The following is a 144,179-nucleotide window of genomic DNA, read 5'->3' as shown; positions in this document are numbered from 1 at the left end:
AGTGGTCGCGCCCCTCCCTTGGAGTGGTCGCGCACATTGGCAGCTGTGTTTGAAGGCCTTCCTGGTGTCCAAATAAGGTGCAAGATAGCTTGTTGGAAAGGTCTATGAGTCTAATTTCCAACCCCACTAGAATTTATGAATTTGGAGTTGATTTGACCCCTCAAAAGTCATTTCTCCCAAGGCAGCTTTCTGCAACTCAAAAAAGGGGCAGAAAGTCAAAATTTGCATGTATTTTGAGCTTTTGGAAGTCCAAATCTCCATAAAATTTTAAGTCCATCCATAGGAAAGTGTATTTTTGCATGGAAATTCCAAAAATGTAGAGTTTTCCCCATTCTGAGCTGTCCCCACGAGTGGTCGCGCGCGGGGTGAGACCACTCCAATGGCCAAAACCTGTAAAATTCTCAAAAATGCCAAAAATGTCTCAAAACTCTCAAAATTTCTTGGGTTTGCTGCTAGGAGGAGGCTAATGAGTATCATGGTGAGTGAGAGAAGCCTAAGCCAAGATACGGAGCGGGTTTGGCCTTTTTCTCCTTTTTTGTGCCTTGGCCAAACTTCTTGGATCCGGCGATTGTAATTTTGGAATTTCTCTAAAACCATGACACCTGTGCAAAAAGTGAAGGAGGTTTTTTTTCTTTGGCATGTTATGGACAAAAACCTCTCTCAGATTTCCAAATTTCATCTTCGATTGCTCTAAAACATCATTTGAGTGCAACTTGTCCCGATGTGTGAAACAAGGGATTTTGTCGAAATGGAGCGAAGTGAAGGGGATAGGGGGCTTCTAAATTCTTGGGGAAATTTTTGGGAGTGAGGAGGGATGCTAGGAAGTAGGGGAAAGTGGAATCTCAGAGATTGAGTGAGGGGAAGGGGTCCAAAAGGGAAAAACACAGGCCCAACCTAGAAAATTGCCAGGTTGTAGCTAGAAACTAGGGTTTGTGCAAAAATGAAGAATTTGGTGGATCTAAGGGATGGGAAGTGTTTGATAAGGTATTTTAAGGATAGGGGAAGGTGTATGAACATTAGTAAACAAGTTTTGCCGGTGATTTGACCATCCAAGAGAAATTGCCTTTCAAAACCCTAGGAGAGGGAAATGACCTTGCCAAGGCACAACTGAAGCATGAACAAGATGTAAAATGACTCATTAGACACTGACATGATAATGAAAACCCTCTGAATGATGATAGGCTCAGCTGAATGATGACATGGACTGACATTTGGGCAAACCCTAGACCTAATGCCTAGTGACCAAATTTTGGCTTGAAGACTCACTGAAATGACAAAATTTGACCTTGACACTCTGAGACCACTTTGTAAGAGCATATTTGATCACTGTAGGAAGGCTGTAGAGACTGACACTAACAGCTTGATCTAGACTAAATATGCACCTGAGCGTTTGATGATGGATGAGATATAATGATGGATCAGGATCATAATGACTTATCATTATGTGATTTGATAATGGATGGGTTAGATTTGATTGCTAACACATGTTTTATCTTTCATATGTGATGATCTCAGTATGTCTGAAGTTGGGAATTGTAGTAAAGTTATAAGTAAGTATTTGCAAATCTGTACGTTGGTTCTCTTTGGTAATGGTGTGTATACTCGCTGATTCAACTCTTCCAAGTAGCATATGCAAAATAAAAGCTTGAAGTTCAAGGATGACTGATCTATCAAATCAGTGCTTTTGTTTTACTATTGTCTGTCAATGAAGTCTTCTTAGATCTGTACGTAAAACTGAATGCATAAAGAGTTTGTGTCTCAGTGAAAAATTGATTGAGAAAGAAGGGTGATCCTCGTTGCTATCTATTTAAAACTCTGTAATATAATAGTAGATCTTTAGAATGTCACTGGTTGGTACATTTTTTGGTTCAGAGGTTTTATGATTCAGTATCTTTAGAAGTATACACACGTTGGGAAAAAGGAAGTAGCGTATACACACAGGTTTGCCTCATTAAAGGAGCGTATACATTCTGACACATGCCTTTTGAGGTTACAGTTAGTTCTCATTGTTGATGGAGTGTTATGGGTTCAGATCTATGTATTGGCTATAGTGATTTTTCTATTCTAGTTGATTGGTTGAATTTGATTAAGTTTGAATGAATGGTTGATTCAGTTGTGTCAGAGGTTCAGTGATTGTTTGATTCATTTGTGTTAGAGGTTTAGAGGTTTCTGCGATTGATTGTTTCAGTTATATTAGAGGTTGATGATTGGGTTTCAGTTATATCAAAGATTGATTGGGTTTCGATGATTGGTTGATGCAGATGTATTTGATGGTTGTATTGATTGTGAGCTTCAATGTTACTAATGGGTCCAGTATGAAAATTTGATGAAATGAGGCCCTCATGTGTAATATTGTGTACCACGAGCATCCAATCTAAAAGTTTATGAAATGTGGTCCCTAAAGGATACTGAGGGTTGGAGCCTTCAGTGAGGAAGTCGAAACGTCTTGCTAGTAGTGGTTGGTGATTTGATCACGGGGTTGGAGCTCCCTTCTAGTAGCATCTGGAGAATGAGTGAAGGTTGTAGCCTTCTGTAGGTTGGAGCCTACGTACTAGTAAATATATCGGCTAGTAGAAGAATTAGGGGGTTGTAGCTCCCTTCCAGAAGAAGCTGGAGAATGAGAGAAGGATGTAGCCTTCTATAGGTGGGTGCTTGCATACTGGTATGAGTCTACTCCAGTACAATATTTTAAATAAATTTTCTTAATTATTAAAAGAAGACAGAGATGACAATAGTAGGTGGTTTTCACCCACATTGGGTTTCCACCTTAAATATTGGTTTTTATGTGTGTTTCTTATGTGTGATAGTTTATTTTGTTATTATTGCACATGGTTACTGTTTAATGTTTAATAAAGTACTGATGCACTAACTAAATATCAACGTATGATGAATTAACTGAATCATAAGTTCATTGGATATACACTGGTTTCCTTAAGAATAGTTGCGTGCACATGCGAGTTCCCTTCTCTGAAGTAGTCTATATAAATCTAATTATGGAAATGAAAAAGTTATTGATTTGTAAATAATGATTCACCTCCCCCCCTCTCAGTATTATTTCCAACAAATCCAGAAGCATAACATTACTTGCAATGAACTCAAATCTCAAAGCAACAATATTTCTCTGCAATCTTCAATTTCCAACCCCCTTGATCACTATGACGAGTGGTCAATTTATAGGGAAATGCAAGTGGTTAAGTCATAAATTGGGCATTGAATGGTTTTCCAAAATTGGAGTTAGTTTCCACGGAGAAAGGGATGAGAGGATAAAGGGATAATTGATCCATAACCTATCCAAAGTCGACCTCATAGGATGAGATAGGAGCTGGGAATCCTTCTAGAATGCTCTAGAATCCAAGAATATTCCATAAATCCTATGTCAATTTCGATCATTATCGCCCAGCACAAGTCAAGGTGGGCCTAAGTGCACTACAATGCAGGCTTGAATGGGCCTACCTGCTCTGTAGCACAGTTACCCCTGACGAAGGCTACGTTGGTGTCCCAAGGAGGCATTTCTACATGGTTTCAAGCTAGGAATATTTCATGGATGGAAGAATTCAATTTTTTTAAGATATGATAAGTTCTATGCTTATAACAATTTACTTCTTTTTCTTTTAATATTCCATAGATTAGCAATCACATGTACATAAAGTAAAGTGCAGATAGAACATTAAATGATTGACAGAAAAACAAGCCAAGACAAGAGGCACAAGATGTGGCGGCTAGCCAGGGACAAACCCCACAATGTGTGGGGAAACCCTTTGATCAAATCTTCTTTTATCTTCAATAATTCAATAGAGAGAAATATTACAGTAAATCTGATTTATATCAGCAGTAGCAACCCCTAGATCAGTAGCAACAGCATTAGCAGCTTCATCATCAAACTAGGGCAGACAATATCTCACAAACCGATCATCGGATTGGCTTGATTCCACCACCAAAAGTTGTGGCTTTCAGAGGAGGTTTAGATGAACCTAAAATATAGTTCAAATCAGGAGATATTCTAGTCCACGCAGGTCAAAATTCACTTCTACAGTTGTAGCTTCAGTTTCAGCAACTTCCTTGAAACTAGGGCAGTCGATATCTTGCAAACTGTCTGTCGGATTGACTTGATTCCACCACCATAACTTGCCGCTTTTAGAGGAGGTTCATATGAACCTACAACGTAGTTTATATGAGGATATCTTCTTGCCCATGCAAATCAAACTTCACTTCTATAGTTGCAACTTCAGTTTCAGCAACTTCCTTCAAACTAGGGCAGTTGATATCTTGCAAACCGTCTGTCGGATTGACTTGATTCCACCACCAAAAGTTGTGGCTTTCATAGGAGGTTCAGATGAAACTACAGTGTAGTTCAGATGAGGATATCTTCTGGTCCATGCTGGTCAATTTTTGGATCTGCAGTTGCAGCTTTAGTTTCAACAGCTTTCGGCTTCACTTGTGTGAGAGAGAGACCCTTTTCTGCGCAGTAGATAAGAGACTCTCTTTTGCACAGTGGAGAGAGAGATGTGATGAGATGAGTGAGTGAAAATGAGGAAAATTCCTCTTGTATTTATACAAAACATATGATGTTTGAATAGATGAGACTGTTGGGCTTCTGAGCCCACATGAGTTGTAAGTCAGCTTGATAATAACTCCATAATCAAAATAAATTCATATCTCCATGAATAATCATCGGAATCAGAGGATCTTTAGATCAATCCTACACCTCTCAATGAGAGGAATCTAATGAACATCTTATCAGCCATGAATAAGATGGCCTACATCCATCAAATGCACTGTCCTATATAGTCTAACCTTTGTCCTACTCTGCTCTATTCTACCTATTCTGCTTTGTCTTATTCTGCCCTATACTAATCTGTACTACTCTTCTCTACTCTACTTTGTTCTATTCTACTCTTCTTTTTTCTAAATTATGAAGAGGAAGAAGTGATTGAGGATGTATCATATTGACTCAAAGTCAGTCTCAGAGTATGTATCACTGGTCCTAGGCTAGTCTCAACCAACCCTAAGTTAGTGTCATAGTGAGTATAGCTCCATTGGTCCCAAACCATTATCATCCTCCACTGACTCAAAGTCAGCCTTAGAGTATGTACCACTGGTCCCAGACCAGTCTCAACCGACCCGAAGTCAGTGTCATAGTATGGTACAACTCCTACCGCTAGTCCCAGACCAGTAATATCCTCCACTGACTCAAAGTCAGTCTCAGAGTGTGCACCACTGGTCCCAGACTAGTAACAACCGACCCGAAGTCAGTGTCATAGAATGTACCACTCCTACCACTGGTCCTAGACCAGTATCATTGATCCCAGATCAATGGAGGTCATCCTAGCATAGGGAGTATGGTAGATACATCGATGCATTCATCAGTACTACTATGGTCCCTAACTTCATTTTCCTGCTCATTGATCAGATGAGAGGTACTTCCCATGAGTCCCAGACTACATGGGTAGGATGCCTCGACAGGAGAATTAATCAATCCTATCCTCATAGGAGAACACATTAATCCTGCTACAATCACCATGGAGAACACATCAATCCTGCTACAATTGCCGTGGAGAACACATCAATCCAAGCCTCATAGGAGAACACATCAATCCTACTACAATCGCCATGGAGAACACATCAATCCAGGCCTCACAGGCGAACACATCAACCCTCCTACAATTTTCATGGAGAACACATCAATCCAGGCCTCACAGGAGAACACATCAATCCTGCTACAATCACCGTGGAGAACACATCAATCCTGCTACACAGGAGAGAGAATCATCCTGTTCCACAAGAAAGCAAATCATTTTGTCCCACAAGAGAGCAGATCATCTTGTTCCAATGCGGACCACCAGGGGAGGGTGAGTTACCCTGTGGTCATATGTTGCTCCAGTAAGAACCGAAAGCCCTCAAAGCTCCCAGAGCTCAATATATGCAACATGTAGGACCCTTGTACAAGGGTTTCTTGACAACTCCAAGTCGTTTGGGAAAATCATAGATTAGATCTTTCCTCGGGGCTTTGACAAGGCATATCGACCTGTACATCATCTTAATGCGATGGAGCCTCCTTGCTCATCGACTTACCATATCCTAGATGATGTCTATCTTCTGGAGTAATCGACGAATACATAATTTCTCAATAATCGAATCCCACCTCTATTTTACAGAGAATCATAGTGGTATGTGCTCAAACAGCTCACTGAAGAGCTTCCCCAACCAGGAAGCTTCATACGAGATCATACTCATAGATATGTATCTGGTCTCAGTGGTGCTTATGGCAATCGACTTCTGATTCCTGCTCATCCATTATATCGAAGCAGAATCCAAAGAGAAACATCACTAAAAATTGCTCCAGTGATCCTCCACACTACCTGCCTAATCAGCATTCGAATAATCATGCAGTTTCATATTTCCAGCAGTGTATCTCAATTCATGAGAGGTTGTGTCCTAAAGACATCTCAGAAGATTCTTGGCACCAATCTAGTGAGGCTCAACCAAATATGAGCTCACGATGCTAACTGAAAAACATATGTTCGGATAGAGGTTCACCAAGAAAATCAACACGAATAAGTTTTTTAAACTTAGAGGCATATCCCAAATCTGGTCCAACAACACTACCATATAACTTCTGAAAGTTAAGATCCTCGAGGTAGTCACAGGCTTGCAGTCCACCATACCAAATCTTTTTAGAATCTTCACCACATATTTGCCTTGAGATAGGAAAATTTCCCTTGGCTTCTGCCACACTTCAAGTCCTTTCTTCTTCATTTCAAATTTAGAAGCCAACTCCCTCTTACATTTGTGAATGAGAGGGTATGCACCTGTTAGAAAGAGGTCATCCACATACAACACCAGTATGAGAGGCTTTTCATCTTCAACCATAAAGTAAAGGTTAGGATGGACTTCACTCCTAGTGAATCCCAGCTTCATCAAGTAGTTATCGGTCCTCTCATACCATGCTCTAGGTGCTTGCTTCAACCTATAGAGATCCTTCTTCAACCTACATAAATGATATTTTCGATCATAGATCTCAAATCCTTCGGGTTGCTCCACATAGACCTCTTCTTTTATCGAACTGTGCAAGAACGCGGTCTTGACATCCATCTGATGTAGGTTCAATCCTTGTGAAGCCACAAGGGCTTGGATTGAGTGGATGATTGTATATCTGGCAATAGGTGCAAATATTTCATCATATTCTATATTGTCCTTCTAGGAGAAACCACAAGTAACAAAATGAGGCTTATACTTTTCCGTACTTTCATCTGATGCATGCTTTATCTTGTAAAGCCATTTAGAAGTGACAATTGTCTTGTCTTGGGGTCTGGGAACTACTTCCTAGACATCATTCTCCATAATAGACTCATATTCTTTGGTCATATCATCCTTCCATACTTGATGCTTGACGACATCTGAGAATGATGGAGGCTCATTTTGTATAATCGTGCTCATGATGGTCATGTATCCCTGATACCTATTAGGTTTCTTACTTTCACAGAAGGTTCCTTGGTGTGTAGCATGTCCTTCAACATCATCAAGTATCTCCCTAAGCCATGAAGGCCTCTTCCTAGAAGAGGGAGGCTCAGGTGGATAAATAAGATCCATGGGTTCCTCCACATCAGGCATTGTTACATCATCTACCCATAGAGACAGCTTCCATAATCATACAGTTCTTCCTTTCCACCACACCATTCTGCTCAGGGGTATGTGGTGTAGTAGTATCCCTCTTAATGCTAGCCTTAGATGTGCTTGAGTGAACCAACTGTAATATATCAGAGGTATTGCTTTGGCTTGAGGGGAATGGTCCCCTTTTGAGATTTCCTTCGGCACATCCTAGACATACACCTTCTTTCTTTGCTTGGAATTCGAGCATCCCTATCACCATTTGTCTTACACTGGGTAGAGCTTTATAATGAAGGTGGGCAAACCTCTGATGTCAAAGTTCAGACTAAAGAGATGTGTCATAAGATATGACACCTAGCGAACTTCCATCAACCTGATATAATGAATCAACATGAAACCCAAGAGTAAAGGCATGTTTAACATTATTTTTTGATACACATACCTTGCCATCGCTAAAGGTTACCTTGTAGCCTTTATCTCCAATTTCCGAGATGGACACTAGGTTCGTTTGGAGGTTAGGTGCATTTAATACATCCTAGAATTTCTAGCCTTCTTGAATGGTTGTCCTCTTCCTTAATTTCCAGCATTCCTTTTACCTTTGCTATAGAATTTGTCATTCCTTTGATTTCCATTAGAGGGATTTTGATCATTGTCCCGGTGTGAGTCCTTTCTATTAGGGAACTCCCTTGCATAGTGACCTTCTTTATTGCAGATGTAACATCATCCTTTTCTTCCACCCTTAGGTCCAACCTTTTCTTTTGATTTAGTCCTGGAATTATTTATTTTCTTAGCATGAGAAGAAAAGGCAACAGGAGGACCTTTAGGCATGGGAATTTCTTGCTCTTTTACCCTTGTTTCTTCTTGAATGCATCTAGCCATTAATTCCTCAGAACCAAGAATTACATTATTGTTCGGAAGGGCAGTCCTGAACACATACCATTCGGATGGTAATCCTCCAAGAGTCGTGAGTGCCATTTCTCTGTCAGTAATAGTCTCCCCAATAGATAAGAGATCGTTCTTAATCTCGGTGATTCTTAAAAAGTATGCTTGCATACTCTCATCTTTACCCTTCTTGATTTCCCTCAGCTTATTTCTAAGAAACAAAACTTTATTTGCATCATGAACTTTAAATAAACTCACCAGTCTATCGTAGATTTCCTTGGAGGTGTTCAGGTCAGAGATGTAGGAAACCAAGTGCTTTTCGATAGAGTCCCGGATGATCTTCTTTGTTTTGACTTCTCCGTTCTTCCATTTTTTCCTGGTAGAAGGAGGTGCATTTGATGGAGGCTCAACAATATTGCCTCTCATATGATCCAAAACTCATTGTTCTTATAGGATAGCCTTGTATATATTCTCTTCAGTGATTGCTCTTGCTCTTGCTCAGGCTTTGTCTTCACCTCAGCTTTGATACCATGTTAAGATATGGTATGTTCTATGATTATAAAAATTTACTTATTTTTCTTATTATATTCCAAAAATTAGCAATCACATGTACATAAATTAAAGTGCAGATAGAACATTAAATGATTGACAAAAAAACAAGCCAAGGCAAGAGACATAAGATGTGGCGGTTAACCAGGGACAAACCCCACAATGTGTGGGGAAACCATTTGATCAAATCTTCTTTTATATTCAATAATTCAACAAAAATAAATAGTTCAATAAATCTGATTTATATCAGCAGTAGCAACCCCTAGATCAGCAGCATCAGCATTAGCGGCTTCATCATCAAACTAGGGCAGACGATATCTTACAAATCGGCTGTCAGATCGGCTTGATTCCACAACCAAAAGTTGTGGCTTCCAAAGGAGGTTCAGATGAACCTACAACGCAGTTCATATGAGGATATCTTCTGGTCCATGTAGGAAAAACTTCACTTCTGCAGTTGCAACTTCAGTTTCTGTAGCGTCCTTCAAACTAGGGTGGTCGATATCTTGCAAACCGTCTATCAGATTGACTTGATTCCACCACCAAAAGTTGTGGCTTTCAGAGGAGGTTCAGATGAACCTATAGTGTAGTTCAGCTGAGGAGATATTCTAGTCCACGTAGGTAAAACTTCACTTCTGCAGTTGCAGCTTCAGTTTCAGCAGCTTCCTTCAAACTAGGGTAGTTGATATCTTGCAAACCGTCCGTCAAATTGACTTGATTCCACCACCAAAAGTTTTGGCTTTTAGAGGAGGTTCAAATGAACCTATAGCGAGGTTCAGATGAGGAGATCTTCTGGTCCAAAATGGTCAAATTTTGGATCTGCAGCCGCAGCAGCTTCCAGCTTCACATGTGTGAGAGAGAGACCCTTTTATGCGCAGTAGATAAGAGACTCTTTTCTACGCAGTAGAGAGAGATGTGATGAGATGAGTGAGTGAAAATGAGGAAAAGTCCTCTTGTATTTATACACAACAGATGATGTTTGAATAGATGCGATTGTTGGGCTTTTGAGCCTACATGCTATAGGTCGGCTTGATAATAATTCCATAATCAAAATAAATTCATATCTCCATGAATACGCATCGTAATCGGATGATCTTTAGATCAATCCTACACCTCTCGATGAGAGGAATCTAATGAACATATTATCAGCCATGAATAAGATGACACACATGAAGTTTGGCCCTAGTTGCCAATTTAACAAATTTGATGACTTGTCTAGGGAATGTAACAACTAAATTAGGGTTTGATGAGCCCTAATTGTATTGATCTGATCATCCGGAGTGATGTGACCAATTAAAATTGTAACAAGAAGTAGCGAAGGGAAAATCACAACAGTGATAAACAATCATCGATATCACATATCAGCGATTGAAGGTTGAAGCGCATTGAAGCAGTGAGGGCATATCGTTGATTAGTGACCAACAATCAGTCATATCAAAAAATCGACAGTCAGTGGGGGTCCTTTACTTATCGCATATCGGTAATCAGTGGGTCTTGAACATCGAATATCATAAATCGCAAACCATTGCATATTGTAGGTCCATGGAAATCGACAATCACATATCACTTATCAGAAGCACATGGCACATGGCATATCAGATTTTAGCAATCAACAAATTACAAATAAGGTGAAATGAAAATTAGGGAAAGTTGTGATATGAAAAGTGCATTATGAAGGGGTCGCTAATGTTAAACTGTTGAGAAAAGAAGATGATAGTGTTAAACCACCGAGGAGTTCTCAAACAGATTTATAAACAATTTTCATCACAAAACAGAGTAGGACAAGCCCTTTCTCTCTCTTCTAGAGAGACACATGGTGAGCACTGATTGGTTCCAATATGCCATGTGGCATATGACATCAGAACTGACGTGGAAGTATGGTGGACACATGCCATGCAGATTCAACATTTTCAGGGTCATAAGAGGCCAAAAAAGGGTGACACATGTCACCAATCATAGGGCAATACATGGCATAGGGTGACGTTAGATCCCAAATTGATGATCAGAGGTCAAGCAATGTCGCTGCATCAAATAAGAAGCTTCGATTGAGAAACATCATTAGAGGAGCATCGATGAGGGGAGTTGGCCCATTGGTATAAAAATTTCAAAGGATCAAGAGCTATTGGTACTACAACGACAACAACATGGATATATGTTTTATGTGTAAAATTGGTGAGAAAACGTTAACAAAGGTTTTATAAAGAGGAGAAGTTTAAAAAAGGAGTATATGTGTTAAAACCTCACACGAGCCTTCCCTCATCCCCTCTCCACATGTACCAGGCCATGTCACTCATCGAAGATCACAAGTTTTGGGACTATAACCAAATGCTACATTGTGAAATCACCGATTGTAAAGTTTTGATATCTCATAGGGCCCAGGCACCTATATGTTGTGGTCCCATGTATTCAAATTTGGAACATTTATAATGTTTCACTATTACTAATTTGCCCCCTTTCCATCCAAAGGGTTTAAGCCCCAAAAGGCTTTGGTCTTGAGTCCCAGGACCCAGTCATGAAGATTCTGCCTAAGCCCCCAAGACTAAGCATTTCGCAAAGTTTCATCCCCGCACCTTTCAAAGTGTCACTCAACAAAAAAACATCAATTTTGTTAAAGTTCATATGTATTGGCCTTCGGTCTTACCCTTGGTCACAGAACAAAGAAACATATTAAGGCATGTAAACACGAACTGTTACATGTTTGTTGCACAACACAGAGGGGTCATTGTTTCTTCTTTTTCCATTCCTAAAGCAGAGGTTTTTTGCCCATTTTTAGCAGGATTTTTGGCACCATGGTAGGCAGTTCTGGATTATCCAAATTCAAAGGAAAACGATTAACATAAATGAACCAATTTCCATATTTCTTTCATTTTTTCTAGTGATTGTTTTTTTTAGTGTATTGTTTAGATTTCTTTTAGAAATTGTTAGATATTATTTTATAATCGATTCCTTTTTGGAATTTGAAGTTAGTTCAATAGGAATTATATAAATACTTTGTAATAAGACTTAGAAAGGGTTGGAATGTGTTGGATCATGTTGGAACTTGTATGAAGAAAAGGGCTTTATATTGATGTAAGTTGTGGATTGGAATCAAAGTGATCAATTTGCAGAAATACAGAGAGTTTTGTTCTAGGATTCCCATGTCAGACAATTGGTGATGTGCTTCTTATGTTAAATTTATTATTATCTTAGTTTCCATATTTTTTTCCCTCTTTATGTTGTAAGAAGATCAAGGGTCGAATTTTCTTAAGTTTACTCTGATCTGGCTTGTTAGCAATATCCTTGTTTTCTTTCTAATGTTAAATATTGAATTCATCCCTGTATGATATATATTTAACTAAAATTAAATCTTATTTCATCTTATTCATCGCACAGACACTCTAAAAGATCCAAAAATTTTCATATCCTGCCCTGTTACAGATGCTTTGTCATTTTGTAATTGATTACCCAAACGATCATGACTCCATGCCCAATGGAATTTTCCAACATCTTCCGATGAAACCTTTGAAAAACCCATCTTGAACTCATAGCTAGCCTAAAATATGGAACATAAATATAAATATTATAGAGGCATCCCTCTTTGAAGTTGGAAGGGCTAGATCCCAGCTATGAAAGTGGTTTTGGGGTTACCTTTGTAGTTTTCTTCCTCAACCTAGGAAAATTACAGAGTGATAAGAGTTACAAAATTAATTTTTTTTTAGTTTAAAATTTAATCAAATTAATGGTTGTGTGAGAGGTGCATTTTAAATCCCATAATGAGGGTGATGTGTGATTCCATATCTGATTTGATTTGTGCTTAAAGTGGAGTTGACTCCCCTCCTTTCTAGAATAGAAACAAAATATTTCTTCAATTTAAAGAATGATGATTAACATCCACTAAGAACAACGTAGCCTATCAGCCTTTAATAAAGTAAGAGATCAATTGTGACTCTTTAATATTTTAATTTTATGTTAAAAAAGAAAGGAAAGAAGTGCTCTTAGATCACTATAATTTTTCTATCTTAACAAGTTAAGAAGGTTGGTACTATCAGTATGAGCTCAATAATCAAATAGAATGTGCTTTTCATATTCAACCCTCATAGTATCTTGAAGGTGATAGATTTTTTTGTCTCAAGGTGTTTTGGGGATAGATAAATGCTTGGTTTCACTTCAAACCTCATGAGAATTAGTTCTTATCTTTTCAATATTCATTTTCATTTTAGCACTAGTCAACGTAGAAATATAATTATGGTTCACAAAAGTGGGGTTGATCACCTCCTTATAATACCATAGCTTCCTTTTTCACTCTATCTCCTTATCATCCAATAGATTATATTTAAATTTGAAGGTAATAGTATTTTTAATATTATTCTTATTCTCCAAGATGATCTCCTCCTTTACCCCCTAATAGTCAAGACAAGACTATCATTGCTCGAGTCCGAGGTCGGAGTTTTGTCTAGAGTTAGAAGAAACTTTGGGGAACCGCTTGACTTCCATGATGTGAAGCTTCCTCTTATATATTAAATACCTAAACATAACCATGCTTTCAATGGGGGAAATACTAGCTTCAATCAAGAGTATACGATAGGGAGTATTTCCTTGAATCTTGAGGTTGTAGGTTATAACTTTCTTTTGGATCAACTCAATCTTCCTCCATGATTTTCTAGATGTCCTAGAACCCCAAACCTCGAAACCATATAAAATAACAAGGGTGACAAGAGCATCATAGAGGAACATTTTTTTACTCCAAATCCATAGATTAATCAACTTATACTTGTTTTCAAGCTCATAATAAGCTTTATGACCTCCATGATCCTTTTCTCAATGTTATAATTCTAGTTGAGTTGATGATGAATGTTAATACCTAAATATTTTTATGAAGAAACCTACTCCAAGTAATTTTTACCATATAGGAAATTACCATGCTTGATCTTTTTAGATTTAATTGTCATGAGTTTATTGTTTGTTGATATTAACAGTCATATCCATCTTGGAGTAGTAATCATAGAGGATCTTAAGCTACTTATCGAGATCATCATATCGTCTACATATTGTCTACATAAAGGAGAAAAATAATGACCATGAAAGTGAGCTTGGGCCCTCACATCCTATATCTTTCTAACACTCTTCTAGCTTATCAATGTAAATGCAAAAAATGGTAGGGGATAGGGAACACCCTTGCTTAACTCTGATATTTCATTTCATTTCTTTAGATAAACTCTCAATGTTATTAATATTCTAAGCAACATTCTCTTAAAGCTAAATCACAACAACCCTCAACTGGAGAGGAACCATTATTTCTTCAAGTATTCTCCATAGCTTAACCCAAGGAACTATGTCAAAAGCTTTTTTAAAGTCAAAAAAATAGAAAAAGACATTAGTCTTGCTATTGGATCACTCGTCAGCAATTACCCTAAGAGTGACAAGACCGTCTGTTAGTTTTGTAGCATCTAACACGTTTACTAGTCTTGACATTGGTCAGAGAGGCGTAGAAAACACTAGATTTACAAAACCTACAAAAATATTAAGGAGAAAACACCTAGAGATGACTGAATTAAGTTAATTGATAAATAATTTAATATTTCCTAAATCTAACTTTGGAAAAGTGAATAATTAACAATAATTAATTAAGAAAGGTGACAATTATAAGAAACTCACATGGACTAAGTATGAGATGGTATTAGCCACTCATGGGGATCTAATCATGGTCGTTGGCTCACCAACAAGAGATTATAAGAATAATTAGATGGGTAGATCAGGAAAACACTTGAGAGGTCAAGTTCCTTGAAAGATCGAGCTATCCAATAGCAACAATAGAGCAAAGAATAAGAGTTTGAGTGAGAATGGAAGTAGAGATAATGATTCTAGAGGATTTTCAAGTTTCGGAGAGGCTGCAACGAAGAGGTCAAATTATTTCACTAGGGGCCGTGTCAGGACTATGCAGGCAGCTTCAGTGAGGCAGTTCAGTTTGGCTAAATAGGAGATCTATTCAGTTTGTGCATGTGAGGGTCTGTGAAAGCCCTGCGCAAGGGCCTACATAAGGGTTCTTGGAGATCCAATTACTGAAATAGGTTGTTCCAAGATTGCTCATGGTAAGAGAAAATTATTTCTATTAATTTTGACCAGATTATTTGCTCAAGACAAAATTTTAGGAATGGAAATTTATTTTAAAGTTTATAAATCTTGGAAAATCTCACTAGTGTCTAATATGAAAATTGTATAATTTTTGTTGATATATTTATAAAAGTATCCAAATTTTTAATTATTTTATATGTAGAGTCCATCTAATTTTGGTGATTTTCAGGGTAAAATAATTTTATGCTATAAAATTTGGGCGAATCATTTTTAGAAGAAATAAAAATTAGTGAATCTTTTTTTTGGAAAAATCATGGAAAATTAGCCCATTTGTGAACATCAACACCTAAAATTTTCCTGCTTAGGATAGCCAGCTCGGGGCATTCAGTTTGTAATCAGAAAATTACATTACTACACATTAATTAAAGCCTCATTTGTTGCATAAAATTTTCTGCATTAGGTTTTTATGTGGACATTTGTCAAAAAATAATTGTGTCATTTTTATTTATTGTGTGCTCTAATTTTCTCATTTTCCAACATTTTGTTTTCTGCAACATTTTTTTTGGTGAAAATTGTAGTTCTGATTTTATTCATTATTTTTCACAGCAAATAAACTGCACTCAAATTTAATGAGTTAGGAGAATAATTTCTAGTTACTGCAATTGAATTAAAAATTTCACATTGTATCAGAGTGTGTTTGAAGACATATCATTGATTCAGTAACAAGGAGAAATTTTGCAGCTTTAGATGGATCCTTTGGCAAAATTTCTAGGTTTGCACAGAGGTCTAGCTAGGCAGTGTGAATTGCTAGGTAGGGGTTCAATTTCTAGTTCTAGTGGAAGAAAAAGTTTGAACAAGCTCAAAAGTAGTTCCAATAAGTAGTGGTGTTGTTAGGAAATAGTTTTGGTGAGTAGATTATTTAGTTCATTGAGTAGATCTGAGCATGATTGGTTTGCAGCTAGATCATCAACAAGAGATCAATGCAAGGTGGAAGAGAATATCAAACAAAATTATACTCAGGATGTCTTCAGTAAATTTTCTAGAATTCTCCATTATGGCCATGGATAGATTTGATATTCAGGGGGATATAGTATTGTCTTCTAGTTTGGAGGACAAATTTTCTTTCTTAACTAGTTCAGCTTCACATATATTTTGGTATATAGACAATATTTCTCCAACTAAAATTTGGAGGCTATGAATTTCCAGATAATGGTGGGAAATAGGACTAAGTGAAATCTAGATGGAAGAGGTGCCATTGATATTCAGAGGGAGTTAGGAGAGGGAAGGAGTGTTACATATTTATTGCATGTGTTGGGACTAAGTATGAATGTAATTTCAGTATCATAGTTACATGATAAGGGATATGATCTCCACTTTCTAGGGAAGAAGGTGTTCATTAAACACTAGAATTGGAAGAAGGTGAAACAGATTGGAGTATATAGCAATAGATTGTACAAGTTGTAGTTCCATTCTCTAATGGAACTCTTGAGAAATGGAAATAATAGTGGGAAAGGCATGAATGAGCTACGAAAAATGAGGATGGGACATTTACAACATGGAGCATGTAGAATGCTTATCGAGAAAGTAATAAGTGTTCCAAAATTAGGCACAAAACATGATGATGTGTGAAAAGGGTGTGTTCTTGTGAAATATGCTAAGGAAACATTCTTGAGCAGTCACAACAAATAATATTGTGATACAACTTATACACTCATACACTTGTGGTACTATGCCCACTAGATCTCTCACAGAGTATGATTACTTCATCACTTTCATTAATGATCATTCTAGTAAAACCTAGATCTATTTCCTGAAGACCAAGGATGAGGTCTTCGATCACTTCAAGTAGTTTAAACCTATGGTAGAGAATGTGACAAGGAAAAATATCAAGGTGATTCACTCAAATAATAGAGGTAAATACATAGATAGTGACTTCACACGTTTCTATATGAAGGAAGGCATCAGGAGGGAGTAGATAAATCCATGCAATCCATGACAGAATGGGGTAACAAAGCAGAAGAATAGTTATATGGTTGGGGATGTAAAAGTGATGTTATATGACAAGGAATTTCCAATATTCTTGCAGTAAAAGGCATATAACATGGTTGTGTATATTCATAATAGAAAGATAACACCAAAAAACGTCTTCTTAGAGAGGAAGAGAGGAGTCAGTAACTTTAGGATCTTTAGTAGAATAACTTATTTCCATTTACCAGATGAGAAACCTACCAAGTTGGATCAAACTGTAGAGAGAGGATACTTCATTGGGCATAGTGAAACCTCTAAGGTATACATTATCTATGTTCCTAGCAACAAGAAGATTATCGTGAGACAAGACATGCAATTTATGGAGGATAGAACCTTCAAGAAATCTCACGAGATGCTAGCAGGTGATTAGAGTGAGCCAGCTAAACCTCCATTGGTATAACAATAGGGAAAAGCACAGGGGTAGTTGTTTGGATTGTTGCAGGGTTAGCCATAGGGATCTAGTACAATTACCAATACCATCACATCCTTAGGTGCAGGCGATTCAATGAGTTTGCAATAGATGTGGTAGCATGGGTGGGAAGAGGAGCTGGTTGATCCTCCCACCATTATTGGTTGAACTGGTAGGGAATTTCATCAGACATTGACAGATGTAGAGGATTTTATTTCTTCTCCTATGACGGAGAGGAGGGAACACATATAGCTAGATAGGTATGAAGCATTAGTGGTACGAGTTGAAAAACCTTCTAACTATGAGGAGGTGGCATGAAATTAAGTGTGGGTAGATGGCATGGTAGAGGATTATAATTCTATCACGACGAAACATGTTTGGGAGGTAATGCCAAGGCTAGAGGGTAGGTTAGTTATGGGCTCTAAATGGATCTATAAGATCAAGTACACTACATATGAAAGCATGGAGAAGTTCAAGGGTAAGTTCACAAAAAAGGGGTATGCCTAGAATGATAGCATAGATTATGAGGAGACCTTCCGCTCAGTTTTCAGGTATGCTTCTATCTAGTAATTTATATCTCTATCAACATAGATGGGATGACAAATTCACGAGATGGATGTTAAGATAACCTTCTTAAACGGGTTGATAGAGGAGGAGGTATATATAGAACAACTAAATGGTTTTGACACACATGAGAGGGGCACACACGTGTGTAGACCGAAGAAAGCTCTATATGAGCTAAAATAGGCTCCTAGGGCATGGCATCGTCAGATTCATAGTTACTTGCAGCAAATGGGATTAATAAAGAGTGATGCAAATTGAAACCTTTACCATTTGATGCTATAGGGTGAGCCACTCACCGTAGTTTTGTATGTGGATGGCCTCTTCTTGACTGGGTAATTAGGACACATACAAGACTGCAAGAGGAGCGTCACACGGAAAGAGTCGTTAGTGCAGACACAACCGACCTTCCTAGAAAGCCTAAGACTCTCTAATGACAAACAAGACAAATAAGAGCAATCCTTCCCTAAATATGCTTTTACAATATGAGAAATCAAGTGTTTAGCTCCTACCTGTAATCCAACGCTGTTGTAGTAGTCCAACTTCGTTGATCCGGATGAGCTCCTCCTTCCCTTCGAAACCTGCATTCGCCAACAATCAAACGATTAAATAGCACCTGAATATCACATAAAATAAAACATATTTAACACATATACCAAGGAGTATATGAAACAACTCATTAATAACAAATTGCTGAGAAGAATGGACTAATTTGTATTAAAAGGTAACAAAAGGAACCATTACAACCTGAGCCTTGGTGTTGTGCAAGCTCCTCCCAGGGTCCACAAGAGTTCTCCCTTACTCTGATTAGCTCACCCACCTCCCAATGGAAACAAGTAAAGATGGTAATCTCTCCTCACAAGCTTCTACAAGGAAGTCCTAATTCCAGCAGCATCTACCCTTAGGAATGTTCAGCTTTCAACCTCCTCTCCCTTTGGCCCAATGCCTATATTTATAGTGCTCTAGAGGACGTTATTCAGGTCCACCATCAATGGGATAAGTCCCTCTTTGGATGGGATAGCTCCCCTATTGATGGGATAAGTTCCTCTTTGGTAGGGATACATGAACCATCTGGAGGCGCTTCATACACGTCAAACATACTTCTAGAAGACTCTAGAAATGACCACAAGTAACTTTTTTGGAGTGAAACTTGCGCCTTTTGACCTTTACAGGAGTACGCACCCATCCCTTTACATACAGAGCGTACAAGTACGCAGGTATTGTGAACTTGGGTTGCGTACCCGCAGGTGAGGCTAAGAGAAACTGCGTACCAGAGATAATTGACTTTTAAATGACTTTTCTCTCTTTTTTGAAGTTTGACATGGAAAGCAGAGGCATGAGACTTGCCAAGGAGGATAGTATGACAGTGGATGGAGCCATACTAACTGCAAATAGTCATGGTGACATTTTTTAGTGTAACAGAGCATGGTAGAATAATTTAACATGAAGGATTTAGAGTTGATGCATTACTTCCTAGGCTTGTAAGTATGGCAGAAGGACAAGGAGATCTTCCTTGGCCAATGGAGATATGCTACAAATATCATGAAGAGATTCAAGATGCAGACTATAGACCCATGTCTACGCCTATGATCACAAACTAGAGGATGATCAATGCATTAGAGGACAAGGATGTTGACCCCTCCTTTTATAGACATCTTATCAATTCCCTCATGTATTTGGTTAATATTAGGAAAAATATCTACTTTGGGGTCAACACTCTCAGTTAGTTTATGGTGGGACCGAAGAGAGTGAATTAGATAATACCAAGGCACATTTTGAGGTATTTGTGCCACAAATTTGAGTATGGATCGAGGTATGGAGAAATCTTGTAGATTCACAAGCTAATGCAATTTTCTAAAGCATGAGACAAGAATATACTTCTATTATTTACAGGGGAATCCCATAAACATCAAGCAAACAATAATCACTAGAGGAAGAGAACCAAAGTCACATAACACAATACATATTTGGGGAAAGCCACAACTTAAAAACCCACTATCTGTTTTGTATTAATATGGAAAATTAAGATGAAATCACAATACTTGTTCTCTCTAAATGATCTAAAATCACCTGTCAATGATCTCAGAGAATTAATGAAGGTATTACAAACTCAAGTGCTAGGGTGTGCCGATGTTATTTTATGCAATGGATTGATAAGTTTGCGAAATACACAGACACTAAAGTAGTAAGAGAAACACAGTAAGCAAACATATAAACACAACAAGTTTAATAAGGATTTCACCCAATCCTCCTAGGCTATGTCTCTTGGTCTAGCCTTCAATGATGGCCTTTCTATTCTGTTTTAAAAAGCAGAGTTTTTACAATAATAAGCTCAATTTGAGTCTCACTTAATAGATGATGATCAGTAGGATTGTACTTGGATCCCCCAAGTCTCTAGAGTACACAAACTCCCCTTACTGAATCTCGACCTCCACTGATCTCAGTGGTATGAGTCCAATCTCGTACTCAACACCTGACAAGCATACATAGAATAGTTTGCTTGAACCTCTCTAGCCTTCTCTGGAGTTCACAGACTCTCAGACTCTCTCTGTCTCTATTTGGCTCAATGTTGCCTTTGCTCTGTAGGTCAACTCAGCTTCTCTGTTCTCTGTAATTCACTTCTCTCTTTCCTCTCGGCTTTCTTCTTCTCTCTCTTTGCCTGCTCTTACTCTTTGTCCGTTCGTGACTTAAAGCCAATCCACTTCCCGTCTATTCATTTCCACTTCCCAACTCTTTGGATCTCCTGCCTCTATCCGCTTGAATTCCCCTTCTCTGCGTCATCATCACTGTGTAACGCTTCACAGAGAGGTGGCCACCTATTTCCTCACAAACTGAGCATCAGTTCTCTTCGAATGGTCGTTATTTCCGTTGCTCCAAGATTTCCCACGAAATTGATTCCTCTGCCAACTCATTGATCATGCCAGACCTCAAATCTTATGTGACTCAGCCTATTTTCCCATCGAATCTGGTCATCTGTTAGGTCATTTCTCCACCGTTGATTTGGGGCCTCCAGATCCTATGGTCTCTGTCCATATTGGGCAGGTAAGTAGCATGACATTTACTTGTCCGATGTGAGTGGTTTTCTCTCTCATCTGTTGGATGCGTGTCACCCAGTGTGTGGCATTGGGTAGGACTCGATCAAACCCGCTTACCACTTGAAGACCTTCTGATATCCTATCGGTTTTAGTGTGGGACCCGCCTTATAATGGAATCGGTGATTTCCATACAGTTTTATGCCTTTCTCGGGACCAAGAGCTTAGGGGCTTTCCTTCACTTAGGGGGACACCCTGCTTTAGAACTAATTGCGTATTAGAAACTACCCCTGTTTCTGGATTTGACCTCCCGTTTATCAATTTGTGCCAATGTGTGGTTACCATGGGCCAACGACCTGTGCACTTTGACCGAGGGTCCTCGTTGCTCTATGCTGATCACAAATTTCCATTGTTTAGAGGTTATTTCTGATAAGCTCGACATCCATAAGGCTTTGAAACTTCGGCATGAGTTTTTATAGAGTTCAATAAATTTTAAGAGTGTTTAAGGATCCAATTCGGATCACGACCTTCCCACTAAAAAAGATTTTGGACCAACAAAATTTGGTTTTCAAGCATCGACTAAGTGAGGGTATACCTGTCTCACTTGTCTAATCTCTATCCATTTTTCACTGCTTAGCTTTCAAACCTTGAGTCTAATGCTGAGGTACTCAACATCTCATCTACGCGTAGTTCTTACCTTTCTCTCTAGAACTATATCTTCCTACAATTCATTAAGATATTCAGGTAACAGATCATCAATAGAAGGCAACTGACTCTGCTTTCTAGGATCTTCAATTAATGAAGGTTCAAATATTCTCAAGTTTTTTGCATTAATGACTAAGTATATGTGCACGTAAGTTGGTAAATAAAGGCGAAAAGCATTCTCACCAATCTTCTCAAGTATCTTGAAAGGTCCTGTTGTGCTCTACAACAACCCCCCATTTCATAAAAATTTTATTCTCAAAACTATAATATGAAATGGGTCCCTTTTTATTTAAATTGGTATCAACTTATCATTATTCAAAAAAGTCTGAAACAAAATAAAAACATTATAAAACATTTTTGATAAACTAATTAATCGGTCTTATAATATAAAAATTAGTAATATTTTATCATTGCGATAAAGCGATCGCAAGATCGCATATCACAATGACAAGGGAGGCATGACTTAAAAGACCCATTGATTTTCCCCGACGCGACAATGCACAAAAGGCTATCGGATATCGGCAATGGCAAGCTGTCATAACAAAAGTCCCTTTTCGCTCCGATGTGATGCGATATCGCTATCGGCGATCGGAGATTTACCATGCATGCATTTCAAATCCCTGATTCAAAACTCACGATGAAAATTGGCGATACCGCTATCGACAATCAGCGATTCCGAAAGGAACCAATATAACAACTCAAGCATTCCCCTGATCGCCGATTGCGATAAAGCTAGGTGCGGATTTCAAAAAAGGATTGATAAAGCCAGGATATTACGGTTAATTAGTATTAAAGGCCTTATCTTCCCGATAGCGATTCACTTACGCTCAACCACAAAAACATCAAAGACACGCTTAAATAAATCACTCGGCCAATAAATGATATGATGAGCATTTAAAGGATTGACAGGTTTAAATGGCCATTTAATGAGACAGTAAGTCTAAAGTCTCTTCAGAGATTGTATTCGCGGCCACCTTAAGTTAATCCTCCATTATGCATTCATTAATATATTTCGTTCATATTTGGTTTGCACCACCAATTCTCCACATTACGTTCATTTTCTCTTTTGTGCATAACTCTTCCGAAGCAGCAAATTCAAGCCAAATGGAGAAGAAATCGAAGAAAACTGGAACAACTTCCACTTCAGCAGTTACAAGACAACACATTGCTGATCCTGGACAAAGCAAAAAGGGACTGATATCAGACACCACATGTTTAGGACTCGATAAAACTAGTTGGCTGAATATCTACAATCTGATTGAGGTCAAGGAGCCTAAGGTAACAACAGTGCAAGCCACAGCAAACCCGACCCAGAAGTCTGATGCTACCCTTAAGGATTTAGTTGACTCTTACGTTCATTGGATAGCAGCCTAAGAACAAATTCTCCCATATACAGATGTGGTGAGATGGGAAATTGAAGAAATCCCAATCACCAACAGAACATTCAGCACCATGGATGGGAGAGTCTTCGGCTCGTTTCAACCTGATGATTTGAGGCAAATGTATCATTTTCCAACACCGAAGAAGAAGTACAACAAAGCATTTTTGTAGGAGTTCAGAAATGAAAATGACATTGAATCAGAACCTATAAGGGATTGGAGGCAAAACCTAGCGAAACACAAGCATGAGTCTTCGGGTAAGTACTCTGTCGATTCTTTGTGTTCCCCTTATTGTTATGTCAGAGTAATGATGTGTAGGTTGTGGGGGTTGCATGATTCCACAAACTTCACTATAGAAATTGTTCCTTTGATGGAGGTAGCATGTAATAGTGAAATAATGGATTGGGCATCTATACTGTCTGATAAGCCTTGATTTCAGAAACAAGTCCCGCGTTACTGAAAGGTTTATTCCCCCATTCTACTATAGTGCCTATATCTTGGACACCCTGTGTTTTAATTCTGAATTTCCTGTGCTTGGATGGAGATGGACTCCACAAGACCCCATGCCCATTCATATATACCATCAGAAGTTATGGAAAGCTCACTATAAGCACCATCTATATCAAGTTTGAAACGGTTTTATGTTACCCATTCACTATTCCATTTTTGATAAACCTGCTCCTAAGATTTCCTACTAAGCGGGGGTTGACTTGACATCCGTAGGAAGATGGTTCGGAGAAGAAAAATTCACCTATGTAAGAGCTTTCGGCAGCCAAGCCAACCCCCATGTCCTCCCTTTGTACATACCTGATAAACTGTTAGCCCGGGAGGTAGCCTATCAGATTACATCCCAAGGCGTTACACAGACTCTAAGGAACAAAAAGAAGTAGGTTTGGCCTCCTTTTCCTCTAAGATGCGGTGTCTACGCTCTGCATGACTTTAAACATGTAGAGAAAGAAGCAAATAAGATTAAGGCACTAAATCTAGCCACTCTTCCTAATAGGTGATTTAATCCAAACAAAGTCACCTACAATCCACTTGAACAAGCAAAATTAACCGAATTTGATCATAAGGAAGATATGTTTGATGACTTGTTCTCCTCAGCCGAGTCAATATTCCAAGTCAAATCGCTGGCTAGAATGAAATATCAGGATGATAGGTTAGTTGAATTTAACAGACTTAGAGAACATAGGTTGCAAACTTTGCCTCTAAATCTGTTAGCAACGACCCCGATGACAGAATCAAGCGAGCCTGAGTAGCTGCTCACTTAGGAACCTCCTGCTACATCAAAAATTTCTAGATAAATCCAAACAAAAGTGCAGGAAGAAGTGTAGAGAAGAGAGCAGGAAGAAGTGCATAACAGAGAGCAAGAGGAGACACAGAGGAAAGAGTAGGAACAGAGCAGCACAGAGGTGAATGTAGATACCCAGATTGACCCAAAATTTCTCCAGGAATGGCAGCAATTTGACTCAATCATAAGCAATCTTGAGAGTTCGAAGGAAGCCGAAACATCAAAAGCGGCTGACACACAGGAGACAACATCTAAACAGGTTCCTAGTGGAACCAGTGGCCTACCCAATTCTATAGGAATAGAGATAATTCCTAAGGATCCCTCCAATCAGATTGTTTTGCAGGTAGAAGAAATTCCTCCATTGGATGCCTTTTACAGCCCAAAGCACAAGGTTGTAGTAAAACGACAGCGGAAAAGGAGAAGGACTGATCAACCTTCCCTATTCCCTGAACAAATAGTGACGAGCAATGTGGTTTGGAAGGAGGAGTTTGATCCTTCTAATGACCTAAAAAAATTGTACCAATATGCTGGAGCCTATTCAGCAGCCACCAAAGACAGGGCATCAGAAGTTAGTAATATATTAAAAGGAAAGGACCAGGAAATCACTTTGCTACAAGCACAACTATTGGAGGCACGGAGGAAGGCAGAACAAGCAGAACAACAATTGTTTACACAACAAAAAATAAATAATCAATTGAATAAACAATTGCAGGAAGAGAAATAGAGAATTGATTCGAGTGCAGTTCAAAAGCAGAAAGAGTTGTCGGAAGCATTGGAAAAACTAAAAGCAATGAACGAACAGATGGTGAAGTCGAAAGATGAGAAAATTGCTCAACTATCAACCCAAATAGAGAAAACCAAGAATCTTCCACAGCCAGCTGAATTCAGAGCAGAGGCATTACAGATAAACAAGGCATTAGTGACACAGATAAAGCTGTTATGTCAACAAATTTCCCAAGCAGAACCTTTATGTGACTTAACAACATCAATAAGAGATAAATCGGTTGATGCTAGTACAGACTTGGAGCAGGCCGATGAGACCTTGACTAACTTTCTTGAGTGGCAAGACAATGATGAGGGACAGGCAGCTAATTTGCCAAAAATCCTAGAATCGCATAAAGAGATATTATTTGTGGAATGGCAGTCCCAGTTAATGAAAGCAGAGAGAACAGTTTCTAGATGCAAATTAACCACAAGTAATTTGGTTGAATTGATTAATGATACTCTCTACTTATCTAACATGATCTCTCAATGTACCCCAGGTAAATTGCTATCGGCTAAAACATTGGAGCAGCCATGTTATCAAGAGTTGGAGAAAAATGGGAGATTAATCGCAGGAATTAAGAGTTTGACATGGGACACTTATTGGTTGTTCTTAGTCAAACCATACATCCATAGAGCTGCCCTCATGTGCCTCACAGATGCAATCGGGTGTATCATTCCGGATATACAAGATGCCACCTATGCTACCCAACTCAATTCTCGTCTCAACCGACCTCCAGAAGTAGAACCAATGCTTGCAATATGCTAGCCCAGGTCTAAAGGCAAATAGCCTAAGTGATGAATCATGCTGCCGACTGCCAGATTGTCGTGAGGAAGATATTCCGAATCAAGTTGTACCAATTTAGTAGGACTTTAGTTTCATAGTTAGTTAGTTTTAATCAAGTATTTATAGACCCTTTCATGTATTTAGAAAGGGTCGTAAATTTTTGTATATGACTTAAACCTAAAGTTGCACTACTGTACTTCAGGCATATTCTTTTATAAAGATTGGGCCAATTATTCAAATTTTGATAACGAAGCTTTTATGTGAATGTGCACTACTGCCTTTGTTTAAAAGTGTTTCTGCGTCGGAAGAAGCAATCGAAATAGTGATTGATATTGGGAGTGATTTGCAACTCATATGGTACTACTATCTATTTCTGAGTTCATTCCTTTTATGTGAATTGCTGTTTGATCGCTCTTGCTATTATCATATATATGCATGTGTTTTAACAACATTCTTTATGCTCTCCACTATTGGATGTTTACATCATGCTTTCCTTTTAATCATACATGTATTGGTAATATAAAAGGATACGTGTAACAATGTATTAATCACTTTGTTCAAGTATTTGAACAAAGTAATCATTAAGTAAAGGAATGTCTATGTTTATTGCTTAGAGTCATCTATATGCCTATCGATGAACAAAGATCATCAAATGTTGCACTTCAAAGAATAGAAGCCTCGCGGGATAGAATAGTTATTTATATTTTCGCTGATAGATTAAGTCATTCATTCATTATCATTTATTAGAAATCAATCACTCATCCATCTCCTTTTATTCATTATTGGGAAATTGGTCCCATTATATCTAGTCGGAGCCACCATTCCAAACGGAAAAGGAGTTGTATTAAGGTCTGGACCGGATGGTTATCCCCCAATGTTGATACAACGATTTTCGGGGCATCAACATTTTTGGCACTAGAAGGAGGGCCTGAACTATGAATGGCGAGCAAACCTAAATCTATAGACCATTCTCAGAGTAAATCTCCCTCCACATCACCTCGTACTTCCCAATTGCACGCTGGTTCTCCAGTATCCAAGCAAGAAGAAGGGGAATCAACTACCACTGCTCTCACCCACAATACTCCGAAACGATTAAGTCCTGAGTCCCCTGAAGTTCAGTTACTTATCCAGAAACTTTAAGGCTTCTCAATAACACAACAAAAATCTGAAGTATCTCAAAGCAGTGAGACTTCTTAATTCAATTTACCTCATCCCATCATTAGACTTCAGAGCGGAAAGCTCGGTATTGAACCCACTGAGTTCCCTTTACCTAAAAGGAAAAGGGCCAAGAAGAACACTAAAGGATCTGACAGTGAAGCACTTTCATCCACATCCTCCATCTCATCTTCCCCTGTGCGAAGTCAACCATCCACTCCCTCATTACATATTGTTGTTCATCAGGGATTATGAACTTCAACATCCAAACCTGTGCAATCCTCAATATCAACTCCTTCCCAAACATCTGGAATTTCAACAGTAGTATCATCCACTACTGGTATTACAATGCCAAATCCATGGACCAAGCCTGGTGCGGTTAATATGCCTGCACCATTACATGCATTACCCGATGCTCCTGAAAAATGGCTACCCAAGTTTAACCCAGATGACGGAACACAAGTTGAGGAACATATTAATAACTTCATGTTATCAGTTAATCTCAAAGGAGTAACTGAGGAAGATGTTGTAGTTAGGATTTTCCCTTATACTTTGCAAGGATCAGCAAGATCCTGGTATTTTTCCTTGCCATCTGGTTCCATTACCAGTTGGACCACTTGCCAAGAACAGTTTCTCACTAAGTATGGTGATGATAGATCTTTCGCCACATTAATAAATGATCTCTCCAATCTTAGGATAGAGCATAGGGAACCGATTAAAGAATTGAATGCACAAATTAATAAACTCCTGAATAAAATCCCAACGGCCTCCAAACCAAGTGAACAAATCAGAAGCGAATGGTATATAACTGCCCTACCTACCAATATAGCTATTTTTGTAGACAGGGCTGCAAAACCAACTTTAGCTGAAAACATGAAAGAAGCACTTGCTGTGGAGAAACGTATTAATGCTCTAGAGAAGAAATCTGCTCTAGAAGATAGAAAAGCCAAAAAAGTTTATTTTAAAGATGATTCAAAGAAGAAAACCCCAAAAGATCCGTACAACATGGAGGGTCTACAAAGGGTCCTTAAGACTTTGTCAAATGAAATGGTTGAAATCAAAAAGCAAGTAGCAGAAACCTCAACTAAAAGGCCCTTTAAAACTTTCAAGAAAACTGAATCAAAACCATTGAATGTTATATCTAATGCAGATTCAGACCCTGAAGAAGAAGAAGAGGAAACAATCTCACCAACTGATGATGAAGAGGAAGTTGTTGAATGCCATGGAATGTGGGATTTCATACTGCCTAACTCCGATATAGAAAATGAAGAAGAAGCTTTTCCTGTCACCACTAGGAGTAAAGATGCCCCTGAACCCGTCCAGGTAACTTCAAAGAAAAGAAGTGCAGGTGCCACAAAAACAAAGGAATAGGTATCCACAAGGAAGCCAGCTGCAACAGTTTCCCAAAACTAACCTTCAACCTCAAATATGCGTTCAACATCTAAAACATTAGTAGTATCCGATTGAATGGATTACAATATCGTTGATGATATGAAGAAAAGTAAGGCAAACATTACTATCTTTGAACTTAGTAAACTAAAACATCAACAGAAATTGCTTCTCAAAGAATTGAATGTTGTTCCTTCTTCACCTCTTCCCAGTGCTAAAGCTTCAAATGATTCAGGACAACCACCTTCTAGCAGGATTGAAGCTACTGATATGATTATGATCGGAGACAAATCCAATTCCCATACTCCTCCTGTCCTATTAACCTATGAGATTTATAATCATAATCTGCACAATTGTTTGATTGATTCAAGGGCATCCTCAAACATAATGCTAGCTTTGGTTTGTTCCAAACTAAACATTGAACCCCAGAAATCTACAATTCACATTGTACAGCTAGATAGAACCAAGGTGCAAGTTGTAGGAGAAATCAACTCTGTAACTATCAGGTTATCAGCCGATCCGCGAGTAGTTCAAAGAATTGATATCCTAATCACCAATATACCTGAATTTTATGGTTTAATCTTAAGTAGGGATTGGTCCGAGAAGCTCCACGGGTATATTTCTACCGATTGGTCCCACATGTGGCTACCCTACAATGGAAAGCCAAATCAAATAAAAATCAATCGGGAAAAGCACATGACCCACATTGTCACAGACTTCGAATAGGAAAATCAACCCATAGCATTTAATAACAATATCTTAGGAAATTATTCATCGGAATCATTCTTTGGCAACTTCACAGCCCAACCATCTCCTTTCTCAGTAAACAATTCTACATCTCAGATTGAAAATTATCCACAAACAGATAGGTCAAGATGTTTTAATGATACTAAGAAAACTGTAAATAAAATTGTTGATAATTCTTTATTTTGGTCTTTATATTTTGATGGCTCTAAATCTTACAAAGGCTCGGGAGCAGAATGTATCTTGGTTAACCCGCAAGGGAAAAAAATAATGTTGTCCTGTAGGTTGGAATTTGAATGCACAAACAACACAGCCGAGTATGAGGCCTTAGTCCAAGGACTGTACAAAGCAATTGGCCTTAAGGTGCAATATTTGAAAGTGTTCGGCGATTCTAAAATTATTGTTAAACATGTGAGAAATACAATTCATTGTCTTTCAAATCACCTCAAGCATTATCAATCGCTGGTGCAAGAACTCACCTCTCACTTTTCAGCATTCAATATCTCTTCCATTCCCAGGTCTCAAAATTCGGTAGCCAACTTTCTAGCCAATGTTGCTTCCAAACTCCTATCTTCCGAAGATTATAGCCCAGATAGATTTTCAGTAGAATTGCTTTTTAGGCTGTCAATTCCTGACAATGTCACTAATTGGAGAGTATTCAATCACGATGAAGACATTTTACAATTTTTGAGTTCCGAAAAGTCCTATGATGGTCAAATTATAGAGGAAAGCGATCATGATCTTCAGATGAGAGAAAAGCATGAGGAAAACTCAATACCGAAGCCTGTTGTGAAGCTGGAGGATCTTTATGACATTAAAGACATGTTTAAACCTGTGACTAATACAAAGCTCCACAGTTCCACCTTGAGGTTTGAGTTGATTAATCTTGGCACTGAACAAAATCCTCAAAACATTAATCTAGCATTAGGACTTTCTCTGGAAGAAAAAACGGCATTCATTAGGCTATTAAGAAAGAATAAACATGTCTTCGCTTGGAAGTATGATGATTTAAAGACATATGATACATCTATCATCCAGCATCCCATTCCAATGCTTGCAGAACAAAAACCAGTTCAACAAAAGCTCAGGAAAATACATCCGAACCTAGAGAGTCAAATTAAAAATGAACTTAATAAACTCTTAAAGTCCAAGATTATTTTTCTCGTTCGACACTCAAACTGGGTCGCCAAAATGGCGATATCAGGATTTGTATAGATTTCAGAAATCTGAATAAGGCTAGCCTAAAAGACAATTTCCCACTACTTACTATGGAGAAAATACTCCATTCAGTAGCAGGCTCTTAATTGATGTCCTTTTTAGATGGTTTTTCAGGATATAACCAAGTTTTGGTTCATCCTGATGACAGACTTAAAACTACATTCAGAACAAAATGGGGAACTTATGCCTATCAAAAAATGCCTTTCGGACTCATTAATGCAGGAGCCACGTTCCAAAGAGCGATGGACATAGCTTTCAAAGGATTGATCAATAAAACAGTAGTTGTCTACTTAGACGATATTACTGTATTTTCTAAAAAGAGAACTAATCATTTGCATGATTTAAACAAAATCTTTCAACGCTGCAGAAGGTACGGTATTTCACTCAATCCTAAAAAATCCTTCTTTTCTCTTGATCAAGGAAAGCTTTTGGGCTTTATTGTGTCCAAAGATGGCATTTATATTGATCCGAGTAGGATTGAAGAGATCTCTGAAATCCCTTTTCCTCATAATAAAAAATCCATGCAGTCATTTTTAGGCCAAATCAATTTTGTCAAAAGATTTGTTCCAGACTTTTCTCACATCATTTTGCCACTACAAACTATTATTAAGAAAAATTCAGTGTTTAAATGGGGATCAACAGAAAAGGAAGCGTTTGATTTAATCAATCAATCAATAATTAATTCCCCCAGTTTAAATACTCCTAATTTTTCTAATCATTTCACATTGTATACTATCGCATCCGATTTGTCTTATGCATTAGTACTCACTCAGATTAATGATCACAACTTGGAAGCACCCATTTCATTCTATAGTTCAAACTTGCAGGGTGTTGAATTGAATTACTCCGAAGTAGAAAAACAAGCCTTTGATGTATATAAAGCTGTCAAACATTACGGACCCTTCCTTTTAAAAGCCCATACAAAAGTCATAGTTCCTTTTTCTGTAGTAAGGAAACTATTAATCCAAAATAATTAGGTAAAAAAAGGGAAAACTGGGTTACAGCACTTCAAGAATATGACTTGGAAATCAAGCCAACAAAGATTGTTAGAGGCCAAGGTTTTTTCAGGTTATTGGCAGGAGCATCCGACATTCAACAACTAGGTGATACAGGACATATCTAAGAAATAAATCAGATAAGTATTATTGATTCTGAATCCCAATATGCAGACTTGATCTTTTATTTGAAAAATGGATATCCACCCCCTAACCTGTCTTATAAAATCAATAGGGCCATTAGATTGAAAGCAAGAAATTTCACAATTGTTGATGATGTACTTTTTAGGCAAAATTATGATTCAATCTTGTTAAGATGCCTAGAAAAACCTGAAGCACAAAAGGTTTTGCAGGAATTACATGATGGACCAGCAGGAGGACATTTTGGAGCTGACACAACAACCCACAAAATCATTCATGTTGGATACTATTGGCCCACCATGTTTAGAGATGCTCATGAATATGTAAGGAAATTCTGAAGTTGTCAAACTTCTAGTGGAAGACAAAGAAAGCCAGCTTTCCCTTTGCAACCCGTCAACACTGAAAAACCATTTGAGCAATGGGGATTGAACATCATTGGAGAAATCACTCCACATTCTTCCAAACAGCATAAGTATATCCTTACTGCCACTGATTATTTTACTAAGTGGGTTGAAGCGATTCCTTTAAAGGAAACAAATTCTGAGGCAATTATAGAATTCATAGATCAATTCATCATTACCAGGTTTGGTGTCCCAAATGCTCTTGTTTTTGATAATGCATCTTATTTCTCAGGTAATGCTATGTTTGATTTCGCTATTAAAATAGGATTTAAATTGAAATATTATGCTAATTACTATCTCCAGGGTAACGGTTTAGCAGAATCTACCAATAAAAATCTAATTAAGATTATTAAGCGAACTATCGAACAAAATCATAAAAACTGGCACAAGTCTTTAATACTCACACTATGGGCTGATAGGGTAACACAGAAAGCTTCTATAGGTTCTTCTCCATTCAATCTTGTATGTGGGAAAGAAGCAGTACTACCAACAAATCTTATCCTTCCTTCTCTAGCCCTAGTTCAGTTTATTGAAGAAAGTCCTTCTTCTTCTATTCAACTTAGACATGATCAAATCTTAAAATTAGAAGAGGAGAGAGGAAAAGCCAAAGTTACTCATGCAAAACATTAGCAAATTATCAAGTCATCCTTTCATTCAAATTCATCTAGTTCAAAACAATTGCAAGTCGGTGATTTAGTTCTGAAATGGGACAAAGCCCATGAGGATAAGGGAAAACACACCAAGTTCCAGAAAATGTGGCCTGGGCCATTTTAGATCTACGATAAGATAGGCCATTCGACCTTCATATTACAAGATTTATCAGGTTTGAGAGATTCTCTCCCTGTTAATGGTCTCATCTTAAAGAAATTCTTCAACTGAGGAGGTAACCCCTTCTCCTTTTTTTTAGTTTAGTGGAATTTGTAGTTTGTAGGACCCTTACGAAATAAAGTTGTAAGGTATCTTCCATTGACCTCTGTTGTATCTAAAAGTTGCTCAAGAGAAGTAGTGTTGATATTTACTTTTAAAATAATAGAAGCCTTAGACAAAAGGGACAATTTCTAGGAAGCTAGGTGTAATTGCATTCTGAAACCACACTTCAATTTTTGTGAACTCTTCTCAAGGTTTAGAAGTATTGTAAATCATTTTATGTTTTCAAATTGGTCACAGAAAAGGTAATCAATATCAAAACAGGAACCAATCCAACTTCAACATCTTCAACTCTTACCCTGTCATCCATTTACCCGTAAGGAGAAAATTGTCCATCCCATTCATCAAAGTTTATGATTACTCAGAGTGTAATTCTAAAATATTTGATATAAAAGATAAGAGGTCTTATTACAAGCCTGCTTACCATCATCATCGAGAAATAGTTTAACCGACATTACCAATACTGCATACCAAAACAGGGTAATGGCTTAGAATTATAAGACAAGGGGTCTCATCACGAGCCAGCTTGTTCGGTTAAATTACTACCAGTGAATGGCATTGTCACTCAGCTGGCCACCAAACCAGGACAATGACTTTTTATCTTACAAAATAACAGAAAAGTAAAAGAGATACAAAATATGAAAGCATGTTTTGAATTCATTCTGTTAATCATACTCTAAAATGGATGGGATAATGGAGAATAACATGGTTAAAAGGTATCCCTGTCGAAACTATGAATGTTTGCTGGTAGTAGAGGCTCTACCTATGATAGACGAGTTAATTCTAAAAGCTGATTTGGAAAGGTTTTCTGTTTTATCATTATCAACCAATAGAGGCCAATTTAAAACTTAGAAAGTATCTAATTTTAAACAAGAGAGGAAATTAGCGAAGATAGTTTTATTTTATTTAGAATGCATATATACCTAGATATATTATAATTTTCCTCTTTGATGAGATTCCCATTTAGAGAAAGTTTAAGTATTTCAGTACTTTTCATAGATAACTGTTTCTTCCAACGAATCTCCAATTGTTGTGCTCTACAACAACCCCCCATTTCATACAAATTTTATTCTCAAAACTATAATATGAAATGGGTCCCTTTTTATTTAAATTGGTATCAACTTATCATTATTCAAAAAGGTCTGAAACAAAATAAAAACATTATAAAACCTTTTTGATAAACCAATTAATCGATCTTATAATATAAAAATGAGTAATCTTTTATCATTGTGATAAAGCGATCGCAAGATCGCATATAGAAATGACAAGGGAGGCATGACTTAAAAGACCCATTGATTTTCCCCGATGCGACAATGCACAAAAGGCTATCAGATATCGGCAATGGCAAGCTGTCGTAACAAAAGTCCCTTTTCGCTCTAATGTGATGCAATATCACTATCAGTGATCGGGGATGTACCATGCATGCATTTCAAAGCCCTCATTCAAAACTACCAATGCGAATTGGCGATATCGCTATTGACAATCGGGGATTCCGAAAGGAACCAATATAACAACTCAAGCATTCCCCCAATCGCCGATTGCGATAAAGCTAGGCACAGATTTCAAAAAAGGATTGATAAAGCCGGGATATTACGGTTAATTAGTATTAAAGGCCTTATCTTCCCAATAGTGATTCACTTACGCTCAACCACCAAAACATCAAAGACACACTTAAATAAATCACTCGGCCAATAAACGATATGATGAGCATTTAAAGGATTGACAGGTTTAAACGGCCATTTAATGAGACAATATGTCTAAAATCCCTTCAGAGATTGTATCCGCGGCCACCTTAAGTTAATCCTCCATTATGCATTCATTAATATATTTCGTTCATATTTTGTTTGCACCACCAATTCTCCGCATTATGTTCATTTTCTCTTCTATGCAGAACTCTTCCGAAGCAGCAAATTCAAGCCAAATGGGGAAGAAATTGAACAAAACTGGAACAACTTCCGCTTCAGCAGTTACAGGACAACACATTGCCAATCCTGGACAAAGAAAAAAGGGACTGATATCGGACACCACATGTTTGGGACTCGGTAAAACTACTTGGCTGAATATCTACAATCTAATTGAGGCCAAGGAGCCTAAGGTAACAGCAGTGAAAGCCACAGCAGACCTGACCCGGAAGTCTGATGCTACCCTTAAGGATTTAGCTTACTCTTACCTTCAAAGGATAGCAGCCCGAGAACAAATTCTGTCATATACAGATGTGGTGAGATGGGCAATTGAAGAAATCCCAATCACCAACAGAACATTCAACACCATGGATGGGAGAGTCTTCGGCTCCTTTCAACCTGATGATTTGAGGAAAATGTATCATTTGCCAGCACCGGAGAAGAAGTACAACAAAGCATTTTTGGAGAAGTTCAGAAATGAAAATGGCATTGAATCAGAACCTATAAGGGGTTGGAGGAAAAACCCAGTGAAACACAAGCACGAGTCTTCGGGTAAGTACTCTATCGATTCTTTGTGTTCCCCTTATTGTTATGTCGGAGTAATTATGTGTAGGTTGTGGGGGTTGCATGATTCCACAAACTTCACTATAGAAATGGTTCCTTTTATGGAGGCAGCATGTAATAGTGAAATAATGGATTGGGCAACTATACTGTCTGATAAGCTAGCAACCGCAGTTCTTGATTTCAGAAACAAGTCCAGCGTTACTGAAAGGTTTATTCCCCCATTCTACTATAGTGCCTATATCTTGGACACCCTGTGTTTTAATTCTGAATTTCCTGTGCTTGGATGTAGATGGACTCCACAAGACCCCATGCCCATTCATATATACCATCAGAAGTTATGGAAAGCTCACTATAAGCACCATCTATATCAAGTTTGCAACGGTTTTATGTTACCCATTCACTATTCCATTTTTCATAAACCTGCTCCTAAGGTTTCCTACCAAGCGGGGGTTGACTTGACATCCGTAGGAAGATGGTTTGGAGAAGAAAAATTCACCTATGTAAGAGTTTTCGGCGGCCAAGCCAACCCCCATGTCCTCCCTTTGTACATACCCGTTAAACTGTTAGCCCGGGAGGTGTCCTATTAGATTACATCTGAAGGAGTTACACAGACTCTAAGGAACAAAAAGAAGCAGGTTTGGCCTCCTTTTCCTCTAGGATGCAGTGTCTACGCTCTGCATGACTTTAAACATGCAGAGAAAGAAACAGATAAGATTAAGGTACTAAATCTAGCCACTCTTCCTAATAGGCGATTTGATCCAAACAAAGTCGCCTACAATGCACTTGAACAGGCAAAATTAACCAAATTTGATCATAAAGAAGATATGTTTGATGACCTGTTCTCCTCAGCCGAGTCAATATTCCAAGTTAAATCGTCGGCTAGAATGAAATATCAGGATGACGAGTTAGTTGAATTTAATAGACTTAGAGAACACAGGTTGCAAACTCTGCCTCTAGATCTGTTAGCAACGACCCCGATGACATAATCAAGCAAGCCTGAGCAGCCGCTCACTGAGGAACCTCCTGCTACATCAAAAATTGCTGGATAAATCCAAACAAAAGTGCAGGAAGAAGTGCATAGAAGAGAGAAGGAAGAAGTGCATAGTAGAGAGAAAGAGGAGACACAGAGGAAAGAGCAGGAACAGAGCAGCACAGAGGTGAATGTAGATGCCCAGATTGACCCGAAATTGCTCCAGGAATGGCAGCAATTTGACTCAATCATAAGCAATCTTGAGAGCTCGAAGGAAGCCGAAACATCAAAAGCGGCTGACACATAGGAGACAACATCTAAACAGGTTCCAAGTGGAACCAGCGACCTACCCAGTTCTATAGGAATAAAGATAATTCCTAAGGATCCCTCCGATCAGATTGTTTTGCAAGTAGAAGAAATTCCTCCATTAGATGTCTTTTACAACCCAAAGCACAAGGCTGTAGTAAAACGACAGCAGAAAAGGGGAAGGACTGATCAAACTTCTGTATTCCCTGAACAAACAGTGACGGGCAATGTGGTTTGGAAGGAGGAGTTCGATCCTTCTGATGACCCAACAAACTGTCCCAATATGCTGGAGCCTATTCGACAGCCACCATAGAAAAGGCATCAGAAGTTAGTAATCTATGAAAAGGAAAGGACCAGGAAATCACTTTGCTACAAGCACAACTATCAGAGGCACGTTAGACGGCAGAACAAGCAGAACAACAATTGTTTACACAACAGCAAATAAATAATCAATTGAATAAACAATTGTAGGAAGAGAAACAGAGAATTGATTCAAGTGCAGTTCAAAAGCAGAAAGAGTTGTTAGAAGCATTGGCAAAACTAAAAGAAATGAACGAACAGATGGTGAAGTCGAAAGATGAGAAAATTGCTCAACTATCAGACCAAATAGAGAAAACCAAGAATCTTCCACAGCCAGCTGAATTCAGAGTAGAGGCATTACAGATAAACAAGGCATTGGTGACACAGATAAGGCTGTTATGTCAACAAATTGCCCAAGCAGAACCTTTATGTGACTTAACCGCATCAATAAGCGATAAATCGGCTGATGCTAGAATAGACTTGCAGTAGGCCGATTAGATCTTGACTAATTTTCTTGAGTGGCAAGACACTGATGAGGGACAGGTAGCTAATTTGCCAAAAATCCTAGAATCGCATAATTTAAGAGATATTATTTATGGAATGGCAGTCCCAGTTAATGAAAGCAGAGAGAGTAGTTTCCAGATGCAAATTAACCATAAGTAATTTGGTTGAATTGATTAATGATACTCTCTACTTATCTAACATGATCTCTCAATGTACCGCAGAACCTTTATGTGACTTAACCGCATCAATAAGCGATAAATCGGCTGATGCTATAATAGACTTGCAGTAGGCCGATTAGATCTTGACTAATTTTCTTGAGTGGCAAGACACTGATGAGGGACAGGCAGCTAATTTGCCAAAAATCCTAGAATCGCATAATTTAAGAGATATTATTTATGGAATGGCAGTCCCAGTTAATGAAAGCAGAGAGAGTAGTTTCCAGATGCAAATTAACCATAAGTAATTTGGTTGAATTGATTAATGATACTCTCTACTTATCTAACATGATCTCTCAATGTACCCCAGGTAAATTGCTATCGGCTAAAACATTTCAGCAGTCATGTAATCAAGAGCTGGAGAAAAATGGGAGATTAATCGCAGGAATTAACAGTTTGACATGGGACACCTATTGGTTGTTCTTAGTTAAACCATACAGCCAGAGAGCCGCCCTCAAGTGCCTCATAGATGCAATCAGGTGTATCATTCCCGATATACAAGATGCCACCTATGCTGCCCAACTCAATTCTCGTCTCAACCGAACTCCAGAAGTGGAACCAATGCTTGCAATATGCCAGCCCAGGTCTAAAGGCAAACAACCTAAGTGATGAATCATGTTGCCGACTGCCATATTGCCGTGAGGAAGATATTTCGAATCAAGTTGTACCAATTTAGTAGGATTTTAGTTTCATAGTTAGTTAGTTTTAATCAAGTATTTATAGACCCTTTCATGTATTTATAAAGGGTCGTAAATTTTTGTATATGACTTAAACCTGAAGTTGCACTACTGTACTTTAGGCATATTCTTTAATAAAGACTGGGCTAATTATTCCAATTTTGATAACGAAGCTTTTATGTGAATGTGCACTAATTCCTTTGTTTAAAAGTGTTTCTGCGTCGGAAGAAGGAATCCAAATAGTGATTGATATTGGGAGTGATTTGCAGCTCACATGGTACTACAATCTATGTCTGAGTTCATTCCTTTTATGTGAATTGTTGTTTGATCGCTCTTGCTATTATCAGAAATATGCATGTGTTTTAACAACATTCTTTATACTCTCCACTACTGGATGTTTACAGCATGCTTTCCTTTTAATCATACATGTATCGGTAATATAAAAGGATACGTGTAACAATGTGTTAATCACTTTGTTCAACTATTTGAACAAAGTAATCATTAAGTAAAGGAATGTCTATGTTTATTGCTTAGAGTCATCTATATGCCTATCGATGAACAAAGATCATCAAATGTTGCACTTCAAAGAATAGAAGCCTCCCGGGATAGAATAGTTATTTATATTTTCGTTGATAGATTAAGTCATCCATTCATTATCATTTATTAGAAATCAATCACTCATCCATCTCCTTTTATTCATTATTGGGAAATTGGTCCCATTATATCCAGTCAGAGCCACCATTCCAAACGGAAAAGGAGTTGTATTAAGGTCCGGACCGGGTGGTTATCCCCCAATGTTGATACAATGATTTTCGGGGCATCAACAGGTCCATACCTTATTCGCTTTAAATTTTTACCTTCAACTTGCATTCTGTCTTTGCTGATATACAACCAGACTTGATCACCAACTTGTAAACTATGCTCCATCCGATGCTTGTCATGCCTTGCCTTGTATTTGGCTTGGCTCTTTCCCAACTGCTCCTGTACTGCCTAGTGAATCTTTTGGATTTATTCAATGAACCTGGTTGCCTTGTCCACATCACTGTGTCCATCAACTGCTATGTCTTTACCAAATAAAAAATCTGAGGGGGACCTTGGTGTGAAACCCAAACAGGTCTCAAAAGGAGATCTCTGTGTGGAAGAATGTTTTGCTTGGTTGTAAGCATGCTACACATAACACAAATTTCCATCCCAAAGTTTCGGATGCTTGCTGCAATAGCCTCCGAGCAACTGGATCACTGTCCTGTTGACCACTTCTATCTGGCCATCTGTCTATGGATGAAAGGCTGTGCTTTTCTTCAGTTTGCTGTCCATCAGTTCCCACAGACTCGACCAAAACTTCCCAACAAATCGCGGATCTTGATCAAATACAATGGAAGTGGGTAATCCAAAATGAACCCATACATGCTGAAAGAACAACTTTGTATTTTGTTCAGTTGTAATCTATTTATTACAAGGTATCAAAATACACATTTTGCTAAACCTATCCACAGCAACATATAAATAGTCATGACCTTTCCTAGATTTAGGAAGTCCTCCAACAAATTCCATGGAAACACTTTCCCAAGGATGAGAAGGAACTGGTAGTGGAGTGTACAAGCCTATTTTTCTATTGTTGGGCTTGGTTTTAGCACACATGGTACACCCTATTACATATCTAGAAACTATCTCATTCATTTTCGGCCAATAACAAAATCTTTGTAGTTGTGCAACCGTTTTACTTACACAAAATGACTTGATACTAGAGAAGTGTGTGCTTCTCGAATTATCTTTACTCTTTCAGTTTGTAGAATGCATAGCTTCCCACACTGATACAAGAATTGGTCCTTAATATGATAATCCAATTCTTCTACTCATTTGCCTTGACTTAAAATTGCATATACATCTTTAAAATCTATATCTTGAGCATATTGTTTAATGTAGCTCTCATGCAATACTGAATTATGCTTAAGTATAGTAGATGCCTTTATAAGTGTTCTAGATAACATATCTGCAACTTTATTGTGTATGCCTTTTTTATATCTGATGACTAAATGAAACTGTTGTAGAAAACCCATCCATCTATAGCGTCTTGATTGCTGCAACTTAGTTTGGGAGTGTAGATATTGAAGCGGTTGATGATCAGTATGTATAACTGTCTCTTTGCCCATTAAGTAATGTTTCCACTTTTTCACACTCTTTACTAATGCATACAATTCTTTATCATATGTGGGATAGTTAACTGCTACAGAATTAAATGTCTCAGAATCATAACATATGGGTTTACCGTGTTGTATCAACACTACTCCCATGGCATAGTCACTGGCATCCATTTGAATCTCAAATGGTCTTTGAAGATCAGGCAGTGCTAGTACTAGTGTTGTACGAATCTTTTATTTCAAGGTGTCTAAGTCTTTTTGTTGTTTGCCTCCCCACTGAAACACCTTGTTCAATCTCGTTAAAGCATGTAAGGGAGCTGCAATTAAGGAATAATTAGAAATAAACTTTCTCCAGTATTGTGCTGCTCCTAAGAAGCTTCTAACCTCTATAGCAGATTTGGGTTTAGGATAGTTTACAATGATTGCAACCTTAGAGGGATTTATCTTCAATTCACCACACCCTACTATATGTCCCAAAAAATTCAAAGATGTTTTGCGAAATTCACATTTTGAGAGTCTAACATAAACATTTTCTATTTTCAAAACATCTAGGGTCTGCTTAACATGCTTTAAATGTTCTTCCCAGATTTTGCTGAATATAATAATTCCATCCAAATATACAATAAAAAAATCATCAAGAAAAGGTCTAAGTATGTTAAGTTTAGGTATGTTCTATGCTGAAGCAATTTATTTAAATTTTCACAGTTAGCAATCACATCAGCATTAAGATAAACTACAGATAGAACATAAGTATAAATCACAGAAGACAAGCCAAGACAACAGGACACAAGATGTGGCGCGAGCCAGGGACAAATCCCACAATGTGTGGGGAAACCCTTTGATCAAATCTTCTTTTATCTTCAAAGATCATCAGAGAGAGAGAGAGTACATTTACAGCAGAAGTAAACACTTTGACTTATCTAGATCTAGCATAGATAATTTCGTATAACGATGAGATCAGTTGAAGACATTTTGCTTCAACTGATTCTCCAAGGTGACTCCTTCACCTATCATCATGTTGCATCTGCTTCTCTTGTTGCACCACTGCATACTGCACCATGCTGCACTAATCATGATTATCATCATGCTGCCCATGTCCATGATCTTATTAATTATCTTGCTACCTTTTATGTTGCATCCTCTATCATCATGCAACCCTATGACTAAGCTGCTCTCATCTACTCTTAGCATCATCTTCCTGCCCATGCCCATCATGATCGGAGACGGATCATTCTTATCATTCTCATTATGTTGATACTGTAACCATCATTTCTCATGATCCTTGTCATTGTGAGTGCATGACTGCGGCTATAGGAATTTACAATGGCCCCATACCTTGATTGTTGTTATGACTGCATATGGATATCTCTATGCATAACATGAACAACGTATATATATATGACATATGAACAACGTGTAATAACATGAGCAACGTTGAACATCGTATATATGAACTGTGTGTAAGGGTATCTTCATGACTGCGTATGGACCCTTTATTAACTGCGTGTTATGAATTTATGATAGCAGCTGTTCCAGGCATCACATTGGCTGCATGTAATGATTCCATATGACAATGGATCCAATTTAGGGCTGTTGTTGTTCCAGGCATCATGTTGAATGATCAGCGTGTTATGATAACGGATCCATCGTGGATTTCTTCATTTCCCACCCCACGTATAGGGTTTCCATACGTGAGCATATATTGACTTCATGATAGTGTAAACTGTGTGGATGTATGTCTTCCGGACAGCGTATATGTCTTCATGTATCTATTCATGAACTGTGGCTAGGTATTTCAAGAAACGCGTATGCCATAACCGCGTTAGATTTCAGTCTCTGCGTATACATATCAGCATATGCATAACAATATTATGATACGTTGCTTAGTGTCTTAATGTCAGCAAGAGAGGTGTTGTACTTATATGTTACATCATATCCCATTACATCACATGAATGTCTCCACGTCTGCATTCCTTATCATGTACAACGTGTAATCCATCATGGATAGCGTGTTCACTCCTCCCATGCCATTGTATGAATATCTGTGTATATTGCTAGGGCTGCATATAATCAGCATGATCCCATGACTACATGAAACCAGTGTATAGCATCCACGATGTATCCAATGTGAACAGTGTATATTATGAACAGATGTTTTCATAAACAACATATGGACCAACGTACTCTTTTTGTGATTCTCCTTCCAAAAACCCAAGACGTGGAGAGGAGATCACATCAAGAATGAGTGTGCCAATTGACATCAAAACTCTTCTATTTATACTAAAGCGAGGATGATGAATAGACACGTCGGTTGGGCTTCTAGAGCCTACATAATAGTTGTTCAACTTGATAATAAAGTCATAAAAAAATAAATTCATATCTCCATAAATACTTATCGGAATCGGATGATCTTTGGATCAATCCTACACCTCTCGACGAGAGGGATCCAATAAAAATATCAGCTGACATAAATAAGCTGACCCACATGGAGTTTGACTCTAGTTGCCAATTTGACACTCCCTCTCAACTAGGGAGAACTCCATTCGTTGATCCATAAGTCCGACTGTACTATCTCTGCCATCAGTGCCCTGCACTGTTCTACCCAACTCTGCTGAGCTAAGCTGGCTCTGCTCTACTCTGCTCAGCTCTATTGGCTTTGCTCTGCTTTACTCAGCTCTGCTAGCTCCGCTCTACTCTAATCATCTCTACTAGCTCTGCTCTGCTTTGCTCAACTCTGTTGGCTCTGCTCTCCTCTGCTCAGCTCTGCTGGCTCTACTAGCTCTGCTCTATTGGCTCTGCTAGCTCTACTCTGCTCTGCTCGGCTCTACTAGCTCTTCTCTGCTCTGCTCAGCACTGCTGGCTTTGCTAGCTCTACTTTGCTTTGCTCAACTCTGTTGGCTCTGCTCAGCTCAGCTCGCTCTACTAGCTCTGCTCTGCTGGCTCTGCTAGCTCTACTCTGCTCTACTCAGTTCTGCTAGCTCTGCTCTGCTTTGCTCAGCGCTACTGCCTCTGCTAGCTCTGCTCTACTCACCTCAGCTGAACTATGAAGAAGAAGAATTGATCGAGAATGTCTCATACCATTCTCCACTAACCCGAATTCAATCTCAGAATGCATACCACTGGTCCCAGACCAGTCTCAACGGACCCAAATTCAGCGTCATAGTGGGTACCACTCCCACTACTAGTCCCAGACCAGTATTGCAGTCTCAGAGAGTGTACTACTGGTCCCTGACCAGTCTCAGTGGACCCTAAGTCAGTGTCATGGTATGTACCACTCTCGTTGGTCCCAAACCAGTACTGCACTTACATGAAGTCAGTCTCAGAGTATGTACCACTAGTCCTAGACCAGTCTCAACCGACCCGAAGTCAGTGTCATAGTATGGTACAACTCCTACCACTAGTCCCAGACCAGTATCGCAGGCTCAGAGAGTGTACTACTGGTCCCAGACCAGTCTCAACCAGCCCGAAGTCAGTGTCATAGTATGTACCACTCTCACTGGTCCCAGACCAGTCCTGCACTAACACGAAGTCAATCTCGGAGTACGTACCACTGGTCCCAGACCAGTCTCAACTGACCCGAAGTTAGCATCATAGTATGGTACAACTCCTACCACTGGTCACAGACTAGAATCATTGATCCCAGATCAATGGAGGTCATCCTAGTGTAGGGAGTACAGTAGATACAATGATGCATCCATCAGTACTACTATGGTCCCTAACTTCATTTCCCTTCTCATTGATCAGATGAGAGGTACTTCCCATGAGTCCCAGACTGCATGGGTAGGATGCCTCGATAGGAGAACTTAATCAATCCTATCCTCACAGGAGAACACATCAATCCTACTACAATTGCCATGGAGAACACATCAGTCCAGGCTACCATGGAGAACACATCAACCCATGCCTCACAAGAGAACTAATCATCCTACGACATAGGAGAGTGGATCATCCTATTCCAAAAGAGAGCAAATCATCTTGTCCCACAAGAGAGTGAATCATCTTGTTCCAGTGCACACCACTAGGGGAGGGTGAGTCACCCTGTGGTCATATGTTGCTCCAGTAGAACTGCAAGCCCCCTAGAGCTCCCAGAGCTCAATGTATGTAACATGCAGGACCCTTTTACAAAGGTCTCTTGATGACTCCAAGTCGTTCGTGAAAATCACAAATTTGATATTTACTCGGGGCTCTGTCCTATACATCATCTCAGTGCGATGGAGCCTCCTTGATCATCAACTTACCATATCCCAGATAAGGCAATATTTGATGTCTATTTGCTGGAGCAATTGTCAAATACAGGATTCCTCAATAATCGAATCCCACCTTTCGTTGTCACAGAGAATCACAGTGGTATTCATCATGTGTACAAACAGCTCACTGAAGAGCTTCAGCAACAAGACTGCCTCACAGAAGGCCATACTATCAGCAATATATTCTGCCTTGGTGGTGCTCAGAGTCACCGACTTCTGCTTCCTACTCATCCAGGATATCGAGGCATATTCCAAAGAGAAACAGCACTAAGAAGTGCTCTAGTGATCCTCCATACTCCCTGCCCGCTCATCATTCGAATAATCATGTGGTTTCATATTTCCGGCAGTGTATCTCAATTCCTGAGAGATTGTGCCCTGAAGATATCTCAGAAGATTCTTAGCACCAATCCAGTGAGGCTCAACCAAATATGAGCTCACCATGCTAACTGCAACACAGATGTCTGGACGGGGGTTCTCAAGAACATCAACGTGAATGAGTTTATGAAACTCAGAGGAATTTCCCAAATCATGTCCGGCATCACTACCATATAACTTCTGAAAGTTAAGATCCTTGAGGTAGTCATAGGCTTGCAGCTTATCTTTCTACATTCAGAATCCAACTCCCTATATCTCCTATAAATGAGAGGGTCTGCACCTGAGAGGTTTATCATCCACAACCTTCGAGTAATGGTTTGGATCCATTTCACTCCTAGTGAATCTCAACTGCATTAGACAGCTATCAATCCTCTCAACTATGCTCAAGGTGTTTTGCTTCAAGCCATAGAGGGCTTTCTTCCACTTGTATACATGAGATTCTTGATCATGAGTCTCAAACTACTCGAGTTGTTCCAAGCCTGTGGACTTGCTGCATGAGGGGGAATGGTCCCCTTATAATATTTTCCTTCGGTACATTTCGGACATGTACCTTCATGGTCCTTTTTGAATTTAGGCATCGTAGTCACCATCTGACTCACAGACCTCTGGCGCTGAGTCAAAGGACATGGTCCCCAGTGGACTTCCTGAAACTTGATACAACCCTGAACTCAAAACATCTTTGCAAGATCTATTTTCAAACACATACCTTTCCATCGATACGTGCCATCCTGTAACCTTTGACTTCCATTTCCGAGATGGACATCAGTTTCTTCTTGCAATTAGGTACATAAAATAGATTCTAGGGTTCCTTGCTTTCGTGGAAGAATCGACCATTTCCTTGATGACCTGCTTTACCAGTCATTCCTTTGATCATGGAAGATGTCCCAGGAATGATTGTTATCTTCATCAAGAGATGTGTCTCTGCCATTCGGACACTCCTTCACATAACGACCGAACTTATTTCAATAACGCACCCGCCTTTCCTTCCACCCTTAGATCCAAACTTCCCAATGAAGTGATCTTTATATGGGCCATCAGAAACTTCTGCTATGCCATTCTGATAACATTCTTTGCTTCGACTTCACCCTAGGTGAATTATGAGGAACCCACTGATCCTTCTGTCTTGTATCAACTGTCTTCGGTGATTGCTCTTTCACTCTTGCTTGGGTATTGTCTTCACCTCAACTCCGATACCATATAAAGTTTAGATATGTTCTATGCTAGAGAAATTTATTTAAATTTTCACAGTTAGCAATCACATCAGCATTAAGATAAACTATAGATAGAACATAAGTATAAATCGCATAAGACAAGCCAAGACAAGAGGGCACAAGATGTGGTGCGAGCGAGGGACAAACCCCATAATGTGTGGGGAAACCCTTTGATCAAATCTTCTTTTATCTTCAAAGTTCAGCAGAGAGAGAGAGTACATTTACAACAGAATTCAACACTTTGACTTATCTAGATCTAGCATAGATCATTTCGTATAACGATGAGATCAGTTGAAGACATTCTGCTTCAACTGATTCTCCAAGGTGACTCATTCATCTATCATCGTGCTACATCTAGTTCTCTTGCTGCACCACTGCATACCGCACCATCCTACACTAATCATGATTATCATCATGTTGCCCATGTCCATGATCTTATTAATTATCTTGCTGCCTTTTATGTTGCATCCTCTATCATCATGCAGCCCTATGACTAAGCTACTATCATCTACTCTTAGCATCATCTTGCTACCCATGCCCATCATGATCGGAGATGGATCATTCTTATCATTCTCATTATGTTGATACTGTAACCATCATTGCTCATGATCCTTGTCATTGTGAGTGCATGACTGCGGCTATAGGAATTTACAACGGCCCCATACCTTGATTTTTGTTATGACTGCATATGGATATCTCTATGCATAACATGAACAACGTATCTATATATATATATATATATATATATATATATATATATATATATATATATATATATATATATATATATATATATATATATATATATATATATATATATATATATATATATATATATATATATATATATATATATATATATATATAGATAGATAGATAGATAGATAGATATGACATATGAACAACGTGTAATAACATGAGCAACGTTGAACATCATATATATGAATTGTGTGTAAGGGTATCTTCATGACTGCGTATGGACCCTTTATTAACTACGTGTTATGAATCTATGATAGCAGCTATTCCAGGCATCACATTGGCTACATGTAATGATTCCATATGACAACAGATCCAATTTAGGGTTGTTGCTGTTCCAGGCATCATGTTGAATGATAAGCGTGTTATGACAATGGATCCATCATGGATTTCTTCATTTCCTACCCCGCGTATAGGGTTTCCATACTTGAGCATATATTGACATCATGATAGCGTAAACTGTGTGGATGTATGTCTTCCGGACAGCGTATATGTCTCCATGTATCTCTTCATGAACTGTGGCTAGGTGTTTCAAGAACAGTGTCTGCCATAAATGCGTTAGATTTCAGTCTCTGGGTATACATATCAGCATATGAATAATAGTATTATGCTACGTTGCTTAGTGTCTTAATGTCAGCGAGAGAGGTGTTGTAAGTAAATGTTACAACATATCCCATTACATCGTATAAATGTCTCCATGTCTGCATTCCTCATCATGTACAGCGTGTAATCCATCATGGATAGCGTGTGCACTCCTCCCATGCCATCGTATGAATATCTGTGTATATTGCTAGGGCTGCATATAATCAGCATGATCCCATGACTACATGAAACCAGTGTATAGCATCCACGACATATCCAATGTGAACAACGTATATTATGAACAGATGTTTTCATAAACAGCGTATGGACCAGCGTACTCTTTTTGTGATTCTCCTTCCAAAAACCCAAGACGTGGAGAGGAGATCACATCAAGAATGAGTGTGCCAATTGACATCAAAACTCTTCTATTTATACTAAAGTGAGGATGATGAATAGACACGTTGGTAGGGCTTCTAGAGCCTCCATAATAGTTGGTCAGCTTGATAATAATTTAATAAAAAAAATAAATTCATATCTCCATAAATACTTATCGAAATCGAATGATCTTTGGATCAATCCTAAACCTCTCGATGAGAGGGATCCAATAAAAATATCAGCTGCCATAAATAAGCTCACCCACATGGATTTTGGCCCTAGTTGCCAATTTAACACTCCCTCTCAACTAGGGAGAACTCCATCCATTGATCCATAAGTCCGACTGTAATATCTCTGCCATCAGTGCCCTGCACTATTCTACCCAACTCTGCTTAGCTCTATTGGCTCTACTCTACTCTACTCAGCTTTGTTGGCTTTGCTCTACTCTGCTCAGCTCTGCTAGCTCTTCTCTGCTCTGCTAATCTTTACTGGCTCTGCTAGCTCTGCTCTGTTGGCTCTGCTAGCTCTGCTCTGCTGGCTCTTCTCTACGCTGCTGGCTCTGCTAGCTCTGCTCTGCTTTGCTCAGCTTTGTTAGCTCTGCTCAGCTCTGTTGGCTCTGCTAGTTCTGCTCTACTGGCTCTGCTAGCTCTACTATGCTCTGCTCAGCTCTGCTAGCTCTGCTTTGCTCTCCTCTACTCAGCTCTGCTAGCTCTGCTTTGCTCTCCTCTACTCAGCTCTGCTCAGCGCTGCTGGCTCTGCTAGCTATTCTTTGCTTTGCTAAGCTCTGTTAGCTCTACTCTGCTATGCTCAGCTCTGCTAGCTCTTCTCTGTTGGCTCTGCTAGCTCTACTCTACTCTGCTCAGCTCTACTAGCTCTACTCTACTCTACTCAGCTCTACTCAGCTTTGCTGGCTCTACTACCTCTACTCTACTCAGCTCTGCTAAACTATGAAGAAGAGGAATTGATCGAGAATGTCTCATACCATTCTCCACTAACCCGAAGTCAGTCTCAGAGTGCATACTACTGGTCCCAGACCAGTCTCAACCGACCCAAAGTCATCGTCATAGTGGTTACCACTCCCACTACTGGTCCTAGACCAGTATCACAGTCTCAAAGAGTGTACTACTGGTCCCAGACCAGTCTCAGTGGACCCGAAGTCAGTGTCATAGTATGTACGACTCTCACTGGTCCCAGACCAGTACTGCACTGACACGAAGTCAGTCTCAGAGTATGTACCACTGGTCCCAGACCAATCTCAGCTGACCCGAAGTTAGCATCATAGTATGGTACAACTCCTACCACTCGTCCCAGTCCAGTATCGCAGGCTCAGAGAGTGTGCTACTCGTCCCAGACCAGTCTCAACCTGCTTGAAGTTAGTGTCATAGTATGTACCACTCTCACTGGTCCCAGACCAGTCCTACACTGACACGAAGTCAGTCTCGAAGTATGTATCACTGGTCCCAGACGAGTCTCAGCCAACCCGAAGTCAGCATCATAGTATGGTACAACTCCTACCACTCGTCCCATAGTAGTATCATTGATCCCAGATCAATGGAGGTCATCCTAGCATAGGGAGTACAGTAGATACAACGATGTGTCCGTCAGTACTACTATGGTCCCTAACTTCATTTCCCTTCTCATTGATCAGATGAGAGTTACTTCCCATGAGTCCCAGACTACATGGGTAGGATGCCTCGACAGTAGAACTTAATCAATCCTGTCCTCATAGGAGAACACATCAATCTTGCTACAATTTCCATGGAGAACACATCAATCCAGGCTGCCATGGAGAACACATCAATCCATGCCTCATAGGAGAACTAATCATCCTACTACATAGGAGAGTAAATCATCCTATTCCACAAGAGAGAAAATCATCTTGTCCCACAAGAGAGCGAATCATCTTGTTCCAGTAACACCATCAGGGGAGGTGTTATAGACATTTTTGTGCCTTACAACATTGAGCATGAAATGTCCATAGTCCAAGGGATCCAAAGTCCCTAAACATGTTGTTCCTACCCCTAGAGGAACAAGGCTAACAAACCACAGCAATTCACAGAAGTTCTCCACCAGAAACTGCTCAAAAACAAGTCAATTCAGGATCAATTCAGAGGCTCCACTAGCTGTTTGCGCTGAAATGCAGAGATTGCACTGGCTAGGTGCACTGCAACGCAGGTAGAAGCACTACCAGGGTGCGCTGAGCGGGAAGTGACAAATGGCAAGTTCATTCAACGAGGTGGAAAGACCCTGGAAGCTTCCAAAATCTTCTCCAATGACACTTGCCTCAATGAATTCGACTAGTGATGAGTAAGAGGCTCTTAGTCTCCAAGTGGAAGCAAGAACTGACAGAGGGAGAGGACACTAGTCAGATCTCAAGCTGACTCATCCTCTCTCCAAACATCTATATATGGATCTCTCCTCCATGAGATCTGGGGGCTGGAATTTTGTTATTGCAAAGAATTGTTGTTGGTTTGAGATTGGAATCATTGGGTGTTTAATGCTTTGAAGGAAGGTGAAGATAGGAATTTCATTTTCTGGGAAGGAGATGCTGGATTGGAGCCCTCTGGGTTGTATCTCTTCCTGAACCTTGTTATTCATCAATAAAGCTATCTTGGTTTCTCCTATATACTGATGTATCTTTGATGTATGATTGCATTAGTATGTTTAGTTTATTTCTAATCATGAACTAGTTATGAATATGAATCTATGACTTTGTGTAGTGTTCTCTTCTTGTGATCTTGCAGGAACCTGTTGAAGCTGGGCGAGCGAGAAGGAAAGTAGCTGGGAACTCTCAAAGAGAAGAGAAACCGGATCGAGGGACAAACGGAAGACACCGGTTAGTCCATCCATCTCTCTTCATTCTTAATTCATAAAGGAAGAATACTAGAATAGCTGTTTTTGTTTGTTGCTAAGGCACTGTCACACCTTAGGTTGATAGCATCGTCTTGCATAGGCATTTTTCCCCACAACAAATTGGCGACTCCGCTGGGGAAAAATTGGGAGAAACTCAAGAAAACTTTGATGGTAGCAAGTCGCTCTTGAACATGACACTTTTCCTCCGTACCGCAGTCGGGTTGGATTGTTTCATTCACCGATCACATCACCATGGTCTCGCCATACCATCCATATTTGGGGTAATGCTACCGATCCATCGCATAAGTGTCGCCATATGTTCAAGAGAAGTCGTTCAGAGAAGTCAACCGTGTCCCATCCACTGCCATACATTATCCTTCATCCTTTCATGACCGCCACCCTGAATCATATGTCATCAGATCGTTTTCACCTCCATCAAAATCATTTGCTCCGTTCCATGTCACTGATGTGAGATTCATTAAGGCCCTCCTTTGACGGATCGCTTCTTGTCGACATCAGCTCATTATCCAAGAAGTTGATCTAGGAACAACCCCTCCGGTACTTTGAAGCTTGCATGCCTCAATGGCAAGTTTCTCACTTCCGGTGACAGGTATACATCAATGACCTTCGACCGAAAGATTTTGCGTGGTGTTCGACGCCAAGTCCTTTATTCACACCACGTGAATTGTACTGCAGTACCTTGAGGGTCATTATCATTATCGGTGATTCCTCTTGCGCTTGTTAACAGTTTACCTCATTGACTGGTAATCAAGCGATGTCTTTCCATGTTCGACTTCAGAACATTTCTCACATGGATCGACTTGTACTTAGAGTGAAGATCGAACGAGTTTGAAGACCCCGGATCTAGTTTCATCCATCCGGCCTGCGATATATATTCAGGAAAGATAAAGACATTGACATGTACATCATTGCAGCAGATAATCATCCTACACAAAGGATGATAATTTCATCAAAATTATCAGTCTACCATCAGACGGTTGTCTGTTCTATGTGCAGAAAAATGAATTTATAAAGCTGAGCATGGGAATGCCCACCTCAGCTAGATCATGAAAGCAGTATGAAAAATAATGTATTGTATTGTATTGTATTACAGGTCTCCTCCCAGCAATGAAAGAACTTCGAATCCTCCTAATAAAGCATTTCACCCGATAAACGGCCTCATACTTTAAGGGGCAACTGTTATAGACATTTTTGTGCCTTACAGCATTGAGCATGAAATGTCCATAATCCAAGGGATCCAAAGTCCCTAAACATGTCGTTCCTACCCCTAGAGGCAAGGCTAACAAACCACAACAATTCACAGAAGTTCTCCACCAGAAACTGCTCAAAAACAAGTCAATTCAGGATCAATTCAGAGGCTCCACTAGCTGTCTGCGCTGAAATGCAGAGATTGCACTTGCCATTTGTCACTTCCCGCTCAGCGCACCCTGGTAGCACTTCTACCTGCATTGCAGTGCACCTAGCCGCCGATGCCTACATTAGATAACACTGGTGAAACAGATGCCCTTTTCTTTTTCAATCATGTAGTCGCCAGATTCGGCATACCACATGCTATAGTTACGGATCATGGATCACATTTTCGAAATCACATGATGGTTGAATTAACTGCCAAGCTAGGGCTATCTCACGACAGCTCTACCCCGTATTATCCGCAAGCCAACGGACAAGTTCAAGCGATCAACAAAGTCCTGAAGCGCATGTTGCAAAGGATGATCGAAGTTCACAAAAGAAGGTGGCACCTAATCCTGTACTCATCCTTGTGGGCTTACCAAACATCGGTAAGGAATGCTACCGGGTTCACACCTTTCCAACTGGTGTATGGCCTGGAGGTAGTCTTGTCGGTCCAGTGTGAAATCTCGTCTCTTAAACTCGCAATTGATCTCCTCCCCGGAACTTCGAAAGAAGAGGCCCGTTTCTTGGAATTAATCCAATTGGATGAAACCCGTCGTGATGCCGCTTTGGCTAATGAAGCCCATAAGAAACGAGTCAAGGCGCAGTTCGACAAAAATGTCAAACCCCATGTCTTCTCAGAAGGTGACTTGGTCTTGCTTTATGACCAAGAATCCGATAAATTGGGAGCAGGAAAATTTGATTCTTTATGGATGGGCCCCTATATTTTTAAATGAGTGTTAGCAAAAGGAGCCTACGAGTTAATGGATTATGACGAAATTCCACTGGCGCAAACCCGTAATCGGTTGTACCTCAAGCGTTACTATGCTTAAATAGTAACCTGTATGCTTTTTTTGTATTTTGTTTTCGCTAAAGTGTTTGTTTTGGTCGAGTAATCCACCTTTTTACATTTATTGCAGATGTCAAACCTTCTGGAGACATGTGTGGGATACGCCGACGGAGCGAGTCGTAGTTCGCGGAACCTGTCCTCCGCAGCCTGGGCCATTTTTTATCCAAGCGGCGAGTTAGTAAGTTTCAGAGGTGTATGTATTGGGAAATCAACGAATAACATCGCTGAGTATAGCGCGTTGATAGAACTACTCTCTGATGCCATCACCCATGGTATACGCCGACTAATCGTCAGGCTAGACTCACAACTCGTAATACTACAACTCAATGGTATATATTCCGTCCGCAATCCAGCTATTTATCGTATGTTTCTAAGGGTTAAGATTTTGGAAAGACAGTTTGATTTAATTCAATACCAACATATTTCCAGAAACTTAAACACATTAACCGACTCATTAGCAAACTATGTGTTAGATAGACATTTGCGACATTTATAAAAAGAAACACATCATCAATGTTGTACATATGGATCACATAACTCAACCAGAATAAAACCCCGAAAATCAAAATATATATATATATAAGCTGTTTATGGTTTACATATAATGTTCTGTAACCAAGACAAAATCGGTCACATGACCCAAAAACTCAAAAATACTAGGGGGCACCCTAGTCTAGTGATGCTCATGATAGCACGTCACAGCCTGTGCGATCATGCGTAAGAGACGAGTCCATCGTCTAGGCACACCAGCAGTATGCCACTGCAACTGTAAAGGTAACTCGTCGATCCTCACATCTGGAATGCCGAGAGTAAGGCTCTCAACCTGCTCCTGCACAGCTGTAAGGGTCTCGGCCACATCAAGGTCACGAAGAATAACCCTCCCAGCAATCTCCCCTGCTGGGGCAACGGCTCGCGCTCTCGGGCGAACTGCTGGATCAACAGGACCAACATCTGCATGCACACATGAGTTTGATTAAAGTATCGATAGAATAAAGCACAAGGACATTATAAATAAAAACAGTAAATAGTGATATGGTCGAAGATTTTACCAATAGCGCCCCACTGCTCGCCACCCGGCAGTACCAAATCCGGATCGCCCCGGAAATCCATGCCAACATATGGATACTCGAAATAAACCATCTCCTGACGCTCGAACCACCTGAAGAAGGTATCAGTGAAAGAAATCTGAGATTGACCGGCATGCCTAGACATGTGATCAACCCATCTCTGCATGCGTGGTTCAGTAGGAGAAGGCAAGTCGAGTGCAATATACTGTGGCTGCATCAGTGGTATCTTCACCAAAGCAAAGGCGGTCAAAATAGAACCAAATCCAAAGTTCTTCAGCTTCCTGTCCTTTACCTTGGTTAACTGACTTTTCATCTGAAGAAGTACTGCATCACACCAGTTGAATATTTTCGGTTAGAGACACTCCAAGGCATGCTGCACATAGGATCTGTTGGCTACGTGAAGAGACGCGCTACCGGCCATCCTACCAATAGTATACAAGATAGACCCGAGGGACCTGTCAGCGATTTCACGGATAACGATCTTGCCGTCTCTGCTCGGCTGAGATCCTTCCCTGCAATACTGGCGGACATAATCTCTCACAGAGTCACTCCCTCGGGCTGAACCTGACAAAGAAATGGGGGCACCCCGCCTCGACAAGCCAGTCAAGAAGTAAATGTCTACTACGGTCAAGGGGATAGATTTTCCCCTAATCTAAAATACTTGGTTGATAGGATCCCAAGCGTCAAGAAAATACTGCAGTAGAGAGATCTGTTGTCTCATGCTAGAGATACGGAAGAACTTGAGCAGGCCATAGTTCCACAGCGCATTCACCGTGACAGGATCATGTAGGGAAATCATGTCCACTTCTTCATGTTCTCGTTCTCGCCATGTAAGGGTCATTTTGCTCAAAGATCCCTGCAAAACAAACAAGAGAAGGAGTAAGATCCTGATTTTGATGCAAAACAGGTAAAATTTTCATCAAAAAATGTGCAACAAGTTCCTCTTTTTCGCCCAACGCACCTGCAGAAGTGGCTCACCTGCGTTGAATGTCAAACTACCTTCATACTGGCTGACATTCAATGCAGGTTTCGCTAGGCACAGGGTGCGTTGATGGAAAAACGAGCTCATGAAACCCCAGGGGCTCAAAAAAACAGGAAAAGAGGCACAGAATGCAAAAAGGAAACAATGAAAAGAAAGAGCTAGGGTTTAGCTCCTACCTAGTCTAGATGGCGCCGTGAATCGTCCACAGAATCTCCCGAAATCAGCTGGTGAAAATCAACGGGGAAGAGGCACCTCCAAAGCTCCAACAAACCAAGTTCAAATGAAATGGTAAAATGAGAGGTAAAAACACCTTTTAATTGTTTTTTACGTAGTTCAAAGAAAAATATTAGGGTTTTAATCTCATTTTCAAACCAATGTTATTTATTTCTAACAAGTTTGATGCAGCAATTGAAGGTACAGTACTATCCTTGAAAAGGGCAAAGCTAGTTATGGTAAAAAATAAAAATTAGACCATGTTATCGAGCAGTTTTAGCACACAGTTCATGCTCGTTAAAAAATAAACGCAAGATCCAAGCAGTTTTAGCGCATAGTTCATGCTCGTTAAAAAATAAACATAAGACTGAGAAGTGTTTTTCCACGTTTAAGCTTGTTAAAAAATGAACTATCTTCCGGTAAATAACCACTGTGAATGTAACATTATCAGCCATTAAAGCCTTGGTCGTGTTTGCACCGTCACCTCCACTTTTCCATTGGCCGATCGTTCACCTCCATATGATTGTTTACCCATTTTGAGGAACAACTGCAAAGAGTGATTTCATTAGCCATCCTTGTGACACTGCCGTGATTGGAAAATTCCAACCCGTACCTGGAATCAGCTGCTAACCCATTTTATCACTCGTTCCTCAAAAGACGAGTCTTCTTTAAGCTCTTTTCATCTGACTCGTAAAATATGAAAAGATTGCCGAGTTTCGACCTTCCAGCTCGTTAAAGCGACCGGAAGTGCTATCCCTCCTCTAGATTTTAATCTTTTCGGACCTGAGGGATTATTGCACAAAAAGATCGAGCGCTTTTTTTATTCGGCTCGTTAAAACTATCGAAAACTCATCCCTTCTGTATTGTTTTATACTTTTTCGGACTTAAGAGATTAGATGATGAAAAAGGACTTTCGGAGTTGACTTTACGTACCTTTTTAGACTCTCTAAAAATGAAAAGAACCGACTTATCTTTGTCGTTAGACTCGTTAAAAGCATCAAATAGCGACAAACTTGTCTTTAGACGAGAACGAGTTTCACTATCGCTAGGCTCGTTAAAACATAGCGATGGGCTTGCCCGAAGGGCAAGTTATAGAACAAGCATATGTTATCCTCCTCAAGCTTGACAAAAATAAAGAGGTACTGGTCAGCAATGACTGGGGAAAAATTGGGAGAAACTCAAGAAAACTTTGATGGTAGCAAGTTGCTCTTGAACATGACACTTTTCCTCCGTACCGCAGTCGGGTTGGATTGTTTCATTCACCGGTCACATCACCATGGTCTCGCCATACCATCCATATTTGGGGTAATGCTACCGATCCATCGCATAAGTGTCGCCATATGTTCAAGAGAAGTCGTTCAGAGAAGTCAACCATGTCCCATCCACTGCCATACATTATCCTTCATCCTTTCATGACCGCCACCGTGAATCATATGTCATCAGATCGTTTTCACCTCCATCAAAATCATTTGCTCCGTTCCGTGTCACTGATGTGGGATTCATTAAGGCCCTCCTTTGACGGATCGCTTCTTGTCGACATCAGCTCATTATCCAAGAAGTTGATCTAGGAACAACCCCTCCGGTACTTTGAAGCTTGCATGCCTCAATGGCAAGTTTCTCACTTCCGGTGACAGGTATACATCAATGACCTTCGACCAAAAGATTTTGCGTGGTGTTCGACACCAAGTCCTTTATTCACACCACGTGAATTGTACTGCAGTACCTTGAGGGTCATTATCATTATTGGTGATTCCTCTCGCGCTTGTTAACAGTTTACCTCATTGACCGGTAATCAAGCGATGTCTTTCCATGTTCGACTTCAGAACATTTCTCACATGGATCGACTTGTACTTAGAGTGAATATCAAACGAGTTTGAAGACCCCGGATCTAGTTTCATCCATCCGGGCTGCGATATATATTCAGGAAAGATAAAGACATTGACATGTACATCATTGCAGCAGATAATCATCCTACACAAAGGATGATAATTTCATCAAAATTATCAGTCTACCATCAGACGATTGCCTGTTCTATGTACAGAAAAATGAATTTATAAAGCTGAGCATGGGAATGCCCACCTCAGCTAGATCATGAAAGCAGTATGAAAAATAATGTATTGTATTGTATTGTATTACAGGTGTCCTCCCAGCAATGAAAGAACTTTGGATCCTCCTAATAAAGCATTTCACCCGATAAACGGCCTCATACTTTAGGGGGCAACTGTTATAGACATTTTTGTGCCTTACAGCATTGAGCATGAAATGTCCAAGATCCAAGGGATCCAAAGTCCCTTAACATGTTGTTCCTACCCCTAGAGGAACAAGGCTAACAAACTAGAGCAATTCACAGAAGTTATCCACCAGAAACTGCTCAAAAACTAGTCAATTTAGGATCAATTCAGAGGCTCCACTAGCTGTCTGCGCTGAAATGCAGAGATTGCACTAGCTAGGTGCACTGCAACATAGGTAGAAGCACTACCAGGGTGTGCTGAGCGGGAAGTGACAAATGGCAAGTTCATTCAACGAGGTGGAAAGACCCTGGAAGCTTCTAGAATCTTCTCCAATGACACTTGCCTCAATGAATTCGACTAGTGATGAGTAAGAGGCTCTTAGTCTCCAAGTGGAAGCAAGAACTGACAGAGGGAGAGGACACTAGTCAAATCTCAAGCTGACTCATCCTCTCTCCAAACATCTATATATGGATCTCTCCTCCATGAGATCTGGGGGCTGGAATTTTGTTATTGCAAAGAATTGTTGTTGGTTTGAGATTGGAATCATTGGGTGTTTAATGCTTTGAAGGAAGGCGAAGATAGGAATTTCATTTGCTGGGAAGGAGATGCTGGATTGGAGCCCTCTGGGTTGTATCTCTTCCTGAACCTTGTTATTCATCAATAAAGCTATCTTGGTTTCTCCTATATACTGATGTATCTTTGATGTATGATTACATTAGTATGTTTAGTTTATTTCTAATCCTGAACTAGTTATGAATATGAATTTATGTCTTTGTGTAGTGTTCTCTTCATGTGATCTTGCAGGAACATGTTGAAGCTAGGCGAGCGAGAAGGCAAGTAGCTAGGAACTCTCAAAGAGAAGAGAAACCGGATCGAGGGAAAAACAGAAGACACCGGTTAGTCCATCCATCTCTCTTCATTCTTAATTCATAAAGGAAGAATACTAGAATAGTTGTTTCTGTTTGTTGCTAAGGCACTATCACACCTTAGGTGGATAGGATCGTCCTGCATAGGCATTTTTCCCCACAACAGGAGGGTGACTCACCCTGTGGTTGTATGTTGCTCCAGTAGAACTGCAACCCCCCCAGAGCTCCCAGAGCTCAATGTATGCAACATGCAGGACCCTTTTACAAAGGTCTCTTGACGACTCCAAGTCATTCGGGAAAATCACAAATTTGATCTTTCCTCAGGGCTCTGTCCTGTACATCATCTCAGTGCGATGGAGCCTCCTTGATCATCAACTTACCATATCCCAAATAAGTCAATATTTGATGTCTATCTGCTGGAGCAATTGTCAAATACGGGATTCCTCAATAATCGAATCCCACCTCTGGTTGTCACAGAGAATCACAGTGGTATTCATCATGTGTACAAACAGCTCCCTGAAGAGCTTCAACAACTAGACTGCCTCACAAAAGGTCATACTATCAACAATATATTTTGCGTTGGTGGTGCTTAGAGTCACCGACTTCTGCTTCCTGCTCATCCAGGATATCGAGGCATATTCCAAAGAGAAACAAGACTAAGAAGTGCTCTAGTGATCCTCCATACTACCTGCCCACTCATCATTCGAATAATCATGTGGTTTCATATTTCCGGCAGTGTATCTCAATTCATGAGAGATTGTTCCCTGAAGATATCTCAAAATATTCTTGGCACCAATCCAATGAGGCTCAACCAAATATGAGCTCACCATGCTAACTGCAACACAGATGTCTGAACGGAGGTTCTCAAGAACATCAACGCGAATGATTTTATGAAACTCAGAGGCATTTCCCAAATCAAGTACGACATCACCACCATATAACTTCTGAAAGTTAATATCCTTGAGGTAGTCACAGGCTTGCAGCTTATCTTTCCACATTCAGAATATAACTCCCTCTATCTCCTATAAATGAGAGGGTCTACACCTGATAGGTTTATCATCCACAGCCTTCGAGTAATGGTTTGGATCAGTTTCACTCCTAGTGAATCTTAGCTGCATTAGACAACTATCAATCCTCTCATACTACACCCGAGGTGGTTTGCTTCAAGCCATAGAGGGCTTTCTTCCACCTGTATACATGAGATTCTTGATCATGAGTCTCAAAATCCTCGTGTTGTTCCAAGCCTATGGACCTGCTGCATGAGGGGGAATGGTCCCCTTATAATATTTTCCTTCAGTACATTTCAGACATGTACCTTCATGCTCCATTTTGAATTTAGGCATCCTAGTCACCATCTGACTCACAGACCTCTGGTGCTGAGTCAAAGGACACGGTCCCCAGTGGACTTCCTACAACTTGATACAACCATGAACTCAAAACATCTTTGCAAGATCTATTTTCAAACACGTACCTTTCCATTGATACGTGCCATCCTGTAAGCTTTGACTTCCGTTTCCAAGATGGACATCAGGTTCTTCTTGCAATCAGGTACATAAAATAGATTCTAGAGTTCCTTACTTTCGTGGAAGAATCGACCATTTCCTTCATGACATATATTACCAGTCATTCCTTTGATCATGGAATATGTCCCAGGAATGATTGCTATCTTCATCAAGAGATGTGTCTCTGCCATTCGGACACTCCTTCGCATAACAGCCGAACTTATTTCAATAAGGCACTCGCCTTTCCTTCCACCCTTAGATACAAACTTCCCAATGAAGGGATCTTTAGATGGGCCATCCGAAACTTCTGCTACGCCATTCTGATAACATTCTCTGCTTCAACTTCACCCTAGGTGAATTGTGAGGAACCCATTGATACTTCTGTCTTGTCCCAACTGTCTTTGGTGATTGCTCTTTCACTCTTATTTGGGCATTGTCTTCACCTCAGCTTTGATACCATATTAAGTTTAGGTATGTTCTATGCTAGAGCAATTTATTTAAATTTTCACAGTTAGCAATCACATCAGCATTAAGATAAACTGCAGATAGAACATAAGTATAAATCACAGAAGACAAGCCAAGACAACAGGACACAAGATGTGGCGCGAGCCAGGGACAAACCCCACAATGTGTGGGGAAACCCTTTGATCATATCTTCTTTTATATTCAAAGTTAAGCAGAGAGAGAGAGTACATGTACAACAGAAGTCAACACTTTGACTTATCTAGATCTAGCATAGATCATTTCGTATAACAATGAGATCAGTTGAAGACATTCTGCTTCAACTGATTCTCCAAGGTGACTCCTTCACCTATCATCGTGCTGCATCTGGTTCTCTTGCTGCACCACTGCATACTGCACCATGCTGCACTAATCATGATTATCATCATGCTACCCATGTCCATGATCTTATTAATTATCTTGTTGCCTTTTATGTTGCACCCTCTATCATCATGCAGCCCTATGACTAAGCTGCTCTCATCTACTCTTAGCATCATCTTGCTGCCCATGCCCATCATGATCAGAGACAGATCATTCTTATCATTCTCATTATGTTGATACTATAACCATCATTGCTCATGATCCTTGTCATTGTGAGTGCATCACTGCGGCTATAGGAATTTACAACGGCCCCATACCTTGATTGTTGTTATGACTGCATATGGATATCTCTGTGCATAACATGAACAACGTATATACATATGAACAACGTGTAATAACATGAGCAACGTTGAACATCGTATATATGAACTGTGTGTAAGGGTATCTTCATGACTGCGTATGGACCCTTTATTAACTGTGTGTTATGAATTTATGGCAGCAGTTGTTCCAGGCATCACATTGGCTGCATGTAATGATTCCATATGACAACGGATCCAATTTAGGGCTGCTGCTGTTCCAGGCATCACGTTGAATGATCAGCGTGTTATGACAACGGATCCATCGTGGATTTCTTCATTTCCTACCCTGCGTATAGGGTTTCCATACCTGAGCATATATTGACTTCATGATAGCATAAACTGCGTGGATGTATGTCTTCTGGACAGCGTATATGTCTCCATGTATCTCTTCATGAACTGTGGCTAGGTCTTTCAAGAACAGTGTATGCCATAACTGCGTTAGATTTCAGTCTCTGCGTATACATATCAGCGTATGCATAACAATATTATGCTACGTTACTTAGTGTCTTAATGTCAGCGAGAGAGGTGCTGTAAGTATATGTTACAACATATCCCATTACATCGCATGAATGTCTCCATGTCTGCATTCCTCATCATGTACAACGTGTAATCCATCATGGACAGCATGTGCACTCCTCCCATGCCATCGTATGAATATCTGTGTATATTTCTAGGGCTGCGTATAATCAGTGTGATCCCATGACTACATGAAACCAGCGTATAGCATCCACGACGTATCCAATGTGAACAGTGTATATTATGAACAGATGTTTTCATAAACAGCGTATGGACCAGCGTACTCTTTTTGTGATTCTCCTTCCAAAAACCCAAGACGTGGAGAGGAGATCACATCAAGAATGAGTGTGCCAATTGACTTCAAAACTCTTCTATTTATACTAAAGTGAGGATGATGAATAGACACGTCGGTTGGGCTTCTAGAGCCTACATAATAGTTGGTCGGCTTGATAATAATTTCATAAACAAAATAAATTCATATCTCCATAACTACTTATCGGAATCGGATGATCTTTGGATCAATCCTACACCTCTTGATGAGAGGGATCCAATAAAAGTATCAGCTACCATAAATAAGATAACCCACATGGAGTTTGGCCCTAGTTGCCAATTTAACAAAGTACGTCATTCATTACTCTCATGAAAGTAGCAGGAGCATTAGTTAAGCCAAAAGGCGTAACCATCCACTCGTACAATCCTTGCTTTGCTTTGAAAGTAGTGTTCCATGCATCTTGTTGTGCAACTCTAACCTGATGATAGCCACTATGCAATTCTAACTTGGAAAAATAAACAGCTTCCTTTAACTAATCTAATAGATCATCTATGCGAGGAAGGGGATAACGATTTTTTATCGTTATCTTATTCAGTGCTCGGTAATCAATGCACATTCTCCATGAGCCATCTTTGTTTTTCACCAAAATGATTGGAGACCCACATGATGAAGTGGTAGGTCTGATGAACCCCTTCTCGAGCAACTCCTGTACCTTTCTCTTGATTTCTGCATTCTCTAAAGTGGACAAACTATACATTCTGATGTTAGGAAATGGAGCATCTTACTGCAAATTAATATCATGCACTATCTCCTTTTTGGGTGGCAGACCTTTAGGTTCTTGAAACAATACATTATATTCTAAAACAACTTTTTCTAAATCAGCTTGCTATTTAGCATCACAGCCCTCAAATACATTGGTTTTATCAGGTTTATTTTCCTTTACAACCATCAGTAAATATTGTTTGCATGAATTTACAATTCGTTTCATCTGCCTTGAGTTTATGAGAGTATAATTATTCTTAAGCTTATGAGCTCTTATAATATATTCGATTCCATCTTTAACAAGTAGATACTTTTTCTCAGCTCTATAGAAAATAGCTTTTCTATCATACAAGTAAGGACTTCCTAAGACAATTCCACATATATCCAGAGGAACTATATCTAACTCAACCTCATCTACAAATGCTGATCCAAAAGAAAACTTAAGTTTACATTGTCTAGTCACTTATAGTTGTAATTTATCACATAACCAACCTAATGGATATGGCTTCTTGTGAGGTGTAGTCAGTAATCCCAAATTATTTACAATTGCTTCAGAAATTAAATTTACTTGTGAGCCACTATCAAACAAAGTATCAATCTTTTGATGATTGGAAATGACTCAAATATGAAAAAGCTCATGCCTTTTCCTCTCATTTTCTTCATTATTAGTAGATTGTGCAAAATTACTAGTAGATGCTTCAAAATTTTTACCTTTTATACTGGTGGCTACAATGGTTGTTTCATCTCCTGAGTTTGACCCCAAATATTTATGAATAGCTGTAGCAATCTTCTTCTTCTTGCCCTCGAACTTCTTAGGTCTCAGCTCTGGATGCAGAATCTAGTAGAGCTCATCATCATGCCCATCCTTCTTATAGTGAGTGCACGAGGACTTGCTTTTCTGTACATTGTTTTTATTCCTCTCCTTCCATTTCTGTTTTCTTTTCTCCTTATTTTTGCTTTCAGTGGGTTGGGATGATCCCCCAACTTCTAGGTTCCCATTCTTACCTCTAGGTTCTATATGCGTCGCTTGAATGGATACCTCATCTATACTAGTGGGATTAAACATGAGGATAGTGTGCCTCATGTAGCTGTGTAGACCACCTATGTACTTCAACAAAGTCTCAGGTGAGTCTAATGAAATTCCTAGAATCAAAGCTCTTTTCCTAAATTCTTGGGTGTAAACTTGTACACTTTGCGCTTTCAATTGGTGAAGAGTTTACTAGCTCATCATGGCTTGCTGCATGTAAGCTAGTGGATAGGACTACTTTTTTATTGCAGAAACAACTTCACTCCGGACAGAAATAATCTTACCATGTTTCTTCATGTCGGCTTGTGTCTTGCATTCCCACCATACCAAGGCAGTGCCTCTGAGGCATAGGCTGGCCAGCTGAATCTTACTCTTGCCTGAGTCGATACTCTGCACTCTGCAATAAAAATCGTTCCATCTAATCCAATTATCCAACTTCTCTGCATTCAACTCTCCATCATATATTGGTAAATCAAATTTAACATCTAATTTAATCAAATATGTCTTCTTTTTATGTTTAGGTCTATTATGAGGTGTGAGAATGTTTTCTTCTTTCCCTTTGCCTTTAGAGTGGTCATGGAGGAGAGATTCTTCTTGTCCTTTATCTTTGGAGTGTGATGAATCTGCATCTCTACCTTTCTGAAACTCCCTATACATTTCCTCTACCATGGATCTCATGGCCAGGAAATTATTTATGAACTGGGGTTCTGATCCCAACGGATTTTCTTCTGACATTTTCCTCTTAGAATAGACTCTTCCAATTTCTAGGTTAGTTTCAACCAACTCTCCTTGTCCTAATTTAATCTTTGATATAGTTAGCATTCATCAACAAAAATCCAGCACAAGCTTGTCTAACCATAACAACCTAGCCGCTTTGATACCACTTGATCTGAAATCACCCGTAAATGATCTCAGAGAATTAATGAAGGTATTACAGACTCATGTGTTGTGGTGTGCTTATGTTATTTTATGCAACAGATCGATAAGATTGCAAAATACATAAACAATGAAGCAGTAATAGAAACACAACAATCTAACACATAAACACAACAAGTTTAATAAGGAGTTCACCCAATCCTCTTGGGCTACGTCTCCTGGTCTAGCCTTCAGTGGTGGAATTTCTATTATGTTTTAAAAAGAAAAAATTTTACAATAATGAGCTCAATTTGAGTCTCACTTAATAGATGATGATAAGTAGGATTGTACTTGGATCCCCCAAGTCTCTAGAGTACATAGAATCCCCTTACTGAATCTCGACCTCAACTGGTTTCAGTGGTATGAGTCCAATCTGGTACTCAATACCTGACAGGTATACATAGAAGATTTTGCTTGAAACTCTCAAGCCTTCTCTGGAGTTCACAGACTCTCGAACTCTCTATCTCTGTCTAGCTCGATGCTTCCTTTGCTCTACAGGTCAGCTCAGCTTCTCTGTTCTCTGCAATTCACTTCTCTCATGCCTCTCAGCTTTCTACTTCTCTCTCTCTACCTTCTCTTACTCTCTATCCATTCATGACTTAAAGCCAATCCACTTCCTGACTGTTCATTTCTGCTTCCCGGCTCTCTAGATCTCATGCCTCTGTCTGCTTGAATTCCCTTGCTCTACGTCATCATCACTGTGTAACACTTCACAGAGAGGTGGCCACATGTTTCCTCATGAACTGAGTGTCAGTTCTCCTCGAACGGTTTTTATTTCCGTTGCTCCAAGGTTGCCCGTGAAACTGATTCCTCTCCCAACTCATCGGTCATGTCGGACCTCAAATCCTATGTGACTCAGACTATTTCCCCATCGAATCCGGTCATCCGTCGGATCATTTCTCCACCTTTGATCTGGGGCCTCTAGATCCTATGGTCTCCATCCATATCAAGTGGGTAAGTAGCATGACTTTTACCTGTCTGATGTGAGCGGCTTTCTCTCTCATTCGTTGGACGCATGTCACCCAGTGTGTGGCATCGGGTGGGACTTGATCAAACCTGCTTACCACTTGAAGCCCTTTCAATATCCTGCTAGTTTTATTGTGGGACATGCCTTTTGATAGAATCAGTGATTTCCATACAGTTTTATGCTTTTCTCGGGACCGATCACTTAGGGGTTTTTCTTCACTAAGGGGGACGCCCTGCACGCTAATCGCATATCAGAAACTATCCCTGTTTCTGGATTTTACTTCCCGTTTATTAATTTGTGCCAATGCGCGGTTACCATGGGCCAACGGTCTGTGCACTTTGACCGAGGGTCCTCGTTGCTCCATGCTGATCACAACTTGCCATTTTTTAGAGGTTATTTCTGATAAGCTCGACATCCATAAGGCTTTGAAACTTTGGCATGAGTTTTTACAGTGTTTAGGAAATTTTAAGAGTGTTTAAGGATCTGATTCAGATCACTAGAACAATCGGGGCACTCGGAAAATTCAATCTCCAACTCATAAGCAAGCTCAAGGCCAAATCTTAGCCTCTTCACAAGGTCTCCAAGTATCTATTCCAATGTGTAATTCCTAAGAAGGATAGCTTGTATTTACAGTGAGATAAAACCTCTAAAAATGTGCAATCCCTTAAGGACCACTTCCTTAATGTATGCACTATCAGTTCAACTTTGAAAAATCTAAAACAAATAGTACATTGTCCCTGGACTTTAGTCTCAACTAGGTCTTTCTCAGAATTGACATGAATGAGTTTCTCATGAGTAAATATTCAGTTAACTAGAGTAGCATTGGTGGATTTCATTAGTGACACCATTCACTGTTAACTCACTATTAGTTCTCTCAATCAATTTGAGAACTAATTTAACTGAACTATTTTACAACTCACAATTAACTCACACTAGACTCTTACAAAGTAGGGAGAGCATATACATGACTTCCAAAAGACTTCCAACTCGATTTTCCTAAGTTAAGTAAGTTTAATAAACTTAATTTATTTATTTTAAGCTACTATGATAATAGAATTCGAATTTAATTCAAGCACAAATTAAACTGGCACTTCTTGTTTCCATTTCTCAACACTCCCTCCCAACAAGAAAGGCATTATCAAATACCATGTTCCTATCTCTGTGAAACTCGAATTTACATCTTGACAATGCCTTTGTCAACATGTCAGCATCTTGATCCTCCGTGGGAATGTAATATAACAACATGATCCGCCTCAATACACAATCTTTGAGATGATGATACTGATATCAATATGATTGGACCAATCATGAAAGACTAGATTTTCAGAGAGTTTGATACAACTATGATTATCATAGTAAATCACTGTCAGATCCATCTGCTGACCAAACAAAGCAACAAGGATCTTCCCCATCTAGGTAGCCTCACATACTGCCTGACTTGCAGCCATGTACTTTGCCTCTGCTAAAATGAGTGCAACGGATATCTGTTTCCTACTGTACAAAGAAATTTTCGCTGACCCAATACTAAAGGTCCCTCCTGATGTGCTCTTACTATTGGATGGACTCCTTGCCCAATCTACATCAGTGAAGCCTTGAATCTTCACTCCCTCTATATGTTTGTACCATAGCCCAAATTAAGTAGTGCCTCTGAGGTATCTCAATACATCCTTTGCCACCTTCCAATACAACTTCGTAGGCCTAACCATCACTTGACTAAGGTGGTTAACTCCATAGCACATATCGAGTTGTGTGTTCACCAAGTGCATGAGTGAACCCACAAGCTACCTATAAACAGTAGCTTCCACTACTTCTCTTGACGTAGCATCCTCCTTCCTCCAGTTACCATCTAGAGGAGTCTCCATGGGTTTACTGCTCTCCATGCAAAATCTCCTAAGTATCTCATTGGCATACTTTCCCTGAGATATAAACAAATTCTCATCTCTCTATCATACTTCATGCCAAGAAAGTAATGCATGACCCCCATGTCCTTCATCTCAAACTCTCTTGAAAAGTCCTCCTTGCAACATTTGATGAGCTTCTCATCACCTATCAGTATAAGATCATCTACAAAAAGTACAATGATCAATATCTAACCTTCCACCACTATGTGATACAGGTTTGCATCTACTTCACTCTTCGTGACGCCCAACCTAGTGAAGTAGCTATCTGTCTCGGTGTACCAAGCACGGGGTTCTTGCTTCAGCCCATATAATGCTCTCTTGATTCAGCACACATGCGACTCACAATCCAAGATTTTAAAACCTTTGGGCTACTCTATGTACACCTCTTCCTCAATCATGCCATTGAGGAAGGCAGTTTTCACATCCATCTGATGGATCTTCTAACCCATCTGTGTTGATATTAGCAAAATAGATCTAATTGATGAGGACCTTGCAATAGGAGAAAAGGTCTCATCATAGTCAATCCCCTCTACTTGTGAAAAGCCATGGGCCAAAAATGTGGCCTTATACTTCTCCACACTACCATGTGTAGCTTACTTTACCTTGTGTTAGTTCCTTGATCTACCTCAGGCTGAAGTAAGGTAGGTCTAGGGTAACATCAAACCACGCTTAACTTGGTAGCTAGCCCTACCAGGTCGGGAGAGGGCTCTCTCCTTGTCAATCTCAATTAGGATATTGGAAAATAGGGCTTGAGATGACTGAAAGTTAATGCCGATTTTAGGCTAGGTATATTTTCTCAGAGTATTTTGATTGATTTTAATGGTTGGTTGCTGGATTAGATGAGGAAGGCAGCTTTGGGTCTGGGAAATCAACTCAGATTTGCAGAGGTTTCTGTGGGGCGAGGTAGGCAAGTGTTTTATCACTTTGAATTTGATGTTATGGTGAGTCTAAAGACTAGTGAGGAGTTGGAGATGGCATGCAAGGTTCATGAGTCCTCTTCAAACAACAGAAAACATTTAAAACTAAATGTAACCTCAAGGCAGAGCATTGAACATCAATGGATTCCACCTATTAATATTGATTCATTTAGTTATGCAGAAAAAGATAGATGATGGCACATATACACATAAGAGAAACTAAATAACTGAGGAGAAAACAATGCCAGTACACATTACCACAAGAAATCGACAAAATGCTACAAAACCCTGGTTCATTTCCTTGCCAAACTGCAAAAGTGATTTACAATGTAGCTCAATGCATCCACAAGAGTCCAACCTTTACAAATTACTAAGAAAATACATGATATAGGCATCGAACTACCTATGCTAGCCATCAGGGGTTGAATCCATGAGTCAAGGAGCTATTTCAACAACACCTAAACTAGGAACTACAAAATAGGCAATGGAACAGCTTGCCTCTAAAATTATGGAAACTGATTCATTCAACCTCAAACTACCTCTAACTGTTGTATCTACTCCCAGGAGTCATTTGTCATCAATATTTACATCATCTTACATTATTTACCATTGCAAATTTACCAAAGAGGAAAGAAAAAATCAACTGATAGTCAAACTGGGCGAAAATTTGGATAAACAGGCAAAACTAGCAAATTTCCTCCTATGCGCAGCGCCACTGATTCTATGTGGAGTGTTTTTTTCTAGGCCACGTTTGGAAGGCTTCCCAAAGTCCAAATTAGGCGTAGAATAGCTCATTGGAAATCTTGGTGAGTCTACTTTGTGGAACAACTTGAATTTTTCGATTTGGAGTCCATTTGCCCCTCCAAAAATGGAATCTCCCAAAATGGCTTCGTGTGCAGCAAAAAAGTGGCAGAGAGGACACTTTTTAGGTGGTTTTTGCCCTTTTGGAGACCCGGAACTTGTCAAAATTTCTCAGCCATTTCTGAGCATGCATGATTTTTCATGTTGATTCCAAAAATTCAATTTTTTTTTCAAATGGAGGCCCCCATCAAAAGCGCAGCGCCGGTGGCGTTGCACACCTGCTGAAAAAACTTGATTTTTGCTTCAAAATTTAAAAAATGACAAAAAATGCTCCAAATTTCTTGAAATTTGGCATGAGTGATACTTTTTAGGTGCTTTTCTGGGCCAATGATGCCTTGGCCAAAATATTGAGCTTATCTTGCATGCTCCAAATTTCTTGAAATTTGGCATGAGTGATACTTTTTAGGTGCTTTTCTAGGCCAATGATTCCTTGGCCAAAATATTGAGCTTATCTTGCTCCTTTTTTCTTTTCAAAACTCTTTTTAGCGTATCCTTTAACCTCTTCACCCTTGTTTTGCAAATTTTATCCTGGGTTATGTAGTGATAGGTCATATGGCGCAACATTTTATTCTCTTTGTTGGCTTTCTCAAGCAATTCCTCTAGGTGAATATTTGTACTCTCTAACCATGATTCCTGGTCAACCTCAATTTCTTGCTCAAGGAATTTCAACTTGATTTTTCTTCCTTTTACCACTTGCCTGTTTTCTCTAATTGTTTGCAGCTCCATAATAGTTTGTTTGTCCTCCAGTTGCTTGTTCTCTTGCTCAAGATAATTGATGATCCATTTGTCCCTCTCAAGGTTAAGTAATAAGGCTTGGATTTCAGCCTCCTTCTCTTTGATGATCATATCCTTGAGTCTTGAGCTTTGAGAGCCCAAATCAGTGTCATCATCCTCAATCAAAAAAAATCCCCGTCTTGCCCTTCAGTAGGGCCTTCTTTATGCACATGTTGCTTTCCCTTGTCTCTACCACGTACCTATTTAGCTGAAGAAGAAGGCAAAGCCCCTTTCAGCCTCGGTGAATATAGCATTTGCCTCTGGTCTGGTGTAGAAAACGAGACCCCTTCCAACTCTGCTGGAGATAGTACTCACCTGGCAATAGAAAAAATCCTCCTGGTGCCTCTCTCATAGGTTACAAACACTGGCACACCTATAGTTTCAGTCTCATGAGCATCTGGATATATTGAAGGCCCTCCTTCCTCTTGAAGCACTAATGGAATTACCTGAGGGCCTTTGAAAATCTCATCTGCAATGAAGGTATCCCATGATATGTTCAACAAACTTAGCTGATGCAAGACAACAATTTTAATCATTGAGAAGTAGTAAATTCTATTGAACTGTTGACGAAAAGGTTTCCTTTGTACATATAGAGCCATCTTCTCAATATTCCTGCATACAAAGTATGGGAGGTTCATCATCCTCAATCTTGTGAAATGCATCAACAATCTACCATGGTATGTATATAGATGGGAAATCCTCCCTTCACAAGTAAAATACTTGATGATGAGTTTCATGAGAGGAGCATAAGTGTTCTACAAGTATTTGAAAGGAAAAAACCTACTAATTTCCCTGTGATAACCAGCCTTAATGTAAGGCTCATAATGCTCTTTTCCCACATGCTGCCCTTTATTCCACTATTCACCTACATTAGGGATTCATGTTGCTCCTACAATGGTTTCAGGTGTCAAGGTGAAAGAGACACTAACAAGGTTCACCTGGCCATTTTGAAGATGCAGAACAAACAACCTAGAAAGCTCATGATGATATTTCACCCTCTCTACCATTTCACAAAACTGATAACAAGATTGGTGTTTAAAGCAAGTTAATGCAGGAGGGCAAGCAAGTAATTATATGAGAGTGGTGGGCTCCTCCTGGATGATTTTTCCTCCTTTATGTGGTTTTCTTGGTACATCAGCTTCTTAAGAAGAATCACTAAAATTTTCATCTTCCCTCTCATAGTCTGATTCTGTCTCCATGCTTATGAATTTGGAGTGAAAACTGATGAGTATGAAGAGATTTTTAAAGTATGAGGGTGAATAATGTATGTAGGAAGTGACTGCTATTTTCTTTTGGGAAATGAGGGAATGGTTGATATTATGAATATAGATGAGGGTTTTGATAATGGAATGGATTTAGTGAGGGAATAGGAAATGAGAGTTAGGGTTTGGTAAATGGGAATGGGCTTTGGGAAGTGAGTGTTAATGATTTTGGGAAAGGGAAAGGGAAAGGGATTTAGGGAAATTTAGTTTAAGGGAATGGGGTGTAGGAAGATAATCTAAGGGAATAAAAACAACAGAACGCAATACTGTATGCAAAACTTACAACACAATTTGGAGAAAAGCTAGGGTTTAGTTTTTTGGACATACAAATCACCACAACTGATGAAAAATTCCTTGCTAGAGAAGATGAGAAGCTTCACTTACTTGTTGAGAGGTCAATTGAGGAATTTGAAGTAGAGGAAGGTGATGAAAATCATTTTCAAGCTCAATAGATAGGTGCACAATGTTGCCTCTCAAGTGCGCAGTGAACTTTGTATGCGCAGTGCCTGAATAAATTGCAATGTAAAAGCTGCGCCAGGTAGGTGCGCAACGCCAAAGCCCAGGTGCGCAGTGCCGATGAAATTTTAGGTTTTTGGCTCAGTTTTGCCTCTCTCTTCCAAAAACACGATTTTTTCCTTTAGCTCATTGACTTGAAAAAAAATAAAGAGTTCAAACACATAGATGAGCTTTATATCCCCTTGCCTTTAATTTTTTTCATTAACCAAACCTACTTTCCTAATGTTGTGCTAGCTTTTTCACAAATGCCCTATTTCACTTTATTCTGCCTTTTGCAGGTGGAATCTTACATTGTTTTTCTTGCATGGCAGGAGTGGATCTTGTCACCAGGTCACCAAGAACAGATTTGAATACATATTACATATAAAAGCATTGAAATTACATGAATTTTGTAAATGAAAAGGAAAAAACCCTGTTTTCACCTCAAAACAGAGTTTTGAGGTAAAACAGAGTTTTGAGGCAAAACAGATTTATTAAGCCTAACAGAAGTAATATTTATGATTTTATGAGTTTATTTATCCTTCCTCATGTGCCTGCTGACCTTTTATTCAGTTTTGGATGACTATGATGAAAAACCTTAGACCTAGTGAGACTAAAACCCTAAAACTAGCTTTGATAAATGAAATGAAACTGGATGACAGTAAATGACCTAAAAAATGTGACAATAGGTCAGTAGATGAATGTCATGAGGGAAATTGATATGAAACCACTACCATCGGTTGATCCATGACCTAGTGGAATGCAGCTGATCAAATGAGACACCTAGCATGCATGCAAAAAGAGCAATTTGATCACTGATGGAGGGATGAAGATACCAATACTAACACCTTGTACAGCCAATTGGAGCTCACAACTGACTTGTCCTCCGGTCTTGAGACGAAATCCGAAACATTGTTTCGAACTATGGAGTCACACTCCTCCACGATCACATCAACCTAAACCAACTGTTGCACTGCTTCCTGAAAGGAAGATCGCTTTATCACAACACGCGCACCCATAAGTCCCATGTATCTAATGTACCTCTCTGGTGACCTCCTTTGTCTGCATTGAGAAGAGGGTGCTCCCACATTCTCCCATGCATCATCCAATAACCTTTCAGCCTCTCTAGTGCGCTTTCTTCCCACTCTGGAAGACTCTGCCTGAGTGGATGTCTCCACTCTCTGAACCTCTATATGTGGCTGCTCCACATCAATCTAAAACCCCTCAACCTTAGGAGCTAAGAGATCCTCATCTGCATGTAGCTCAAGCTCCCTCTCAAGGGATACTCACATGGCCTTCTCCTCTTGGAACCTGATATCTCTACAAATCACTATCATCCGACTCATTTCCATGTACACCTGATAGTTGTGTGGTGTATCACTGTACCCCAAAAATATCCCCAACTCTGTTGTTGACTCAAGCTTCTTCCGTGCATCTTTGGTCACATAGCACTATACCGATGACCCAAAAATCCTGAAGTGACCAACATCTGGCCTCTTACCGGAATCATCCTCCTCTAGTGTCTTCATCTCAAGTATTTGATGTGGGCTACAGTTCTGAACATAAACCATTGTGTTGCATGCCTCAATCCACAAGTGTAGTGGTAGGCCCTGATCATGAAACATCACCCTTGTTGCCCCTACTATGCTCTTGGTCTTCCTCTCAGCAACCCCATTATGTTGATGGTTATGGGGTTCCATCAACTCTCATTTAATCCATTCCTTGGAGACATACTCACCACTACTATCACTTCGTAGAGCTTTAACATTCTTTCCATTCTCTTTCTCTACCAATTGTTTGAACTTAGAAAAGTTTGTGAAAGTTTGATCATTATTCTACATAAAAATTACCCATAATTTACGAGAATATTCATCAAAAAAATAACATAATACCTCTACTTTTCCATGGATGTTCTCAACAATGCTCCACACACATCTAAATGGACTCTCTCCAGAATGACTCTTCTTAATTATCTTTGTCTCCAAAGGAAGACTTGGTCTATTTTCCCAAAGTACAACCCTTGCATGTATCAACTCGCTCAAGCGTACCTTTGGGAAGACCATTAGAGATTTGTTGCAATATCTTCAGAGCCCCATTATGCAAGTGGCCCAATCGCCTGTGCCACAACTCGCTAATGTCTTGGCTCAACATCTTTTCCACTTTTGAACTCAAAGAAGCATAATACTCTACCTCTATCTTATAGTGATTCTGAACTCGAATCCCTGTCGAAGGAATGCCTTTCCTTTCGAAAAGATCACATCATAGCCTCTCTCCTCAAGCATGTCAATAGATACCAAGTTCTTTGTCAGTCCCAGTACATCCAGAAAATTCTTCAAGATGAGTGAAGCCACATGATCCCTATGAAAAGTAATAGTTCCCACACCAGTAACACTATAATTACCATCATCACCCATCTCTATATGCATCTTCAGATCTTTCTCCTCCAGTTCATTGAATAACTCTTTGTCGCTAGTCATGTGGAAATAAGCTCCATTGTCTAAGTACTCGACACTTCCCATCATTGAAGACACCATTCACACAATGAGGGAAAAGTTCAATTCGAATTGGGAGGCCAAAACCTCACCCGCCACTCCTCCTGAGGACTTCTCCTTGGACTTCTTCAATGGAAAATTTGTAGTAAAGTGACCCATCTTGTGATGATGAAAGCTAAATGCTTTCATCATGTCCTTCTTCTTACCTCCATGATAAGAATCTGATTTGGAATGAGAAATTTTTCCTTTCCCATTCCTCGCCTTAATCGCTAAGGCATAGTTATCTTCACCATCAGTATTTGATGAAGAGCCATCCCTGGTGTTCCTCCTGATCTCATCCTACATCAAATCCAACCATAGTCGTTCCCAATCTGGCAGCTTCTCCCAACCATTGTGAGAGTCCTCATAACTATGCCAACTCTTTGGGAATCCAAGAAGAGAAAGGCTCATCATATCCTCCTTGGAAACCATGGTTACAACACTTCCAAGTTCATCCCCACTATTATGAAAACAGCTCAAGAAACGATAGAAAAGATAGATCAACGCCTTAGAATTCAACCTCTTCGAGGGGGAAACCTCCTTTACATTACATAAATGAACAATTCTTGGATGATACAAATGAAAATACCTCCTTTCTATATATAGGAGTCTAAGGGGTTATAACATAATCAGAGCCCACATAACAATAATAATGTAAGGGCACAATAATAACAATAGTGGGCTTCTATGGGGCACAATAGTAACAATATGGGCACTACATGGGTACATCAATATAATAAGTGGGTTATACTAATAACAATAAGGGGTTACACTAGTAGTATAGGGGCCTAACATGCCCCTCTCCTTCAAAAAGCATTGTCCTCAATGATTGAGTAGTTCTTGATGCTTCTGTATAAAATTCTTGTCCTCCCATGTGGAATATTCAGTGAGTAAGTTCTTCCACTTGATGAGATACTCTGAAATTCATCGATTTCATAGCTGTTGGGTTCTTGTTTCTGTGACTGCTCCAGGTTCCAATATGATTTTTCCTTCCTCTTCAATTTCTGGAAATATTGCTTGAATTGGGATCTTTTGCAACTTTTGAATAAGTGGCCATACTTCTTCGTCCTTCTTCCATTCATCCCTTGCTTCATTTATCCAATCTGGTTGGATAATATAAATAGCACAAAACAATGCTTCCACATCCTCATCCTTGAAGAGTCTTCTCATTCGGTAAGGTCGCCATTTTTTAAGTGCATGTAGTATTGCCAACATTTCCTTCTCATAAATAGCTTGCTTGAGATGTAGCAGTAAAAATACCCAATCGCCTACATCAAAACATTTTTCACTACAATGTTGATCTATCTGTTGTTTCGTTTGATTTTTCACCGAAGTGGCGTTATCCTTTAAAAGTTGGAGAACTTGTTGTTTATGCTCGATGTGATCTTTCTCTGCTTGAACCATTTTCTTCTTGATATGTCCTTCTATCTTTTGAGGAGTGGTAATTTCTTCCAGTCCTTTACAAGATATGGTCGGATTCATTTCTTGATGCTCGATGTGATCTTTCACTTCTTGAACATTTTTCTTCTTGATGTGTCCTTCTATCTTGATAGTTTGAGGAGTGGTAATTTCGTCCATTGAATTAAAAGATATGGTTGGATTCATTTCTTCTTTCTCGATGTGATCTTTCACTTCTTGCACCTTTTTCTTCTTGATATGTCCTTCTCTCTTGAGAGTTTGAGGAGTGGTAAGTCTTGCCAATGCTTTACAAGATATGGTCTGATTCATTTCTTCTTTCTCTAGGGTGGTGTCCTGGCATATATTCTTTTCTTTCGATGTTTCTTGATCCTTTTCTTCCTCCTCTTCATATTCTATGTAAAATAATTTCTTCTCAGCACACCTATGACCTTTAGTGCATTTTCTATCACAATTGTAACAAAGCCCTTTTTCTCTTTTTTCTTCCAATTGTTCTGGTGTAACCCTTGTAGGTTGTGGAAGGCTGGGAGAAACAACACTTCCATCTTTATAGTTGTGAGGGGTACGCTTCCTGGTTTCCATAATTTTTCTTTCCATTATGTCACAAAGCCCTTTTATTCTTTCCAATTTTTGTGGTGTTGCTCTAATGAAGGTGTTGCTCTTTGTATCCTCATAATGTGCTATCATTTCCTCCGTGAAAATTGACCACGTAACAAGTTTTTTACGAGAACAAAGCCCTTCATACCATAAAAATTGATTTGGTTCTAAATATGAAGATGCAATACATACCTTTTGTAACAGTTGTACACTATGTAGATCAAAATATTGCTCCATCTGAAGTATTCAATTTACCGGATCCTTGCCATCAAACTTCCTCATCTTGCTTTTTCTTGATTTTAGGAGCTCGACATTGAAACGACTGTAACTCTGTGCTTTGAGATTATCTAGTTCTAAATTTGTGATCTGTAGTAGCCCTCTGTGTCCTCTTTCCAATTCCACAAGTCTGACCCAAATTGGATTCTCCAAGGAAGCGTTATGCAAAATCTCCCACGGTGACTTGATTATAGACTAGTTCAGTAGAGAAAACTTGTACGACATACCATGAGTAACTGTTTCGACTTTTGGATCTGAACAACACCCACAAGAAACTATAGTCCGTCCTCTTTCTCTATCTTCTTACGAAACTTCAATCCGATCCCCAGAGAGAAAGTTATGACGATTTTCCCCAGGTCACCTGTTTTGAATGTAATTCAGGAGTCTGCAAAAAGACAAACTTCCTCAGATCATATCTCCGCAAATATCACGCGAAATGCTCTGATATTCAGACCAAAGGTTCAACGCGATTTCTTCTCAAATGGGTTTTTTTTGCGACTTCTGAAACATCACAAAAAAAAAGTTATAGAGAAAATTCCATGATGACCTGTTTGGAGCAGCGAAACCCTAGAATCCAAAGCTGTGATACCAAATGTTATGAAACCAGCTCAAGAAAAGATAGAAAAGATAGATCAACGCCTTAGAATTCAGCCTCTTCAAGGGGGAAACCTCCTTTAAATTACATAAATGAACAATTCTTGGATGATACAAATGAAAATACCTCATTTCTATATATAGGAGTCTAAGGGGTTATAACATTATCAGAGCCGACATAACAATAATAATGTAAGGGCACAATAATAACAATAGTGGGCTTCTATGGGGCACAATAGTAACAATATGGGCACTACATGGGTACATCAATATAATAAGTGAGTTAAACTAATAACAATAAGGGGTTACACTAGTAGTATAGGGGCCTAACACCCACATTGAGTGAACTTGTTCAAGTACTTTGGAATCGCCACACCTTTCTTCATCTTGATTTTATGAAGTTTATACTTTAGTGCCAACTTCCTTTGATCACTGCTAATTTGATACAAGTCCGTAAATGTTTTACACATAGCATGCGGGGTTTCCTTTCAATGGAGACTTGAGACAATATGATATTGAACTCCCTTAAGGATTATCTGCCTTTCCTTCGCCACGAACTTCTTCCACTCGGCCAAGTTTTGTGCATCAATAGTTGTTGGCTTAGGAATTTCTTTTTCAACAAATTACTTCAAGCCATTGTGCTCTAGCACAACCTCCATCATGTCCCTCTAGGATATGAAATTCGAGCTATCTTCCAAGGCATACTCAAGCCTCAATCCATGGAACACCATCTACCAATCTTGAAGTATGTATTGCAAATTCGACTTTCACCGGTAACCCATAAACTCAAAACTTCGAAATATCCTCTAGGAAATATTATTTTAAATCAATGATATCTCCCTCATCTAACTCTGATTTGGACGATTTTTTTTTTAATTTGGGTATATTTTCTTAAGGAATCTAGATCTACAATTCGTTTATGAAAATTTTGCATAGAAATTTTCAGATATTCTCTGCAAACTCTCAGCCCAAAAAATAATCTTGCTCTGATACCATGTAGAAAATCCTGTAGATTCAAAAATCTAATGTAATTTTCTAAAGCAAGTGACAAGAATCTACTTCTACTCTTTTCAGCAGAAGCCCATAAACATTGAGAAAACAATAATCAATAGAGGAAGAGAATAAAATTCACATAGCACAATAAATATTTAGGGAAAGATAGAGCTCAAAAAACCACTGTCTATTTTGTATTAATCTGGAAAATAAAGATGAAATTACAATGCTTTTTCTCTCTAGAACAATCCAAGAACTCAACAATTCAATATCCAACTCATAAGCGAGCTCAACCCTAAATCTTAGCCTCTTCATGAGCTCTCCAAGTTGCTATTCCAATGTGTAATTCCTATGAAGGATAGATTGTATTTAAAGGGAAATAAAGCCTCTAAAAATAGTGCAATCCTTTAAGGATCAGTGCCTGAATGCATGCACTGTCAGTGCAACTACGAAAAATCTAAAAAAATAGTACACTGTCCCTGCAATCTAGTTTCAACTATGTCTTTCTTAGAATCGAGATGCATGAGTTTTTGATGAGTAAATATTTAGTTAACTAGAGTAGAATTGGTGGAGTTCATCAGTGACACCATAGACTATTAACTCACTATTAGTTCTCTCAATCAGTTTGAGAACTTATTTAACGGAACTGACTCATGAAGTTGAGTCTTCTACTTTACAACTCGCAATTAACTCACAGTGGACTCCTACAAAGTAGGGAGAACATATAAATGACTTCCAAAATAATTCCAACTCGAATTTCCTAAGTTAAGAAAGTTTAATAAACTTAATTTAACTATTTTAAGTTTCCATGAGAATAGAATTCAAATTTAATTCATAGTTTAATTCAAGGACAAATTAAACTAGAATTTCTTATTTCCATTTCTCAACAACGTATACTCGAGGTTATTGTTTTAGCCTATGTTTATTCATTGATAAATATGGGGTAGGAATTTTAGTGGACATGAAGAGCACATCATGGCGCTACTTTAGCATTGGACCAGGGGTGGTTTCCTAGTGCAGCGGAAGGTATAATTCAGTAGCACTAAGATATGTAGAAGAAGAGTATATGGTAGTTATCACACCTACATGCGAAGCTATATGGTTTCAAAATTTGTAGGTGAATCTATTCAGGAAGAGGATGTTGAAAAATGCAGCAATAAATTCTCAATTTGATTTTTCCTTGACCAAATTGAAAAAATTTGAATTTACGCATCAAAAAAAAAGTTAGATGTAGTTAACTGAGGTTACATGGCTCTTGTAATTTAGTTATCTCAGTAAATTCACAATGGAGGAGTTATATTTTAGTTAATAATGTGTGATTGATAATTTGTAGCAATCAAGGTCATTTATTTGAAGTTGCTTTCAGTTAAACTAGTTCTAACTATTGGAGGAACTAGTGGAAGGTTAGTTGTGTCATGGAACTTCAATCAAACTTAGTGATCATCCAGTTAACTGATCAATCTTCCCAAATTAGGTAGTGCATGAAGAGAATTCAAGTTTCTCAATTATGGTGGAGATTCCAAGGAAGTGTAACATCAGTTGTAGACTAGTCTTAAGCGTATAGGTGCCGCATGCAATTAGATGATCAACCTTTTTCATAATCAATTTGAGGAATTTCCGAAATACAATGGGCCTAATTTCTCAAGGAATTTCGCAAGGAAGTATGGGCTCAAACAGTGGTATAATTTGACTAAGTCTGGGTTAGAGCTTCTTAGTGAGTAGAGAGATAAGTTATTCACTTTCAAGTTGAGCTAAGATTGAGCTAGCAATTGTAATACATCTATATCCATTATATTAATGCAAGTAGGCACTGGGGTTTTTACCAAATTGCTTTCCGTGGAAAAATTACTTAGTGCATGTGTGTTATTTCTCAATGAATGTTTGTGATTGATGTTCTAAATTTTGAATTGAATTCCATAGAGAAGTAGAGTAGGTTTATGTCTTGTGATTCTAATTAAAATTTCATGAGTTGTAAATCTATATCATAATTTCTACATGGTACCAAAGAAGGAGTCACATTAGAACAAGAATTTCAAAGTTGTTTCTCAGGAGGATCGAATTTTCATTTTAGTGCAATGAGATCTCTTTATATCTGAGAATATGACCTTCAACAGACTGAGGCTAGAATATGCCTTGGAAAGAAACCCTAATTTCATCACATGGAAGGATCACATGAAGGTCGTGTTGGATGACAATAGATTTCTAGAATATGTCATGACAAACATTTCAAAACCATAAGCATATGATGCCTAGAACCTTTCTCAGTGGAATAAATATGTATGCAAGGCTAGGAGAATAATATTAGAGGTAGTACGAGATCACATTGTCTCAAATATCCATGGAAAAGAAACACTATTCATAATGGGGAAAGCACTGACGTAATTTTTCTAGAATAGTGGTGACCACAGGAAGTTGGCGCTCAAGGATAAACTTCAAAATATAAAGACACATAAGAATGACACTATTCCGCAGTATCTAAGTAGGTTCAAACAAATTCATGATGAACTTGGCGGGGTTGGTGTTAATGTTGTAGAAAATGACTTGGTAAGCCTATCCCTTCTAGCCCTTCCGAATAGTTGGCATAGCTACCAATATTCGGTGAACGAGAGGGAGAAACTACGGAATTGGGAAAACTTATGGTTTGATTTGGTATAGGAGGAAATAAGAAGGAATACCAGATATGGGACTTCATCTAAGGGCAAGGATGAAGAAAAATTTGCATTGGCTAGAAAGGGAAAGAAGGGAAAAGGGAATAAATCTCAATCCAAACTAGAATCTAGCCAAGGGGGAATGAATAAATATTTTTCCAAAATTAAATGCTTCAATTGTCATGAATTCGAGCATTATGCAATGAAGTATCTACACAAAAAGGAGTGCAAGAAGACCTAGGAAGGAGTAGTTGTTATGGGTAAAGTCACCCTAGGGTCTTCGGTTGAGAACCCCAACATAGCAGAGGGCTTTCAACATAAAGAGGCATGAAAATAGGAGGTCCTAACAATTAAGCTACTGAACTAGGAAGAAGAGGTATTACCTAGAGGTCCTACGTTTGAGGTCATTCTTGTAGGGTCCAAACCCTATGATACTTCCAATGATTTAGAACCTGCAACTCATTCAAGCAAAGCATATACAACAACAATAATAGAAAGCATGTTCAAGATATAGGTGTTAGATCATATAATCATGTAAGAAAATAAGAATTAACATAAGACTCGTAAGAAAATCATAACATAGATTAATGCATTAAGACCTTAAATATCAGGAACATAATAGCACCCCTTTATTGATGTAAAATAAATAAAGTACAGAATAAATATAAGCTAAGTCATCCTTGGGCTGCAAGAGAAACTGTCCTCTGAATCCGTCTTGCCCAAGCCTTAGAAATCCTCCTCCATAGGTATACACAGGGATGTGATAAAGGGATGAAGGAAATCTTAAGAAGGAAACAAAGGTTTCTTATGACTTAGGAGTGTAGAAGGCATAGGTATTTCTTTAGACTTGACCAGGCATGTAATCAACTATAATATCAATATCCAACCTTTTCTCCTCCCTTAGGCCTTCCCATGGAGGTCTATTTATACTTCTCTGAATTAGCTTTTCAATTGGGAAACAGTTGGGCCATGGGCTACAGTAGGTGAGTAATAGGAAAACCCCATAAAGTCCACCAGAATTTAAGGAGATTATATATTTTTTAATGTTTTAACACATATATGCGAGTTGGGTATAGATTGACCCACATGTAGACACTCTTTATACATTGAAAAACAATCTATGGGATTTAAAACACTGGTTTTTAGAATTTGGACCAAGTCCATAAGGGAAGAGTTTCTCTAGGCCATAACACAGAGCATCAAATCTACTAAGGGTCGTAAATGGTGCTATAACATATGTCACCTAATATGTGAGGTCAAAAGGGGTACATGATGGTCGAAATGTATTACTTGTATAGAAGAAATCATGCCAGGACGTGAGAGGATTTCACTAGATTTCACCTTGCCAAGCCAATGGAAGAGATCACAAGGAATGTTGTTGTCTAAGGTGGGCATATCCATGCTCAGAGATAACAAAGCATGTCCGCATATCAAATAAAAAGACGAATCCAATATGTATACAAGTATAAGACAACTAAAAATACAGAGTGGATCATCCGATAATATCCATAGAAGTACATCTCTCAATATCACATATAAAGAAATGATCAACGATGTTATAGAAAGTTCATCACTGAAGTCATAAATCTGATCCAAAAAGTACTAAGTCAAATAGTGGAACAAATGGCACTACATGCAACTCGGGTGCCAACATATAAGATGTCGCTTTAACGAACTGCAACATATAACGTGGATGGCATCACTAGCAGAAACAGGAGGGACTAGCAAGTGAACCAACAAATGCTAATGCAAACATGAGGTCTTCACCGATCATTGTTGTACATTTCTACATAATAGGAATAAATGATTGAAGTCGACCATGTGAGAAATCATTTGATTACCGGTCATTGATGTATATCATTAACAAATGCGATACTAATCACTAATAATGATGATGAGAGGCAAGGTACCTATTACAATATAACAAGCATGAATAAATGAATTGAAGTTGAACACTTGTAAGAATCTATAAATTAGGAGATAACGATGTTTTCCCATTGTTGATAGAAAATGATTCTACCACTAATGACTACCAACACAAAGGTACTGCCAAATGGACTCTAGACCTTGTTCCTAGAGAAATGAGTTGAATTCGATGGGAAAAGATTTACTAGAAGGAACGCATTAACACATCCTTCATCAATCTAGAGCGAGTGTAACCCGTAGGCCAATAATGTGGAAGGAATCAGATGAAGAAATATGTAGTAACCCAACTGAAGCATGTTTCTAGCATACACAAGGTGTAGCTAGTGCATGATAGAAACCCTTTGAACCAACCAATAATGAAAGGTGACATAGAGGCAAGGAATCCACCAATAAGGTCAAATGAAAACCAAGGTACTACATGAATCCAAATGTGTCATAATGAATGTTGACATCGAACACAAGGGAAACCACTCAGTCAAAGACCCATGATACTGATCGAAGCTGAGAACAAGGTGACCTATCAATAATGAAAATAGGGCCAGGGTGCGGCTCTAGGTATACACTTAGAGAAGTTTTTTGTAGTCGATAAGAGCAAGACTCCCCAGCAAGAAGTCAAAGGAGACCTTCTCAAATCCACATGAGCAAACAACCAAAAAGTTGATGTGATAGTGAACATGACTCAGACAATCAAGGATGGTTGACTGAAAATGAGTCAAGGGACACCACAAGAAGACTGACTCAGGTTTACTTCCCTTGAAAAAAGCACGACTTAAATGTGGCAATATGACAGCATATGATAACTTTGTATAAGTTTTCATGTAAGAGGCACACACAAACTCTCCATATGATTGGAAGAGATAACCAACCGGAGGAGTATTGACTCAATAACAAGGTTAAGGCTCTCCTAAGTCAAACTAAAGCCCATCCCAATGGATTAAAGACTTAATTTTGAGTGCTTTGTTCAAGGGTGACACAACTGACTCTAGCTACCATCAATCATGGAAGTAATGTCTCGTTCCTACTCTTTTTGGAATATGTAATTTTTTTGTCCTTTTCATATTTAGAAATCCTAAAAGAGAATAAAAGAATGCCTATGGTATAGTGGAAAGAATGAGTGTCCAAATACAAATGCACTATTTCTTGGGAGGGGAACATTCCTATGCTCAATAAAAGGTGACGAAACTGGTCAGTGACAGTCAAAGGAATGTTCTTTGCACCAGTAAGAGGGTGTCAAGTTGTAGAGGTTAAGTGATTGCAACGTTGATTTCACAAAAGAAATGGTCAAAAGGTAGCTTAGACACAAGTCCAAGTGAAGGGGGCTTAAGGCCAAAACGTACAAATGGTCAAAATGCAATGCAACAGTACAACTCAACATAAAGGACCCTCTAGGGTATAAAGCCAAAAAAATAGTGAAAAAGTAAGAGAATGAGTCTTCACCGCACAAGTCATGGCGGGACTAAAGAGGACTCCCAAGCCTATGCAATATAGCAGCATGGGCAATATATTCTAGCGAGGATCTAACTAATATTCCCATGTAAAGGTTGGCTCTACCATCATATCATGATTTTACAAGTCGGCGAGTGAAAATGGTTTTAGAACCAAGACATGATGGGGTCGACCCTATGGCAAAAATATCACAATATGGAGGCTTGTATGCAAAATGAAGTAGAAAATGATATTCCCTAACCTATATTCTAGTGAAAAAATGGTACCTGCCATGGCGAACTACAGTCATGGAATCAAAGAAATCTCTCAAAAATCCTTCAAAGTATCCTGAAAAATGACCCATCCCAACAATCCAAGCCAAAAATGTCATAAAGCCCATAAAAAATAAAATTGAACTTTAGAAAAAGTAATTTTCATATGTCAACTTATATGAGGACTTTTTTACTCATAATTCTTAATTTATGTTCTAAGAAATTGAGTGAAGGAGTTGTGGAGAAAAAACCAAGCAAGCTTAATCCATGAAATTCATCTATTCATTCAGCCTCCAATCCTTGAGGTAACCTTCTAACTGAATTTTTGATAAGTTTTATTGTTTTTTAAATGTTTCTGTCAAAAATTTTACCGTGGGAATTTTGTTTGAAAATTTCTCTCTGCATACATGTAGTTTGGACACATATGAACCATGTATATGAAATCCCTATGCACGACTATATGAATACCAAACCCGCATGTGTGTGAATTCAAAATTTGGAACAAGATTTTGATGACTCGAAACACTCTTTTTGTAGAATGTTGATTATTTGGCATGAAAGAGAGCATAGTGTGATTGATAACGAAGTAATGGAAGATCCAAATTCATTAAATTCCTTACGAGGATGCAGATTATTGAAAATTTTCAAAATGCCGAATATGAAGGCAAATACCAAGTTACTTGAGATGTTAATCCACTACTGGGATCTAGAAGAATATGCTTTTATTATTGACCAAATGCCTATGAGGATTGAAATAGAGGACATCTATTTCATCACAGGTCTTTCCTGGAGAGGAGAGAGGGTCAACTCAATAGGAAGAAAAAGAGGTAGCCTTAGTGTGGAAGACTACATACACATCTGTTATCCAAGAAACACTGAGAAGATTGGAACCCAAATTCCGATCAAGCATGTAGAGAGTCCAGCCTTGAGAATCCTTATTTTTACCATTTCTAGAGAAAATGGTTCAGCTTCTCTACATCAAGTTTCTTGTGTTTCAATGAGTCTTGCATTGGAGTGTCTCACAACAATTTTTGATTGGTGAATACCCCTCTTAGACAATATGAAAAAACAACTTACCTCTATCCAAAAGGCAGACAAGCACTTTGGATATGGAACCATCTTGTGTTCCTTCTTCTTTGAGAGAGTAACAGGGCTTTGACCCAAGGTATTATCCACCATTAGCAGTCCAAGGGATCCACACATGGGAAGATGGGTTGATATAATGAAGAGACTAGGGGGCAGTGAGGTCCCTAGAAACACTTTTGATGACGAGTTCTTCCTTTGGTGGGAATCACAAATCATAGAGGTCGAGGACTACCCTTATGCTGGCATGGAATTCAGAGGAGATCTAGATCTAGTGTTGCCACTAAATGCACCGTAGGGAGCCATAGGTACAAATGTTTTTAGTTTTTTGGATTTTAAATATAAATGAACTGAAAATATTTTTGATGAGACAAATAATTACAAAATTATGGATCATGACACAAAGGTCGGAGCAGTAAGACCTGAGGATCTACCTCGACATAGGCATCATAGAAGAGATGCAGAAGGAGCCACATCAGAGACTGAGAGGACCCTCCATGTTATCCAGAGAAACTTGGTGAGGTTGACTTACCAGGTACCTATGGTAGCTATAGAATACCTTCCAGAGAAGATGAAAAGACACATGGTATGAGTGCCACGCAATTGGGTGTGACTATTCTGATTGGTGGCAAATGCCATCGTTTTCTTCTGTGCTGCTCACCTTGAGTAGGACCCATAGATGGATGACCTGATCTTCTTTTATTAGACATGATTATGGGCACGAGCCCTAATTTTGTAGGAAATTTTTTCCCCAATTTTTTATATTATTTTGGACATAAAATTCTATCTATGTATAGACAGTTTATCATGATGGTCATATATATACAGATTATACTTCGATTTTTTTTTAAATGTGATGAATGATTTATGTGCCACTCTAATGCTTAATTAGTGATAGAATCTACAACTAAATTTTTTGATCATGGAAAATGAATAAATGTGATATAAACAAATGATCTCTATAATAAACACACTCTCATAAATTGGCAATATAAATAAGGATGTCTCACATGAAAGATATTATCTAATTGATATACTACCACTTGTGAATCCAATTAAACTACTAATGAATCAATACCAAGGGGTATTGCCTCAGATAGTAAATTAATGACAACAATATATTCAGCGACATTATTTGAAGTGGGACTAATACATATGCCTCTTGAAACCAACAACCAACCAGATGGATAATAAATCACCCAAGCCATGGAAGCAAGGTTCTGGGTGTGTATACTAGCACCATCAATACCTACCAAAGCAGATAAAAAAAATCAACATCACTATGAAACTGATTGATAGATATGCACAAATATACAATATTTTCAACCAAGCAAATGATAGGTCGAAGCCTAAGCAAAACACTTTTAAGATAGAGACCAATTATGGGCTCTGCCAACTTGTTTCCCTCAAAATCAATCAACTCATAAGATCCCTTTTTCAAAGCCTTTTTGACAATGAAAGGACCATACCACATAGATTTAAAATTGTCTGCTCCCAAGGCATATTTTTCTTGGTCATAGACCAAGACAAGGTCGCCTTCAGAGAAAACTTTAGGACATACAACCTTATCATATTGAGTTTCTACTCTCTTTTTATGAGATTCGTTGATTATGGCTACATATCGACGTTTCTCATCGAGATGTTCCAAATGAATGAGGTGTTATTCCATAATAGAAGTATGTAGAAGAAGTTCAACAACTAATTTAAGGGAAATAATTTCACATTAAATAGGAAAAATTGATTCCAACCCATAAACTAGTTGAAAAGGAGTAAAACCAGTGCTAGTCTTGACTGACATTCGGTATGTCCAAAGTGTCGGATATAAAATAATGTGCGAATTGGATTGAACTTTATTAATCATCCTTTGTAGGATGTTTTTTATGGATTTATTCATGCCTTCAACCTTCCCATTGGCCTGAGGATAATATGGAGATGAATTCTCCTGCCGGAAACCTAACTTAAGAGCCAATTCAGACATCATCTGATTTTAGAAATGACTGCCATCATCAATGACAATCTCTTTAGCAATACCAAACCAAGAAATAACTTGATTGAAGAGAAATAGGGCTGTTATTTCACCATCATTCTTGAAAGTAGGCATAGCCTTGGCCCACTTAGTAAAGTAGTCTACAACTATGATGATATACTAGTGATTTCCCGCCAAAGGTGGATTGTAAGTAGTAAAATCAATACCCCACTTCCTGAAAGGACTAACAGTGATAACAGGGAAAAGTGGAGCTAGATTCACGTGCATTTTCTGAGTATAAACTTGACAAGGGTGCTATATCTTGACCACTTCAATATAATCCTTGAAGATCGAAGGAAAAAAGTAGCACGCACACAATTGTTTTTGGGTTGTTGGAAGCCCAAATAAATGACCACCACAAGCTCCACTGTGGCAATTATTAATCACAAACTCAGCTTCTTCTAAGGTTAAAAAATGTCTAAGGATTGAATCAACTCTGAGAAGATATAAAGTGTCACCTATAATAATATAGTTGTTAGCGAGGTGACATAATTTTCTACATTCATCCTTTGAAAAAGTGAGTGGAAAATTTGAAGTATGGAGATATATAATAATATATCCATACCAAGGATCTTGCGAGGAAATAAGAAAAATATGTCCATCAAGAAAAGATTCCTCATAAACTATTTCTTCTTCACAAGGCAACTCTGAGATCAATTCTGCAAATACTAAGGACTTCTCAGACTTAGCCGACATGAATTTGAGATCGAATTATTCTAAAATGACAATTCATCTATCGTATTTGCCCCCAATCACTCGCCTACTGAGAACAAATTGAAATGGATTGACCACTGCTAAGACAAAAGTTTTTCGAAGCAGAATATAATGTCTAAGTCACTAGACATCATAGACAACTGCAAAAGCTAATTTCTCAATCAGAGAATAGCGTAGTTTAGGGCCCACTAAACCTTAGCTAAGATAATAGATTACGTGCTCACTGAAAGCATCATCCTCCCGAACCAAAACCATACCAATAGTTGATTCTACTGCAGCGAGATATAAAAGGATGTCTCTACTATAATCAGGTGGAATCAACAAAGGAGCAATGGTTAATTCTTTTTTCAAGGCATCAAATGGTCATTGCATGACATCATCCCATAGAAATGTGACCCCTTTCTTAAGGAATCTCATAAATCCTTTAGTAATCTTGGCACAATTAGCTATAAATCTCCATAATAAATTGGATTTTCCTTGAAGACTCTGAAGTTGATCAATAGATGATGGGGGATGAAACTGAAGTATTTCCTCAACCTTGAATGGATCTACACGAATACCTTCAGTAGAAATGATGAATCCCAACAACTGGCTGGATGTGATGGAGAAAACACACTTATTCGAATTCAACCAGATTTTATAAAAACGACATCATTCAAAAATCAATCGAACATGTTTAGTATGATCTATTCTCTTTCGAGAACGAGAAGCTAGACCATCCAAAAAAGCTTCGATAACATGCTTGATATTGTGAAAGGAATATGACATGGACCGCTGAAAGGTAGCTCCACCATTTTTAAGGCCAAAAGGCATCTTTTTATATGTAAATGTACCACAGGGGAAAACAAAAGTTGTTGTATTTTGATCCTATGGACGTATAGTGATTTGATTATAACCAGAAAATCCGTCCATAAATGAGAAAACTTCATTACCCACACATTCATCAATAATTTGATCAATAAAGTGCATGGTGTAATTATCCTTAGGACACGACTTATTTAGGTCCCTAAAGTCAATGCATACATGGATCATTCCTTGCTTCTTATCCATTGGGAGTGGATTCAAGACCCACTCAGTTAAAGGAATGGGGTATATGAAACCCACCTTAACCAACTTTTTAACTTCAGCTTTGATAATTGTTTCTTTTGTAGGGTTTACCAGTCGAAGTTTTTGGTGAATAGGTTTTATATTTTTATATGTACTGATCTCATGTTGGACTATAGATGGATCTATTCCAGACATTTCCCCATAATACTAAGTGAACACATCTCGAAACTCTTTAAAGAGATTGGTATAAGTCTAAATTCTTCATGGGAACAATCATCTCCAATGAAGATATTTTCGATAATGTTGGGATTCCTAGAGATGTTCACTGGAACAGTTTGTGAAATGACAAACATGTTACCCTCGGTTGAAAGCTGTTTTGGAGCCAAAGTATTTAAAACTGCATGAAAATCACTAGTAGATGCAAAACTAGACAAGCTTGATTCTACTTCTCGCAAATGTGGTATGAAATATGACCGATGATGCAAATCATCCCACATCTTTCAACACCCATCATTTCTTCTATAATTTCTTCTTTAGATGGAAAATTTGTTGGAAATAATACTGAGAGGGGGGGGGTGAATCAATATTATCAGATAAATAATTCTTCATTTCCCAAAAATATTTATATACATTACTTTTATGAAGTGAATTAGCATGTACATGCTACTCTGATTAGTGAAACTAGTGTATACCCAGAGAACTTGTGATTTAGTTAATTTATCATGTGTTGATCTAGAGCAAGTGCATCAATAACTTATTAAATAGTGCAATAAAAATAGAATAAACCATCACACATAAGAAACATACATGAACAACAAGATTTAAGGTGGAAACCCATTGTGGGTGAAACCCACCTGCTACTGTTGTCTTTTTATTCTTTTAATAATCAGAAACTTTGTTTACAATCTTGTACTAGTGCATACTCATACTAGTATGCAGGGACCCACCTACAAAATTCTACAACCTTCTCTCATTTTCTAGCTTCTACTAGAAGGGAGCTACAACCCCCTAGCTCTTGTAATATCCAAAGTGTTTATTAGTAGGTAGGCGTCAGCCTACAGAAGGCTATGACCTTCTCTCTTCCTACAGGGACCATGTTTCATCAATTTTCAGATTAGATGTTCCTGGTACACCATAATTCATATGCAGGCCTCATTTCATCAAATTTTCATGCTAGACCCATCATAAACTATGAAACTCAAACAAAATCAACTAACGATCAGTTAATCTGAATAATTAGATCACTGTCACCAGAACATTGTGCTGAACCCATAAACATGCATCATCATTCAGAACTAGCTGCAACCTCAAAAATCATGCATCAGAATGTATATGCTACTTTACTGAACCCAACCTACATGTATATGCTACTTCCTTTAATCAAACCTACATATACCTTCAAATATACTGAAACATAAAACTTCTTAATCAAGTTTGTACCAACCAGCAATATACTAAACATCTACTGTCAATTTACAAAGCCTTACACATGTAGTAGTAAAGATCACCCTTCTCACTTACACAATCAATCAATCAGATACCAAACTCCTTATGCATTCATTTTGACATTCAGATCTAAGAAGACTTCATTGACAGACAACAGTAAAATAGTAGCATTGATAAAATAAATCAGTCATCTCTGAACAACATACTTATATTTTTCATATGCTACTTGGAAGATATGGACTGGTTGTTGGCTTGAGGGGGCCTGGCCTAGGTGCAACGTTAATTAGCCAAACAAATCCCTACACTACTGGCCCTTTCGACATCATCCCACGGAGCGTGGACCAAAGTATCACCCAAAATACTATGGCGGGATGCTGGAAGAAATTTTTTGCACCCTGAGATGGTTGCGATGTCGTTTGATTTCTTCTATCCCTGCCTTCACACATGTGGTTTCACTTTAGGGCTTGCAAGACAAATCCTCTATTCCGGTCCTCAATACCTTCTCAAAAGTATATGGTCGACCTTCGTGCAGCCCTAACCTGTGGCACAAGTATTCTTGCACTGCTATGGTAGATCGCCATGGAGATTCCTTAATTATGCTAAGTGATTTTCTTATCTTGTCAAATACTTAAATTTATCATTGCATAAGGAGATATTCGTAATTGTATTCAATTATTCAATGTAATTACATTCATTCACACGTCATATAAGCATAATAAAGGAAATTCATACATAATATATCCAAGCCCATCAACAGAACAAAGACACAGAAATTGCAGAATAACTCCTTTTATTAATATCTCCCAAGTGTTACAGACTCTGTCCACCCTATGCACAGAACTATAGAGTACCGTGCACTCAGCTGCAGACTTCTACCCTAGGCCTTTGTGCACTTAGCTGTAAAGCCTCTATATACACTACGACCCACATCTTAGACTTCTTCTTCAGAGCAATCACTCTATTCCATGATCTTCCATTCTATTGATCCATTGATGCTTAAACTACTTAGGTCTTAGCTCTTTTTATACAATCCCATGGTCCATAGACCATGGGTAGGTCTCTTATAGCCAACATTACTTTACAAAACTAAGGGCGGACTGCCATTTTTTACACATAACACCTTCGTGCTCTGTGACCACAAAATGCAGATTATTTACAATTATATTACAAAAATTGACTTAACATGGGCTTTTAGCCCAAAAATTGCCCTTGGGGGATCCCGCTCCCAATAGGCCTCGAACAAAAACATCGTGACTAACCCTCGAGTCACTCAGTAGGCACAGAGATATTTGCGTGAAGCCTGTCTAGCTCAACCCTGATGGCCGCAACTTTGGCCGTGCACTGAGCTACTACCTACTTCACATCTTCAACTATTTTCTTGGTTACTGCCCTTGTGTTGTCAACCTGAAGCTGTTGTTGCGACTCTTGCAGAGTCGGAAGATTTCCTTCATAGTTTCCTGTGACTGCGTAAGCTTCCTCTAGCCAGGGCTTTAGTCATGCCTTCAGCACTGCTTCCTTGTGCAGTGCTACATCCACCTGTTCCTTCAGCTGCTTGGCTTCCTGTAGCTCAGCTAACCTCTATATCAGTGCGATGGTTAGCGCTATGCCCTTAACTTCGTCATAGCTAGATTTTCACATATATATAATAGGCAGGTTATTTTGTTAATCAACATATCAGTGATGGGTATCAGCTCCTCCAACCATAGACACCCATCATGCACCAAGCACAACAGTTGATTGATGACCAAAACTGTCACGGGGGTGTAGTTAAAGTGCGGCACCCAGAGTAGGTTGAGTAATCCTGCCTTATCTACTCCTTTGAGTCACTTCCACGGCTCTAATGTAGTCATCCCCGTATTCATGTCTATGATGCGGCACATCAACTATTCGGTTGCCAGGTGCAGGAACTTCTCGTGGTCTGCCAAGTCCTAGTCTTTTAGCTTCAATATCAGCGCCCATGCCAAATGCGGACCGTCAAAAGCGATTTCATATGGTAGCAGAGGGGTTTACAGGGGAGCATTACCTTCATCAATGTCCTTTGGGACCTTGGAATTGGGCTTGCATAGAGGGACATACTCTGCAAACCATGTAATAGGGTCCGCACCCTAGGCTTCAACCTCGTCTATTTCCACTTCCCCATCCTCATCGTTGATGGGGATGTCTTTGATATCCTCCTCCCCTGCTTCTAGGTTTATAGCTTTGCCTTTTTCTTGGGCAGTGGGCTTTGGTGGGTTTCACCTTAGCGATGTGCGCACCAGTATGGAAAACTGATTTACCTCGTTGTCTTTCATGGTCTCCTTGGTTGGGGTTGGCTTTGGTCTCAGTGTTCTTGAAGATTTAGGGACCTCCGCTAATACTTCAGTCACTTCTGGGGCAGCTACTTTGGCCCCCATATTAGTTTCCTGCACATTCTCCTCAGTTGCTACTCCTTCGGTGTCCATAGCTTCTGTGCATTTTTACATGACACCATTCACTAGTTCTTGTGTCTCCTTTGACAATTGTTCAAACGCCGGACTTGCTACCAAATCTTGAAATAATTCATAGTTCATGTGCACCTGAGAGCGCAACAACTCAAATATCAAAATGCCAAGTGTTTTTCACTAGACAACCACTTGTAATTTATAGGGAATTTTGAATTCAAATATGACCGTTCCCCCCAAAATCAGTTCATTAAATCCGGATTGGTGGAAAATTTTCAACGATCTAAGCCATAAATTACATCTTAAATGTTGGTTGCCCACTCCATTTGCCCTCACTTTTTTCATCTTTTCATGAACGGTGACTTTAATGGTCACTTTCTAGCTGACCTGCACGATTTCTCCCTGGGTAGTGCAACTCCCTCCATGTTTCTACGGACCCAATGACACTGTTATCACTCAAGTTGTCCCTCAGGTTGGAGTAAAGGGAGACGGCCGAGGTAACCACAAACCAACTTTGGACTGCAGGTTCTAGCCCACCTGTAGTTAGAGAGGGCTCTCTCTTTCTGATTTAGCTTTGTTGATGATGATTTTAGGCTAGCTATTGAGCTCAGGGGTTTTGTTTGTGTTTTGGTGAGAAGATTAATGTTTTCAGGTAAAGGGGAAATGCATATTCTGGTAAGTTTCAAACCATTGGGCATGGAGTCAAGGAGTAAGACTGCTGGTGCGTTTTCTTAGTCACAAGAGGAATAAGGAGCAAGGTAGCTGCACATGGAACAATTTTTCAAGTTTAAAGGATGGAAAGAATGCTAAGGAAGGAGAGGCAATTAAGAATCTCTCAATCAGCTTAACAGAGAAGAGTGAATGAGCTCTATCTAGGGGTAGTAAAGAATCCCTAGGTAACTGTCAAACACCTGTGAATTAGAGTAAATATGAGCCACAGGGAATTCATATTCATGTCCAGTTCAGTTCAGTTCAGATGGAAAAACATAGAGAAATAGCAGAAATTGAGCCTAGAGTGCAATTAAACAAATTCTAAGCTAATCTTTCTTTCTGCTATTCATATGGTGAAACAATGAAAACAGAGGTAAGAAGTATCGATTGAGCCATGTTGCAGCACAAGAATTCCATCATTCAGTCTCCAGAGACCATTAACAACACATTAGACAGTCATTCCTCCAATCTCTTCAGCAATATTTGATTAAAGAAAAAATATCAAACATACAGTGCGATTCTTTAATGAAAAGTTATCAATCGACCAACCCTTGAAACAATGCAGAGGGTGGTATATATAGAAAAAATTCTCCAAAATTGTTTATTACAGTTGTGACCTAAACAGGTCTGAAAGTAAAATATTACTTTAACCTAAACCTATCAGGAATAAATGAAAGAAAATATCTATGGGCTGCACTGAGGGCAACTGTATCAAAACTGAATTAATGCGTTGTCCTAGGTGGCTTGGTGCAGTGTTCCTGCAATAACTGTGCATGGACTTCTGCTCCATTGTAGTTCGGTGGCTTTAAGTGCTTTAACTATGATTTGAGAGCTGGGATGGGCTTATACCATCTAATTTGAATTTGTTGGAGGCCATTCAATGCTGACCTGCTTTGGGAACTAAAGATTTCTATTAAAAAATTTAACTGATACTCTTTGCCGCTTCATCTTTCCTCTGATACTCTATGACAAATGAATCGGGTCGGTTCTCTCCTTTGCTACGGGTCAAATAAAAAATTAATGGCTGCTGTTCGGCCCTCTGTTTCCTTTAGAACTGCTTTAATCCTTTCTGCATGCCCCGCGAAGAAAAATGGGTCATTTGGTGCCTTTTGGGCTTGTTGGGGGCTGCGTAATGAGGGGTTTTCCATTTCGGCCCTTTTCCCATAGCCATGTGCGATTAGAACGCTAATCGCGTATGAAAAACTGCCTTGGAATTTGAATCTGGGCTTCCTAAGCACAATTTTCGCCTTCCGCTCCAAAAATTGATGATGATGTCAGCATGACATCAGCGGGTGGGACCCAGTACGGTGGATTATGTCAACATGATGATGTCAGTAGGATGACGTCATCATGTAAGGCGGGTGACGTGGTAGTGACACGGTGGCAGTGACGTGGCAAGGGTGACTCAGCAGGAGGTCAATGCTGTGCAGACGATGTGGCGCGGTGACGAGGCATACACATAGAACAGGACAAGTGACATGGGGCGCACGCATAGAAGGCGGAAAGCGGTTTCATCGGACCGCTTTCTGTACGGGAGCGGTATCCGTGAGAGCCCTTCTGATGCAATAGAAGGCGGACAGGTGTCTTTGGTACAACAGAGAAACCGCCTCGCCATCGAAAACTAATGGCCGAGCAGCGGGGCGCCTTCGAAATCTCCGAGAGCCGTTGGATGGGGAGGGCCCGATCCAACAGTGGACGGAACAGGTAAATCGGCGGGGGGATAATGGACGGGCACATGAATATTTGGATTTTGATATAGCGCGGCGGGGAGGGTAAAAACTTAGGAAATGTGGGTTTTCGTGGGTTAGTTTAGGTGAGTGGGGGCATAACTTAACATCTAATCAAGCTTTTGAACTTTAATCTTTAGAAAAAGATGGCGGAGGGGTAAAATGTGGGTTTTTAAGGGGTAAAGGGGCGGTGAAGGTTGTTATTCTGACCAGGTGTCAGAGAAACTCCTGTTAGGACACGGATGGGTTAAAAATGGCCCCAGATGGACTGTTTTCTCCCAGACTTAGGAGAGTAGGGCTATAGTGCCAGGGAGGGGATATTTAATATATTTTTTGGGGATTTTTATACATAGTTTTAGTAGGGGAAGGGGAAGAATCTAGGGAGTTAGATAATAGAATTAGTAGTCAATATGGAGATAATGAGAAAGTGCTAAGGTAAGGAACCTTGGGCTATTTTGGGGGAATAGAACTTTGTAACCGAAGAATGGAAATCCTTGAGTGAGGCAAATCTTCACCAAGGCCAATGTTATAGAAGATGATGAAACTAAGAGGGTCAAGCATATCTTGATCTCTTCAAGGAATTTAGTGAGTGATTTGGGGAATAAGAGGAAGGGGGAGTTAGTTATGTCGAGTTTGAGTTCCTCCAGATGAAAAACTGCATCATGACTATGATCTGAAAAGATATAACACTTTAGAAATACAAAATTGATCATGCATGAACATTTTGCAACCTCAAAAACTACCTACCCAGCCTACTTTCCTAGCATTTTTTCTTCTTTTTGGATTGGGTGCACTTAGACCTGCAGACCCAGCTTTACAATTTTTTCTTTTTTTCTGTTCTCCTATCTAAGCCTACACTTATTTCTGCCAAGGTCCCAGATTGAGCAGTTGGGCTCCTTTGATTCTGTACCTATCTACAAATCTGCCAAGATTAATATGTTTGGACAGATATCATTCTCTATATTTTAAAACAGGAAATTGAAACCTAGGGAGACCAAAGTTAAGTTGTTTGGCCCTCCCTTTTATAGAAAATTCTTTAAAAATTGTTAAGTCATCAAAATTGGAATTCAGTAGTGGCATTTGGACTGGCACACTTTCATAGAATCTTCTTTGACCTCTTTTGGAAATATGGAACCTTGCAGCATGCAAAGTATGACATATTTGGCATGTAAAATGTCAATCATGAAATATGAACACCTATTGCAACAGGAGGCTAACAGTGGCTCCACTTGGGGATGACTTTTCCTTGTGAAAATCCAATAACAGCAGGTCAGACTGCCTTGATCTTCTGTGGTTGATGTGGATTGAAGGAACTTCTTTATGCTGGTTGTTAGATAATTGAAACTTTGTAATATGAACAACCTTCTCCTCAACTGAAATATTGTGAAATGCATAGCACTGCCTGCTTTCTTCTACGTGCTTGCTATTATGTAAAATGTTGCTTGAGCTTTGTACCTTTGAAACATTCTCAAAACATGGATCAAAACTGATATGTTTTCCTTGTTTTTGCTTTGAGCAAGGGTCCTGATATGAACTGAAAATACTGCTCTGTTTTGATATTTTAGACTAAAGACTGCAAACGGCTTCCCTTTACCATGAATTTCTATGATGTGACTGTGCTACTCTTTTCTATTTTGTTGAGGTTAGAGCAAAGACAGAGCTTTTAAAACTGGAACACTTGTATTGGCTGTGTCTTCACAAAATTTACTGCTGTTCCCTTGACACTTGGTTTGCTTATATAAACATGAAAACAAAGTGCTGATATATACAAATATCACTGTACAAAAGATATATACAAAGTTGCACTGTATCCCCTAAAAGGGATCATGGTAATGTTTCAGCATACGGCCATTCACAGGGCCTTCCTCAGCAGTGTTGTCCTCTACGGATTTGAGGAAATAAGTGTTATTTCCCTGAACAGCAAAAATAATGAATGGCCCTCTCCACCAAAAATCAAACTTTGCATGTTTGCCCTTGTCTTCTCTTCTTGAGTCCCACCTTAGACCTTTGTCACCAATATAGAAATCCTCAGCCTTAACTCTCTTATCAAACATCCTTTTGAGTTTTTCTTGCAAAATTTGAGCTCTGTGATAAACTTGCTCTCTGGTTTGCTGAAGATGAATGGTCTCATTAATTCTCCTTTGAATGTCATTTGGTTGAGTCTGAATTTCTTGTAACAGTCTGATAGTAGGGATGCCCAAGGATGAAGGAAATCTAGCCTCCATACCATATACTAGCTCATAAGGGCTCATCCCAATGGATTTCTTTGTTGAAAGTCTGTCTGCCCATAGGGCATTTATCAGCTTTTTGTGCCAGTTCTTCTTGTTTTCTTCCAGCACTTTCTTTATGATGTTGATGAGGCTCTTGTTGGAGGATTCGGCCAAGCCATTACCTTGAGGGTAATAGGTTGTAGAGTGGCCCAAGGTAATATGAAATTGGTGGCAAAAATTGATCATATTTTTGGATTTGAAGGAAGCAGCATTTTCAGTGATGATTTTCTCAGGGCAGCCAAATCTAGAAAGGATATTGCACTCAAGGAATTGGATAATGATGGTGTCATTGGCTTTCCTGCAGGGGATGGCTTCAACCCACTTAGTGAAATAGTCGGTGGTTGTTAGGATCCATTTTACCTGGCCTGAGGAAGAGGGATGGATTTCTCCAATGAAGTCAAGACCCCATTGTTGAAAAGGTTTTTCGGTTGAGATGGGCTTCGGGAGCAAAGCTAACAACTTTCTCTTTCCCTCAAATATTTGGCATTTGTGACATGACATGGAAAACTTCTTTACATCTACAAAAAAGAGAGGGCCAGTAAAAACCAGCTCTTAAAATTTTATCAACAATGGACTTCCAATATAGATGTCCTCCACAGTCACTTGCATGGAATTCTTTCATGACATTGTTAGTTTCATTCATGGTTAAACAATTAAGCAATATACCTTCATGATTTCTCCAAAATAATGCACCATCTATGACACAATATTTTAAAGCCTTCATTTTCAAAAATCTTTTCTTAGTTATGGACAATCCTGCGGGAGCAAACAGGTTTAACAGTACAAAACATATATCAGCATACCACGGAGATTGCAAAAAGGTCTCACTGATCTGTGGACTCGCCAGCTCTTGTTCATTGTCCAGTTGGTTAATGTCTAAGGCTTGAAAGTTTGTTTCGGACATCAGTTTGGTTAAACCTCGTCCCTTTATCAACTTGGTTGGTTTTATTTCTATGTCATACTCAAGGATGTTTGCTATCCACTTGCCTCTTTTGCCTTCTAATCCCTCTTGGGTCAATATGTCTTTTATAGCAGTGTGTGGGACATAGGAAATCACATGTGAATATAAAATGTACACTCTGAAATCCTTGATGGCCTTAACGAGTGCATGAGCCTGCTTTTCCATGATTGGGTACTTCAAAGGGGCATCTCTTAAGGCTCGGCTGAAAAATGCAATTGGCTTTTCAGCTCCTTGTTCATTTTTTTGTAAAGGGACTACAGCTATTGTATGATCATATGCAAAGGAAAAAATGATAAAATATTTGTCAAATTGTGGGATGGTGAGGACAGGGGTTTGGGTTAAGGCCGTTTTGATACTCTCAAATGCTTGTTTGGTTTCAAGAGACCACTTTACCTTGGCATCTTTCTTTAGCATGTTGCTCAACAATCTTATTAGGTCGGCTAGATTTGGAATGAATCTCCTTAGGAAAATGATTTTTCCAAGGAATGCTTGCAGCTCTTTTATGTTTCTGGGATACGGGATTTGGAGGATGGCTTGGATTCTTTCAAGATCTATTCTAATCCCATCTTTTGATATGATGTGGCCGAGTAGTTTGCCTTCTTCAAGGCCAAGCAGGGACTTCTTGGGATTCAAGGAAATGCCATATTTCCTACATGTCATGAATATTTGCCTAAGATGCTTGAGGTGCTCCTGATATGATTTGGAAAATGGGGTAAGGTCATCAAGATAGACAACTAGGAAGTCATGTATTTCTTTGGCAAAAGCAATATCCATTGCTCTTTGAAAGGTAGCACCAGCGTTTTTAAGTCCGAACGGCATCTTAACATACTTAAATGTTCCCCACGGTGTGGTAAAGGCTGTCTTGTCTTGGTCATCCGGGTGAACAAGTATTTGATTGAAACCTGAAAAGCCATCTAGCAAAGAGATTCTAGATGACCCCACTACTCTTTGTAGGATGTGATCCATCTTGGGCAAAGGATAGTGGTCTTTTAGGGAGACTTGGTTTAAATTTCGCAGATCTACACAAAGTCTAATTTACTTGTCTTTTTTCTTCTAGGAACGAGGTTGGATACCCATTCAGAAAATCTGATGGGTGCTATTATGCCTACTTCAAACATCCTCTTTACTTCCTTCTCAATCATGGGAAGAAGCATAGGGTTAATTCTCCTAAGTTTCTATTTGAAAGGTTTCTGGTTTGGTTTTAAGGGAATGGTGTGTTGAATTATTGAAGTATCATAGGACTTGAAGTACTCATAACTCCAAGAAAATAAATCTTGGAACTCTTTAAATAAATCAATGTATTTGGGCTTCTGATCAGGTGGTAAATTTTTGGACAATTTGATCATTTTGGGATTCTTTGTTGTCCCAATGTTGTGTTCTTCTATAGCAGTGTTCAATGGTTGTAATTTTGGCTTTTTGAGAACATCATATGCGTCAAACATGTCTTCTAATGGGGTTAGGCCAGCAGGTAGAAAATTATCCTTTAGGTCAACGATCTCTGCCTCTGTTTTGGCAATTTCTTCCAAATGCATTTGTTTCAGTTGTTCTATGTTTTTTTTGTCAAAAACAGTCGGGTTTAGGATTTGTTTGGTTGTTGCAGCTGTTACAGTCTGTTGGTTTTCATTTGTTTGATGTTGGGAGTCATTCATAGCATCCATGTCAATGTTGATATTCGAAAACTCCTGCTCAAGGGTGAGGAAATTCTTGATCTGGACGTCATTTTCAAAAAGTTGCCAATCTTTAACGTTATTTGGGACAGCAAGCCTATGTTTTAATTCAGCAGTAAAGTTATGGCTTGGCTCAAAAGGAAGCTTACATGTACTAGCAAAGGCGGCTAGGCTGTGTGCATGGATGTTATGCTCTCTTGAAATCTTGGCCAGGCTGAATTCAGTGAATGCATTGAGTATATTAGTGGAAGCAATCCTATAGGCCCTCATTCTATTGTCATTGGTTACAAAATTACCTTTCATCTGTTGTATGATTAAATCAGAGTCACCAAAAATAGACACTTTTGCAGCTCCTAAAGATTTGAGCAGTTTAAGGCCTAAAAGAAGAGCCTCATACTTTGCCATGTTATTTGTGCATTTGAAATTCAGTCTGTAGGCATGTCCTTCTGCATGGTTGTTAAATGTGTTGTGAATCCATACACCTGCCCCTGCACCTAACTTGTTGACCGAGCCATCAAATTCTAAATACCATGTGATTTCTTGCTTGTGGTTTGTGCTAAGGGTTTCAGCTATGTTAGGATTGGGTAGATTTGAAATTTCTGTTTGGGGAGTTTCTTCTAGTGTGCTGGTTGCATTAATTGTTGTGACAGTCTCATGGGTATGTGTAACCGATTCTTCATTGATGTGTGCTTGTTGTTCTAGAGCCAAAGGCTCATCATCAGTTGGAGAATTTGTATCATAATTAAACATAATAAAGGAATCCATATCAGAATGGATTGAGTAAATGGGAAAATTTTCAAGCTTGCTCTCACTACTTACCACATATTTCATGAGTGTTTCTCTGTACAGTCTCTTTGGTTGCCCAAAGACTGAAATAGTGGCATAGGAGAGGTCTAGTTGAAGGGATCCTTGGAGCTTTGCTCCCCATGATCTTGACAGGAGCATACCATATTTTGGTGGGATGTCAGCCACCACCACATCCATGAGGATGGTCTTGTTGGGATATTGGACTAGGGAGACACGCAAGTCTTTGATGAGGCTTAAACACTTGACTTGACTTGAGTCAAATGAGTATAAATCTTTGTAGGGTCTTGTAATATCAATGTTCAGCTTTTCCATAACTGCTTTGGGCATTAGATTGTGTGAAGCTCATGAATCAAACATAGCGTTGTGCAAAACTTTGCCATGTATATGAAAACTGACATAAAAGGGTGGAATAGGTCCATATGTTGATTTTCCATTAACTTCTGGGCCAAACAATAGTTCAGAAGTATCATCCAGAACATTTACATCGTCCTTATTCTCTGGTATTTGAAGTGATCTTTGAATCTGTTGTCTGTATACATCATGTTTGGCAAGCTCTGAGAGGGGGATGGATATCTTCAACTTAGCTATTTCTGCCTCTAAATTAAATGGCTTTTCCAATGGAGTCTTGGTGTTGGTAATGGCGGTTTTTTCTGTTTCATTTGAATTATCTGCTACTTGCTCTTGTTTATCAGCATTATGGGAATTGATTGCTTGCGGTTTTTCAACTTCAGGAGGGCTTTTTGGAACATTGTTCAAGTTTTTCTCAGAGGAAGAAGGTGGTAAAAGCTGATCTACAGAAGGCTGCGCTTCTGTAATGTCTTGTACAGTGACTTGATGCGGGTTTGGGATGATTGTATCAGCTGGTTATGTTATGACAACCTTGCTCTTAATCTTGTTAGGCTGCTTGCCATCCTTTGTTTTGCTAGGTTCAGAAATGTCAATGGTCCTAGTTCCCAGCTTATATTGTTTGTGTACTTCATACACAGCAGTATCATAACCTTGTTTAAAATCAAAAGATTCACCAGACTTAGTCTGAAATTGACTAAAGTTATGCTCATTTTGGTCTTCTTGGCTCAGAAAAGTTTGATGCTCACCCTTTAGATCCATCAGATTCATGTGAGTGTCTTATGTTTTCTCATTGGATGTAGATCCTTCAACATAATTATCTTGAAAAGGGGCTCTTATGTCATGGTTTTGGCTAGACCTGCCAACATTTGTGTTCAGCGTTTTCCTAAAATTTGGGTTTCTTATGGTATTGGACTGCTGCCCTTCCCTTGATGATCTCCTCTCAACACTTTCTACTCTGTCTCCCAGCCTTTGCATGCCACTGAGAATAGCATCAAGCTTTTGTTCTAAGGCTGAGGGTTCTTCCTTAAAGGTGGTTCTTCTTTCCATTCTAGCTCTGTTTCTTTTGGCAATTAGGTTGGCCTCTATGATAACAGCAACATTTTTCATGTCTGCAAGGGTCTGAGGAGCTCTTTCTTTTAACTGGTATGCCATATCCGGGTCAAATCCATCAGGGAATTTATACAAGGCAAGGTTAGGTGGTGGTCTTAAGTTCTGTGGTATTGCATTATAGACATTATTGAATCTTGCACAGTACTCCAAAACAGTCTCCTGGGGACCTCTTTTAATTGTATCATATTCTGCTAGTATGTGTAAGGGGTCTTTCTTTTTCTCCCATCTGTTGGTAAAGGATTGGTAAAGCTCATCCAGAGTTGTTATGGAATTTGCAGCAAGTGATCTAAACCAAGTTCTTACATCACCGATTAAACTTTGAACAAAAATTCTCATTCTCACGCTATCATCGTCTATCTCATAGTTTTCAAAATAGTCTTGCATCCTTTTGGTATGTTGAAGGGCTGTGAAAGGACCGGTACTGTCAAAATAAGTAATTTTATATTGGTACTCCTGAGGTAAATCCCCAGGATTAGCAGGCAGTTGTAGAGGTGCATATCTATTAGCCATATTGGCAGGGATAAGTTGAACAACGGGGATAAATGGAACAACAGGGATAACAGGGATAACTGGAACAGCAGTAGTGGTAGTTGTAGTATGTGCAGCGAATGGAGGTGTGGATGGGGTGCTTTGAGATGTGGATGATGAACAAGGGGAAGAAGGGTTTGAACGAAATATAACATTAAAAAGAGTTGGAACACAGCTTGGGAGAGCTGCTTCTGGACTCAAATCCGCAAAATCTTTTCTTTTCTCTTGCTTCTTAAGGATCTTTGGGATTAAGTTCGGATTTTCAAAAGCAGTTGGGGGATTTGGGTCGGGATTTGACCTTGTGTATCGTGGATTCTTCTTGGGAGCCAGCTTCCGAAATGTTTTGGTATTTTTCTGGGAATGTTTTGAGAATTAGCAAGGAACTGATCAAATTTTGGAACTGCTACCTATAGCTTAAAACTAGCATGAAGATTGACTGAAGCAACTTTTATTTACTTTTGTCAATGCAAAGCAAAGATAGTTTCAAAGGCTACCTGGCTAACATTCAGGCTTCATCTATAGTTTTAAGGAATATGCAGCAATTAGAAAATTTATTTCTCAGTGGATTCTTCCAACCTATTTCGTGAATTTAACTGAGGAGGTCCCCAGCGGAGTTGCCATTATGTTATCACTCAGGTTGTCCCTCAGGTTGGAGTAAAGGGATACGGCTGAGGTAACCACAAACCAACTTTGGACTGTAGGTTCTAGCCCACCTGCAGTCAGAAAGGGCTCTCTCTTTCTGATTTAGCTTTGTTGATGATGATTTTAGGCTAGCTATTGAGCTCGGGGGTTTTGTTTGTGTTTTCGTGAGAAGATTAATGTTTTCAGGTAAAGGGGCAATGCATATTCTGGTAAGTTTCAAACCATTGGGAATTGAGTCAAGGAGTAAGACTGCTGGTGCGTTGTCTTAGTCACAAGAGGAATAAGGAGCAAGGTAGCTGCAAATGGAACAAATTTTCAAGTTTAAAGGATGGAAAGAATGCTAAGGAAGGAGAGGCAATTAAGAATCTCTCAATCAGCATAATGGAGAAGAGTGAATGAGCTCTATCTAGGGGCAGTAAAGAATCCCTAGGTAACTGTCAAACACCTGTGAATTAGAGTAAATATGAGCCACATGGAATTCATATTCATGTCCACTTCAGATGGAAAAACATAGAGAAATAGCAGAAATTGAGCCTAGAGTGCAATTAAACAAATTCTAAGCTAATCTTTCTTTCTGCTATTCAGATGGTGAAACAATGAAAACAGAGGTAAGAAGTACTTATTGAGCCATGTTGCAGCACAAGAATTCCATCATTCAGTCTCCAGAGACCATTAACAACACATCAGACAGTCATTCCTCCAATCTCTTCAGCAATCTTTGATTAAAGAAAAAATATCAGACATACAGTGCGAGTCTCTAATGAAAAGTTATCAATCGACCAACCCTTGAAACAATGCAGAGGGTGGTATATATAGGAAAAATTCTCCAAAATTGTTTATTACAGTTGTGACCTAAACAAGTTTGAAAGTAAAAGATTACTTTAACCTAAACCTATCAGGAATAAATGCAAGAAAATATTTATGGGCTGTGTTGAGGGCAACTGTATCAAAATTGAATTAATGCGTTGTCCTCGGTGGCTTGGTGCAGTGTTCCTGCAATAACTGTGCATGAACTCCTGCTCCATTGTATTTCGGTGGATTTAAGTGCTTTAACTGTTATTTGAGAGTTGGGATGGGCTTATACCATCTGATTTGACTTTGCTGGAGGCCATTCAATGCTGACCTGCTTTGGGAACTGAAGGTTTCTATTAAAAAATTTAACTGATACTCTTTGTCGCTTCATCTTTCCTCTGATACTCTTTGACAAATGAATCGGTCCAATTCTCTCCTTCGCTGCGGGTCAAATAAAAAATTAATGGCCATTGTTCGGCCCTCTGTTTCCTTTAGAACTGTCTTTTAATCCTTTCTGCTTGCCCTGCAAAGAAAAATGGGTCATTCAGTGCCTTTTGGGCTTGTTGGGGGCTGCGTAATGAGGGGTTTTCCATTTCGTCCCTTTTCCCATAGCCATGTGTGATTAGCGCTAGGCGCTAATCGCGCATGAAAAACTGCCTCGGAATTTGAATCTAGGCTTCCTAAGCACAATTTTCGCCTTTCACTCCAAAAATTGATGATGACGTCAGCATGACATCAGCGGGTGGGACCTAGTACGGTGGATTACATCAGCATGATGATGTCAGCAGGATGACATCAGCATGTACGGCCGATGATGTGGCAGTGACACGGTGGTAGTGACGTGGCAAGGGTGACTCGGGAGGAGGCCGATACTATGCAGATGACGTGGCGCGGTGACGAGGCATACAGGTAGAACAGGACAAGTGACATGGGGCGCGCACACAGAAGGCAGAAAGCGGTTTCATCGGACCACTTTCTGTACGGGAGCGGTATCCATCAGAGCCCTTCCGATGCAATAGAAGGTGGACAGGTGTCTTTGGTACGAAAAAGAAACTGCCTCGCCATCGGAAGCTAATGGTCGAGCAGCAAGGCGCCTCCGAAATCGCCGAGAGTTGTCAGATGGGGAGGGCCCGATCCGACGGTGGACGGAACAGGTGAATCGGCGGGGGGATAATGGACGGTCACACGAATATTCAGATTTTGATATAGCGCGGCGGGGAGGGTAAAAAATTAGGAAATGCAGGTTTTCGTGGGTTAGTAGGCGGGTGGGGGCATAAATTAACATCTAATCAAGCTTTTGAACTTTAATCTTTAGAAAAAGGCTGCGGAGAGGTAAAATGTGGGGTTTTAAGGGGTAAAGGGGCGGTGAAGGTTGTTATTCTGACCAGGTGTCAGAGTAACTCCTATTAGGACACGGATGGGTTAAAAAGGCCCCAGATGGACTATTTTCTCCCAGACTTAGGAGAATAGGGCTATAGTGCTAGGGAGGGGATATTTAATATATTTTTTGGGGATTTTTATGCATAGTTTCAGTAGGGGAAGGGGAAGAATCTAGGGAGTTAGATAATAGAATTAGTAGTCAATATGGAGATGATGAGAAAGCGCTAAGGTAAGGAACCTTGGGCTATTTTGGGGGAATAGAACTTTGTAACCGAAGAATGGAAATCCTTGAGTGAGGCAAATCTTCACCAAGGCCAATGTTATAGAAGATGATGAAACTAAGAGGGTCAAGCATATCTTGATCTGTTCAAGGAAGTTAGTGAGTGATTTGGGGAATAAGAGGAAGGGGGAGTTAGTTATGTCCAGTTTGAGTTCCTCCAGATGAAAAACTGCGTCATGACTATGATCTGAAAAGATATAACACTTTAGAAATACAAAATTGATCATGCATGAACATTCTGCAACCTCAAAAACTACCTACCCAGCCTACTTTCCTAGCATTTTTTCTTCTTTTTGGATTGGCTGCACTTAGACTTGCAGACCCAGCTTTACAATTTTTTCTTTTTTTGTGTTCTCCTATCTAAGCCTACACTTATTTCTGCCAAGGACCCAGATTGAGCAGTTGGGCTCCTTTAATTCTCTACCTATCAACAAATCTGCCAAGATTAAGCTGTTTGGACAGATATCATTCTCTATATTTTAAAACAGGAAATTGAAACCTAGGGAGACCAAGGTTAAGCTGTTTGGCCCTCCCTTTTATAGAACATTCTTTAAAGGTGGTTAAATCATCAAAATAGGAATTCAGCAGTGGCATTTGGACTGGCACACTTTCATAGCATCTTCTTTGACCTCTTTTGGAAATATGGAACCTTGCAGCATGCAAAGTATGACATATTTGGCATGTAAAATGTCAATCGTGAAATATGAATAGCTGTTGCAATAGGAGGCTAACAGACACGTCCTTGCTTCACACTGTCTTCCAATCGTGTAGCTCCCCAACCCAGGTAGTGTAGTTTATAGTCCGGTGTCTCTTTTCAGCTACCTGGAGTGCTAAGATTATGCTACTTACATTTAGTCACATGTTCAGACTGTCGATGTATGTCTTCAAGAGACTTCCATTCACCTTTCTAGGGAAGTGTTCTCCATTTAATTTGACCAGCTGTACCGCTCCTCTGTCGGTAATCTCATTAATAACATAAGGCCCTAACCAGTGCATCCTAAATTTCCTTAGAAATTTATCAAACTTACTACCATATAACAAAACCAGGTCATTTACCTTAAATGTACGCAACTTGATGTGTCGATCATGCCATGCCTTTTCACATTGTGTTTGGGTCTTCTGGTGAAATCCAGCGAAAAATATTTTTTCTTCGAGCTCATCTAGTTGTACGAGCCTCTCCTCTAGGGCTCCATGATCCATCATACCTATGAACGCTGCTATGTATAGAATAGGTACGATGTATTCCATAGGAATTACTGCTTCCACACCATAGGCAAGCCTAAAAGGGGTTTCTCCAGTCAACTTCTTACATGTCATTTGATAAGCCCACAATAATGCAGGTATGTGTAAGTCCCAATCACTTCACTGAGCATTGCAAACCTTGGTCAATGCATTTTTGAGAACTTTGTTTAATGCCTCCACTATCCCATTAGGTTGTGGGTGATAAGGTGTGCTCTTCTGGTGATATACTTGAAATTCCTTTGTGAGTGTGCTAATCATCTCATTTAGGAAGTGTGTACCACAATCACTCATAAAGATCTTCGGACATACAAATTGCATCAGTACATGTTCAAATAGGAACTTCGCGGCAGTCATGCCCGTGCAATCCTTCACTGGCTACACTTTTGCCTAACGATTCAAATACTCCGTCACATTGATAATGTACCTTGCTCTCGTCTTTCTTTTTGGCTAAATGGGTCCTACAAAATCTATCACCCACTTCTCGAAGGGTTGCAATGTCATTTGTGGATTCAAAGGCATTTCATCCCTCTGTGATGGCCTTCCTGTTCTTTGACATACATCACGCGCCTTGCAATATGCTTTTGAATCGTGATGAAGGGTTGGCCACCACAACCCTGTGCGTAGAATCTTCTGCGCGGTTTCTCTCCCTACATAATGTCCTCCGTGGTGCCCCCATGAGCATCTGCAAGGATGCTGCTTCTTTCGAACTCAGGTACATACTATCACAATATCTCATCAGTCCCCATCTTGTATAAATGCCCAACAATGATAGAGAAATCGGTCGTGCGCACCACTAATTCCTTATTTTACTGGACAGTGTATCCTTTCGGTGCAGTTCCTGTTGTTAGGAAGTGTATTATATCCTCAAAATGACCATCTGTGACACACACTACAAATAATTGCGCATTAGGCAATCCTTCTTCCAAGTTAGTAGGTTCCTCCCCTGTTTCGATGGGCGACAGATGGTCTGGTCCCGCGTTCAATCATCCAGGCTTCAAAACAACTTACAAATCATACTCCTAGAACAATAAGAGCCATATGCAGATTCTCCCCCCCAACACAGGCTTATTGACCAGGTACTTTAGCGCGGAGTGATCCACATACATCTTAAAATGTCCTCCTAGCAAGTAATGTCTATACTTCTAGAGCACATACACCATAGCTAGCTCCTCGCGCTCAATGGTGGAATAGTTCTTCTTTGCTTTAGATAATCTGTGGCTTGCAAACGCGATAGGATGGCCCAATCCTTCTCCACCAGCCTGTGTCAGTACTACTCCCAGTGTTATACATGACGCATCAACATGTACGTGAAACTCATTTTTCCATTCCAGGAAGACTAGAATCGGCGCGGTAACCATCTTTTCTTTCAATATATCTAAGCTCTTCCTATAGTCATCATTCCCATAGAACGTGACGTCCTTCTTCAACAATTTCTCCACAGGCACGGTGATCTAGGCGTAGTCCTTGATAAATTTTCTGTAATATCTTGTATTTCCCAGAGTATCGTGCAACTCTTTCACACTCCTCGATGCTTCCAAGTTTAGTATCGCTATAATCTTCATGGGGTCTACCATCATTCCTTATTTGCAAACCACATGCCCCAATAGGTTCCCAAATGGAACACAAAATAGACACTTCTTGAGATTGAGCACGATCTGGTATCTTCGACAGGTATCCAGCATCAGGTGCAAGCTTGCTACATGGTGCTTAACCAACCCTAATATACTCCAATCATCAAAATATACCTCCAAGAACTTATGAATAAATTCCTTGAATGTCGCAAAAACCACAAGCGAAAAGATGGCAGGAACATTCTTCAATCCAAATGGAATTACAATGTACTAAAAACAACCCCACTCAGTTGTGAAGGTTGTCTTGCTCCTATCCTCCAGCGCGATTTTTATTTGGTGGTACCTAGAGAATCCATCAGTGCTTCCTGGCCACCTCCATTGTCCAAAACTTCATCAGTGAATGAAGTCGGGAAAGGATCATGAACGCAAGCGTCATTCAGTTTTCTGAGATCCATGTATATCCTTATCTCATCCTTTTGCTTCTTCTCTTGCACCACCATTGGGCTTACCCAATCAGATCCTTCCATAGGCTCAATGATGCGTGCCACAAGCATCTTGTCTATGTCTAAGTGGAACTTCTCCTTATATTTCATATTGAAATGGTATGGCCTTTTATTAATTGGCTTCGCATCAGGCTTTAACGTCATCTTCATCATTCCTAGGTCCCTAATTATTCCTTTTAGATCCATAAACTTTGTAGGAAATAATTCTTGGTATTTGCAAAGCAGTTCAATGACCTTGTCCACCATCATGTTGTTCTAGTAGTCTCTAATCTTCACAAATTTGGGTTCTGCCTCCGTACCAATATTTACTTGTTTCATTTTCAACGGCATGGTTATGTCAGGGTTCTCAATCTGTGGTCCTTAAACCTCGCGGTGACCTTCTATTTCCAGAATCTTAATCTTCTGTGGATCCTTGTACTCTTCTTCGGCAGTTTCATTATAACATTCCAGTGCATGACTCAGCTTAGTAGCCCACTCAGGCCGAATCAAGTCTAAAGGATCTTGCGGTATCCCAAATATTGCTGCTTTCACTTCTTCTAGGGCTTCATCAATACTATCAAACGTCTCATCAAAACTGAATGTCATCATGAATCCTTCCTGCAAGATATCCCATTCACCTGTTGTTATAGACATTTTTGTGCCTTACAGCATAGAGCATGAAATGTCAATAATCTAAGGGATCCAAAGTCCCTAAACATGTTGTTCTTACCCTTAGAGGAACAAGGTCAGCAAACCACAGCACTGCAAATCAGTTCTCCACTGAAAAACACTCAAAAACAGGTCAATTTTGGATCAAAGCAGCTGCTCCACTAAGCATCTGCGCTGAATGTCAAGAGCTCTATGGTGTACCTGCGCTGCATTGCAGGTGCAACAAAGGCTACCTGCGCTGGGCGTACTTTGACATGTGGAGGAATCTTTTTCTCAATGTGCCAGTGCCCAGGAAGCTTCCAAAAAGACACTTGATCAAAAGATTCACCTAATGATGAGTTAAGAGCTTCTAAAACTCCAAGTGGAAGGAAGAAACTCCGAGTGAAGAACTGAAGAACAACTGGAGTTGAAGAGGACAACAAGTCACACATCAAGCTGACTTATCTTCACTCCAAAACTCTATATAAGGATCTCATCCCATGGGATCTGAAGGCCGGAATTTAGTGCAAATAATCGCTGTTGGTTTATAGTTGTGAGTATTGGGTGATTGCTTGAGGGAGGTGAAGAAGAGATTTCTCTCCGTCGGGAAGGTGATGCTGGATTAGACCTCTTATGGTTGTATGACTGCCTGAACCTTACTTCCATATATTAATAAAGCATTTGAGGTTCTTCTATTCGCATGTGTTTCAATGGTGTATTGTCTTACTTGCGTCTTTGATTTATGCTAATCCTTGAATCGATTATGAATGCATGCTTCTTGTAGTTTCCTTTTCTTGTCTTATTTGCAGGATCTCGTGTAGCTGTGCCCGTGAAAAGACTTGGAGCTGGGAGCAAGTGGCAAACAAAGGAGATTGGATCGACCATTTGCGCAAGACATCGGTAAGTGGATCTCTCCCTTTTATCTCTTGCATGTCATAAAGAAGAAACTTTAGATAGCTTTGCTTTCAGCTGTTGCTAAGGAACTGTCACCCTTAGAGTGGGTTAGGGTCATTCTGAGTTGGATACTTTCCCCCACAACAGACTGGCGACTCCGCTGGGGAGCGTGTCTTGTTGGTAGCTTGTGTTTCTTGCTATTCATTTCTTAAACAAAGGAGTACCGAATCGAACTGCATTCGAGTCCTTCGAATGAAAAGTAGAGGGCAGCTACTCTAGCCCAGTGCTGGGCATGTTTATGATTTGAAGAGCTGATCCACAAGGACTCTTTTTAGCTCTTTGTGATAGTGTTCATCTTCCTTTAATCATCCTCTAGTGTATACTTGACTGATAGCCTCTGATTTGGCCAAAAACCATTGATTTTTGAGCAAACTGTGACCCGGAATCTGAGAGAGACGAGAGTTGTCTCATCAGTGCAGCTGCAGCAAAGGCTACCTGCACTGCAATGCAGGTCCCGAAGGGGCTACCTGCGCTGCATCTCAGATTGACAGTGCAGCACCTGCGCTGATCTAGTTTTGCCTTGTGCAACTGGGATTCCCCACTGTCTATTGCCCAGTTTTCAGTATTGTTTTTGCAGCTTGTTGTCAACCTGTATACCCAGCTGAAACCACTTCTCTTTGCCTTCATTCCGCCTCATTTGTATGAAGAAACCATGATTGTTCTTATTGTATTTCTTGCTGTCATTCACAGTTTCCCATAGCGAAAGTGAACTAGTCTTGCTATGACCTCTTGGATCTAGACCTATGAGAAAGTGTCGTGATTCTAAGAGCTAGTTTATTGATGTTCATAGCTGCTTGAGCATTTGATTTCGTTATATGGTTCGAATTTCAGTATTTCTTGTGTTGAAACAAGTGAATCTTAAGGTGTTCTTTTGATTATTGGACAAAACTTGTTTGCTTTCGCTTGAAATTGAATTCGAAATTATACAACAGCTTTCTTTTTGTAATACACCAACATTAAGGAAGAAGAAAAGAAATACTTGCATTGTGCATGTGCATTTTGACAGCTTGCATGTCGATTTAGGAAAAGTGCATCAATGTGTGCTCTATGATCTGTTTGAAAAGATGATGTCTTTCTTTTCCTTCAGTAGTTAAGGTTTTCATAAGTTGAAAGAATTGAAAAAGCTTGCTTATCATTCTTAGACTGGATTTAGGAGTTGTATCATACATCACGTGGTGATCCATAAAGGCAAACTGCTAAGCAAGATCAACCTAAAAAGAACTGAATTTATCTAACAACGCTTTGAAACATAACGAAACACAGTAGAGGTCTAGGTAGAGACGTGAACCAGCGTCGTTAAACATAGTGACTGTCGATCTCTACGAAGGTGGGTGATTCCTCCTGAGGGACGATAGCACTAATACGGACTTGTGCCCCCGCGTACCGTCGCGTATATTGGGGGACCCCTATAGGAACAAAGCCTTTATCCATAGGAAGCCGTGTCGGCCGCCCTACTGATCGCGATGCAGTGAACACAACATTCACGAAGATCGACCACTCGTACCGTAAAACGTATTCTGTGGTTTCGTGAAAGGTTTGGCACACCCTCTGCCTAGAACTCCAAAGTAGTTTCTTTTGGCATTTTTCAAACTCTATAACTGAAAAATTCCATCTGAGCATTTGTCACTTCGGGCTCGTTAATACATCGAAGGAGACTAGAGTCATCTTTAGCTTTTTCTCGACTCTTAAAAAGTGAAAAAGCAAGTTGTGTCTTAAAAAGTGTCTAAAATTAATTCATTTCGAAAACACATTACCCTGTGCATTGTTGGTTGATCAAGTAATCCGCAACCGTGGAAGAAAGTCAATAGATGAACCGTCGTTCGCGGAGGAACACGAGACAAACGTCTTTGTCCCCGGAATCGAAAACAACCCGGGCAAAACGACCTCGTTCAACTGGTTCCAAATCTCCTGTCAAAGTTAGAACAAGTGTTCCGACGACATCTGAGGTTCCGGTTACTCCAAACATTTCTGGAAACCCTGCCCCTATTGAAGAAGTTCAACAGCCCCAGAAGGACAGTAACACTGATCCTAGTCTGAGAGAAAATACTTGTGTTACTGAATCAGTTCCATCAGTGATCGGTTCAGAGAGTCTTGCTCCTCAAACAACTTTCGTTGTCGAAACAACCCCTTCTTCGGCACCAGAAGTATTCTACGGACCTGACGGTCTTCCTCTTCCACCCGGTCTGATCGCAATAGAGGAAATTGTAGAAGATCCACAAGCAACTACTCCAACACATTTTGGAGCAGGGATCACTCTACTTCCTACTGCATCAGAAGCTAGCCTATCACCCAGAGAAGTTCCTGAAGAATCACTAGGCAATCTATTGGATAGACTCAAAATGTCAGAACAACCGTCAACATCTAGGACTGTGCCAAGTGACACAGCGACAACAGAACTCCCTGCAGTCATTCCGACAATGTTCGCCGGCATACCATCTGTCCCTAACTCTCAACAGCTGGAGGGGGTCCCTTCGGGGGCCATGACGACAGTATGGTCTGTTCCTGTTTGTTCTCCCGGGATAATACCCGGTAACTCCTATGTTGGAACTCAACAGATTGATCCTTTCGGAAATCAGTTTGGGCAATCCGGTCCTCGAGGTGTAATGAATCCTCTCGGTTCCGGACAACCACCGTCTGGGGGGCAATATGCTTTTTCATTACCCCCTCCGGGAGGTTACCCATACGGGAGCTCGCAACCATACTCAGGTTATACTGGAATAACTACAAGTGGTTGGATACCTATGCTACCCCAGCAACCAAGAGTTGTGTATTCTATGCAACAACATATGCCTGTGACGAACATCCCGACGACACCAGCAATTGTGACTGTGTCGCAAGTTCAAACGATACCTGTTGCGTGTCAACCTCAGTTTTCTCAGGTTGTAATGCAACAACCCTTTGACCCTGCAACCCAACCACAATCGCCGACTGGCGGGGTGACACAAGCACAAACGGGTACCCTTACCCCCCATCTTGGCCCAGTGGTAAGCATTGCACAACAACCAATGGTATCACAACCATGGTTGGTGCAGTATCAACAACCGCAGTTCCAGCAAGTGTACCAAGGTACCGAGCAGCAAATTTTTGCGAACAATGGACAACCGTACCTACAATACGGTCAAAACCAACCACTCTATGGTGGAGTAGTCCATCAACCGTATCAATCATATCAGCATCAATTACATTATGCTGGTATGCAAAGACCAACTGCTCAGGCGATTCCATCGTATCCTGGGTACGCTTCACCTAACCTGAGTCAACAGCTGCCATTCGTGGCAACTTTGGAGTTACTCGATTTACATCGGTTGACAAACGATCTGTTGCTTATGCCCCTTGGTGGCCAGCGATTCCTCACAAACTTCCCTCCGACTTTCCTAAATTCAATGGAAATCCAGGCGAAGACCCGTCGAATCACGTCATGACCTTTCATCTATGGTGTTCATCAAACACTCTGAACGATGATTCGATAAGACTTCGCCTCTTCCAGAGGACATTGACAGGTCCGGCGGCCAAATGGTATATAGAATTGCCAAGAGCCTCTTTCGACAATTTCAGCTCCTTAGCCACGACTTTCTTAACCCATTTTCAATTACCTATCAGGTATGAAACAGGAACCGAGATACTGACCAACTTCAAACAGACGACAGCTACTCACATATCAGATCATATACATGAGTGGCGTCGCCGTCGAAGGATGGTGAAAACATACGTTCCTGATCAGCTATAAGCCGAATGGTTTATAAAGTCATTACTTCCGGCTATAACGGAAGATGTGGCCAAAGGGGGAGTCGTAACAGAGGAGCAAGTCATCGCTCGTGCTCAATATTTAGACTTGGTATATACTCAGTCTGGCACGCTCTATGACAAAATACCTGATGCCCCTAGACCTGAATTTTCAATTCCTCCCCCTCCTAAATCGAATATTGACTCTCATGCCGGAGATGGCGTGATTGGCACTGCAAGCGCGAAGTCGAGAAAGGCTTCACCTCAGAAAGCCCGTAAGACTTCAGATCGAAATGCCCATGAAGAGATTCTTGCTTCGGAAGTAAATGCCATATCAGCAGATAAAGGCAAAGAAACCAATCAACCAGGAAGCAAGAAGAAACAAAACAAAGGGAAGAAGAAGCAACAGGATGATCCGTCACCTGAAAAAGCTTCTTCAAGCTCTCCTAGGAAAGGGAAACAGAAAGGGAAGCCACCTGGTCCATGTTTTATATGTGACGAGGATCATTGGACACAAGATTGTCCATACAAAGCTGAGCTCAAGAGATTCTTTAAAAGTCCAAAGAACCCAGCTGTGTTGACTGACCCGTTTCCCAACCCAGGTCAAAATATGGTTGATAGTGGAAATGCTTCCCCGTCGCAAGTGCTGATGTTGTCGATCTCTAAGCAGCAAAATGATGCTTTGATTTCGACAAGAAGCAAAGATTACGGGAATCCGCAACTGTCAAACGAAAAAGGTAAAGATCAGCCTAGTAGTTCGACAACGACTTCGACAGAAGTTGTCCCACCCATAATGCCAGAATTAACAATAAAACCACCTAAAGATGTAGTACACAAGTCGACTTTTAATCCTCGTGCCAGAGCGGCGCAACAATGTAACATAGTAGAAGATTTGGCTCAGTCGCCATCCGCTATGTCGACTCTAGAAGTACTACAAAATTGTCCATCCCAAAGGCAGGCATTGTTATCAGCAATAGGGGGGGTTGATCCTAAGGATTCCAATCTTGTGTCCTTTGATCACAAAGGGTATGACCCTCAGTTACCAGCTCAGCTAGATTTCCTTATTCAATTGAAGGCCCTCAACAAAACTGTTCACAGAACAATTATTGACGAGGGGGCATCGACATGTATTATGTCAATGAGCTGCTGGAAAATGCTAGGGTCACCAACCTTGTCGAGATCTTCGACAACACTAAAGGCTTTCGACGGTAGGACATATACCCCTTACGGTATCCTAAGTAACTTGAAAGTTGAACTAGGTGGAAAAACAGTAGAGATTGATGTTGAAGTCATAGATGGAAATCTGGATTACAACATCCTACTAGGAAGACCATGGATTTATGCCATGGCAGCTGTCGTGTCGACTTATTTTAGGAAGATCGCTTTCCCGTTTGAAGGAGGGATTACGGTTGTCGACCAACAGAACTTCCTCCTTAATGGTTCACAAGTTACAGGAAGCATTCCCATGATCCATGAAAGCGACCATTCAATTCAAGATATAGGAGTAGGCCTGTTGAAAGACCCCACGATGATGGGGACTTTCTCGCTACCAAATCATATGTACATAGGAAATGTACCATTGGTGGCTACCTGCAACATGATATCTTCCACGAAGGTCGCAAAAGACAAAGTCGTCATGGATCGGGCAATGGTGTTGCACCCGAGCCCAATCGAAATATTGTAGCAATCAATGTTTCAGGCATGGGAGGCGAGCCCAAATCAATGCTCGTCAAGCGTTTGGGTAGATAGGTCAGGAGAATGTGGTACCCCTTTGGATCCTTGGTCACTAGTGCATGCAAGTGATGAAGGAATCCTGCAGTCAATGTTGATTGAGGGGGCACCATGGGATGATAACCACCATCGTTCCCTTCCTCAGGAAGATACTCAAGGCGACCTGTATCACCCTTCAGTATTTGAATTCCTAACAAATATTGTAAATACGGTGGATTCCGAGAGAAACCTATCCAATATAGAAGAGACTATAGCCATAAATATCTCGACCAAAACAGACATTGTAGAGAATATTTATGTTGGCAAAGGTTGTTCCCCTTCAGAACAAGAAATATATAAAGCTCTCTTCCGCGAATTTAGAGATGTCTTTGCTTGGTCATATGATGAAATTCCAGGCATTGACTCGAGTATCATTGAACATGAAATTAAGATGTATCCTGATGTCAAACCAGTGAGACAACGGCTTCGGCAGGTGCACCCCAAGAAAGCCGCTGCTATTAAGGCAGAAGTTGAAAAACTCCTCCATGCTAGTTTCATCTACCCGGTTCCTCTAACCGATTGGGTATCGAATATTGTCCCTGTTATGAAGAAACAAGGAACAATACGAGTGTGTGTCGATTATAGGGATGTAAATCAAGCTTGTCCAAAGGACAACTACCCTACACCCTTCATCGACCAGATAATTGATGAATGCGCCGGATGTGAAATCTTTTCGTTTATGGATGGATTTTCTGGGTATAATCAAATTAATATCCGCCCACAGGACCAGTCAAAGACTGCATTTATTTGTCCGTGGGGCACCTTCGCTTATCGAAAATTACCCTTTGGTTTAAAGAACGCAGGGGCGACGTTTCAGAGAGCAATGAATTATGCTTTCCATGACATCAAGAACATCGTTCAACCTTATCTCGACGATCTTCCGACTCATTCGCAAAAGCGGACTGATCATCCGCATCATTTAAGAGCAATATTTCTACGTTGCCGACACTACAAGATAAGACTCAATCCGCACAAATGTGTGTTTTGCATCGGTTCTGGTCGTTTACTTGGCTTTATAGTCTCCAAGGATGGGATTCGTCTCGACCCTTGCAAGCTGCAAGCAATCATTAATTTGCCTCCACCTTCGAACTTGCTTCAGATTCAGAAACTCCAAGGGAAAGCAAACTTTCTGAGGAGATTCATTCTGAATTACGCAGAACTTGCTAAAGGTTATACCCGTCTCCTGAAAAAGGATGTACCTTTCGTCTGGGACCAAGTTGCACAAGCTTCCTTTGATGCTTTGAAAGAAGCGCTAGTCAAAGCATCATTAATGTACGCCCCAGACTATCTAAGGGATTTTAACCTGTATCTGGCTGCAGCAGATACGACCATTGCGATGGTTTTAGTTCAAGAAGTCGATGTAATTGAACACACTATATATTATTTAAGTAAAAACTTAAATGATACGGAAAGTAGATATTCTCATGTTGAAAAGCTGGCATTGGCAGCTGTTCAAGCGATTCAAAGATTTCGGCATTATGTCCTCTTTAGGAAGACCACTGTATTGTCAGATTGCAACCCCATGACTTATATACTGTCGCGACAGTTGCTTGGGGGCAAATATTCAAAGTGGATAGCTATCCTTCAAGAGTTTGATCTGGAATTTGTGAAATCCAAATCAAAGAAAGCTTTAGTTTTCGCAGAATTATTATGCGATCTCCCATCATCATCCAACGATGAAACGTCCAAAGAATCGATCGTGGACGAAAGTTTGTTTCTGATATCAGCAAGTGATGAGTGGTATGGAGATATAATAGTTTATCTCCAAACCCAAAAGTTTCGGCCAGACACCTCTCACTCAGAACAAAAACGCATTCGATACCAAGCAAAAGACTACGTGATCGTCGGTGATACGCTTTACCGTCGTGGTGTCGATACAGTCCTGAGAAGGTGTCTAACCCATGAGGAGGCTGAAAAAGCCCTGAATGAATGTCATTCGGGCACCTGTGGGGGGCATCAATCTGGATATGCTACAGCACAAAGAATCTTACGAGCAGGATACTTCTGGCCAACCATGTTCAAAGATTGCATAACCGCAGTTAGAAGTTGCCATGCATGATAGCAAAACCAGAAGACCCCCCGCTCCTCTACAGCCAATAATAGCTGTGGGGCCTTTCGCCAAGTGGGGCATCGATTTCATGCAAAGTAACCCCACCTCGACCGGGGGGCATGGGTATATTATAGTCGCAGTTGACTATTTTACCAAATGGGCCGAGGCGATGCCTACATTGGATAACACTGGTGAAACAACAGCCCTATTCTTTTTTAATCATGTGGTCGCTAGATTCGGCGTGCCACAGGCCATAGTAACAGATCATGGATCGCATTTTCGCAATCACATGATGGTTGAATTAACTGCCAAACTAGGATTGTCTCACGACAGCTCTACTCCGTACTATCCGCAAGCTAACAGACAAGTTGAAGCGATCAACAAAGTCCTGAAGCGCATGCTGCAAAGGATGGCGGGGGTTCACAAAAGAAGATGGCATTTGATCCTGTACTCAGCTTTGTGGGCCTACCGAACATCGGTAAGGAATGCCACTGGGTTCACACCGTTTCAACTGGTGTATGGCCTGGAAGCGATCCTACCAATCCAGTGTGAAATTTCGTCCCTTAAACTCGCAATTGATCTCCTCCCCGGAACCTCAGAAGAAGAAGCTCGTTTCTTGGATTTAATCCAGTTGGATGAAACCCGTCGTGATGCCGCCTTGGCCAATGAAGCCCATAAGAAATGAGTCAAAGCGCAGTTCGACAAAAATGTCAAACCCCGTGTCTTCTCGGAAGGTGATTTGGTCTTGCTTTATGACCAAGAATCCGATAAATTGGGAGCTGGGAAATTCAAGTCCTTATGGATGGGCCCTTATATTGTTAAAAGTGTGTTAGCAAAAGGTGCCTACGAGTTGGTAGATTATGACGGAATTCCACTGGCGCAACCCCACAACGGGTTGTACCTTAAGCGTTACTATGCCTAATAGTAACCTGTATGCTTTTGTTACATTTTTGTTTTCGCTAAAGCGTTTGTTCCGGTTTAAGTAATCCACTTTTTACACTTATTGCAGATGTCAAATCCATTGGAACCATGGGTTGGATATGCTGACGGAGCAAGTCATAGTTCGAGGAACCTATCCTCAGCAGCATGGGCCATTTTTAACCCAAGCGGCGAGTTAATGAGTTTCAGGGGGGTGTGTATTGGTCAATCAACAAATAATATCGCTGAGTATAGCGCGTTGATAGAGCTCCTCTCTGATGCCATCACCCATGGCATACGCCGGCTAGTCGTTAGGCTAGACTCACAACTCGTGGTACTACAACTCAAAGGTACCTACTCTGTCCGAAATCCAGCTATTTATCGCAAGTTCCTAAGAGTTAAAATCTTGGAAAGACAGTTTGATTTTATCCAATATCAACACATTTCCAGAAACTTAAACACATTAACCGACTCATTAGCAAATTATGTGTTAGATAGACATTTGCAAATTTGATAAAAAGAGAAGCATCATCGATGTTTCATACATGGATCACATAAAAACCGAGATAAACCCCGAAAATCAAAAATATATATAACTGTTTACGGTTTACATATAATGTTCTGTAACCAAGACAAAATCGGTCATACGACCCCAAAACTCAAAAATGGCTGGGGGGCACCCTAGCCTAGTGATGCTCATGATAACATGCCACGGCCTGTGCGATCATGCACAGAAGACGAGACCATCGTCTAGGGACACCAGCAGTATGTCGCTGCAATCGCAGAGGCAACTCGTCAATCCGTACATCCGGAATCCCGAAGGTAAGTCCCTCAACCTGTTCCTACACAGCAGCAAGAGTCTCGACCAAGTCAAGGTCACGGAGAATAGCCCTCCTTGGAACCTCCCCTGCTGGGGCAGCGGCCGGAACTCCTGGACGAACTGCTGGACGGACGAGGCCCACATCTGCATGCACACATGAGTTTGATTAGAGTCTTGATAGAGTAAAGCACAAGGACATTATAAATAAAAAAAACAGTAAATGGTGATAAGGTCAAAATATTTACCAAGATCACCCCACTGCTCGCCATCCGGTAGTACCAAATCCGGATCACCTCGGAAATCCATGCCAATATATGGATACTCGGAAAAATCCATATCCTGCCGCTCAAACCACCTAAAGAAGGCATCAGTAAAAGTAATCCGAGATTGACCTGCATGTCTAGCCATGTGGTCAACCCACCTCCGCATGCGTGGCTCAGTAGGAGATGGCAAGTCGAGGACAATGTACTGAGGTTGCATCAGGGGTATCTTCTCCAAAGCGAAGGCAGTCAAAACTGAACCAAAGCCAAAATTCTTCAGTCTCCTGTCCTTTACTTTGGTCAACTGGTTTTTCATCTGAACCAGTACTGCATCACACCAGTTAAAAACTTTCGGCTAAAGACACTCCAGGGCGTGCTGCACATATGAACTGTTGGCAACATGAGGGGATGCACTACCGGCCATCCTACAAATCGTGTACAGAATAGACCTGAGAGACCTGTCAGTAACATCACAGATAGAAATCTTGTCGTCTCTGCTCGGCTGGGATCCCTCCCTGCAATACTGACGGATATAATCTTTCACAGAATCACTCCCTCGGGCCGAACCGGACAAGGAAATGGCGGCACCCCGCCTTGACAACCCAGTCAAGAAGTAAATGTCCACTATGGTCAAAGGGATGGACTTGCCCCTAATCTGGAACACTTGGTTAATAGGATCCCAAGCATCAAGCAGGTACTGCAGTAAACGTATCTGTGCCCTCATGCTAGATATGCGGAAGAATTTTAGCAAGCCACAATTCCGCAACGCGCTCACGGTAACAGGATCATGGAGGGCAATCATGTCCTCCTCTTCATGCTCTCGTTCTCGCCACGTAAGAGTCATTCTGCTCCAATAAACTCTGCAAAACCAACAAGAGCAGAAGTAAGATCCCTGACTCAGTAAAGAAAATGGCAAAATTCTCATGAAAAAATATGCAACCAAGAAGTTTTCTGCGCCCAACGCAGGTGGGGAAGGGTCTCACCTGCGTTGGGAGACAAACTGCCTTTGGAAATGAGCACCCCCAACGCAGGTTTCGATATAGGGCACCTGCGCTGATGGCAGAGCGCCCTAGGGAAACCCCAGGGGCTCATGGGGGCAGGAAAACAAGCATAAAACTGAGAAATAAGACCATGAAAAGATAGAGCTAGGGTTTAGCTCCTACCTGGTGGAAACAGCGCTGAAAATCGTCCACAGAATCTCCCGAAATCAGCTGGTGAAAAATCAAGAGGAAGAGGCACCTCCAAAGCTCCAACAAACCAAATGCACATGAAATGGTAAAATAAGAGGTAAAAACATCTTTTAAATTGCTTTTTACGTAGTTCAAAGTGAAATATTAGTATTTTTACTTCATGTTATCCGTTTCTAACAAGTTTGTTGCAGCAATTGATGAAAACAGTACTATCTCTGAAAAAGAAGAACTAGTCATGGTAAAATATGAATTTGACCTTATCAAACGAGCAGTTTTGGCAAAGTTCATGCTCGTTAAAAAATAAACGCAAGATCCGAGCAGTTTTAATGCAGAAATTCATGCTCGTTAAAAAATAAACATAAGCTAGTGAGCAGGCTTGCCCCAGAGTTCAAGCTCATTCAGAAAAAATGAACCGGTAAATAACCATTTGAGACCGTAAATTCATCAGCCATAAAAGCCTTGGTCGTGTTTGTGCACCGTCACCTCCACTTTTCATTTGGCCGATCATTCACATCCACTTGATTGTTTACCTATTTTGAGGAACAGATGCGAAGAGTGATCCCACCTAGCCATCCTTGTAATACTGCCGTGATTGGAAAATTCCAACCTGTACCTGGAATTTGCTGCTATCCCTGTTTATCACTCGTTCCTCAAAATACGAGTCTTCTTTGAGCTCTTTTCACTGACTCGTAAAAAATGAAAAGTTTGCCGAGTTTTGGCCTTCCAGCTCGTTAAAAGGACTGGAAGAGCTATCCCTCCTCTAGATTTTAATCTTTTTGGACCCGAGGGATTATTGCACAAAAAGATCGAGCGCTTGTCTAGTTCGGCTCGATAAAGATATCGAATATTCATCCCTTCTGTATTGTTTTATACTTTTTTGGACTTAAGGGATTAGATGATGAAAAAGGACGCCTGGAGTCTACTTTATGTACACTTTTCAGACTCTCTAAAAATGAAAAGGACCGAGTTGTCTTTGTCGCTGGGCACGTTAAAAATATTAGATAGCGACAAACTTGTCTTTAGACAAGAACGAGTCTCCCTATCACTAGGCTCGTTAAAACATAGCGATGGGCTTGCCCGAAGGGCAGGTTATAGAACAAGCATATGTTATCCTCCTCAAGCTTGACAAAAATAAAGAGGTACTGGTCAGAAATGACTGGGGAAAAATTGGGAAGAACCTCAAAGCTTAAATAGTAGCAAGTCGCTCTTGAACATGACACTTTTGCCTCCGTAAATATCGGGTTGGGTTATTATCATTCACCGGTCCCTTCACCATGGTCTCGCCATACCATCCATACATGGGGTAATGCTACCAATCCATCACATCAGTGTCGTTATATGTTCAAGAGATGTCATTCAGAAAGTGTCAACCGGGTCCCAATCACTACCGTACATCATCTTTCATCCTTCCATGACCGCCACCCTGAATCATATTTCACAGATCGTTTTCACCAATCATCACTATCTCCGTTCCGTGTCACTGATGTGGGATTCATTAAGGCCCTCCTTTGATGGATCACTTCTTGTCGACATCAGCTCATTATCCAAACAGTTGATCCAGGAACACCCCCTCAGTACTTTGAAGCTTGCATGCCTCAATGGCAAGTTTCTCACTCCCGGCGATAGGTATACATTAATGACCTTCGACCAGGAGACTTTGCGTGGTGTTCGACGTCAGATCCTACATTCACACCACGTGAATTGTGTTGCAGTACCTTGAGGGTCATCATCATTATCAGTGATTCCTCTCGCGCTTGTTAACAGTTTACATTATTGACTGGTAATCAAGCGATGTCTTTCCATGTTCGACTTCAAGAAATTCTCACATGGATCGACTTGTACTAGAGTGAATATCAGACAAGTTTGAAGACCCCGGATCTAGTTTCATCCATCCGGGCTGCGATATATATTCAGGAGATAAAAACATAGACATGTGCAGCAGATGATCATCCTACTAAAAAAGGATGATAATTAAAAGCAGAGAATTATCAGTCTATTATCAAACGATCGTCTGTTTATGTACAGCAAATGTATTTATAAAGCTGAGCATGGGAAATGCCCGCATCAGCTAGATCATGAAAAGAAAGTATGAAAAGATAATGTATTGTATTGTATTTTGTTACAGGTCACCTCTCGACAATTGAATGAACTTCGGATCCTCCTGATAAAGCATTTCACCCGATAAACGACCTCATACTTTAGGGGGCAACTGTTATAGACATTTTTGTGCCTTACAGCATAGAGCATGAAATGTCAATAATCTAAGGGATCCAAAGTCCCTAAACATGTTGTTCTTACCCTTAGAGGAACAAGGTCAGCAAACCACAGCACTGCAAATCAGTTCTCCACTGAAAAACACTCAAAAACAGGTCAATTTCGGATCAAAGCAGCTGCTCCACTAAGCATCTGCGCTGAATGTCAAGAGCTCTATGGTGTACCTGCGCTGCATTGCAAGTGCAAAAAAGGCTACCTGCGCTGGGCGTACTTTGACATGTGGAGGAATCTTTTTCTCAATGTGCCAGTGCCCAGGAAGCTTCCAAAAAGACACTTGATCAAAAGATTCGCCTAATGATGAGTTAAGAGCTTCTAAAACTCCAAGTGGAAGGAAGAAACTCCGAGTGAAGAACTGAAGAACAACTGGAGTTGAAGAGGACAACAAGTCACACATCAAGCTGACTTATCTTCACTCCAAAACTCTATATAAGGATCTCATCCCATGGGATCTGAAGGCCGGAATTTAGTGCAAAGAATCGCTGTTGGTTTACAGTTGTGAGTATTGGGTGATTGCCTGAGGGAGGTGAAGAAGAGATTTCTCTCTGTCGGGAAGGTGATGCTGGATTGGACCTCTTATGGTTGTATCACTGCCTGAACCTTACTTCCATATATTAATAAAGCATTTGAGGTTCTTCTATTCGCATGTGTTTCAATGGTGTATTGTCTTACTTGCGTCTTTGATTTATGTTAATCCTTGAATCGATTATGAATGCATGCTTCTTGTAGTTTCCTTTTCTTGTCTTATTTGCAGGATCTCGTGTAGCTGGGCCCGTGAAAAGACTTGGAGCTAGGAGCAAGCAGCAAACAAAGGAGATTGGATCGACCATTTGCGCAAGACATCGGTAAGTGGATCTCTCCCTTTTATCTCTTGCATGTCATAAAGAAGAAACTTTAAATAGCTTTGCTTCCAGCTGTTGCTAAGGAACTGTCACCCTTAGAGTGGGTTAGGGTCATTCCGAGTTGGATACTTTCCCCCACAACACCTGTCCCATGGTGGAGCTTTGTTTCTATATACCAATTCATAGGGATAGCATCCAGGGTATGACAGAACAAGTGCACCCACTCAGGTTGGGGCTTTTCTCCACAAGCCTGGGTCCATTTTTCCAAATGCACGCGCGGATCATTTTTCCCATCATACTTGTCTATCAGTTACATCTTAGGCTTCCCAAATTGTGTTCTCATCATCTTCCTACATTCGCACCAATCATCAAAGCTTCCCTTGTGCATACCCTACCATCTTGTGAGTGTGGCGCATAGTGCCCATTCTAAGGCTTGGAAGCATTTCTTTTCTGGTACCTCCCTTTCAAATGCATGAAAAAATATATCTACCTCATCTAGACCATCATAAGTAGGCAGATTTCTTACCTCTGACGACACACAGCACAACGACTAGGTCATCATGTTGTAATTTAGCATAGTTACTTCATGTAACCAATTCTGCCAGCTGTGGAGCACCTGGAAGGTATGCTTTTGACTAGCAATTTAGTGGTTTTTCAATAATAATTGTAACCTTTTCTGCATTATGAGTTCAAAGAAGATAAAGGGTTTTGATAAAATGTGTAACAATCGATAAAGGAAGCTCAAGTGCTAATGATTGATGTTTTCTATGCAGGAAGACGTCGGAACAAAGGATCGGCGATTGAAAGCAAGAAGCAAAGGGAAAATAACTACTGTCCCTCCAACGAGGAACCGGATGCGGACAAGATCAAGTAAAATTAGAGCCGAATAACCGAGAGAAAGAATGCAGGATACTGAGACGGAGAACGCAAGAAGGAAAAGAGAAGGATCAAACGATTAGCGAATCCCTCAGGATCTTTGATCCTGAGGGATCGCTGCTTTAACTTATCTTTTGATTATCTAGATACCTCTGTCATTTCTGTTATATAAAGGCACTACGCCATTGAGCGAGGGAGGACTTTTTTTGTAATTCTAAGTTTCAGAACCAACTGTAATCATTGAGTCTCGCTGAGACCTGACTTTGTTATACTTTTGTTGATGCGATTAATATAAAAGATTTGGTGTTCATTTCATCTCTGCATCTGGAGTAACTTAAGGCAGTGTTCCATTGGCAGCCAAGGGCCCAGCTCCGAAGGACACTTGCTTTTGTATTATTATACTGTGTGGTTTGTTTATTTCCATTATTTAAGTAATCTGATACATCTTTTATGTGATATACTATGCTTCATTATAACTGATATCTGAATGAGTTCTTTATCTCATGTCTCTGCATTGTATAAGTGGATCTATTCGAATTGCATCTCTCAGCTATTTTTGTAACGGAATGTTGGTATGAATGTTATTGCTATCAGATCCATGTGAAATAGTATTTGTAAGACTTGACAGCAATATTACTTCATTCAGAAACATAGTCATATCATCCATTCCTCTCAGATTGCTGTAGTAGTAGAGAACGTGTACATATGGTTGAGGATTGTTGTTTCATTTCTTTACTGCTGTTCCATTTATTTACTGTTGTTCCATTTCTTTACTGTTGTTCCATTTCGTTACTGCTATTCCATTTCTTTACTGCTGTTCCATTTCCAGACTGTTGTTCCATTTTACTTTTCGCTGCTTGATTTACCTGCCTTTGTTGTTCTTGGTGTGAGAGCAGGCCCAAGGCTATAGTGAGCCTCAGCAAGACGCTGCTTAGCCCCAGACCTATAAGTCCATGCTCTAATTTCCTTTCTTTATCAGTTTCTAAAGGGATGGGTTATTGTTTCCGTACCCTTGACTGATCAACTGCCTTGTGTGGTTTTATCTTTTGGGTTAGTTTCATTACATCTTAGCATCTGTTTCCTTTCGAATCATTAGGACACTATACTACCGAGCATTACTCGGAACAATAGCCTCAGATTGAGCTACTCCTTGCAATAACAAAACGTTCCCCGATTGACTTATTAATGTGGGATAATTAGCGGTGTGAGGGACCCTAGTTACAGCTCTACATTTTGGCGCCATTGCCGGGGAGGAGTAATAGCCATTTTCCCTTTACAGAGTAGTGCGCAAATCTGCTAGGGGGGAGTTGGATTTTAAAAATGGAAGGTAAGAACCTGTGTACGGAGCATGTAAAAGCCCTGCTCCACCGTCCGCTCTCTTAGTAGAATTGCTGGTTGATAAGATTTAGTAGTTTTTAGAGTGCATGACTAAGCAGAAAAAGCTAGAAAAGAATACCAAACCCCCAGCCAAACCTGAGAAAGCCAAAGGACCGGTGACCCTTGGCCGAACGACCATCATAGACGAGATCTACAAGAAAACTGAATCTCAGCCGTCAGTAGGCCTCAAAACGATTCATTCTAAGCAGCCTACTAGTTCCCTTCAGGCTACAGCATCACCATCTGGAGCCTACGCTGAGGTGCAGAGTCAGACTGTTGAACAGGACTTCCAAGAAATTGAAAATCTTGTGTCAGAATGGCTACAAAAAGGGAAATTAAGCAACCTTTGTGAAGGAGAAGGGGAAACAGGGGAAATAGAGGAACCGAAATCTCCTTCTAGGATAATCCAGTTGTTAAACAACCCAGATAAGGGAAGCGCAGCCAGAATTAATACTGAAGGCACCCCATTTCTTCAGATAGAAATCCCAGATAAGGGAAGTGTCATTAAGACAGCCCCTATCAAGGCCGTTCTTTCTCAACCTAGGAACACCCTCCTAGAAATTCCGGAAGGTTATTGGCACATATTCGATCTCATGGCGCAGAATCAGCCAAATACCCAAACTTCTACATTGCAATATCCTATAGTAGATTCTGCTGCAAATGCCCCCATGAAGGCAATTCCTCTTCAACACATCCCAAGGTTTCACGGACTCACATCAGAGGACCCTGATGCATTCTTATTTGAATTCGATGTGTTATGTAGAGGGTATGATTACACCACTGACCCCCAGAAATTAAATTTGTTTCCCTCTACTTTGAAGGGAGCAGCTCTGAGATGGTTTATGGGTCTAGGTGGTGGAGTCATAAACAATTGGGAGCAAATGAAAGAATCCTTTCTCAAGAAATATCAGGATTACTGTAGGTCAAGAGAACTGAAAGACGAAATCTTCCAAATGACGGCCAGACCAAATGAAACTCTAGAGGAATATGTGGAACGCTTCCAGTATAATTTACAGAGATCCCCCTATGCATCATTACCTCTGCCTGATAATGTGTTGAAAACCGCATTAATTAGACGAAAGAAAGAATAGTGGATTGAAACATTGAATATCATGGGAAAAGGAGATATTTACCAAGAGAATTTTGCTGATATCATTAATTTATGCATTAGGAGTTCAAGAGGTAGCACAAGGATAAAACCAACTGAATATGATAGGTTTGTTAGAGATAACAAAATATCAACAGAAGGGGTAACACATGTAGAACTTGGGAATTTATTAGAAAATTTTAAAACTGATATCCTAGGGACATTAACTACTGAGCTTGATATTGTGCAGGCTAAACAAAAGCAAATGGAGGCAAAGCAAAATCTGGCAATTTTCTGCCCCCGATGCAGAAGAAAACACAGCCACAAAGAATGTCCGCTAGATACAGTTCAAGCATGTGATATCTATACGAAAGACCACCTTACTGAAAGTTGCCCCTCACTTCCTGGATTGAAGGCTGTATACAAGGAAGCAGAAGAAGAATCAGAACCAGCATACTTTGTTAACCAACGTCGCCAATGACAACCTAGGCAATCAGGTATGTTTTCGGATCCAGCTTCTTCTTTTCAACCTCCACAATACAATGCTCAGCAATATGGTATGTGGCAAAACCAATCTACACCCCCAGTCCCGAATTGGTCATCACAACCATTTCCTTCTCCAAATCCATGGATGAATCAGACAAACCAATTCGGATGGCCAAATTTTCCCTACACCCCACCATATTGGCAGAATAACTCATATCCTCCGCAATGGATTCCCCCTACTTCACAAGGTTCACCCTGGCAGACCAATTGGCCAAGATCGACATATCAGTCAACAGGAACTATTCCACTCCCTCAACCAACTTTGCCAGCCTTACAACAAAACCCCCAGTCTAATTTAAGGCCGCAACTCCCAGCCCAACCCAATCCCAATCCTAATAATAGATCGGTCCAATCCATCCAAATCATAGACACATCAGAAACTGTACTTGACCTAAGGGAGTGCAATGACCTTCACTTACGATTTGGACGTATCATAGAAACAGAGGGAGACAAAATAGGTCACATTGAAGATCAGTTACCAATAGAACAATCACTACAACAAAAGGATGTAAATAAGGAACAGACCCATCAACAAACAAATACATTCTCTCCTCCTTTCCCAGAACGATTAGTCATACCACGACCAGTGCAACATCCAGACTTTGACATTTTGGGAGAGTTACAAAACCTGTATATAAAAATTCCATTCCTCCAGGCCATTCAAGATATTCCCATATACGCAAAAACTATAAAAGAACTGTATATAAAAAAATCAAGGAGGAATATAACTACTAACCCTAGAGTCCAAGTAGTTGGAACTTTATCCGAACTGTTATCAGGAAAAGAGACACTTATCAAATACGAAGATCCCGGGAACCCAATTGTAACTGTCCAAATCTATGGTCAAACTCTGACTAACGCTTTAGTCGACTTGGGAGCTGCAATCAATATTTTGACAACTTCCACCTGCCAAAAGCTTGGCATCACATCAGTAGAACCTACTTCTACTTTGTTAGAATTGGCAGACCGATCTGTAGTTTGACCCGAAGGAACTCTATATGATGTCATGGTTTCCGTAGATTCCTGGGAATATCCAACTGATTTCCTAGTAATTAATCCAAAAACCCGACTAGATGGACATCCGCTAATATTAGGAAGACCTTGGCTTGATACTGCCGATGCCTACATTGGTTGCCTGCAGGGAAACATGACTATAACTAAAGGACCAGATGTTAAAAATCTAGTTCTATATCCTCCAACACAGCCAAGCCTACCAATGATCAAAACCAATCAGTATCCTGTGTCATACCTTACTAACAATATCAGAGCCCCATTGACTGTACAGAAGGCTTTAGATTTTAAAGATCAAATAGAAGATGATTCCATCAATAACTTCATCAGTCAAACCGAATCTAGATCTCACACACAATGTTTTATGATAAAGGCAGCATTTGATAGTGAGCTAGAAGAAGACCCTTTAAAAGATCCACATGACCAAAAAATACCAGTAACTGTTTTTGCCAATAGTAAAGTAGTGGAAATTGAACCTGGTAAGACTCTAAATATTAACGTCAACCTTACACCAGATCAAGAAATGAAGCTTGTTAATCTGTTACAAAAATATAAGGGAGCATTTGCGTGGGATTACCCTGACATGAAGGGGATTGATCCTCAATTATGCACCCACCACATTTATATAGAGAAGGATGCAAGACCTGTTCTTCAGCCACAAAGAAGACTCAACCCCGATCTAAAAGAAAAAGTAAAAGCCGAACTTCAAAAACTTTTAGATGTTCATTTTATTTACCCCATCTCTGACAGTAAGTGGGTCTCTCCCCTAGTGGTGGTACCCAAGAAAAATGGGAAATGGAGGTTTTGCTTGGATTACAGGGAGTTAAATAAGGCCACACAGAAGGATCACTTTCCCCTCCCATTTATAGATCAAGTACTGGACACTTTAGCAGGGAAGAAATTTTTTCTTTCCTGGATGGCTTCAGCGGATATAACCAAATCCAAATTGCCCCTGAAGATCAGGATAAAACTACCTTTACTTGCCCCTGGGGAACGTTTTCCTATCAAGTACTACCCTTCGGCCTATGCAATGCCCCTGCTACATTCTAAAGGGCTGTTCTCAGCATCTTTGCAGACCTAATAAACGACGGACTTGAGGTGTACATGGATGACTTTACACCATATAGAGATGATTTTGACCCAGCTCTGGATACCCTGGAAAAAGTCCTACAACGTTGTATCGCTACCAGACTTTGCTTGAGCCACGAAAAATGTTACATGATGATGACGGAAGGGCTCATTCTAGGGCACCATATTTCAGCAGCTGGCATCCAGGTAGACCCGGCTAAAATTCAGATTCTTTTGCTCATCCCTACTCCCACTACTCAAACAGAGGTACGCAGTTTCCTTGGATTTTCTAGATATTACAGACGATTTATAGAACATTATTCACGCATTACTGCACCTCTATATGCTTTAACTGGCAATGTTGATTTCTTGTGGACAGAAAAATGCGACCAGGCTTTTAAGGAATTGAAGAACCTGTTATCAACAGCTCCAGTCCTTCGAGGACCTAACTGGAATTTTCCATTTCAAATCTCATCTGATGCCTCGGACACAGCAATTGGTGCAGTCCTGGGGCAAGAAGAGGATAAGAAGCCATATGCTATTTACTATATCAGCAAAAATTTATCCTCTGCCGAACTCAATTATATTGTTACTAAAAAAGAATTCCCGGCTGTAATACATGTTGTTAACAAATTTAGACATTATATTATAGGCTATCCTGTTGTGTTATATACAGATCATTCTGCTATAAAATATTTGGCAAATAAACCTGTTACGAATGCTAGAATAACCAGGTGGTTGATCTTGTTGCAGGAGTTCGACATCACAATCAAGGATCGACCTGGCAAGGAGAACCTTGTAGCTGATTTCCTCTCACGGATATCGAAAGCAATTGAAACAGCAGCAGTGGAAGATCAATTTCCTGACGAGCACCTTTTTGCTGTTGCTGTTCAAACACCCTGGTATGCAGATGTCGCCAATTACCTCGCAGTCGGTAAGCTACCAAAACATTTAACCCCTCAGGAACGCAAGCAAATTGTTCATAAGAGCACTCGGTTTTCATGGATTGGAGGTCATTTGTTCCATACAGGGGTAGACATGCAAATCAGAAGGTGTATTCGAGAAGACGAAATCTTCGACATTCTAAAAGCTTGCCATGACGGGCCATGCGGGGGACATTTCGCTGAAAAAAGAACAGCACATAAAGTATTGCAGACCGGATACTATTGGCCTACAATTTTCAAGGATGCGAAAAAATTTGCACAAGCCTGTGACAGCTGCCAGCGAGCAGGAAAACCTAGCCAAGCCGATGAAATACCTCTGAGACCACAATTGGTCATTGAGCCATTTGAACGATGGGCTCTGGACTTCGTTGGGTCCATCAATCCATCATCAAATCAGAGGACATACATTCTGGTGGCGACAGACTATGTTACTAAATGGTTCGAGGCCGAATCATTACCTAGGGCTACAGAAGACTCTGTGATACAATTCTTGTTCCATTTGTTTGTACGTTATGGACTTCCGAGAGAATTAATCACCAATGGTGGACCACAATTTGTTGGAAATAAATTAGCTGCAACACTTAACAATTACCATGTCCAACATAAGATCACTACCCCATACCATCCGCAGGCAAATGGGCAAGTAGAAAGTAGTAATAAGGTAATAGAATCAATTTTAACAAAAACCATTGCATCGCATCGGCGAGATTGGGCCGCTCGACTACTTGAGGAACTGTGGGCCTACAGAACCACATGGAGAAGTACTACAGGCTATTCACCTTATCAATTAGTGTTTGGAAAGCAGCCAATTTTCCCCATAGAATTCGAAATCTGAACGCTACGAACTGCACAGGAAGTCGGCCTAGATCTGAGTGAGGCACAAATCAATCGATTACAGCAGATTAATGAATTGGACGAAATTAGGCTCTCTGCATTACAAAATACAGCATTGATTCAACAGCAGCGATCTAAATGACACGATGCACTTATCAAGAATAAAGTCTTTCATGAAGGAGATTGGGCTCTGCTATACGACTCTCGGTTTCAGGATTTCCCCAGGAAACTCCAGACTCGATGGTTAGGACCATACGAAATCCAGAAGGTACATGATAATGGGACCCTTACCCTGATCACAATTGACGGTTCTGGATATGCATTCAAAGTAAATGGCCACCGAGTTCGCCTTTATCGAAAGCCACTCACTCGGGAATCCTTTTGTCAACAGCTGCAACAAGATACTGATATGAAAATTTTAGGAGAGGAAGCGAAATCTTCCTCACCTATAGCTTAAGAAATTCATTTCATAACTTGTACATAACATCTTGTATATATGTTTCCTTGATTTTTTTTGTATTCCAAGTGTTTTTGTTGTTCCTTTGCGAAAAGGAACAACACTTGTGTGATTTTGCTGTTCCTTTTCAAAAGGAACAGCTTTTGAGTGTTTTTATTGTTCCTGTGTGAAAAGGAACAACACTTTTGCTTTTTGCTGTTCCTTTGCGAAAAGGAACAGCACCTGTGTGCTTTTTGCTGTTCCTTTGCGAAAAGGAACAACACTTGTGTTTTTTGTTGTTCCTTTGCGAAAAGGAACAACACTTGTGTTTTTGTTGTTCCTTTGCGAAAAGGAACATCACTTGTGTGTTTTGTTGTTCCTTTGCGAAAAAGAACAGCACTTGTGTGTTTTGTTGTTCCTTTGCGAAAAGGAACAACACTTATGTGTTTTGCTGTTCCTTTGCGAAAAGGAACAGCACTTGTGTGTTTTGCTGTTCCTTTGCAAAAAGGAACAGCACCTGTGTGCTTTTTGCTGTTCCTTTGCGAAAAGGAACAGCACTTGTGTTTTTTGCTGTTCCTTTGCGAAAAGGAACAACACTTGTGTTTTTGCTATTCCTTTGCGAAAAGGAACAACACTTGTGTTTTTGCTGTTCCTTTGCGAAAAGGAACAACACTTGTGTGTTTTGCTGTTCCTTTGCGAAAAGGAACAACACTTGTGTGTTTTGCTGTTCCTTTGCGAAAAGGAACAACACTTGTGTGTTTTGTTGTTCCTTTGCGAAAAGGAACAACACTTGTGTGTTTTGCTGTTCCTTTGCGAAAAGGAATAGCACTTGTGTGTTTTGTTGTTCCTTTGCGAAAAGGAATAGCACTTGTGTGTTTTGATGTTCCTTTGCGAAAAGGAACAACACTTGTGTGTTTTTCTATTCCTTTGCGAAAAGGAACAGCACTTGTGTGTTTTGTTGTTCCTTTGCGAAAAGGAACAACACTTGTGTGTTTTGCTGTTCCTTTGCAAAAAGGTATAACACTTGTGTGTTCCTGCTATTCCTTTGCGAAAAGGAACAGCACTTGTGTATTCCTGCTGTTCCTTTGCAAAAAGGAATAGCACTTGAGTGCGTCTACTGCTCCTTGTCAAAAGGAACAACATTTGAGTGTCTTTGCTGCTCCTTTCTCAAAAGGAACAGCATTTGCGATTTTTTTGGTTGTTCCTCTCAAAGAAATGGTATTCTATGAATGAATTCTTCTCTCAGGAATGCCATTGACATGTTTTTGCCCTTATGGAGGATGACTTGCGACCATGGTCTCCTCAATCTTTTAGATACAACAATGAACTTATGCGGTGAACATAAACTATGAGATACCGAAATCAGCATATCATAAATCGCTATCACTATAAAGCCAGTATGTATAAAAGGACAAGAGGAGGGACGTGAACTTGTCATCTTCGCTGTCATTGTCATTACCGGTACCATTGTTATTGGTGATCTTTATCATGACGATTTCCCTAAAAATATTTTTTTGATCACTACTTGGGAGTAAGAACGAACGATTTATATCTATCTATTGGGATCGTAAGACTTCTTCCACTATTCCCCGCTCTTAAGGAGTGCGGAACCACCCTGATGTGAAAATAAACAAGAAAGGTGCTCTGCAAAAGAAAACAAAAACAAAATATGAAAGTTGTCAAATGCAGGATAGGGGGTCTCATTCAGAGCCGGCCTACCATGATCATAAGGGTGGAAGCGAAGTTGCATTCCCATAATGGCCACCACACCAGGGATATGGTCGAAAGGTAAATTAACAAGCAAATCTTGGAACAGGAGGTCTCATCGCGAGCCGGCCTGACCACGTTTCGCGCCTACCTTGTGAATGGCATTATGGCTATCTGGTCGCCAAGCCAGCATAATGGCCTGCATTTTGACAAAGCACTCTTCAGAATATACACAAAGGATCATGGTTCCGGAGGGTGAGATAAACAACTCTGCCAAAGTTATGAACACCTGTTGGCAACAGAGCTCTGTTAATGGCATCGAAGTCGTAATATTTACACCAACAGGTATGATATTAAATCTTTCTGTCTCTTATATCCTTTGCATGTATCATATGTCACACCCCGATATATCTATCGCATGAATATTACCACCAATCATGGCAATGGAACTGACAATGACTACTGGAGACTTCGTACAGTTGACAGACGTCCAATTCCCCGATTCCTCATTATATCACACAGGCTTATATAAAACGCGATCCACCTTTTTGCCTCGGTTTCGGCATTTTGTTGTTTTTCTACAACATGGCATAATTTCATATGATGTACTTGATGATTGCACTCCCGACTGGCTGCTACTCCTCTCTTTGACGGCTGTGGGCAGCCTATCAGATCGCGGGGGGGGGGGGGGGGGAAGTAACCTCATTACTCCATGGATTACGTGGCTGCATACCATTCGGGCAAAATAATGTACAAAGGAATGGCATGATTTAACGGTATGATGCTTCCATCCCACGGAGACTGCCGTCCACGATCTTTTCTTTTTGTTGCATGCCCTATGTGATCCTTTCCAAAATTGGCATCGATCATCCTCTCTGCGTCGCAAATACCGCAAACAGTTGTTGTTCCATTTCTGAGTTTCATTTCTGAGTTGAATCATGGGTGGAAAGACGGTCCGGAGCGAACCTCACAAGCTGACAGTTTCCGCTGCTGCTCGCAAAATCCTGGAAAACGCAGGATGGTTGAATTACTTCAACCGCCTGCAAGAATCAAACGAAGCAGTAGCGTTGGAATTCCTGCAGAATTTGCAGGAAAACTACTCCGTAGTAGGAGGAAAGCGGATAGAGGTTACAGAGGATATTATCGCGGAAGTCTCAGGATTACCAGTTGCTGGACCCATATGGACGCCGAAGAAGGAAAGATTACAAAAAGCTATGGAAATTTTCCAGGACGAAGGCCAAAGCTTGACAGTCAAAGGGAAAGGAGTTCTGCCGGCAGCACTAGGGGAACCCTGGACCGAGCTAGCGAAGACAGTACAAAGCTATATCAGCTGCGAAGGGAGAAAAGACGTGGTAAGACCTCGTCACCTGAAACTCTTAGCTGTTTTAAAAGGAAAATGTTCTGTAAATCTCCCTGCACTTTTAAATTCGTTAGTACATGGCGCGGCCCAAAGCCTGAAAAAGGCCCAGCACATAGATACAGTCGTTAGCCACCATGGGCTGATTCGGTTGATAGTGAGCCACGGTCTCACTCAACAGCAAAGTACTTGGGAGGAATTGGTCGCAATAGTCGAAGGAGGATCGGCTGCACCACCCCCAAAACCTGAACAGCCCTCTAGCACGCCGGAACGATTAGAGAAAAACAAGAAGTCAGTAGCAGAAAGACATGCCGCTTCAAAACGGAAACAACCTCCCGATACGCCAGAACAACTAGAGAAACCCACAGAACCTGCTGATACACCCGACCAACCTGAGAGGCCAAGGAAGTCAGCTCGGCTGGCCCGGATACGAGGAAGGTTGGAAAGAATTCAGGGAACAACGGCCCAGCCAATTGAAATTGCGGATGAACCTCCAGATCAGAGGAAGGACCCTCCGAAGGAAATGCTGAGAAATCGGAGGCCGAGACTGACCAGCTGGAAGGAGAAATTGAAAAAGGACATGAACACTCTAAGGGAGAAGAGGCCACCAAACAGGGCAATCAGGAAGAAGAAATTGCACAGCCAGGGGGTAGCTCGTTGCAAGACCCTCCAGGTGAGGAGGAATTGGCAATAGTTCTGGCCAATATGGGAGAATATGGCCAAGCCTCCAGCACAGGAGGTGTCCCTGACGGTCCCACAGAAGAAGAATTACCCGAGGAAATGCATGCAGAAGAGGCAGGGGAAGAAAACCTGCCTGGTTATGATAATGAAATGGAAGATAAAAATCTGGGACAATCTATCCCTAGGATGCCGGAAGATATCACATATAAAGAAGAAGCAAGATTGGGAACCAAACCCTCTGCCGAGACAAGGGAAATTGCGAAATTAAGAAAGAAGCAGCAGAGGTTGCTGGGCACTATAGCCAGACTCCGACAGCAAATTCGAATGCTGAAAGCCAGTCTGAGAATACAAAAGACTGCAGGGAAAAGGAAGAGGACCACGGTAGCAAGAACCCCGAGGACAAGAATTCTCTTTGATGGACGAAACCCCATCAGAAGACCTACTGCCGAGGAACAGTCTACTGTTCCAAATAATAATGAGGAACAGGGTGTTGTTCCAAATGACATGGAGGAACAAACTGCTGTTCCAAATAGCGCGGAAGGACAGACTGCTGTTCCATCTGGCCTTGAAGAACGAATGGATATTCCAATAGAACAGCAAGAGGCTCCGATGGCAGGAAGACCACAACAACCCTTCGTTCGCATTAAGAAAGAAACAGAAAGCAAAGAAGTCCAAACAGAAACACCACCCTCGGGCGTAATTCGGGTCCTAAACTCCAAGCAATGTAATAGGAAGATCTAGGTTAAACTTCCAGCCTCTACGGCTGTGTGGAAGAAGGACCCAAAAACCAGAACCTTGCATAAAATTATGAAGGAAGCCCAGCAGGAAGCCGAGCAGTTGCGAGAACAGACAGTCCCCAAGGAAAGATACGAAGAACTCCAACAGCAACTTCGAGACATCAGTCAGTCCGAGAGCCAGGCCTTTGAAGGATGGCAGAAGGAGCAGGAAAAGGTTGCTAAGGTAACTCGTCGATTAGATAGTGTTGTCAAGCAGATGGACACCGTGTGTTCCTTATATAATGACGTTTTGACTTGTAGGGCCCCTGCTAAAAATTATGCTTTATTTTTGCTTGAACGATATCTGAGATTAAAAATAAAAGCCATTAGGGAAGGAGCACCTATCCATATCAACACTGTTAATGATTTTATAGACTGTTGCAAGCACTATGGAGTTAGAGTTCAAAGGTTATTATGCGAGTTTTACCTGCACAATCTTGTGCTAGACCAGGAAACTAATTTAAATCCTGCACCTTTTGTTGGCGATATACAATTCCAAGCCTTCATCTCATTTGGGGTTAATCAGGTGAAATGGCTCAGAGCTTATAACACCTTTCAGAGACAAGAAAATAGCCTAGACCAGTGGATACGAGCTGAACCTAGAGACCCAGTGACGCTATGGAGAAAGCATAGGAGTCTTATAAGGACCCCAGGTGTCATTGAGATAATAGGACCCATGCACGAAGACTTGATCCGAAATGGTCTGGAATATTTCCTGACTATTAAAGATCTTGCCCTCGATGCTGCAAAATTTCAATACCGGACCTCTAGTCCAAGCATCCAGCTCAGGGAACCATTCAAATATGAGAATTTTGAGCTGGCTGCCAGTCGATTGAACCTTTATGGGGAACGGATTCTGCAAGCAGGGCCATCCTGGTTAGGGTATCGATTTCGCAGTCCAATTATTTGGCACCCTGCACCCAGATATCAGGCCTTATATGAGATGCCTGCAGATCAAATAGATCAGTTCTTTGACCATCTAGTTGCTCATCACGGTTGCCGGCCTCCTCACGAGATCCCTTCTCCGGCCTATTCTCTCACCGCCTTGCATCTCAACTACAATGTTTTCATGAGGCCATGAAACAGGGTAAGCAGGGGGGTGTGTGGAGCACCTGGAAGGTATGCTTTTGACTAGTAATTTAGTGGTTTTTCAATAATAATTGTAACCTTTTTTGCATTATGAGTTCAAAGAAGATAAAGGGTTTTGATAAAATGTGTAACAATCGATAAAGGAAGCTCAAGTGCTAATGATTGATGTTTTCTATGCAGGAAGACGTGGGAACAAAGGATCGGCGATTGAAAGCAAGAAGCAAAGGGAAAATAACTATTGTCCCTCCAACGGGGAACCGGATGCGGACAAGATCAAGTAAAATTAGAGCCGAATAACCCAGAGAAAGAATGCAGGATACTGAGACGGAGAACGCAAGAAGGAAAAGAGAAGAATCGAACGATTAGCGAATCCCTCAGGATCTTTGATCCTGAGGGATCGCTGCTTTAACTTATCTTTTGATTATCTAGATACCTCCATCATTTCTGTTATATAAAGGCACTACGCCATTGAGCGGGGGAGGACTATTTTTGTAATTCTAAGTTTCAGAACCAACTGTAATCATTGAGTCTCACTGAGACCTGACTTTGTTATACTTTTGTTGATGCGATTAATATAAAAGACTTGGTGTTCATTTCGTCTCTGCATCTGGAGTAACTTAAGGCAGTGTTCCATTGGCAGCCAAGGGCCCAGCTCCGAAGGACACTTGCTTTTGTATTATTATACTGTGTGGTTTGTTTATTTCCATTATTTAAGTAATCTGATACATCTTTTATGTGATATACTATGCTTCATTATAACTGATATCTGAATGAGTTCTTTATCTCATGTCTCTGCATTGTATAAGTGGATCTATTTGAATTGCATCTCTCAGCTATTTCTGTAATGGAATGTTGGTATGAATGTTATTGTTATCAGATCCATGTGAAATAGTATTTGTAAGACTTGAAAGCAATATTACTTCGTTCAAAAACATAGTCATATCATCCATTACTCTCAGATTGCTGTAGTAGTAGAGAACGTGTACATACGGTTGAGGGTTGCTGTTTCATTTCTTTACTGCTGTTCCATTTCTTTACTGTTGTTCCATTTCTTTACTGTTGTTCCATTTCGTTACTGATGTTCCATTTCTTTACTGTTGTTCCATTTCCAGACTGCTGTTCCATTTTACTTTTCGCTGCTTGATTTACCTGCCTTTGTTGTTCTTGGTGTGAGAGCAGGCCCAAGGCTGTAGTGAGCCTCAGCAAGACACTGCTTAGCCCCAGAACTATAAGTCCATGCTCTGATTTCCTTTCTTTATCAGTTTCTAAAGGGATGGGTTATTGTTTCTGTACCCTTGACTGATCAACTGCCTTGTGTGGTTTTATCTTTTGGGTTAGTTTCGTTACAGCTTAGCATCTGTTTCCTTTCGAATCATTAGGACACTATACTACCGAGCATTACTCAGACAAATAGCCTCGGATTGAGCTACTCCTTGCAATAACAAAACGTTCCCGGATTGACTTATTAATGTGGGATAATTAGCGGTGTGAGGGACCCTAGTTACAGCTCTACACCAGCCTTATATTTCTTCGTCAGAGTCCAAAGTGCAGGAACTCTCGTGGTCCCATGTAATTTTTCCATCCTCGATGGGATTCACCCAATATTGGTCTCACGTTGTTATCTTATAGATACATTCCAGTTTGTCATCACTCTCATAATCGTGGATATGTTGAGTATAGTGTGATCCTTCAGTGGGATTGATGGGTACTATTACATGCAGTAATTTCTTCTCAAAGATCATATTTTTCTTCTTTAGATTGATTACCCAATTCATATCAGTAGCCCACTCAATTCCTAGGAGCATAGGATAGGTATTGTTGTCATCCACTATCTATATTACATGAAAATCAGCCAGGGCACTCACTCCCTAAATATCCAAGGTCACACCCTATAGCCACCCTATGGGGATGATCTTCTGCTAATTTTCCATCCTTAGCTGAATCCAAGACCATTGCAGCGCAAGTCTCCCCATTCACTCCCAAGTCTACATTGGTAGGACATTCACATCTAACCCCAGGTCCAAAATTACCTGATCCATTTCATACTCTCCTATCTATGCAGTCAGTCTCATCTCTCATCCCATCCTTATTTCATGCTTGCCAATATTTTGTACTACACGTAGCTCACCTAGCATGGTTCGAGTGCATATATTGATGAGTTCTTGTAACCTTTTCACAGCCTTACTGATGCATAGTAACTTCATACAAGTTTCCAGGAAAGTTGTGAGCATAAAGGGGTCCATCTCCTGCTCAGCCTTATCCTTTCCTCTTGAGGTGGAGGCCTCAATGTAGCTCTTCATAGCTTCCATGAAGGTTTCACATGTGCACTCCAAGTCAAACTCAGCCTCCTTTGTTAGGGCTTTGTGAAACCATGTACTATCTTCTGGCTATTTCCCCTTGTCATCTCCTGTCGCAATTCCACATCTGAGCAATATATTTATGTTTGGATCTTCCTCGCACAGCTCAAACCTCATCATCTGTAGGTTCTAAGTCGGTGGAGGTGGTAGCGCCCCTTTTTCACTATCTTAGCTATCAGTGTAGGAGAGTCTTCCATTTCATGATCAAACGGTGTTTAATACTTGCACAACAGATGCATCGGATTAGTGCAATTGTGGGAAGTGTCTTGATCCTTCGTAATTGTAGAAAATCAATTGTCCTCTACCTCTACCAAGTCCTCCTCTGCCTCGGCCTCTTCCGTGCCCTTGAAATCCTGTCTGTGCCATTCCTACACTCTGGTCAAAGGGCTACATTTTGGCCTAAACCCTATAGGTGGGAGTTCTATCCATCATCAGTTCATACCTCCTGTAAGTATTCTCATTGTGCCTTACCGACCTATACAAGTTGCAAAATAGCAATTGCGATGTCTGTACAAACTTCTGTAGCAAGTGACAGTTATACGTGGCATGTTTTTTGGCTACCTGACAGATAACACACCATAATGCAGGACCCATGCTAGGTCCTCCTTGAGCTTATAGCCTTAAAGGCATCAATCCTCCTCCTGCAATATAGTTTGCAAAGACTGAGCAATGGTCTTTGTCATGACCCTGACTCTTGCATTTCAAGCACCATATGTCCTTGCATACCTCTAGTCGAACCGTCTTGTCCTGCTTCAGACTTTGCATCTCAAGACACAGATTATTTAGCTACGCATGGATATGTTGAACTACTAGATTAGGATCTTTCATCGGAGTTTCATGTAGCCTCATGGCAATATCCAAGGCCTTTTCCTGATTTGTTATCTCCTACTACAACAACGCACTCCTTAAGTGTGGTAGTAGTGAAGCCAAAAACCACTTGTGATGTTGTCCATCTATCAAATTCATGTTGGCTTCATAGATTGTACATTTCAGCCTCTGATCTAGTTCCCAAGGCCTATCCCCTGGTTGCATCATGATCTCTTTGAATCCCACAATCAACTGCACCTCAGATTTAGGCCTACTAAATTCCCTATTCAGTTCTGCCTGGATGTCTGCTACTCCATCATTCGGGTTATCATTAGAGTACTTAATATACCAGGTTAGCGCACGATCTTGTAGAGAACTAACTAGTGTCACCTTATTTATATGATCATCTATAACACCTTGTGCTTCCCATACAACCCTCAAAACGAGCCAGAATTGGTCTGATTCCTCATCTCCCAAGCCTTTGAACAAAGGAAACTTCACTGTATTTTTCATACTGAACGGCAGTGGAGGTTGAGGTGGTATTGGTGAAGTTGGAGGTGAGGGTGGTGAAGTTAGAGGTGATATTCATGGGAATCCTTGTCTTATTAACTGAATAGAACTTCGCGGAGAAACCTTCGCTATCACTTCTTCATCACCTCGCGGAGGTGAAATCAACGGACTATACTCCAGACCCTTTTTTCCTTTTTTCCTGTAAGTTTTTTTGCTTCACGTAGTCCCGAACATCAAGGTAGATGAATAACCTGTTTTTCGCACTTTTAGGCCCCTATACTACTAGTGTAACCCCTTATGGTTATTATTACAACCCACTTATTATATTGATGTACCCATGTAGTGCCCATATTGTTACTAATGTGCCCCATAGAAGCCCACTATTGTTATTATTGTGCCCTTACATTATTATTGTTATGTCGGCTCTGATTATGTTATGACCCCTTAGACTCCTATATATAGAAAGGAGGTCTTTTCATTTGTATCATCCAAGAATTGTACATTTATTTAATGTAAAGGAGGTTTCCCCCTCGAAGAGGCTGAATTCTAAGGCGTTGATCTATCTTTTCTATCTTTTATTGAGCTGGTTTCATAGCATGCACAATAACATTTTAATCCACGTATTCAAAGGTTTTACGTACTTACCTCGTGGTCATTTGAAAAAACACTACTCTACCTCACTGTACTTGACTGAGGTGTCGATCGTCAATTCAATAAAAAATCCTCCTATGACACGATCGCGCCAATGATCGACGGCGTGGGCGATCTTATCCTCCGATGCTTCCAACCTTCGTACTAGCTCCGGGGTTGACACAATAGGACCATCAAGTTTCCACCTTCCTTGGCTATCTACCAACTTCACGAACCACTCATATAGCTCAATAGGGAAGGAGAAGAAAAAGATCTCGTGGATCTCTGTATATATGTATTTGTCCAACCACTATTCCTTTGTCAGTTGCGGGTTTTTGTTTTCTTATGCCGCAAATTGGTGGATCTTTCTATCCAACCAATCTCCAATCTCCTCCTTAGTTGGATTCCAATGATACGACATCACACATCTCTTATGAAGATTTTGGTTGTGGCAACAAAACCATTTTTTGGGTTGAGGGGGCTTGACCTAGGTTCAGAGTTAATTAGTTAAACAAATCCCTACACTACTATCCCTTTCGGCATCAGCCCACAGAGCGCAAACCGAAATCTCACTCGAAGTGGTATGGGGGATGTTGGAACCAAGTTTCCGCACCCCGAGATGGTTATGATGTCATTTTATTTCTTCTATTCCTGCCTTCACGTAGGTGGTTTCTCTCTAAGGCTTGTAAGAAAAATCCTCTATTCGAGTCCTCGATACCTTCGTGAAAGTATATGATCGACCTTCACACAGCC

The sequence above is a fragment of the Pinus tabuliformis genome, chromosome 3_1 (genome assembly GCF_031772625.1).
Source record: "Pinus tabuliformis cultivar Carrire ecotype Pingquan chromosome 3_1, CPIR1, whole genome shotgun sequence".
In the NCBI taxonomy this organism is placed as follows: Eukaryota; Viridiplantae; Streptophyta; class Pinopsida; order Pinales; family Pinaceae; genus Pinus; species Pinus tabuliformis.
The sequence above is the reverse complement of the archived record's forward strand: the minus strand, read 5'-3'. Positions refer to the sequence as shown.